Source organism: Cheilinus undulatus, linkage group 10, assembly GCF_018320785.1.
Source record: "Cheilinus undulatus linkage group 10, ASM1832078v1, whole genome shotgun sequence".
NCBI classification, from domain to species: Eukaryota; Metazoa; Chordata; class Actinopteri; order Labriformes; family Labridae; genus Cheilinus; species Cheilinus undulatus.
In genome coordinates this window covers 4,236,699-4,380,477 of record NC_054874.1, presented here as the reverse complement: position 1 = coordinate 4,380,477, position 143,779 = coordinate 4,236,699, and the positions used below count along the sequence as shown (strand labels likewise).

At 39.2% G+C, this 143,779-nt stretch overlaps 7 protein-coding genes and 1 long non-coding RNA gene across 12 annotated transcripts; 5 read left to right on the top strand and 3 right to left on the bottom strand.

The window, feature by feature from the left end:
- Positions 1-39,120: 39,120 nt before the first annotated feature.
- gla (galactosidase, alpha) lies at positions 39,121-47,758 on the top strand. The gene is made up of 7 exons (XM_041797998.1): positions 39,121-39,347; positions 42,086-42,260; positions 43,076-43,250; positions 45,615-45,706; positions 46,449-46,610; positions 46,902-47,099; positions 47,221-47,758. Exons 1-7 carry the CDS (start codon positions 39,187-39,189, stop codon positions 47,545-47,547), a joined length of 1,290 nt encoding a protein of 429 aa, XP_041653932.1. The 5' UTR covers positions 39,121-39,186; the 3' UTR covers positions 47,548-47,758.
- Positions 47,759-47,818: 60 nt separating this feature from the next.
- On the bottom strand, positions 47,819-53,568 carry rpl36a (ribosomal protein L36A). Its single transcript, XM_041797999.1, has 5 exons — positions 53,465-53,568; positions 52,639-52,744; positions 52,490-52,557; positions 50,629-50,751; positions 47,819-47,899 (listed from the first exon to the last, which is right to left on the bottom strand). Exons 1-5 carry the CDS (start codon positions 53,465-53,467, stop codon positions 47,879-47,881), a joined length of 321 nt encoding a protein of 106 aa, XP_041653933.1. The 5' UTR covers positions 53,468-53,568; the 3' UTR covers positions 47,819-47,878.
- A 2,135-nt stretch (positions 53,569-55,703) lies between these two features.
- btk (Bruton agammaglobulinemia tyrosine kinase) lies at positions 55,704-77,220 on the top strand. Of its 3 annotated transcripts, XM_041798143.1 has the most exons (18): positions 55,708-55,833; positions 64,609-64,767; positions 64,901-65,005; positions 67,362-67,443; positions 68,291-68,416; positions 68,497-68,561; positions 68,642-68,829; positions 70,815-70,877; positions 71,024-71,078; positions 71,191-71,270; positions 71,610-71,737; positions 71,900-71,971; positions 73,306-73,477; positions 73,659-73,878; positions 74,013-74,077; positions 76,364-76,482; positions 76,587-76,744; positions 76,837-77,220. In XM_041798143.1, exons 2-18 carry the CDS (start codon positions 64,627-64,629, stop codon positions 76,906-76,908), a joined length of 1,911 nt encoding a protein of 636 aa, XP_041654077.1. In that variant the 5' UTR covers positions 55,708-55,833; positions 64,609-64,626; the 3' UTR covers positions 76,909-77,220. The 3 variants fall into 3 exon arrangements, with proteins under 3 accessions (XP_041654078.1, XP_041654077.1, XP_041654079.1); XM_041798144.1 differs by lacking the exon at positions 64,609-64,767 and having other exon boundaries at positions 55,704-55,833; XM_041798145.1 differs by lacking the exons at positions 76,364-76,482; positions 76,587-76,744; positions 76,837-77,220 and adding an exon at positions 74,827-75,666.
- Positions 77,221-79,148: 1,928 nt separating this feature from the next.
- timm8a (translocase of inner mitochondrial membrane 8 homolog A (yeast)) lies at positions 79,149-82,545 on the top strand. Its single transcript, XM_041797493.1, has 2 exons — positions 79,149-79,370; positions 81,840-82,545. The coding sequence occupies exons 1-2, from the start codon at positions 79,260-79,262 to the stop codon at positions 81,999-82,001; spliced, it is 273 nt and encodes a 90-aa protein (XP_041653427.1). The 5' UTR covers positions 79,149-79,259; the 3' UTR covers positions 82,002-82,545.
- Positions 82,546-84,061: 1,516 nt separating this feature from the next.
- Positions 84,062-88,818, bottom strand: zgc:101583 (uncharacterized protein LOC494104 homolog). Its single transcript, XM_041798152.1, has 7 exons — positions 88,801-88,818; positions 88,413-88,475; positions 88,009-88,141; positions 87,403-87,459; positions 86,987-87,077; positions 86,432-86,592; positions 84,062-85,259 (listed from the first exon to the last, which is right to left on the bottom strand). Exons 1-7 carry the CDS (start codon positions 88,816-88,818, stop codon positions 84,625-84,627), a joined length of 1,158 nt encoding a protein of 385 aa, XP_041654086.1. The 3' UTR covers positions 84,062-84,624.
- An 882-nt stretch (positions 88,819-89,700) lies between these two features.
- Positions 89,701-94,254, top strand: mars2 (methionyl-tRNA synthetase 2, mitochondrial). Its single transcript, XM_041796943.1, has 4 exons — positions 89,701-89,751; positions 89,862-90,262; positions 92,437-92,771; positions 93,033-94,254. The coding sequence occupies exons 2-4, from the start codon at positions 89,989-89,991 to the stop codon at positions 94,209-94,211; spliced, it is 1,788 nt and encodes a 595-aa protein (XP_041652877.1). The 5' UTR covers positions 89,701-89,751; positions 89,862-89,988; the 3' UTR covers positions 94,212-94,254.
- Positions 94,255-96,746: 2,492 nt separating this feature from the next.
- Positions 96,747-142,757, bottom strand: med12 (mediator complex subunit 12). Of its 3 annotated transcripts, none has more exons than XM_041797442.1 (43): positions 142,618-142,757; positions 141,759-141,863; positions 141,479-141,670; positions 137,899-138,058; positions 133,217-133,392; positions 132,688-132,798; positions 132,105-132,377; positions 131,830-131,976; positions 129,342-129,441; positions 129,114-129,250; positions 128,819-128,950; positions 125,316-125,442; positions 124,881-125,110; positions 124,731-124,790; positions 124,388-124,561; positions 123,359-123,503; positions 122,397-122,515; positions 119,164-119,307; positions 118,895-119,058; positions 115,922-116,053; positions 114,916-115,143; positions 114,673-114,817; positions 113,981-114,101; positions 112,078-112,188; positions 111,863-111,976; positions 111,106-111,242; positions 110,437-110,616; positions 110,050-110,121; positions 109,793-109,956; positions 107,687-107,848; positions 107,344-107,545; positions 107,014-107,123; positions 106,779-106,914; positions 105,131-105,280; positions 103,430-103,795; positions 103,184-103,325; positions 102,895-103,106; positions 100,539-100,613; positions 100,056-100,285; positions 99,743-99,932; positions 99,438-99,644; positions 97,264-97,345; positions 96,747-97,147 (listed from the first exon to the last, which is right to left on the bottom strand). In XM_041797442.1, the coding sequence occupies exons 1-43, from the start codon at positions 142,717-142,719 to the stop codon at positions 97,110-97,112; spliced, it is 6,504 nt and encodes a 2,167-aa protein (XP_041653376.1). In that variant the 5' UTR covers positions 142,720-142,757; the 3' UTR covers positions 96,747-97,109. The 3 variants fall into 3 exon arrangements, with proteins under 3 accessions (XP_041653376.1, XP_041653378.1, XP_041653377.1); XM_041797444.1 differs by having other exon boundaries at positions 102,904-103,106; XM_041797443.1 differs by having other exon boundaries at positions 103,184-103,322.
- On the top strand, positions 110,626-118,972 carry LOC121516257. Its single transcript, XR_005992458.1, has 3 exons — positions 110,626-110,751; positions 117,564-117,674; positions 118,837-118,972. It is a non-coding gene; the product is annotated as an uncharacterized LOC121516257 (long non-coding RNA).
- Positions 142,758-143,779: the final 1,022 nt, after the last annotated feature.

The following is a 143,779-nucleotide window of genomic DNA, read 5'->3' as shown; positions in this document are numbered from 1 at the left end:
TCAGCTTTAGTGTAGATGAAGATATGCAAAGAGACTAAACATTTTTCAAGAAAAGAGCAGCCAGCATCACTCCTTTCTATTAATGGCGGACACACAAATCATTGTTAAGGATTTCAGGGCCCCAGCTGAGGGGTAGAACATTTTTGGATCATGATTTCTTATTAAGGGGATGGTCCTGAAGCTGGACCACTTCAGAACCACTGGTGTAGAGGTTTCACACTGTAACCACTGTAAATAACATACCAACACCACACCAAAAACAATGAGGCTATTTTTGTCACACAATCCTGGTATTGTTTCCATCATGATGACCAAAAGCAGCATGTTGGTGGTGAGATAAGAAGCTTTACCAAATCCTCAAACCCAGACTAAAAAAGGCACAACATCATGGCGAGGACAAGATGAGGAATGAGAGTGATCTCAGGGACATGAGAGGCTGATGGATCCACAAAATGCATGATAAACTAGATTAGACTACAGTTGTAATCATGCACAAAACCTCAGAAGTAGGTGATACAACCAAACCATCTTACAGCCTCAATTCCAAAAAAGTTGGGGTGCTGTGTGTAGTGTAAATAAAAAACAGAATGTGATGACTGTCAAGTCTTATAACCCACATTTTATTCAAAATAGAATATAAACAACATATCAGATGTTGAAACTGAGACATTTTACCATTTTAGATATTAGTTCATTTTGAATTTTTTGGCAGCATTACATTTCAAAGTTTCTGTAACATGTTTTTTAAGGTGTAGCATTGTTAGCACTATGCAGTTAAAAACCTGGAGGACCAGTGGATCAGGCCTCTACCCTTCGACCTGTCCAGCTTGGCTGACCCTGCCAGGAGACTGTGCCCCCGCTGGCATAGCTCTATGGGTCCAATAATGAGAGGGTAATGGGCAACCATGGTCATTGGTGGTACCATCTTCCCACATAAGGACATCCACAAGCTCACCTGGAAGTCACCTGATGGTGGGACTATCAACCAAATAGACCATATTATCATCAATGGTAAAGGGCGAAGGTCACTACAAATGTTAGAGCAGATGTTCATTGCTGGTACAATGAAGATCAACACATTTCAAAAAAGAAGGGACAGGGCATCAAAAGGCTGGATAAGTGGTACTAATGAAAAACAGCTTGTGGAGCAACTAATTAGGTTAACTGGCAACAGGTCAGTAAAATGACTGGGTATAAAAGGAACATTTTAGAAAGGCAGAGTCATTCAGAGGTGAAGATCGCCAAAACAGAAGTCTTTGAAAATCCCACCATCTACAGTCTAAAATATCAGCAAAAGATACAGAGACTCTGGAGGAATCGCTGTGAGCAAGGGACAAGCCTGAAGGTCAGAATTGGATGCTGGTGATCTTGGGGCCCTCAGGCAGCACTGCACTTTTAACAGGAACTGGAAATCCCTGCATGGGCTCAGGAACACGTCCAGAAATCATTTTTGTCTACACAGTTGGTTGTGCCATCTACAAATGCAAGTTAAACCTGGATCATGCAAAGAAGAAGCCATATTTAAACATAAACCTGAAACTCCACCATCTTCTCTGAGCCAAAGCTCATCTGAAATGGACTGAGGCAAAATGGATAACTGTCCTGTGGTCACGCGAATGGAAACCATATACACAGTGTCCTGTGGACTCAAGAGGAGAGGGTTAATCCAGCTCCTTATCCTCAGCTCTAAAGCCTGCATCTCTTGTGGTATGAGGTTGCATTAGTGCCTATGGCGTGGGCAGCTTACACATCTGGAAAGGAACTATCAATGCTGAAAAGTAGAGAGATTTTAAAGCAACACATGCTCCCATCCAGACATCTTGCATATTTCAGCTGGACAGTGCTAAACCACATACCATATCCATTGCAACAGCATGGCTTTAGAAAGGGAAAATCCAACAAAGAAGACCAAGGGCTGTTGAACAGCTAGAATCCTACATCACACAAGAATGGGACAACATTCCTCCAGATGTGTTGCTGCCACTGAATTAAAAATGAGCTTATATTTTTCATGAAATGATAAAATGTCTCAGTTTCAACTCTCAATATGTTGTTTATGTTTTATTGTGCACACAATATGGGTTTATGAGATTTGGTGATCATTGCATTCTGTTTTATTTACATTTTACACAGCTTTTTTTTTTTAAGGTTGCAGCATAAGTAGGATTACTTAGTAAAAATGTCTCATCACAATACTCTCTAATGGCAGGATGATCCAAATGAGAGCATTAAATATGCATCACTCCTCAGGCTTCGACGTTGAGCAGAGAAAGGTGCTCATCTGACCTCCTCTGAAGAATCCCCCCTCCACATTTAATCACCCAGCTGTGTAGAAATGAACATCTAAAAAGCAGGGAAGAATGCACATTTGATGAAGGTGCTGGTCATCATGGCCACAGCGCGCCCTTGTCGCCTCCCTTGGGGGTAATCAACATGCTCTCCCCCTCCTCGTTTCAGCTGAATGTCAACGGTGCCACGGCTGAAACTGATGGGTGAGCATTGAGAAAGCAGCCTAAGACCTGCAATCGATACCGCTGTCCCTCGGAGCACTGGCGTTTCACCATTTCACACACATAAAAACAGAAACACAAATAGGAATGAAAATGAGACTTACGGTGAGGATTTTAAGCAATTTGAAACTAGAGAAGAGCATTAAATTATATGAGTATCAGGCTTTATTTGTCTTTCTAAGTTATGTTCTACTTTATCCAGTCACTTTAAAATGCACACATTTTCTCAGGAGCCTCAGGACTTAGCCTTTTTAACTAAAAACATGCTCATATTACTTGCCCTCCCATGCAAAATCATCTGCAATACATGCATTTGTAAAAATAGTGGATTGGAATTTCTGCTGTCAAGAGCCAAAAATCAGAAATGATCCTGCACCCCCCTGTGCTACAGCCTAGTAGACGCCTGATGGAATAAGAAATAGCAGCCTAGAGGGGAATATTGGTTTCCTTTGACAGTGATGTATTAATGAGACAATGCTACACATGTCACCTTTAAATATATGGTTGTAAACACATGAAAGTGCTTGCTCCAGACACCATTATGGATGCAAACCTTGAGAATGTCACCCAGCATGTGGAAATAGATATCCTTCTTGTGCAAATATGCTTTTTCTGGGAGGCCACTTGGGACTCTTCAGCTGCATGGGTGGTGTAAAGATTAAATATCCTGTCAACCTAGAGCTAAATTATATCGTTCAATGATGCTGGATGCAGATGCAATAGTCTCCGTGTGTGGGTTTTAATGTCTGGTGTGATTTTCCAAATCAGGAGTGCAGCAGAGTTTTTATTCATAAGTTTGCACATCAAAAATACATTCAAAAAGACAAACCCTTGTGCACAGGAGCCAAAAGCTAAAAACACCTCTCCTTAACCCTCAAGGCTTAGAAATACATGAGTAAAATATTCAGGATTATTCAGAAGTGTTCAGGGCAGGTATTCAACTCAATAAAAACTCTTCATAGAAGAAGAATTAAAGCTGTTCTTGGTCTGCATCCACTTATATGCAACATGCAATCTCAGTTTTGACTAAAAATCTTCATGGTGGCATCTTCAAACAGCTACTGAAGTAACATAAATGTCATGTATGAGTCGATTTTTGAAGCATTTTCTATTATGTTTATTAAAGGTCACATATTATGCAAAATATACTTTCAGGCTTTTCTAACAAAAATATGTGCCCCTGGCTTGTCTTCAATCCCTCCAAAAATCAGAACCCCTCCCCCTTCTCCAACTTGCACAAAATGTGTGCTAAAACAAGCCGTTCTCAGATTTTCCCCTCATGATGTCATGTGGGGGAGTTAGCCCCGCCCCCAGTTTCGGTTGGCCCTCCCTGCTTGGAACAGAGTTCTGCCCTCCTCTCCTGACTCTCCTCTCAGCTGGCTGCTCAGAGGAGGGTCAGGAGAGCCACATCCATTAAGCCACTTTCATTTCCTGGAGGGACGTAGTCATAGGCGGGTCTATGCAGCTAATTTGCATGTAAAGCCACAGAGACAGAAGGGAGATGGGGCATGGGCCTGATGCAGGAGGAATGTCCCCATATCAAGCAGCAAATCCATCTAATAATTTCCACATGCAAATAAAGGACATCTAACACAATTCAGAGTATTTCAATGGCTTATATGTCTGACACTCCAGTACTTCTGGGGCATTCCCATCACTTAGAAACCTTCCAAAGGACTATTCAAATAGACAGTGATTTGATCAGTGATCTGGCCAAAGGGGGGCATACAGATGATGGAGAGAATGGGTCCTAACATGCGCGTTGAGGCATGCCTTCCTCTACTCAAGCTGGGAAAGAATTGGACACTCTGTGTAGATGCAATGCTATGTTTTAGGTTAAGAAGAACAAAAGAGCCATTGCTGATGCTCTGCATGAACATCAGTTTAAAATGTTGTAACTAAACTCCTACAATCCGGCTCTAAGCATCAAGAGAAAAGCTTTTACCATGAGCTATTATGGAAAAATGTAAGGAAACATGATGCTGAGAAGAGATGACATCTCCTTCAGTCCACCCTCTTTGCATGAGTCAAGAAGGTTGATGCAAAGCTTCTCAAACAAGGTCACTTAAGCTCCCAGGCCATTTAATCTATAATCTTTTTATAACTTGACTCATATCTACAAGTCAAAGAGCCTTTATGTTCATCCCTTTGAATTATTTGAATAATGCAATCGGAAAACATGCATCTTCAAACGGCATGCTTTCAAAAAAACACAGCAGGGAAAACCTACTTTTCAAGCCGCTCTGGAGAACTCCTCCTTGTGTGTACTTAGAAAATCCTATGTGGATTCATTTCCTCTAATCCCTTGCTGCTCTTCTACATTTCTGTAATTCAAGCATCTTATTGAGCCCTACAGCTGAGAAGACGGCAGCTCAGGGGTTTACATGGATAATGGTAGCAGACACATATGTGTGCAGCATTTCTTTGTGTGCAAACAGGAGAAACAAGGAATTAGTGGTTAACAATCCCTCTGTAGAGAGAATAGGTATCAGTCAGAATTCTGTCAAAACGCCTTTTTGAAACTGTGTCGCTTTAGAGGATGTTCAGGATTTCTTAGGAGGGACTGGAGCTTGAAAACTGAATGGCAGCTGAGCTCTGTACCTGCTGCCATGAAATTTTGTGGAGGATGGAACTTCGTGCAAAAGCAAAGATCTTAAAAAGAGCTTTAGCAGACAAATGATTTTTAAACAAAAGAAAGATTTACAAGAAGTGTCAAAAAGTAGTGGTGAAAGTACATTTTTAAAGAGCATCAGCAAGTTAGCGCACTAAAAAATGCCTTGCTCAATATGTATCTGGGTCGCTTCCCTTATTAAATAAAAACATATCCGATCAGTAAGACACAGCTGGTGTTCTCAATTAAAGACTGCAAAGTTGTGTAGTGGTTGGAGCCACAACAAAAAGCTCCTAGTTCAAATCCCCATGGAGTCCCGAAAGGGACAATGGCAGAAAAATATAGTTTCTGGTGCATATGAAAAACTTTCTTGTGCTCGTGAGATGGTTTGTTGCATGCATATTTTTGCATGCATGAGTCTCTGCTGCAAACAAGATACTTTCTCTTGGTCACCAAGAAACGGTCTTGTCAGCACAAGAGTTTCCGGTAGGCATGAGAAAGTTTGGGGTGCACACAAGAAACTTTCATCCCAAGGCCTTGGTTCCTAACCTGGGGTCCAGGACCCCCTTTGGGGGCACCAGAGATTACACAGGGGCGAGGCTCTGTCTACTGTGAGGTTGTTAAAATTCCATTTGTCCATGTTAACTCAAATCACGATATAACACCAATGAATTGTTTATAAATGGTATTTGGATAAGAACATTACTTACTACTTTAGGGCTACTTTCTTTATATTTAAACAGAAAAAAATTAAAATTTATGGGTTTTTTGGACCCAAATGTACCACTCTTTTGGCTCGGTCCTGGGAGGGGGCTCAAATTTCCAAAGATGCAAGTAGGGGGTGCTTATAGGAAGAGCAGTTAGGAACCGCTGCCTTAAGGGGCTCCGTCCATCCCAGTCAGTCGTGCCCTCAGTGAGAGGAGTTTGCATGTTCTCTCAAAGCATGCCTCTCCAACTTCATCTCATAGTCTAAAGCAGGAGGTTCTCAACCTTTTCAGCCCAGGAACCCCCAAAACAAAGGTTCTAAAGAGGAGGGACCGCCATGCACAGTCAAGAATAGTCATGTGCAGACAAGGCCACCCATAAAGGGGAGAGCTTTCCCTCAGCCAAGCTGAGGGCCCATGTAGGTCAGCAAAATCATGGTTAAGTTGTGATAACCATATTTTATACTTAACCTGAATTATAACTACTCTTATCATGGGGACAAATATATATTTTTTAGTCATTTGTGCCATAGTATATAAGGCATCTTAAAAATGTCAAAAAGGTGGTGAAATGGGATTTTGAAGTAGCAGAAATGGGGAAAAAGTAGCAAAAATTTGATAAAAGTGGCAATAAAGAAAGCAACAAAATAGCAAAAATTAGTTAAGCTGCAAAAACATGCATACATAGTGTTACAAGGGGATTGAAAAGTGACAGGAATGGGTTTAAAATGGCAAAAATTGATGGAAATTTTGGTAAAATGGGACTGAAAAACTAAGGCAGAAAAATGGGCAGAAACTGGCAGAAATGGGTTAAACTGGCAAAATGGGCATAAAATAATGAAATGTGATTAAAATGGGCAAAAGTGGGCATAAAATATGGTTAAAAGGGGATAAAAGTGGCAATAATGGGTCAACAGAGGCAGAAAGTGGAAAGAGTTGGTTTAGAAGTGGCAAAGACGGGCAGAAAATAATGGGAGAAAGCGTTTAAAATGGACAAAAATGAGTTGGAGTCGCAAAATGTGATAAAATTGGCACAAATTGTTGGGATAAAGTGGTGAAAATGGGTTATAATTTGACAAAAGTGAGTAAAAAAGAAGAAAAATGGGTCCAAATTGTTCAAAATTTATGAAAAATTGCAAATAATAGTAAAAAAAATTGGGCAGGAAAAAGTCATTTAAAAAATATTCTTTATTTTTTAAGGCATCTGGCAACCTCCTCTAAGTGTGCCACAACCCTGGACCCCACATTGAGGACCACTGGTCTAAAGCAAGGGTGTCCAAGATACACCAAATAGAATTATAAATGGCCGACATTTAAACATAAAGCTCTTGACTGTGTTATACTTCTCAGTTTTGATACCGTGCATCCTGCTGCTGCTGCGTTAATTCAAATTTTTCATGTCTACATTGAGAAATCGACTTAAATAATAAACATATTGGCAACCAAAAAGACAAGATCTTGATTCATTATGCCCTAATAGATTAAGACAAAAGGCTTACAGCAGCATAACTGTGCTCATTTGCGTCATTAGTTTGGCAACTTTGTGCAGAATAGCCAGTACTTTTTTCTGGTGCTAATGGGGATCCGAAGAAAGAAAGAAACTTCAGCAGGAGGAATGCTTTCAGTGTGATTCTTTGCTCTCCCTGCAATAAAGACAAATGGTCCAGTTCTGATAAAAGTGCCGCTACAGCTACATGGGTCGCCATTGTTTACCACTTTGCAGCACAGCTAAACCCGCCTGCTACTTTGATCCTGTCCCCTGTCAAAAGATGCTGATTGGTCAGGTGCGTTCTCAGACCGGGCAAAATTGGTTCTGATTGGAGCTTTGCAAGATGGAACTGCTAGATGATGGACATGAAATCTGGCTGATGCATTGGCTCTGTAAGATTAAGGAATGGTGGAGTAACCCTGATCTTTAATCACAGCTTTCACGTGCCTTTGGATGCTCTCCACTTGGCTTTTACATTACTGTTGGGAAATGCTGCAAAAATTCAGCCAGCTCCACTCTGCATGAAGTCTCAGGAAGCGATCATGTAGGTAGTGGAATGAGATGTAGAATAGTTTCCATGCTCATAGTGATGCTGGTTAAGGAAATTTGGAGTGATCTCAATTCTAAGTGTTTTTCCTCTCTGGGTGTTGCCTTTTTCTTTATCCCATTCTCCACAAATGTACAGTTAAAAACAGTCTGCAGGTAGGTACAAACCCTAAGAGACTGTGAGTGGTGAAGAATACCTTGTATGTCTTTATGGGTAAACATGTCCGATGCCTCCCTGACTTCCTCAACACCGTGTCGATCCCTCATCCCCTGTGCTTGCAGGTCTCTGCTGCTGCTGTATAAGTAAACAGAGGATTTTCTCTGCCCTGTCCATCAGACACGACTCACACTCTGCTTGATGCCCAAGAGAGCGAGCGAGGGAGACAGCTTTCCCTTCCTCTGCTGCTCTGACACAGATTCAGTGCAGAGGGATGGCTGGGAGAGGCGAGCCAAGAGGGGAAATAATGATTTCTCCAGGAGGTCAGGCATGCATGTGAACAGGGATGCATGAGGGAGAAGTTTAGAAAGTAAAATAACACCCTGGCTTCTCAGCACAGGTAGAGAAAAACAAATTACCAGATATTTTTCACATTCCCACAAAAGGTTATTTTTCTTACCAATGAATCACAGTCAGGACAAAAGAAGGAACACGTGTAGATTTTTCTGGAAATATTTCGATTTTATTACTCTAGGCTAAAGCACAGCATGCCTGCAAAGGAATGCCAGTTTGGGGTCTCTTTTCAATTAGTTTTTGAGGATTACTTTAAATGGTCACAGCCTTCATCACAACAAACAGAAAAGCAAGAATCCTGTCGTTGAGCACAGCCAAAATATTTTTTAAAGAAAAGAGTCAGTTCTCCAACCCAGAACCAATCTCATCTCTGTTCTGAGTTCAGTCACAGTCGTGCATCAGATTAGCTGAGACGCAGTAGCTCAAAGGCTGCAGCAGTGCTTTACCATTTCAGCATATCTGCGTTTAAGACGGCCTCAAAACAGCTCCTATACTATTCAAAGGCTGGTCTTATCTCTTTCATTGCCTCCTATATGTTTACATTGGGAGTAGATCCAGAATATGATAAAGAAAATTCTATGAAAGCACTCTTCAGACTCAACTCCCTCTCTATAATGCAACCAAATACTCCTAAAAACAAATGCAAACCATAAAATAATGCATAATGGACAAACTTTCATTTCTTTTTCCAACAACATGATTGAAGCCAAAAACAAAAAACTTTTAGACAACAGTCCATAAACAGGCTTTTGGAATGCAAGACCCCAACTCAGAGGATGACTGGACGAACATTCTTTCATTTTCATTATCAGAGCAAAAAAACATGTGACTTAGGGTGCTTTCACATTAGGCCCAGTTGATTCGAACCGCACCGTGGCGCAATTCCTCCCCCTCCCCCTTCCCCTGTGGCTTGCTTTCACACTAGCTACACTGAACTGTGCCCAGGCCCACTTGCGTATTTACTCAGTCTGAAACAGCAGGTGGTGATATGCACGTAGCTGGCTTACAACCCCGCAAAGGAAGAGAAAGAAGAAGAAGCTACTATGGCAACCACTAGGGTCATGACCTGAGCAAAGATTGTTTTTGTTTTGACCAGGCAAAAAGTCCATCCTGCGGCCATGGATGATTAAAATCACTTCTTAAGATGCCAGAAACTTCACTCTTCGTATCTGCACATCTACGTGCAGCTCAGAGGATTAAACGGGCTCACGCTGTGCAGATACAGCAGTTTTTGAGACGACAGGAGACTTTTATCTCCTTTGCATCTCCTCTCACTGACTCCAGCTTGTGTTCATCTGTAGAGTGAGTCACAGCAGACCGTTTATTGACTGGATTCCGATTATTTCCGCCCTTTATTAAGGAATAATATTAACAAATTGCTGCGCTGTAGAAAGAAGTTGAAGTTTTACGCTGACATCATAAAGCTGATTCAACGCTCTATCCCATATCTGAACAGAGCCAGAGTCCACTTGAATCGCGCCCGAGACCACTTCCCCAAGTGGGCCCGGGCCCAGTGCCCAGGCTTGGTTCATTTGCATTCACACTACCCAAACAAACCGAACTTTGGGCCCAAGTGCACTCAGATCTGGGACCGGTCCCCTAATGTGAAAGCACCATAGTAGGTGTGCACCACTTCAAACTACATGAGGTTGACATGCAGCCAAAGCTATGCAAATGTATGATTCTTTACAATCAGTGGAGCCAGTTGGTTTGGCTCTTGTTCTTCTTTTGGTAAGAATTGTTGTCCAGTTCTGATAAAACTGCTACTACAGCTGCATCCACGCTAATCTCTTCCCTGGCCACCTTTGTTTACAGGCTGGTGTGACATCCTGGTTATGTGTATAAATAAGACAATGCCCTGCCCCATGCAGGCTTTATGACCTACACTACAGCAAGTCAGCAGGGGGAGCTTTAACTATTTTAACTTCACTTCCAGGCGGCTGTTACTCTGTCCATCTGAATATACAGTCTATGATGCTTAGAAAATATTGAACACCACATAATACTCACTCTCTTTGTTATCATGTCAAATGTTCAACAACAAAATTAATCTACTTGGCTACAAATCTGCACATTTCTCTCTAAATATCTTTATATCCTACCTGTTAAGGCAGTTGGTCTTGCTTCCAGGCCTCTTTCAGCTTTCTTCCAACTCCTCTTCATCACCTATAGGTAAACCTCTCATCCTTGTCTGCAGCTTGGAGTACATAGAAGATGTCCTGTGGAGCCACTATCTCCTGTGTGGTCTGTCCAGAGTCTTATTGGAACATTGTGTTGTTGAAGAGCAGGTTGAGTAGTTTTTTCTGTGAAGTCAATCTATTTGTAGCCTCTGTAGACTCAGTAATATTTGTCTTTGTGATTCTTAGTCTTTATAGGACAGGTGTAGCCAGTGCTTAGCCTCAAACATCTTTGAACACCATCACTGGCTTTCTTTTAAGGTAAGTGGTCCAGTTACAGAGCTGTTAGCAGCTTGCTGCCTCATTGAATGAGAGAGCAGCCTTTTATTGGAGCAATCAAGGTAATCATCCTCAGGTGTGGACTGATGGGTTGCCTCTTTGAAAGTCAAAGTGGGAGGAGCCAAAGTGCTGGTTAGTAGACACAGCTCCCAGTCCAGATCTCCTAAATGAGTCCCAGTGGAAGGGTTAACAGGATTCTGACATTAAAAAGTCACCCACATTATCCAGTCCATGCTGCTTTCTCAGATTTCTTATTCTCAGTGTATGATTCAAGGTAGACTTACCAAGAGCTACCTCTGTGTAAAATGGCAATATATCAGCGATCACCAACTACATTTGTACAAGGACCCAAGGACCAGCTCTTTTTCTTGGCAGACATTGGGGGGGGGGGGGGTATACCATAAAAATACACATATATAATACACATTTTTATCAACTAAAATTATTTAATTTCCTTTTAAATGTTCCATATTTTTAGTTTTAGCAGTGTATTTTGGACTATGACAAGGCCAGCCACTAGGGGGCGACTGAGATATTTTATCCGCATATTTCTGGGTCTGTCACGTTGTTCATCAATGGATTTGAGTTGAATATGTCACATCCTCTTCGATCTCCTCCACATAGCCATCTCCCCGCTCCCTCAGATCCTCCTCCTCGGTCCACCTCACCATGCCATCTGCCCGTCTCAGCACCATGGGGAGCAGAGCTTTCAGCCACTCTGCTCCTGAACTCTGGAACTCACTTGTACCAGACATCAGAAACATTGACTCTCTCCCTCTCTACAAATCCAGACTCAAAACCCGCCTGTTCAGGGAGCACAGATGGTTGAGTGGTTTAGGGCGCTACCCATGTATGCGGTCAGCCTGTGGCCTTCCACTACATGTCTCTCCCCACTCTCTTCCCTGTTTACGACTCTATCCACTGTCCTTACTCTATCAAATAAAGGCATGAAAAAGGCCCAAAAATAAACCTCTAAAAAAAAAAAAAAAAAAAACACCTGTTCAGGATAGCCTATTCTTTGTAATTACTTTGTCCCATTTTATACCGTGTAAGCTTTTATCTATTGTTTTTATTGTATTTGTTTTTATCTGTAAAGTGACCCTGAGTGTTGAGAAAGGCGCCTATAAATAAAATGTATTACTATTACTATTGTCCTGATTGGTGAAAAACACATGCAGTAAACAGATTTTTCTTAAATCCGGGAGGGGAAAAATACAATGTCAAAGCAACTGAAGTTTACACAGAATCCTGCGGCTTTAATCAGAAAGGGACTAATGAGTATGTGCTTTTCATGCATCTTATTTACTAATAATGGCTGACAGGTGGATTTTTGTTAAAATGATCAAATAAAAAGCCAATGCAGGAAAAAAACAAGTTTTGATGTCACTTATTTTAGAGGTTCATTGAATAGCTATAGGGCCTTTATAAAATGAAAAGATGCTGTGTGTACAGTAACATATTTTCTAGATATAATGATCTTCTGGGGGCCAGATGGGAAGCTGTGGGGGGCCTGTTGTGTCTCCCGCGCCTCCAGTTGATGATCAGTGTGATATATGATCACGTAGGAGACACAATCACGTATGTTATCCTCTTCATCTTCAGAAAAACATGTTTAATCCTGATCTTAGGTAACAGCACTACATTACCCATAATCCTTGATAGATGAGAGGCTTCTCTGACAGGTTGATCTCACCTTTACTTGGGAAACTTCCACGTTTGCAATAAGTGGTGAATTTCTAGACCGTTCAACTGGCAAACAAAGAATTATGGTGAAGTAGAGGAAACAAGCAAGTGTATCATCAACCTTGTTTTAAGAAAGACATGGTTAACAGCACTACATTACCCATAATCCTTGATAGATGAGAGGCTTCTCTGATTGGTTGATCTCACCTTTACTTGGGAAACTTCCACATTTGCAATAACTGGTGAATTTCTAGACCATTCAACTGGCAAACAAAGAATTACGGTGAAGTAGAGGAAACAAGCAAGTGTATTATTAACCTCTTTTTAAGAAAGGCATGGTTAACAGCACTACATTACCCATAATCCTAGAGTGACACAGTGATGCCTCTGATTGGTAGAGCTCAAACTTAAGCTGTGGGCTCCTTTGAGCGAAGTTAAAGTTCGGGGAAAAGTGAGCAGTAATTGGTGACGACAGATGTATCACTGAGCACCAGATCAGCCAATAGAAATATTTCTAAGTAGTTCAGGTGCAGCAGAATGTTTTAACCTGTAGAGGACAGTCACTATGCACATTTTAAAACACATTTCCAACTTAAATAGCCTACTTTGTGCTAAAATGTCAACTGATCAACACTATTACTAAATCTCCATGATCAAACGGTTTAGTTTCTCTTCAAACTGTCTCCTTAACTTAGCAGATAGATTTCCAGTTTCTCTAAGCATCAGTATCCGCACAGTTGAAATGAACCCACAGTGTAGTTACATATCTATATTTAAAAACTTGTTGGCCTAGTTGTTTCTTTTATTCCAGAACATTTGATCAAACATGCAGAGCTCTGCTTAAAACAGATAGAGTTGGAAAAATGCATTAATGTGTGTAAGTGGAAAAGAAAATAGCAGAACTGATGCAAATATCTATTTCTTTAGCAAAAACAGATCCTTATATCTTGTTTTAATTATGAATACTTTAATAATAATGTTTATTTAACAGGGATAATGCATATTAATGAACAACACAAGTACAGGACGAGATAGTGTAAATATACCAGATTGTAGCCATTGGCTAATTTCCATCTGTTGTCCCTGTAAGGAAAACATAATCAAAATGTGCAAATGAGCAAATAGCACACTTCAGAAATGCTACAGTTTACTAGCAAAAATGCACATACATTGTCTGATTTGCATGCATGTCTATACATCAGGTAACATTCTGTTCAGTTCACATACTAAGGTTCTTTGCAGGTGACGCATCAACAGAGAACTCCCCTTGGGGGTCCAGTAGAGATTTCTGCATAGAGAACCTCTACCAAAAAGGCCATGAGCTGAGCAGTTGATAACCATATCAAGCTTTCAAATTGCAAAAATATGCACATTTTTAATTCTTAAGATACATTTGTGTCCTGAATGTTATGAAACATTCGGGTAAGAAAAAAATTATAAAGTTTAAAAACTTAAATCAAGAATTAAAAAAGCCCCATCTAATGCCTGGCTGAGCGGTGTCACACAGTCCTCAAAGAACTCCACAACAAGTGTGATGACTCTCATGAAGTTTACTTTGAAGTATACTTTACTTTCTTAACCGTGAAACTGCAAACAGCTCAATGAAAATTCTACACAAACATAAAATAAGGCACGTCTAAGTACAAATCAACACAGCAGTAGCCTACTAGCTATGTGGCGCTTGCATATTAGCATTAGCTTAACTGTTAGCTAAATGCTGCTTCAGTAGGCATCAAAGAAACTTCAAAGAAACTTACACAACATGATAAAAGAGAACTGAACCAAACCAAAATGCTTTGTGGCCACACCAGAGGCTAGTGAGGCCTTCACACTGATCTCACCTGTGTTTCCTCAGACCAAGTCCGTCTCACTAACCTCCAGTCTTGCTAAGTCAGAGGAAATCTGTCTCTTTTGTCACGACCCGGCTCAAGGCCATGACAAAAAATGAGGAGACATACGGTTTAACTAAAAAAACGAAATAATTTTTTTACAAAATGTGAATTAAGAGATTAACAACTGAATGAAATAACTGAACTAACACATGATATAACTAAACCAAAACGTGCGCACGAGGAATCGCTGCGCTGCAGGGCAGAGCTGCAGGGCAGAGCTGCAGCAGCGTAGAGTAGAGCAGAGCAGAGAGTGAAAAGAATGCCAGCTCTTATGCACCTGGGGGATCCACCCAGGTGCAGCGCACACCTCCTGCTAAGCCTGCAGGGACAAACATCAGTGAAGGGCAACACACAAAACACTACAGTAGGCCCTAGAGGCAGGAGGCCATCACACTTTGTAGAGATCCACATCATTTGGTTTAGCTCTGAAGAGTTGGTTGTTTAGCTCCCAGACAGCTCTTCATTTGGTGCCAGTTTGGGTTTTTAAACGTGGCTTAAATAACGACGGGGGGGGGAAGGAAACTGGCGCTCAAACGGGAGCTAGATACTTGGGCTAACATAAAAGAGCCGTTTCGTAGTGCAGGCTCATTTGTAAGCAGCACATCAACACCCTGTCACAAGGTTTATCCACTCGATAGTATATCTCCATTTCATTTAAAAGCATCTTTGTCATGTAACAAGGATTTATAGACATGTTAAAGGGGCTCAGCAGCCTCTTAGCTAAGTACAAGCCTCCTCTAGACTCTTGCCTCCCTTCTTCTGGCTACATGCGAAGGCAGTTTGTGCTGCTTTTGGCTGCCTTTTGTTTTCATGTTAACAAATTCTTCTTGTCAAAATGTTTGTTTACAGGATTTAAACATCAGCACTCTCTTGTGTTTAAACTGAGAAGTACAATAGCGCAAGCTTCATGTTCTAATTTGCGCCATATCTAATTATTTTTCCACAATTTGCAGCAGGCAAATAAAAAATGGACTTCATTTGGCCCCCGAGCTGCAGTTTAGACACCCCTGTCTAACAGGAAGAGCCGCTGTCATTTCTCCATATGGTAACAGTGGTAACTGCATTAAGCAAAGGTGACTTTTAGCTCTTGAAAGGTGACACAAGCTGAAAAAGCAAAAGGTCAGTGTTTTTTCTTTGCTAATTAAAAGCAGAGCGAAGAAAAGTCTCTTTGTGAAATACAACATGCGAGGAATACTAAGACGGCGTGATAATGAATTCCTGGGATGTCGTTCTCTTTAAGGTTAGATTTTCTGTTTCTATCCTGCATGTTTTCTTTTTCTCAGCAGATCTAAAGCAAAACATGTCGGGCTGCAAACTATTTTACTCCATTTTCAATTAAATATTAATGCAATGAAGAGTTTTAATTACTATATGACTATTTATCACATATAATGTAATTTTGCTCACGAATGATAGGTGCCACTGTTGACTTTTGGATGCTTTTTTATGTTTTTCCATTTATCTAGAGTTTAAAATTTGCATGCACATGCTCCATATAAACATTCTCAACTCTATATACAGGCCAGGAGCTAACTGCTCTTTTTCTCTATTCATGATATGAAGGACATAATCATCATAATCACAACCATAGACAGCCTCCTAACCTACATCTACAGCTAACCCTCCAGACTATGCATTATGAGTCTCTGACCTATATTCATGATGAAGAGGCAGTCACATTTACAGAGGCTCCATGATCTCTTGCAGCCATGTGATGACTGTATGGTGCTGGATCTCCCATGCCAAGTCCTGCTGACCCTATATAAAATCCCACACTAATGATCTTCCCCCTATAGGAGGCCAGGGATCGTAACCTCCTGTTTTCTAAGTCCAAATGAGAGTCATGCACCTCCACATCCATGCCCTCCTCCCTCTACATGCTGCATCTTTAACCCTGTGCAACATTATGAAAATTCATGTTTCAGAGTGAAGTGTTAGAAGAACTTCTGGACTGTATTTCAAAGTTATCAACTATTTAGCCATTTATTGGAAATGCGCCACACATTATAGAGTGAAGAGGCTATCAACTCAACCTCCACCAAGCAGAATTCAATGACTGTCAGTGATCACAAACACCTATGAGGCAGCTTTTTAATTGAAATGAGACATTAAGGAGCAGTGGTGGACTTTACATCACTGTAGCTGCAGGGAGACGCTGACATGATTTGACAAAAGTGTGCTGAAAGGGACATTGAAGTATGTGACTAATGCAATTTTAAAAAGTGCATTAATTATGGACCTTTATTAATCACGATTAATGCATTGATGCTGACAGCCTCTCTTGTTTTCTATATAATATGAAAGCTTCATCAAGAATGATTTAGTGTTGGATTTCTTTGATAGTCCAGAAAAAATAAACAGCTAAAACTAGAGCCTGGCAGTTACGTATGCAGTTGCAGCAGGCCAGTTTTTTTTTAACCTTGTATTTGTACTTCTAAAATGTATTCAGTTCATCCTTGAGTCGCAGTGGACATTCGTACAAAGTCTGAAGAAATCCCAAGTTCCAAGTTGGACGATGTTTGTGCAGGTAAGGCAAACCTTACAGTACCGTAAAGAAAAAAATTAAAATACAGTATATAACAACGCATTTAGAACATTTATGATGTACAAGTGAATGCAACACTGTAGCTACATTGTCCATTCAGCTTTTGGTTAGGTTTTTAACTTTATTGCTTTTGGATTCAGCTATGTAAGTACCTTAGCCACATTAGCTTTGTCACTTTGTTACCTTCATTAGCTTTAGATTTAGCTGTGTTAACACGATAGTTACATTATCAACACAGCTTATGTAGCTAACACAGCTTTATTAGCTTTAGATCAAGAAATGTATGCACTCTAGCTACATTATCTGTGGAGCTTTCTGAGCTAACACAGCTTTTTAAAGCTTCATTTGCTTTTGATTTGGTTATGTAAGCACCATAGCTACATTATTTACGTAGCTGATGTGGTTTTGTTTGCTTAAATAGCTTTAGATTAAGCTGTATTACAACCATAGCTACATTATCAATGTATCTTACATAGCTAACACAGATTAATTAGCTTTAGATTTAGGTATGTAAGCACGGTAGCTACATCCTCCACACAGCTGTCATAGCTAACATAGCTTTTAAAGCATCGTTAGCTTTGGATTCAGCTATGTTAGCACCATAGCTACATTATCTATGTAGGTGATGTAGCTTTATTAGCTTCATTAGCTTTAGATTTAGCTTTATTAGCACCATAGCTACATTATCAACACAGCTTATATGGCTAACACAGCTTAATCAGCTTTATAAAGTTTTCATAATGTATGCAACATAGCTATGTTATCTATGTAGCTAACATAGCTTCAGTAGCTTAAGTCTTAGCTACACTGGCTGCATTAGTGTTTACATGGAGGACGATTCTTTTTTTTTTTTTTTTTTTTTTCAACATTTTGTGATCAGGTTTTGCAGGGTACATAACTGTTACCTTAACCCATACTAGACATTTAAATCCACTTTTGCTTTGAAAGTTTTAGCATGTACTTCCATTCTGACAGAGGTGGCATCTCACAGTTGGGGTCTGCAAGGGGGGCTGTCTTAGGTCTGTGGTGTGCAGCCAGACTGTCTTGTGTGCTTTTTTAAAATGTATAAATATCAGAAAATGAAATAATAATGACACTGACTCAGCCCACAATCAGTGACACAGGGTTCTCATCTTATTACTGGAAACATTGGTACAAATTTCTTTGTGTTTAATTACTGAAAACGTGTGAAATGTGACTTTATCATTTTGTTATTGTCTTGTATTTCTTTTCTAATGTTTGTGTATGCTGATATGGTTCTATGGGTCTGGAAGGAAGTATAATGTAAGTAAAGTAATTCGTCTCAATGATGAGGAAGCATGAGTATCTTGGAGACTATTTTTGTTATTTCCAGCCAACTTTTCCCAACCGAGCTATGGCACCTTAAAAACACTGATCGTCTAGACTATAGCAAACCCAACACATCCACTGAGTGTTGTTGCCGTGGAAACAATGGACCTGCTGAGGAGCACAGAGTGAATAATTCTGTGAGATGTGGGGATGGTACCGGAGGGGAGGCAAACAGTCTACGGGGGCTGAGGCATGAAGCTGTGAGTGTATGTGTGAGCATCCATGATTCTCAATGCATACTCATGCTGGAATGACGGGACTTTGGTGTTTGAAGAAGAAGAAGCGCCAGGATCAACGGCAGAAAGGTGAGTTTGTGTGCTCTTCCCCCTCTCTTATTTTTCTCCCTCTCTGCTTTAAACTCCCGCCGTCATCTCTATAAGCACACTCTGCAGGCGCTTCAAAAATAAGCAACACATCTTTCTTTGTTACGAGTGGAGATGTGAAAGAGGAGACTCACTCAGCAGGTGCAACCACACCCTTTATTTACTGTCCACTTCCTGCTGAGTAATGTCTGTCCTATCCACCTACCCCCCGCTTCACATACCCCATCCACAGTGTCACTATGACTGCATTCTCACAAACTTGCATTTTTCAACTCCCTGTCATTTTTCATAATATACAGATAACACAAATATACTGAATGTTGCAAAATGTCCTCTCTGAAGGCCATTTGTCAAACGATGAACCCTGCTGTGAATGCCAACAGCTTTTCCACAGAGTCGACAAAATTTTTACTTTCAAATAAAAAGTTGCAGAAATAAATTGAAGGGAAGTTCCTCAGCTGATGTTTCAATTTAATAGAATTACCCCCCTAAAAAAAAGGCTGTTTTATTACACTTTAGCTCTGCATGACTCAGTATGTTTATGCTAACAATGGTTTCAATGACATTTTCAAATGTGAAAGGGTCACAGAGATCTGGCTCTGCAGTTCTCCCAACCTCTACGAAGAGTTTCAGCATCTTCCAGCTCTCTCTTTTGTTTTTATGTCCTGCAGCTTCACTATTTTCTAACTCCAGCTGCTCATAAGACCATTTTCAGCAGCAACTGAGAAAAATTTGCAGCAGTTATCAGAAAAAATCCTGGTATTCAGAGTGGAGGCTTGAGTGGGTAAACATTTTGGGGAGGAGAGCAAAACACTGTTATTAACTATTGTAAACTGAACTTACTCACCTGTGCTTACTGCCCTGTTCACTAAGATCCAACAAGCTACACCTGCTGTCTGATGCATTTTCTACAAACTCCTCCCTGGTGTTGCATTCTTGGTGAACAGCTCCAACCACTGGTAAGCAAGTGGAACCATTCCAGTCAGGACCATTCTGTCCAGGAACACACAATATGCTGTTATAAATATTTATTTATCAGTTATTACCGGTAATTTGCACTGATTGCTGTTACAGATATTTTGTGTGGCTGTTCGGGAATCCCTCTGCCCTTCCACGAGCCTACATCGGAAGCACCAAGCAAGAACAGCACACCTTCCTGCCTTCCCCTGTGCCTATAAGGAAAGCCTGAGGCAGCAGAGAAGCAGCAAAAACCCAGAGCAGAACAGACATCAACGACAACAGAATGACATTGATTAAGATGAAGAATAAAGGAGGAGCTGGGGTGGAGGAGGGTTGCAGAAAGTGGTTTGTAGAGGGAGCGGCAAAGCTTAGCGAGGATAGAGCAGTTTAAATATGACAGCGTGAGAGCAATTAGCCAATAGCGTACTCAGAAGTGAGTCAGCTGGGCTTCAGCTGATGAGGGCTTGCATGAGATTAGCTGATCTCAATTGTATGGCAACCCTTGACTCTGTGGCCTTCCTAAACTGATGCTTTATGCTCTATTTCTGGTGCACAGTGCTCCCACAGGAGAAGAAGTAAATGACAGATTATTTTGGCCTTCTGGGGATGATTTATCCTCAGTTTTTTTGCTTCTACCAATGGCTGAGTATTCTGGGAACTTTAAACATGTCTGTTTTCTACAAAACTTGTGTGGTTTCATGTAAAATTTTGAGTTTTCCACCTCCACCTTTGTCAATCGCGCCATAGTAGCTCTCTGACTCCATGACTGACCAACGACCTTTCCCTAAGCTGCATGATGAGACATGATGTTGATGTAATGATTTACTACCTGGAGTCCGTGCATTGTGTTGTATTTTAAAGTTGACAGGATGCTTTGTATGTTTTTCTAGCTGTTTGGGTCAATCTGCTTAAATGGACCTGCCATGTATCTCGAGCAGAGCAGCACTCCTGGGACGCACCAGAGATGGACCGGATGCTGCATAACTGCTCTATTGCTTAGAGAGGGAGCCATTTGGTGCACAATACATTTGTGAGTGTAACACGACACATGTGGAGAATGTGGAAATTGGAGGTTAGCACCAAAACCTTCAACTCTCTGCCCAGATTGAGAAATTCTACTGATTCAAACACATTTAGGCAGGGATATGAGTAATCATACTCACCTGGTCTATTTACTGTGAAGGATTTAGGGCCTGAAGCCACACCTGGCACTTTTAGGCTGAGGTGTTTCTGTGCATTTTGAGCCTCCATGCATATAAAAATGCATTTTTGGTGTAATTAGGTAAAGATTTGTAGAAACTGTTTGAAGTGTTTATGTGCAGGGGGGACTGAGATTTTGGCTTGTAACGTCCCACTGAGTGCTAGTTTCTCCTCTGTTTGATGTCACTGGTGTGCAGCGTTATCACTTTTGTTTGCATGGGAATGATGGACACCAAACTTGTGGCTGCTGAACTTTTGACATGTGTGCAGACACAGCTCACAATTTCTCTCCCAATATGCTGAGAAACAGAGATGCCTGAATGGACTACAGAGGTCGTTGCTGATTTGTACAACACTCTTAAGATGCCAACGGTGTCAGCGGTCTGGTCAAGACCCAGTTCAGGTTGATTGGACAACCTAAGAATAAAATGGTCATTGCAGAGGAACCGCAACAACATTTTTGCATATTAGCCACATGGTCTGTGAGTGAGGCATGTCATGCTCTTTATAGCAACTAACGGTGTTTTAGCATGTGGACAAAGGTGTTTTTAAAAACACTGCATGTGTGGAAGGGTTCCTTTTTCAAAACAGACAAGGAAAACCTCTGGTTTAGAAGACACCTGTGGGCACTGGCAACGCTCACAACATCAGTTTGAAAGCAATAAGCATGAGGTTTTCTTTAAATAGCTCTGTGTGGTTCATATTTCCTTTCTATAAGGAAATATCATGTAGAAAGCTTGAAAGCAATGTAAAGGAATCCTGTCCAGCTAGACGGCAGCTTTGCCTGGAAATTTAACCTGTAAAAGACGAGTCGGATTGGCTGTAAAAAGTCTGGTGACACAGACAGCTGACAATGAGGACATTAATCAGCTCAGGGCGCTGAGTGCTGAAAACACTGAACTGCTCCAGCTTTGTATTAAAAATGAGTGCTGACCGTGCTTAAAGTGCCAGCTGTGGTCGCAGGCTTTTATGTTTTATTGGGCCAATTATTGTACCTGGTCATAGCAGGATTTTACATTGTTGGTCCACATGCCAACCCTTTGTCTGTGTTTTTACTTCTGTGTGCTGTGTGACACACTGACACAGTCACTGTGGAATTACTCACAGACTCAGAGTTCAGAAAGGCAGTATGTTTAAAGCGGTCCAAAGGTGGGTACAAAAAAAAGGCCAAAAACACAGCAGACAAACCCAGAGTCAAAATACAGCCAGTAATCACACACAAGAGAGCAGACAAACCAACGTGGGCACTAAAGTAGCTACACACTGAGATTAGAAACAGACAGTCAGGGATATGGAGACACTGGTGTGGGTTTTCAGAGGCAGAGCTGACAGAAGGAACAAGACTTTAAAAAAAATCCCATTCCCGCTGGATTTCTGACCATAACTGCCCGTTCAGGCAGTGCATGCCATCCACCCCCACCTGCACCCGCAACAGGTATGTCAGTCCTGCCCAGATTGTGATGACCCATGTTAAATATTCAGAATAGCAGACAGCATGTTTGATTAAAGATATATTGATATGCTCACTTAAGCACCACCCTGATTAAGTTCCCTCTCTGAATGATGGAAACTCTAAGACAACAACCTACCTCTAACAACCATACCCTCGTCATGCATAACAGTGCCACACATGGATAAAAAAAGCAGCTGAGAGTCTCAGACAGGTTTAATTCCTGGTTATAACTTAGCAATAGCAATGTCATTATCCAACCTTATCTATGCATCATTTATCAGCAGTTATTTTAAAGTCATACAGAGGTGAAATTGTTTCCTGATCTCTGGAAAGCTGCATATGATCTCAGTGCGTATCTGTGGTGAATGGCCAACAACATGGGTGTAGTCCGGGGGGGGGGGAAAGGGTTCTGATTATCAACAGCAGGGAGGAGCCCTTGAGGGGCCTGTAATGAAAAGTGTGTTTTTGTTCCTTTTTTTCTTTGTAATTAGTGTCTATTGAGTCAAAAGGGACTAAATGAATCGGGCAACAGACTGAAATTTGTATCAAGTGGAATTAAATACATCACAATCTCAAATGGTGTAGTCCAGCCCTGCAAAATAATGCAAGTAAATTTAATTCAACCATAGTAAAAATACTGCTCATAAATGAGGAAATTATGGTTCAAAAATACATTAAAATCCATAGTTTGATGCATATTTTTCTAAAAATTACAGTATTTGTTGCTTGGCTAGGTGGTTAAAGGAGGGCCTTATGTAATAATCTTTCTGGGGGCCCAAAATCCCTAGCTACACCCCTGGATAACAACATAATGAGGAGAGCATTAAAACTGCGCCCTTGACTATTTTACAGCATTTTGGTACTCTTACTTTTTGGTGGAGCTTTACCAAAGAATTACATGGCCCACCTGCTACTTGGAAACAGACCCAAATGGAGTACTGGCAACTAAAACTGACAAAACAGCGATTAAACCTTGATTTATCACAAGCATGGAGATGTGCTTTAAGGAAAGCTTGCTTTAATCAGAGATCCTGGAGCAAATGTACCGTCTTATCCAAATACGTTTCCTCATGGGCATGTTTCCCTTTCTGACTTCTGAGGTAAAAAGAATGCAGAAGTCCCTTATGGCAGTGTATCGACCCCAGGTTGGGAACTAATGCCTTATCGTATCAGTCTCAAACCAGCACAAACAAGAAGTCTTCTGAGAAGTATCAAGGACAATTGGAGCAACGTGTAGCTGCCAATAGTAGTAGTAAGATTGGTTTTGAAATGCTTCTCCAGCTGTACCACTTACTTTTCCAGCCTTTTGTTGCCCTGTCCCAGCTTGTTTGAGACGTGTTGCTCACATCAAATTCAAAATGAGCTAAAATTTTTGTGAAATGCTAAAATGTCTCAGTTTCAACATCTGAAATGTTATTAATGTTCTATTATAAATAAAATATGGGTTTCTGAGATTTGACAATCATTGCTTTGTGTTTTTATTTACATTTTACAGAGCGCCCCAACTTTTTTAAAGTGAGGGTTGTAGGTGTCAGCAAACTTTCTGTAGCTAGCTTATAAAGACTGTCTTTTTCTGTGTTTTGTTGTTAAAAAAACAAAGAAGACAGAGAAGATTTGTGAAGACAGTATCAGATTATAAAGTCAGTCCTTCAGTAATCTTCAGTGGCAGGAGTAGTCTTGTGTGATACACTGTATTTTGCTTCCATGCAGAAAACTGATCCATATCAAGTGAAAACAATGTCTCTGAAGCAGAACAGACAGTGGAGTAAATCAGCTGTCAAGCAGCAAATGATATTCCCAGTAACAGCTGATGAGGAGCTCAAACACAGAGAAGTGAAAAACGCTAACTGTGAGGGAGAATTACTCCGTCTGCCTCCGGAGGCTGACAGGAGAGAGCGTGAGCTGGCGTTTGATTGATGAAGTAGTTGCAAAAGTGTGGGATTTATACTCTGCTTTATTGGTGTTATTTAATTATTTATTTCTTTAAGCAAAAAGGCTTCAAGCATGAGGACTCATTTCTCTTGCATTAATAAAATCTCAGGAAAATTCTTCCAAGACAGGTCACTCAGAGCATTAAACAGTCTTTGGACGGCCCTGTGGGGAGGGAGGAACTTTTTTCAAACTGTTGAATAATATCACTTTCAGTTAAATAAAAGTCTTTTAAATCATCATCTCTTCTCAGATAAGCACCATAAAGACCCTCTGATGAGAGCTCTAGCTCTTACAGCTTTTATTACAGTCAGGAGAGACTTCATTTTTAGTGCACGATTCATTATTATACATTTCTATGAAAGAATGAGAAATCTGCAAATCTGTCCTTGGTGATTAGACCCTATCGTCACGTCAGGATAGGAGATGCCCCCTGAAGGAGTCTGGACACTGGTGGTGGGGAAGAAGACACATGCAGGATGTGATAAAGGCCATCTGAAGAGCTGGACCCAGACTCTGATTATCAGTACAGCGGTGGAGGAAGGTCCCATGGATCCACAATGAAGACAAACTGACAGCAGAAGAGAGGAGGGCTGGTTTGCTGGTATCTTAAAGAGTAACTAACCCCAGAGTTTCAGCTAAGATGCCTCTATCCTGGAATTTAAAGACTGCCTTAAGAGTGTCATGGAAAAGGCTGGGAGGGAGGAGGGATAAGACACACCCACTTAAAAGAGCTATTTTATTAAAATCAGGAAGTGTGGTTTATTTTTTACAGTGTGTACTAACAATTCAGTTCCTTATAAATAATGAACACAATTCACTCTCATCATTCATTTAACCATTTTATTGCAAAATACTTGTCGGACAAGGCTCTGCTCAAAAAATTCTCCCTAGTTTAGTCAAGTAGCACACTTTGACTTTCCAGGGAGCTAGAATCCCCGTATGGAAGGACACATGAATGACAACGCGTACATTAAAATCAGTTCAGAAGCAAATTATGCATAGTAGCATGAGTCTCAATATGAGGGGGGGAAGATTTATGCTATGAAGGAGGAAGCTGGGGTGGAGGAAGTTCAGCTTTGCCAGCAGCAGCAGCATGCATCAGCATTAATGCAAGCAGGGATTGGTGAGAAGAACGTCATATTTAAATACACAGCTGTGTTGAGAGAAAGAGCTGTGATTGGCTGTGGGAGCTGGCAGTCAGCTGATCTCAGCTAGGCGTATGACTACTGTGTGCATGAACTAAAGCTGAGCTTCATTTTCAGCTCTTGATTGAAGCTCTTGTATTTATGTTGAATTATTCAGATCACTTTCTTTCTGTTATTATATAAAACCGAAAATATTACTGATGCATGCATGTTAATATTAGCGCATTAACACTTGTGAGTAACTAACTAACTAATGCGATCGCTAACGGGTCGCCAGAGACTGCAGACCATTGATAGTTGACGACAAGGGGCTTCAAGACATCACCCGGGTCGCCTCTGATGACCTGTACCACAGAACACCTACGAGAACTACTGTCACAAGAATGTGTGAACTGTATGACAGCTAAAAAGGCAACTAAAGTGGAGCAGCTGGACCGGGCTACATTTATTAAACTGACCAGAAACCACCGGGCATCACTCAGCAACTTCAGCTTCCTCGGGGTTACAGCACACCTGATCATTCACTTTACAGCACAAGTTATTTTCTACCTGATGTGTTTGTCTGCTGGGCTCGTTTGCATTTTATAAATATTATTGCTCAGTGAATTAAGACACTCTGATTTACAATCCACAAATAACCTTCAAAACTAGTTTGTTTATTATTTCTTCATTTAAACACCATACTTGTACTAATTTATCTCAAACAAAAAGTAGTATTTTAAATGTTAATTTATAGATAATTATAATAATAATAATAAACTTAAACTATCAAAAAAAAATTTTAATTGAGTAACGGCACTAGTTTAGACCTGGAGCATGATTGGGTTATTCAAGTTCAAGCATCTCTTTTGTTTTGTGTTTTAACTAAATGACTCCTATTACATGGATTAGTATGCTGAATATTAAATGAGGGCTTTTCAAGTTGGAGCCCAGGTGGAGGCTTGAAAAAACTTTAAAAAAATCAAACACAAACATTTTAAAAAACATATTCTTATGAGCATAATAGCAGTCACAACCTTTAATCTGCGTGTCAGACTATGATGGCCGTGAATACGCTCTGCTTTGACCTACCAACTCCTTATTAGCATTTAATAAGAAAAGAACTAAGCTTTGAAATTTTAGCATCTTCCAGTGCTTAGAAAATCATTCTAATAGGTTAAAATCCCATTTGAATCCAATTATGCCTTTGCTATTGGATTTAAGTGCTGAAAAGCTTAGCAGTGGAGTGTAACAGGGGTAATGAGCTGAGACCTCTGTGTTATCATGTTAGAGATTTCAGAAGTGTGTGTAAACAGTGGGGGTGTGTTTGGATCATGGAAACAGTCGGGAGAAAGCAATCATTGGATCTACTGATACACAGGGATACAGATCTGCATTGTTAGTATGCTGATGCTGTATATTCTGCTGTATTTCTGTCCATTAAAGTTGCTTGTGACCTTTAGCTGTCATCAAAGATAATACTTCCAGGTAAAATAAGAGGAAACTATAGCCCTGCTTCCTTCTTTTAAACCATTTCTTTTATATCTCTGTGACATCTGCATGACCGGGTGGAATAATATGACTTGATAGCCTGCTCCCCCTTCGGCTATTGCTTATTTCTATCTCCAAATAGAGCAATAAACAATACATTTACTGTGATAACAAATAACAGTGTGTGTGAAATCATTTGCTTTCTTCACAGAGAGAAGTGAGTAAAAAAAAAACGAGCTCCAGGCTGCAAACCCAACTCCTGAAATCAATTTCCACGTCTGTGGTAACCTGAGACATATTGAACTCCTATACAGAATAATTTCTCCAGGTAATACAGAGGCAGCGTCTCAAAGAAAACCCAGGCTGAATTTTTCAACCTCCGGTGAAAAATTAAAGAGAAGGAGCAGCCACGCCAAGACGACAAAAATTGATTCTTGTCTCTCAGAATCAAAATGTGGATCATTAAAACTTAAAGGTCTTTCTTTTCACATCAAGTTCGAAGTCTTTCAAGGTACAAGTGTGAGCTTTCAGGTTGCAAATAGCTCGATTCATGGTTGATTTGGCTTTTTATAGCACACATAGGGGATGTCCTTGCTTCACAGTTTATCTGAAAGTGAAAAGGTCAGGCCTGTATCCATTACACAGATGCAACATGTGAACCATGAAATATGCGTTTAGGCTGGCAAAAAGGTTGAAGTCATCCTCAATTTGTTTAGGAACAACGTCCATTGTGTAATGGCTGGTAATGTTATAAAAAATGGGGTTTGAATAAGAAAACAGCTGCAGATAGTGATGAGTAAAGAAGAAAGAAACGCCCCGAAACAAAGGTCAGTCTGTCTGAAACATATCAGCAGCACTAGTGAGGGAAAGTACAATGTGTGGCAGTGATGGAGAGCTCCAGCCTGCCCTCAGCTGTTTAGCCTTTAAGCCGACAGGTTACTCATTCCATATGAAGCTGTACGGAGCTAAAGGTATGCTACATAACATAGAAAACACCTTGTAAGCAGGCATCTCTTAAACTTAAACTGATTGGACATGAGCACAGTTGCCTCCATAATTCTCAAACAGAAGAAGTTTGGCACAACCAGGATTCTACCAAACTAAGCAAAAGAGGAAGAGGGTCCTTAGTATATGTAAAAAAAGGGGTCCAGAGGGAGTATCATGATACTCAGTCTCCAGGGGAAAGTCTACTCTAGGGTGCTGGAAAGGAGGCTGATTGTTGAACCTCTGATACAGGAGGATCAATGCAGATTCCATCCTGGCTGATGGGTGGATGGATGGATGGATGGATGGATGGATGGGTGCATGGATGGATGGATGGATGGATGGATGGATGGGTGCATGGATGGATGGATGAATGGATGGATGGATGGATGGGTGCATGGATGGATGGATGGATGGATGGATGGATGGATGGAAGGATGGATGGGTGCATGGATGGATGAATGGATGGATGGATGGATGGATGGATGGGTGCATGGATGGATGGATGGATGGATGGATGGATGGGTGCATGGATGGATTGATGAATGGATGGATGGATGGATGGGTGCATGGATGGATGGATGGATGGATGGATGGGCGGGCCTTAGTAAGAGAGGCTACCAAGAACCTGATAGTCACTCTGACTAAGCTCCAGAGATCGTATGTGGAAATGGGGGGGGGGGGGGCATCTCTACTACTGCCTTGTACGGCATACAACCCAACCTAGAAAATATCTAAATATCCCTTAAAGCATGATTGCACGCTAACAGTTAGTCAACATTTACTACATAGTTAAAGTAAAGCTGAGTCTCAGCTGAGAATGAGAGCTATAGAACGTAAAATTTTGACCTGAAGACAAATGGAAAAATATTATCCTGATGGAAGAAATAGAGAGGGTGCAGTAATCATATTTTTGTTTGGTCCTTTGTGTTAACTGTCTTCTGAAATAGCCAGATAAATCATTCCACACAAAAATGACAGACCAAACATCAAACTAAATTTCCAAGGACCTCTTACACTTCGAAAACAATCGCTGCTTAATCAAAATTAAATAGATGAAGACACCTTTCTCTGCTTTCAAAGATATTTTCCTTCAGTTTTTTGCAGATAGCTGTCGTTTTAGAAATGTCTAAGTCTTTACTCAAGTGGTGGTTTCTTTCAATGGTAATCTGACTCTGTGGGTTAATAAAAAGAAGACATAAAAATAAAAAGATAAATAGGCAATATCAGAGTCCAAGGCTGTTCATCTGGCCTTTATTCTGTTGTAATAAGTGCAGTGGCCCAGTTCTTACTATAACAGCTATTTCCAGTCAGAATGACTCAAAGGAGCTTTTTTTCTGTGTGACATTCAGCAATCACACCTGAAATGTTCTTTATCCATCTCCACTGACATAAACAGACACAAACATGAAAAATGCCACAAAACCAGACGGCAAACAGACAACCTTAAAATATCCTTGAGTACATGTCCCACATACTGAGCTGAAATCCTTGATTTTATCCGGCATGTACTGCCTCTACAGTATGCTCACTATTGATTTTGCAATGCACTTTGTTTACTTGCTATAGCACACAATGCACAGTCCTATCTAATTACTGCAGAGAACGTGTATCATCAGGTCTCCTCAAAAGGACGATTAGTCCTGGCAGGTACGAGCTGCTTTTGTAACTGCAGCCGTAGAGAAGGTCAGTCTTTGTGCGCCGGCGGACTTCTTTAGGTCTGCAAACTGACTCATGTGTCGATTACACTGTTAAAATTGATTTTCTACAAATATACTGAAGCACAACCCGCTCCGTCTCTCTCTCTCTCTCTCTCTGCTGTAGCGCTGTAACTCTCTGCTGTGGCAGCGCCTCTGAAGATCATTAGTAATAATATCTAAGATGTAATCAATCTGAGGCTATTATCGAACGTAGTTTTCACATTGGCAAGAGAGTAAAATCATAATTAGGCACATAATTTCCAAGGAGGAAATGTCACAAATGTTTAATGCACTGTCTGGGCCTGAGAACATATATTTTGATACCAAAGTTTTTCCTTTCTCTGAGAGAACCACCAGCACTCAGACAATACATACATATTAGTGTGAACATATTTGATCAAATCTAACAGGAGGAATGGGGCGTTTCTTCGATTGAACCCTTCAGCTCTGATGGAGTGAAAAATGCATCTGGTGAATAATTTACAGTGAAAGTATATTGATAAAAATAGATGTGGTGCAATGCACTCTGGGTAGTGCTGTAAAATGGTTTAATTGTTCTTTGTCCAACACCTCTTGAGTGCTATCCTTTTTAATTTTGACCTTGGTGCAGTTTTAGGGAAGCCCAGTGGTGAAAGGCAGGAGTGAGAAGAATGCAAAAGACATCTGTACATGGTGAGGTACCATTGCACAAAAAGTTGACATACAATTATAAAGGAACTGAGAGAAAGCCAGGTTAAGATTACACGATTTTATTGCTAGGTTAGGAGTTATGAGCTTTGAGCTGTTTACTAAATAAAACACTAGTGAGGAAGTAAGTGGATATTAAGGTTTTACCAAGGAGCTTATGGCACTTTAATGTATGTTCTGCACTTTTGGAGACATGCCCTGTAGAGGGCGCTTTATCACATTTTGTCCACAGAGAGGAAATCCTAGACCACTACTCCCTATCCATTAAATAGTGAGCAGCATACAGTGGACTATATAATTGACTCAACTGGAAAACACAAAAATGATTTCAGACACTACTTGGGCCGCAGGCAATGACGTTATTGCCATCTCACAATTACAACATTTATCAACAACGGCTTGTAGATTTTGATGACAACAGCTGAGGATCAACATTAATGGTACAATTTCACTGAAAACTGATACTAAATGTGATGCCCCCCCCCCCCCCCCCCCAAAAAAAGCTTGTGTCTTTAGTGGCAAAATAGCGAATATTTTTGAGTGTAATGTAACTTATTTTTTGCATAAAGATGATGGTCTCATGTCTTCTCAGAGTTACTCCTTTTTAAATCCTTTACATTTTCTTACAGATTTGGTTAAAACCAAAAAAAAGTATTAAAGTGGGGGTATTATACTTTTCAGATTTTTAAAACATAAACATAAAGTCACAATGTTAGGTGTCCATACTCCACGTATGCAAATTTTCAAACCGCAAGATAGACGTATGCGGCAGTAATCTTGGAATTAGTGTGTGAACTGATGAAAACAGTTCATTGAAAATCTCGCTGAGATTCTACTGAGATGAGATTTTGATGGACCAAACTGATGAGGTCATCATAATAGGATCTCCTGACTGGTTTGTGGTTCGTCCGTGCTGCCGGCAAAGCGGAACAGACCGCCCCCACAAGGCTTCAAAGTTTTCAACTACTAGCATAATAACATTGGCCACATTGGAGGGGGCGGGCACAAAACATTGAGTCCTGCCGCTGGCCAGCCTCTGGAAAATCAGCCAATCGGAGGAAAGCAGGTCCCTGGAGCAGGGGGAGTTAAAGAGACAGCAGCAAAAACGAAGCGTTTCAGACGGAGGTTAAATTAAGGTTTTTCGGGACGCCAGTGTGAGAAATGAGGAGTTTTTGAGCTGTAAACCATGTAAAGCTACTACGTGGGTATCAGAGAGATGGTGTAAAGCCTTGAAAAACGGCAAAATACCCCCACTTTAAAGAAAGTTCTTATATGTGCGGCTGTGCTCCTCTCATTCATCCGTCATGTTTGAGAGAAGCAACCGCTATGCATGATGGTAAATATTGCTGGGCTAGTGAGCATTGATTGTTCACTACTTCAAAATGCATTGGGGATAGAACGAGTGCAGTATATAGTGAATAACAATGCTCACTCAGAATTTGGACACCTCTACAAAATGGCGTATTAACTATAGTGAGTAAGGGAGTGATTTCGGACACAGCCTTTGAGTAGTGATGTTCCTGAGCGTATGATTTCCATCCAATTAAACACAAAATATAAATGCTTATAGCCAGCTATTTTGACGTGAAGTAAATACATTCTGTAAAGCAACTCAGATTTGCAGATCTTTGCATGCATTTAAAGATTTTTGAACGCATTTGCAGATCTGTACATGTATTTGCAGATCTGTGCAGGCATTTGTAGATCTGTACATGTATTTGCAGATCTGTACATGCATTTGTAGATCTGTACATGCATTTGCAGATCTGTACATGCATTTATAGATCTGTGCACGCATTTTCTGATCTGTACATGCATTTGCAGATCTGTGCATGCATTAGCATATCTGTGCACAAATTTGCAGATCTGTGCACGCATTTGCAAATAGTTTTGTAAAATGAGTAGCTCCAGAAGTTGTTTTAGTTTTTGGATTAAAGAGCATTGTGGCAGCACAGTTGTCACTAAGAAGAACTACAGAAGCTACTTGTGGCAAGCGGCAGTGTTACTTTTCAGACAGATTGTTTAACCAGGATTTTGGGCCTGAAATTATTATCTTTTAATGTTAATAGTTTTTTTAACTGACAAGTAATTCTGGTTCCAACTAAAAAATAATCAAATTTAACCAATTGGCAGGCATCCCTATTCTATGTTTCTTCCTTCAGAAATATGTATCATGTTTATCCATGATAGAGACAGCCAAGAGGGTACTTTTATAGTGTATTTTTTAAATATATATATTTCACCAGTGATGAGGATGTCAGGAATGAGCTGTAATAGAGGGAGCTGTGTACAACTGACAATATGTAAAGGGGAAGAGCAATGCAACCATTTGACATCACTACCCAGTTTGCATTCCTAACAGCCTGCATGTTTATCTTTTTTAAGTTTTTGGTTCGACATACATATTGATGACACTAATGCTGATCTAATAAGGATGATTTGTCTCAGTATAAATTGTTCCCTTTTAATTCTATGAATTGATTAATATTTCCATGTGTCAAATATAATGAGCATTAATTTTATAACAGGCAGTATCAGTGAGGAAACTCAGATGAACATGTTAAACACATAATGCTGTTTTCTTCTCTAAATCAGTTTGAAAACAGAAGACGTATTGTTGATCCAAAACACTCTGGCCTCCTTCTGTGAGTCGACAAAGATCTAATCTAATCCACAAAGAACAGAGAAATTGGTCTTTTGCACTAAATGCTCTCCAGCTGCGAGCATCTATAAAAACAAAATGAAATAACAGAAGCACTTCCATAATACGGCATCAACAACAGTTGGCTTTAATGTGGCGTATAAGATTGAGGGTATTCACATTAAAGCTGTGCGTAATACATTTATGACTTTCTAATTACATTTTGACCGGTAAGAATGAACCGTTGAGAATTTAATTAAAGATAAGTTTTGAATCATCACACAACTTAATGGTTCATTCTTACCAGTCACAATGTAATTACAGATATCTGAAATTAAAAGTTGGACTAAATGCTGAATCATAAGTTCATAAAAGAGCATCTGCTGGTGTTTAAGACAAATACCAATATGTCTGATTTGTAACATGTCAGTCATCTTCTCTCTGCTCGTGTTTCCTGTCCTCTCCTGGCTGAGAAATGAGGCAGAATTAACCAGAAAGCATTAATATGATTATTTATTTCTCTTGGTTTATCAGGGGCCCATTCTCTGGGTTTATCAGGGGCCCATTCTCTGGGTTTATCAGGAGCCCATTCTCTGGGTTTATCAGGGGCCCATTCTCTGGGTTTATCAGGAGCCCATTCTCCGAGTTTATCAGGGGCCCATTCTCTGAGTTTATCAGGGGCCCATTCTCTGGGTTCATTAGGGGCCCATTCTCTGGGTTTATCAGGGGCCCATTCTCTGGGTTTATCAGGAGCCCATTCTCTGGGTTTATCAGGGGCCCATTCTCTGGGTTTATCAGGGGCCCATTCTCTAGGTTTATCAGGCGCCCATTCTCTGGGTTTATCAGGAGCCCACTCTCTGGGTTTATCAGGGGTCTATTCTCTGGGTTTATTAGGGGCCCATTCTCTGGGTTTATCAGGGGCCCATTCTCTGGGTTCATTAGGGGCCCATTCTCTGGGTTTATCAGGGGCCCATTCTCTAGGTTTATCAGGCGCCCATTCTCTGGGTTTATCAGGGGCCCATTCTCTGGGTTCATTAGGGGCCCATTCCCTGGGTTTATCAGGGGCCCATTCTCTAGGTTTATCAGGCGCCCATTCTCTGGGTTTATCAGGAGCCCACTCTCTGGGTTTATCAGGGGTCTATTCTCTAGGTTTATCAGGGGTCCATTCTCTGGGTTTATCAGGGGTCCATTCTCTGAGTTAATCAGGGGCCCACTCTCTGGGTTTATCAGGAGCCCATTTTCTGAGTTTATCAGGGGCCCATTCTCTGGGTTTATCAGGGGCCCATTCTCTGGGTTTATCAGGGGCCCATTCTCTGAGTTTATCAGGGGCCCATTCTCTGGGTTTATCAGGGGCTCATTCTCTGGGTTTATCAGGGGCTCATTCTCTGGGTTTATCAGGGGCCCATTCTCTGGGTTTATCAGGGGCCCATTCTCTGGGTTTATCAGGGGCCCATTCTCTGGGTTTATCAGGGGCTCATTCTCTGGGTTTATCAGGGGCCCATTCTCTGGGTTTATCAGGGGCTCATTCTCTGGGTTTATCAGGGGCCCATTCTCTGGGTTTATCAGGGGCTCATTCTCTGGGTTTATCAGGGGCCCATTCTCTGGGTTTATCAGGGGCCCATTCTCTGGGTTTATCAGGGGCTCATTCTCTGGGTTTATCAGGGGCTCATTCTCTGGGTTTATCAGGGGCTCATTCTCTGGGTTTATCAGGGGTCCATGCTCTGGGTTTATCAGGGGCTCATTCTCTGGGTTTATCAGGGCCAATTCTCTGGGTTTGTCATATTTTCTTTCACTATAGCTGTCCTGTGAAGTAAAGGCTACAAAGAATTTTTAAAAGATTATTTAAAATCATTACAAAGCTTCATATGTAATGTACTTTATCCTACAAACTTATTATGTAAAGTAATTTCTCACAGGCCTAATTAAAGTAGCATTAGCACATGTAGCCCTCTTCACTGTGTTAGTCAAGTAAACAACTCAAGCAGCTAAATAGAAGCCAATAAATGATTTTCCAGTCCGGCTAAGTGAAACATATAGCATTATGTGATGTATCTGTGGAGACCCAACTTTCTGCCGACATTTGCTCCTGCTGCCACCTGTCCCCATAGATCAATACCATAATAAGACTGCATGTCAAGAAGGCACACAATAACAAAGCCTTATTTTATCTCCACGCACTTCATAACAAAGTTGCAGACATAAGTCAGCGATGACAGCCTCTTCAATTACGTGACACCGTGTAAAGAAAGGGACGTGATGGATTGGTGTCAAAGCTCTGGGGAGCCGTAACCCAGGAAGAAAGCATGGATCACCCATCTGTCAACAATCTCAAATAACCACTGTACACAATGCTGGCATGCTGCTCCTCCATACAGCAACAACAAGTGTGCCTATCATTAAGGTGGTTCAGGAAAGAGAAAACTATGTATTCAAGGGAGCTGGACCGGTCCATCCATCAGCAGGGGGGGGTTGAGTCAAATTGAAATCTGACATTTAGAGCCTGGGCGTCTTTGCTCACTGGCACTGATATGAACTATAGCAAGTGACAAATTGTTTGTATCAGGCCTGTCCCTCGGTGAAGCCTCTGATAATGTTTAGGGTTGAAATGGGCACCCTTGACATTTTCTGAAAGGTCAGGTTTTGTGTTCATTAATGCTCCTTTTTTTACATACAGCCAACACTGGGGATGAGGATTATTGTCATAATCTGGGCTTTTGCCAGCGCATGAATGCTGCCTCGTTTCCATTGGCTCTTCTCAGTGAGAGATTACAGGAAGCTCTCACTAGGATTGATGCAAACAATGTCAAAGTTTCACATCCTTTCTTCTTTTGTTCTTGCAACCATGATTTGATTTCCAAAGAACAATTTTTATCTGCCTACTTAAATTTCAACAAAAAGACAGAGCATAACAATAAATGCAAAACTCATCACTCTCTCTGCATGTAAGAACATCTCTGAGGAAAAACAGCTACCATTAATTTGTTTCTGTAGCGGGGCGTCTGAATTAGGAAACCTTTCTGTAATCCATTTAACGTCTGCAGCAGACAAATTAGTGTCTTGATTCTGCAGAGTATAAACAGCATGAAGCTTTGTCGATATGCACATAGTAATATATTAATAATGATAGTGTGTGTGGCATTTTTGACTAGCCAGGCTCCACGGGGAACACTGAACTTAATCGGGCAATTTTATGTCTTTCTTGGTGAGAGTTTGAAACTGTTTTATGCAAGTTTTCCATCAAAGTTAAGTATAGAAACCTGACTTTAACCAAGTGGTTCTCAAATGGTGTGGCAAGGCACACCAGTGTGCCTTAAGGCAAGTCTAAGTGTGCCGTGAGATTTGTACAATAAATTAATACTACAACTTTATGGCAAGTACTGTAACTAGGCCTGCCCATGGATCTGGGTGGACCCCTGAAAAACCCCGGAGAATGGGACCTCCCCAGTAGGGATTTATTGATGATATCAGTGTATGTGTGTTGGATCAGCAGCATTGGTGCTAGCATCCTGGCTAACAGTTACCTCATTAAGAGCTGAAAAGCATGGTATGATATTATTGGGTTGAAATTGGTGATAAAATCATTAATTCATGCTATTTCTAACTAAGTTAAAATATTCTCTACCCATTTTTTTTTTGCCAATTCTTTTGGTACCTTAGACTGTTTTGCTGCCCTTTTTTTTTTAGCATTTTTGCCACTTCTGAATAATACTTTTGACCCATTTTGCTACTGCCACTTGTGATCTATTTTGCCACCTTTTGCCAAGTTTTGCCCACTTTTGCTTTTGTTTGACCACTTATTTGCCCTTTTTTTATCCCTTTTTTATCCCTTTTATCCCGTTTCAACCAACTTTTAATAACATTTAACCCTTTATACCACTTGTAACCCATTTTTGCCACTATTTTGACACTTTCAACAAGTTTTTGCCATTTCAACCCATTGTTTGGCCCATTTCTGACTTTGTTTTGCCACTTTTTGCCCAATTTTGCCATGTTTTTTCATCACTTTTAACCCTTTTTTTGCCACCTTTTGCCCACTTTTGCCATCTCCATGATCCCCCAGTTGGCTGGGCCCCAGAAAGCTCTCCTCTTTATCTCCCCTTATAGGCCACCTCGACTGTTTTATTTAAAAAGTCCATTTTGTATCAATTTAAATACAGTGTGCCTTGAGATTTTGGTTTAACCTTAGGTGCCTTGGACAAAAAAAAGTTAGAAAACCACTGCTTTAACCTGACTCAAGATGCTCACTGATAATCCCTTAAAATCTCAAATAAAAGGCCTTTGCATATCAAGGACAATGCGAGTAAAAGGCACAAAAATGTGAATAATTCTGATCCAAATTTTGATGGGCCTTTTAAAGCACATCAGGAACGACATCATTTCTGCATAACTGATGCACATGCTAAAAATATTAGCAAAAGTCTGCAGTTTGATTTGCACTATCCTCTGGTAAACTGAGATACCTTAGATCAGTGTTTCTCAACCTTTACAGACTGCGACCCCCAAAATAAAGGTGCCAGAGACCGGGGACCCCCACTGTACCTGCAGGTGGTTGAACACAGCCATGTACAATTAAGAATAAGCATGTGCAGACAAGGCCGTCCATGAAGGGGGATAAATGGGAGAGCTTTCTGGCACCCAGCCAAACTGGCATTTTAAAGTTAAGCTGTGATATCCATGTTTCATATCTAACCTGGAAAAATAACCACTCTTATCAAAGAAAAAAGTTTTTTGAGTGGTAAATAACCTTTTTAAATGTAAATGTAAATCCCCTTTGTTTATAAAATAATAATAGTAATAAAAATTGGTTTACAATTGCTACAAAGGGTCAATAATGGCAAAAAAAATGGTGGAAAAGTTGGTGACACTGGATTTTAAAAGTAGCCGAAATGGGTTAAAGTGGCAAAAATTAGAAATTATAGAAAAAACATGGCAAAAATGTGTTAAAGTGGCAAAAGCAGGCATAAATATAGGTAAAAGGGAGTAAAATAGTGGCTGAAATGGCTTTAAATGGGCAAAAATGGCAGGAAATTTGGTGAAACGGGATGAAAACGAATTTAAAAAAGACTTGCAAATAGGGTTAACTGAGAAAGAAAAAATAGGCAGATATTGGCAACAATTAGTTAAACTAGTAAAAATGGGGCATATCAAATGGTCAAATGTGGTTAAAATGGGGAAAATGGGCATAAAAGTGGTAAAAAGGAGTTAATAGTAGCAATAATGGGTCAACAGAGGCAACATTAAGCTTAATTGATAAGAATTGGTTTAAAAGAAAACGGGCAGGAAAAAAAGTAGTGGAAGAGTTTAAAACTGGTGTTAAATGGCAAAATTTGTCAAAATTGTGATAGCAATGTCATTCAGAAAATATACTTAGTTTTTTAGGGCATCTGGAGACCCCCTATCAGTGTTTCGTGACTCCCAAGGGGTCCCAACCCCAATGTTGAGAACCACTGCCTTAGAGCAGGAGATAAAATGAGGTTTGTGGGGCACAGATCTCCCAGGCCAACCATGTGCATGGGTGTCTCATCCCTGTTTCCTTCCGCTCTCCTCCTCTCTACATAGAGGCATCAAAAGTCCAAAACATATCTTTAAAAAGTTGGGTTTCTGCTGCTCTCTTCCTGTCTGTGTGTAAAGGCACAGGTGTGCACAGGTAGGAGGTCAGTTGTGTTTCATTTCACTATTTCAAGCTGGCTGTGAGGATGAACCAACTTTTCATTCTTTGTAAAATTTAGATGATAATAACGTTAAGATCACACTTGAGGTTCAATGGGAGGAACAGCTGGCTCACCTGCTCCTGTTATAGACTGGTCAGAGAAGTAATTTCAGGGAGCTGATTGACCCTGAGCAGTGATTGGCTGTATTTCTCAGGTAAGCGGAGACTTAATCAGATTCAACAAGTAATCCGAGTATATGTGTACATGTGTATATAGTGTATATATTGTATACGGGTGAACTGTAAATATTGTAATGTTTTTGTATATTTGTATGGTGGTCACGTATCAAAAAAACCGTGAAGAGTTTCGTTAAAAGAAACTATTTTGTCATAGTGTTGTTTTTAATGCCTCCTGACGTCAGGTCTTTACTGAACCAACCATTTTATTTTTAATTATCATTTTTGTTGTTTAGGAGAATCACAAGCCTTTTTATTACTTGCCATATCACGTCAGCTGACTTCCCATCCTTTCATTTCACCCAGAGAGCAGCGGACCTCCACACTTCCTCGTCCGTAACACGGATACAAAGATGAGGCGCTATTGGACGGTGAAAGACGCGTTTCAATTTTATTGGCCCATGCTGACGTCAATCACACGAAGGGGCGGGCTGAAGACGTTCTGCACGAGGAAATAGATTCAAACTGTAAACACAACCGCGTTTTGCCATTGTTGTGCGATGAAAAATGTTAAGACACTTGTTCCTCCTCGCGCTCGTAGTTGCACTGCCTCGTGCTGCTGAAGCTCTGGACAATGGTCTGGCGCTCAAACCCACAATGGGCTGGCTGCACTGGGAGAGGTTCATGTGTAATATCGACTGTGAGAAGGACCCCGACAACTGCATCAGGTAAGAAGCTGGAGAGCTGTCAGGGGAAGGTGATATTATAGCAGCTCATTCTGACAGACTGGTGAACAAAAACACAATAAAACAGGCATAGAATAGACTAGAAAAGAAAGCCCTGGTTATTATGTGAAGTACAACGAGAGAAGGAAATGCTTTCACTTTGAAGTGCACCTCATTCACTCCTTCACAACAACAGGAAAGAAAAAACATTCAAGCACAAGCTTGTGCTATATGCACTAATAGACATTGACTTTAGCCAGAAGAATACAGAAACATATTTATTACACTGTTATAAGAAATATATGTTGCACAGGTATTAAAAAGATATTTCACTGGAAGAAAAGAAAAGATTGTACTGGTATAGAAGAAATATTACACTGGTATTATAACATGCTACATCAGTATAAAGATGTATATTTCACAAGCAAAAACAGTTCTAAGTATTTATGGAGGTAACATTTGGGACTGAGTGTATGTGGTTTTACCATCAGGTTAAGGGACGTATTTGCCATAGCCCATGGGCCCCAAGCACTGAGGGGTCTCAAGGCTAGGGCAAAAAAGTTGTTTATTTTGTATACAGTAGTTTAAATAACCAAAATGAGAATTTAGAAATAAGGTGCTTAAAGGAAGTGGTTCTCAACCTGAGGGTTGAGACCCCCTTGGGGGTCATGGGGCACTGGGATAACCTCGCAAAGCAGATGGATACGCCCGTTTTCAAGTTTCTCACTGGCGAATCCATCTTGCGTTTGGGCCTGGTTAGTGACAGGACCAATCAGCAACGAGGGGCAGTACTTTCGGGCGTGGCGGAGTCGTGATGTAAGCAAGCAGCAACAAGAGGCTGGTGCAATTATGGGAGAAGACATTAGCGTGGATGCTGCTAAAGCGTAAATTTTATCAGAACTTGACAACATTTCTTAGTTAAAAGAAGAACAAAGAACAGCAGTGAGTTGTTTGCTTTTCAACAACGATGAAAGTCGTGTACTGTACTGTACATGTCTACAGTCCCCATGGTTTGCGTTATGCAGTTCTATGTGGAGTTTACTCCTCGGCAGGGGCGCATCTTGGTAGTGGCTATGTCACGTGTTTTGTTGCTCTGATTGACCTGTAAAGATGTGACAGACAGAACGGTCATCCAAACACCCTCTGAGTGTTTTTTCAAAGGCTCTGCCCTTTCCCAAACGCTGTCTACTAACCTGCCAGATGGATGTGTTTTGAGAGGGGTTGCAGATTCCTTTCAAAAAACAAAGAATATTTTTTAAATTATTTTAAATGATATGTGTTACCCATTTCTTTGAAAAATATATGCATAAAACTAGTTAAATGTAAATAAAAACATAGCCTATTCATGCTAGAATCAGAGTTGTGTTTTTAAAAATGCTGAAAATGTGAATCTAGACATCACTGTTCTTGAATTTGCATGGTTGTGTTCAACTATGCTTAAAATCCACCTTCAGGTACACTGGGATTCCCCAGTCTCTGGCAGCTTTATCCATGGGGTCACAGGCTGAAGAGTTTGAGAGCCCCTGGCTTAGAGTATATAAAATAACTTTAAAATAGTGGACAAAAATTCCTGGAAAATAGGGATGCATGATCTTGGATTTAGCTTATTTAGAATGTTTCCAAACTTATTTTAGCTGATACTGATATACACAAGGGCTGCTCAATTATGGCAAAAAAAACCATAGTTGAACTAATTTAATGTGTTTTCAGGTAATGATAACCAAACACAATTACTCATTTATTTTACAGAACTTGCATTACATGTATTTATTAAACATAAAAACTCTTCACAATTTGAAAAACAAACAATAAATAGAAATGAATACATTAAAAAAACATCTTTGTATAAAAATGACTTTTAATACCAACAAATAAAAAATAATAATAATGGCCAAAATGTCACAACAAACACTAAAGCAAACCACATGAAAAAAACGAAACGATGGGGAAAAAAAAGCACAGGGTAATCAGGGTTATCTTGCTTTCATGACTGTGAGAAGCTAGAATTAGGGGTGAAACAATTATTGGCCTGGATCATTATTGAGGCCGATATTTGGCATTTGGCCAGTTATCAGTAATCTGATGATTGATTAAATTAATTAATCAAAAAGTGCGCTACTTTGGCTGCACTGCAAGGTGCATTTTACCATCCATCCATTTTCTACACTGCTTATCACATTTGGAGTTTTGGAGGGCTAGAGCTTATCCCGACTGTCATTGGCTGAGTGGTGGGGTTCACCCTGGACTGATCACCGGTCAATCACAGGGCTGACATACAGAGACAAACATCCAGGCACGCTTACACTCACAACTACGGGCAATTTAGAGTCACCAATTAACCTAACAAGCCTGTCTCTGGGGGTGAGAGGAAGCCGGAGTACCAGGAGAACCCACACAGAAAGGTCCTGACTAGGAAGAGAACCAGAAACCTCCTTGCTGTGATACAAAAAAAGAATAGCATTTGTTTTTGTCCCTAGAAGGAGAGGAATAACATTTGAATTGCATGTTTTTTTAAGATAATGTGTTATGTAAAGGAGAGATGAAAAAACTGCAGCTAAGCTTGTTTTTAATTCATATTTCTGTCTTGTCTCATCATTTGGATTTGGTCTTTTTTGACTGTATGTTGATTAAGTCATGAAACAAAAGCTAAATATGACAGAAAATCTTGCCTCTTTATCTTTTTGCTTCACACATACATACTTCACTCTCTGCCTGCCTTCTCTTGTCGCCCCTCTTTGCAGTGAGCGCCTGTACATGCAGATGGCAGATGTGATGGTGAAGGAGGGCTGGAAGGAGGCCGGTTACGAGTACGTCTGCATTGATGACTGCTGGTCCTCCCGTTATCGCGATGCCCAGGGCCGCCTGCAGGCAGACCCCAAAAGGTTCCCGGGGGGCATCAAGAAACTGGCCGACTATGTGAGTACTAGGTATAAAGAAGAGCCTGTGAATTTAGGATTTAATAACATAACACCTCCATTGACCACATGAAAGAAGTTTACATGGACAGAAGGAAAGTGAGATGTACTTCATTTTAATTTTTTTCTAAGCTGGAGGGAGAAAACAAGAGCATGCACTTGGGCATACCTGTTCTTCTAATTATTATAATGCTATTTGCTGCATCAAAAAGTTATTTAATAGTAAATTTTGTCAGATTTAAGACTTATTCCTGCAGTCATGATTCAGTAGGGTGCAGTTTTTGTGAATCAGTGGTGCAATGCGTCGAAGTTCTGAAATCTTGTGGAATAAAAAGTTTGAAAATCCCTGGTTAAATAACTCAAGGAAAAGTGATTACACAGTCACATTTCATATTCATATACTTCCACCTGAGCAGACCTGCAATTATTTACATAATGAAGGGGAAAAGACCAGATGTGAAAACCAAGTCTCCGATTTCATACCAGTGGAAATTCAGCACCTGGAGCAGAGGGAGATACAGTATGTGGGCTAACACTGTCTTAGGTGGGAGGAATCTGTCGTTCAGACTCTCTGCTGCAGCGATAATGGAGAGGAGATCTCTTAATATGAAAACCACTGTGACAGGCTTAAAGTGATGTTCACCAGGAAACTAGGATTTTTTTTCAGCCCACTTAGGCAGACCTGTGTCCTGTAAAAGAAAGTATCAGTTTTAAATTTGTGCAACATCGCCATCTACTGGTATTAAGTCATAACCTGCCTGGAACACATCTGCAGTCACTCTGTATTCAAAATAAATGACTTTAATTTGTTTTAAGGTTCATTCTAAAGGCCTGAAGCTGGGCATCTATGGAGACGTGGGGAAAAACACCTGTGCTGGATACCCCGGCAGTCTGGGTTATTATGAGACAGATGCTCAGACTTTTGCAGACTGGGGTGTGGATCTGCTCAAGTTTGATGGCTGCTTCATGCCCTGGAGACTGCTGGGAGAAGGTGAAACTTTCAATCCTGAAGTGTGACTTACACACAGCGAAAACTCAGATCTTTTTAAGTGGATTCATTAAAACCCTGAGGAGAAATACCTAACTACACATTCACCTGACAAGCCAGAAAATTGTCTTATTTCAAGATGTTAAAAGTTATTAAATATCTAGGAATTGTGCACTGAAATGTCTGCATTTTATTTTATAAGAATGTTTGGTTTAGTACTTACATTAAATCAGAAATTTCCAGCTGTTTTAAAAGTCAAAGAAATACATTTTGTAGTGATGATGTGGTGTTTTGTCATGACCACTGCCATGACGACAGACAGGAAATGACGCTGGATGTTACATCAGAGTGTTTCAAAGAAAGGATCATGCAGCAAGAACTAGGAGTGTCACTTTCACCAGCTTTTCTCCCTCATTATTTGAAATGCATTCAAAAAAAAAGATGTACTGTTTAGTGAGACACCTTATCAAGTGCAGTTTTGTTTGCATTTCATAGTAGGGCTGAGCAATTTTGCGAAATAATCTAATTACAATTTTTTCCCCCAATATTGTAAATGCGATTTGATATGTGATTATTCCTTAACTTTCTTTTATTCCTAAACAAGGGCTGAACAATTCTTTAAAAGTGTCTAATTCTGATGATTTTGACTCATATTGCAAACTGAATATGAATTATTGCATTAAAGGGTTTTGTCATTCTTATATTTAAAAAGAAAAAAACTACAAAAATGAAGAAGGTAGGATTTTTTTGTGGACTATTCTTAAAAAATGGCACCTGAATGATTGCATGATATGTCATGCATAACATCTCTGCTGCAAAAAAAGTTTAAAACTAGTATTTTGACACGAATGTCGGGTCAAAGAAATATTGCACCTTTTGCGATTTGAAAATTGCAGCAGGCCGTGTTGCGACTGAGTTTATTTTTTGATTGATTTCCCAGCCCTAATTTAAAGCAACAGAGCTGGGCAGCATCGCTACCTGACTTCTATTGCTCCTGTTTTGATTGAGAGCCACTGGTAAAAACAAAAGATCCGAATTTCTTGTAAAGAGATGTTATGAAAGCAAAATATACTCCAGCCCAGTGAGCATCAACTGGCAGCCTAGGGTCCACTTCAGGCCCCCTGCATCTTCCCATCTGGCCCCTAGAGGATTATTAAATTCAAAATGTGCAGAGAAAAAAATATTTTGTGGCAATTCTTGTATTGTGTTTTTTCTAAACTCATCACAGTTATTAAAATGACTCCCAAAATAATTGAGATTGAAACACTTTTATCAGGAATGACTTTATGTTTTATCCATTTTTTAGAAATCCACCTGCCAGCCATCATTGACAAATATAATGAATGTTAAACACACATCTATTAGTCAATTCTTGATTAAAAACTGCCGTTCTCAATGGAAACCTTCTGCTTCAGGTGTTTTGGGAGTGCAGTTTTCATGCTTGGGTTTTTAATTTATTCAATTTATTTTAATTTATTTTTACTACATGACATATTAGCATCAAAGCAAATGATAGACAACATAACAGCCACAGAAATATTCAGCTAAATATCTCAGTCACCCCCTTGTGGCTGGTTGCGGTATAGCGACTGATCTCACTGTTAGAGCCTAAAAATTGCAGATTGCATTCAAAAGAAAATAAAAATCCGTAAATTGACAATTTTAATATTAAATTTAACTTATTTAAAAGTTCGACCTAAAGTGCCCGTTTAGAAAAAAGCTGGCCCTTGTACAAATGTAGTAGATGACCCCTGCTGTAGCCTCTTGAATCAGACACTTCATCTTATTTCACTAATCTTGAAAGTAAATTCTGTCTGCTGAATTTGCAGCTATTTAAAAATCAATTCAGGTCTGAGGTTTTGCTGTCAGCATATTAAGACATTTATCTGACTTGTACAGTTAGTATGGCTTATATTTAGTATTAGGAGATATTGGATTGTAAATAGAGAAATATATACTTTATTTAACCTTTATTTAAACAAGAAAAACCTCACTGAGATGAAAAATTTCTTTTTCAAATGTCCTGGCCAAGACAGGCAGCAGCACAATTAAAGTTACAGAAAAAGACTAAGGAAGCATACATACAAGCATAATAGAATACTAGAAACATTAAATAAATAAGTAAATATGGACGACAATCCTAAACCCCCATAGGTCAGGCAGAACATCTACAGATCTGCATCCTCTTAAAAGTGTCCACTGATACCAAGTCATACGATTCATTCCAAGCAAATTTAAAGGCTTTTTCAAACCAGTATATCTGGTAAGATGAGTTTTGCATAGCATTAATTATATCACAGTGAAGTAATCTGCTCCATTGACTCAGTATTCATTTCTGTGTAAGAACTTTTTGTTTTGTTTGTTCAGGTTACATGAAAATGTCAAAGGCACTGAACAAAACTGGAGCAAGTATCCTGTACTCCTGTGAGTGGCCTTTGTACGAGTGGCCTTTCCATAAGGTAAGAGTATGATGCCTTCCTCCATTTTTCAGTAAGATGTGGGAAAAAGGTTGGTTTATCAATGGGTAGATTTAAGTCACAATTTCCTCTAATTCCTACTATGATATATATAGATATATATATATTTTTTTTTAAGGCAGTTTTAAGCCAAACTGCTTCCCAAAGAGATGCTATTCTTCCTTCAAAATATGGAATTATTGGTTGAAAATTTTGTCCAAAGCGTTCTAGAAAAAGTGGTTTACTATGCAGGCAGACAAATGTTACCAAGTATTTGGGCATTTTATTTGCTAAAATGCAGGTACATGATGAAGGAAGTATGTTATATGTTTCACGTTTTTGTCATTATAATCCCTGATGAAACAAAATATATTTAAAAGGTATGAATAAGGGGCTGCACGGTGCCGCAGGGATTAGTGCTGTTCCCTCATAGCAAAAAAGTGCCTGATTTGCTTTCTGGTCAGGACCTTTCTGTGCAGTTTGCATGTTCTCCCCATGCATGCATGGGTTCTCTCCACCACCTAATTGGCTGTAGGTGTGAATGTGAGCATGCCTGGTTGTCTGTCTCTATATGTCAGCCCTGATATTGAAATACGACCAGTCCATGGTGTAAAAACAAAGTTAATTTTCTATATATTCGACTATTTAAACTCTGGAAATAAGCATAAATACTTAAAGCTATTTCCGAATGGTAGCACACTTTATGTATTTCACTAACTTCAGCAAAGTCCTTCTCTGCCTTTAGCCCAACTACACGGCCATCCGTGAGACGTGCAACCACTGGCGGAACTCTGATGACGTATACGACTCGTGGAGCTCTGTGAAGTCCATCTTGAATTGGGCTGCTGATCATCAGGACATTATCGTCCCATCAGCTGGACCCGGGGGCTGGAACGACCCTGATATGGTACTGTAGTCCGCTCTGTAATTCTGTTTTTGACCTCAAACAAGGCAAACAACCAGTGATCACAGATGTGCTGCTGACACAGATAGGATTGGGATAACTTTGCTAGTCTGTACAGTTTACATTATCAGGGATTTTATCGTAGTCACAGATGGCTTAATTGGCCACACAAGGGTCAAAACATTTTCAAGTAATAAAAAATTACTTCTTATTATGCCTGCTCTTGCACTGCATTCTGTCAGCATTTTTGATTGCTTTTATTTCCATATTCATGACACTGGTCCATTTCTTTAGCTCGTGATTGGAAACTTTGGCCTGAGTCACAGCCAGCAGGAGTCTCAGATGGCATTATGGGCCATCATGGCAGCCCCTCTGCTCATGTCTAATGATCTGAGGGACATTTGTCCTCGCTCCAAGGAGCTGCTGCAGAACAGACGCATCATCGCCATAAGCCAGGATCCATTGGGCAAGCAAGGATACCGTTCTGCCATAGTAATTATAAGTTTTTGTATAACAGGCTGTATATGCTGTTTTGGCAATTTTTTGACATTAAAGCTGCCTGAAAATCTTTCTTCAGTCACCAAAACTGAATGTAATTTGTCTCACCCTACAGGAGGACAGCTTTGAAGTGTGGGAGAGGCCGCTGTTTCAGAAGAGACTGGCTATTGCTCTGATGAACAAACAGGAGATCGGCGGTCCAAGAGGGTTCTTCATCAGAATGGTCCCTGGCTGGAAGATCTGCAACCCTCAGTGTAATGTCACCCAGATCCTGCCTCAGTACAAAGAATTAGGTGTTCAGACTCCAAACAGCGACGTGGTTATATCGGTCAGCCCTTCAGGAACTGCTCTACTGACCGTTACTCCCATCAACAGTGACTCAAGCTCTCTCGGGCTGCACTGGACAGACCTCTCGGTCAAACACAAGGAAGCCTTTTCATAGTAAAGTTTTATGTCTGAGGCATCTTTGATAAAATTGCTTATGGATTTACAAAAATAAAGTATTTTATTAACCCTGTAACCCAGCTTAAATTAACCCAGATACAACTATTGCAGTACACACACAACTCTTCCCAACACATAGGATAAACCACTTAATATTTTGCACTCTTGCTGTGACTTTACCCACCTAGACTGAAAAAGTTCAAAACTGACCCAAGCTTGAGCTTTGCACATGTGACAGTTTGTAGAAAATGAAGCACAGAACTCTGGGATATTTTTCAAGACATTTATTGAAAATTGTGACAACTTCCTCCAGAAAACTGAGCCACAGTTTAGAACTGGATGACCTGGCCCTGTAAGAGAACAGAGAAAAATCTGGTCAAAATTACACCAAAGCAGAGATTTAATTCAATATTCAAACATGTACAAAACCCTTAAAAATGCCCTGCTGCATGTGGAACAAGCAACACAGGCAGTATTCAGAGGCAGTGACAAAATTTCAGGAGAGAAAGCATGAAAACAGCTAGTGAAGGTTCATTTTAAATGCTGCTGGAAATTAGAGAAATATCAACCTACAATGTTGGTTATGAAGTTTTGTTTGTATAGAAATAAAGTTTTTAAGAGATCATATCATTTTCAGACATGATGGCTTGGCCAAGTTTAAAATAATGCAAGTAAACCTTCAATTTAAATGGATGTGGAGGAATTAGCTGCATCCAATAAGGAAAACAAAACCCCGTGCTACACACTTTGTCAGCTGCAAATGGTTTGTCTCTTTTAAGAGCAGACTCCATCTTAAACTCAAAACTCTTACTTTTAGATAATTCACAATTTTACCTGAGATTGTTTTGTGACTACATGTCAGGATTTAGAACTATCAATCTGTTTTAACCCTTTAAAGCCTGAATACACAAATTACAGCCACACAATTCTCATTTTTTGGAACTGAAATGTTTATTTCACTTTCTACTGAAATCCAAAAAATCCAAATTTCCCTAAAATTTAATATATTTTTTGTATCTCATTTCATGCGATGTGTTTTTGGTAACTGACAATCCACTTGAGGGCATTTTTTTTTTATCAATTATCAGATTGTATTCAGATTTTTTTTTTTAGTAATTCACTGATCTTATTGTTTAGATAGAGGTAACATAAAAGTATGTATCAAATATGATACAACGGGCTTTAAGGGGTTAATATCAAATCCCTGGAATAACAAGTATGGACAGAAACCATCTATGTGTCATAAGCAGTCCAACGCTTACTACAAATAGAGCACAAATGAAGTTTTAGGCCAATAAGAACGCCAGTTTGAGCATTTTCATTAACAGACTTAGTACCAATATTTCTCTGCAAATATAATCCCATTATAATCTCCACTACATTTTAGGTTGAATATCAGAATCTACATCCTAGATTAAAGTGGCTGATGCCTCTGACATGAAGGTGAGGTGGATGTGATTTAACAAAGATATGAAACAGCCCGCAAATGAGTTGAGAATTAAGCATTATTTACACGCACCATAGTGTATTTTATAACGTTTCAAAACTAATTTTTGACCTCGGTGTATATGAGAGATGCAACTACATTATTTAGTAATTAACTTGATTATTTTTCGATTACTTTGTGTTTTTTAAAATGTCCATCCCTTTATTGTAAACAGACACATCCCAGAGCTATCTAATAATAGTTATTTTAAAAACTAGAAGAGAAACTCAATATTGTTGAGCTTTGCTGCATGAAATCAAATTTAATAGGCCACAGTAGCATAGAACAAATGATTGACAATGTATTGAAGTTTTTTCCCCCCAGACTCCTCAGACACCTCAGTATTTTACTGATGACAGCTGCCTACTTTATAGGATTTGAATGAAGGGAGACTTTAACATTGTACTAATGCTTTTACAACTACCTCTGACAAACTCGTCATAGAAAAGCAACAGATTTAACAAATTAAACGGCTGTTTTCAAACATCTTTATGCAGCCTTAGCCTTTAAAAGGCTACCAATATGATCATTCACTCCCAAGTGCTTAGTGTTGATCCCCAGTCACTGAAATAAATGCTCCTCTAGCCTCTTGTGTTTATTTTGACAGGATTACAAGACAGTGGGGGAATTATCATCGATTTTGAATATCCAACAGCCCACTGCCATTGTTGTTTTTTATCCAGTCAATAAAACAGATTCTCGACTACAAAGATCTAGTTTTAGTTTGCCAGCATTTTGTCTCCATCATGGGAAATGGTCAATGAAAATTTCCTCAGGATTTCTGTTTATCATCAGATAATCAGAGAAGAAGCGAGCTAAGTGAAAGTAAAATTAATCAACTGTCTACCTGCTGACAGAAACAGGAAGCCATGGTGAGTGGCGCCATAACTGTATGACAATGAACTGATGCATCATCTCATTGCCTACATTTTTATTCATCGATTGAAGATGTAATCAATTCGCCATTGCAGCCCTTGTGTATACCCATGATTTCATACCAATACTGACACTGTTCAGTCAAAATAAACGTGCAAAGCATCACCATAAAATATCTATCCTGAGGAAGTGAAGTCCTTGTCATGTCTACAATATTTGATTCATTTAGTTTCACACTCATCAGCTTATTCCCATCTATTGCTCTTAAACATTCAACTCCCCCCTCTATATTTTATTTTTTGAGGGATGATTCGATCAAATCTAAAAAGGTTTCTGCCCTTCAATACAAAATCCAAACAAAGGTACAACTTGTGGTTGTGTTCTGGTAACGAGTTGCTCAACCTTCTTACATTCAGCATATCTCATTTTTTGTGTCCTTTTTCAGATGCCAAATCATTAATACCACCTTTTTAATAATTTCAATGACCAATGTTTAATAACAACTTGACAAAAATGAAACTTCTAAGATGTGTTCATTCACTATTTAGATTCAGTAACTTGCAGGAAGTCTTGTTTGCATTGAGGAAGTCCAGATTTAACTGTGGAACTCCAGAAAGGCTTTTAGGGCAAAATGAACTTTAGACATCTCAAAAACCTCATCAAACTTTAAAGAGAAATGGGGAAAGCACATGTAAGAAAAAGACAAATAACGCCTACCTTTCTCTTCTTGTCACCACCCAACTCGAAGTGCTTGCATCTCTTGATGGCCAGCATTCTCTTGGATCTGCAGTTGGCCTCGACACACTCCAGCCTCAACACAATTTTCTTTGTAGTCTTAGCCTGTAAAGATATTAGGAGACACTGGTAAAAATCACAATTTTCTGAATCCATTTTGATACCACAGCAACAAAAATAAGTTGCAACAAGAAAAATCTTTCTCTACACCCCCCAAAATCAAGGTTAAACTCCTGAGATAACTGCAGAAATATCTTTAAGTGAAACATTTTGAATGTTTAAATACTTCATTAATTCCAAGGGAAATTACTGTGCAGTTTGGACGTTTATGAATTGGCCAGAACCTTTTTGTTTAATTCCAGAACTTCCCAGGGAATTTTTTTGTTAAGATTTTGAGAGTTTGAGTTAATAGACAAAGTTATCATCTGACCTAGAGGTCTGTCCCAACACCTTACGATTTTACATCCTAACCAAATGTTTAATGAATAAGAGGCAGTTTGACTTGACATGAACAACGCGGATGAAGCTTGTCCTTCAAAATAAAAGCACATCATTCTTTTTGCCACATTTTTATTCCAGGTACACATCCATCACCTACTCTCAGGTCCTGACTGAGCTTAACAATCGTTCATGCATTTGTGGTATGGACTGGCCAGGACCAAATTCAGGGAAAGGATCGACCCAGAGCAGCAATAACCCAGATATCTGTGGTTAGAGGAGACTTTCTTGCAAAGTTTATTACTGAAGTTAAGTCATGTTTGTTTGTAAAAAGCTCCAGCTGGGCACATAGTGCATCTACATTCATATGGACAATTCCCGTATGTTCTCATTTGAAATAGAACAGCTTTTAATGTTTTCAGACACGAGTCTGTTTAAAACAGCACAGCTTTTCTCGATGGTATAAACTATCCCGTGTGACAGTGCTCGGTCAATCAAATCCTTTTCTCAGAACTCAGGAGCAAACCCAGAAATACACAGGAGCAGTGCATGCTGGACAGTTTACCAAGAGATAGACAGAATGAGTCTGACAGTAAAAACGGTTTAATTATGGGAAGGCAGAAAAACAGAGCTTCCCTTCAAAAATAGATGGGCTGTTATGTCTATTCCTCCTCACGCTACGTGCAGTTTGAACCAGTACATCTCATTTTAGTACCGTCAGTGATTAATACAGCATGTCAACTATCACTACAACACAAAGCACATGTCTTTCAGCAGTAAGCCAGACTCACATCTGATCTGAAGACACAGAAAATAAATGAACTAACAGCCTGATTTCTCACAAACTTGCTGACCCACAAAGTTGCACTGATTTTACATAAACAAAATCCATTTACAGATTAAGGGGGTTGCGTGTCACTGTAAAAGCTTATATATAAAATGTATACAGGATGAGGTGGTCATTATTATCACTTAAAAAATATGAGTACGAAAGACACCGCTGTTAGCTGGGTTTACATTCATTTATCATACACTAGTTTCTTTCAAATCATCTTTTGGCCTACAAGAAAATAAAGTGGATATTTAGGCCTACATTTTATCATCTTAGTAAGTTGTAACATAACCTGACTTAAAATATTTTATTAGGTTATTAGTAATGAAGTTATTTCAATTGTATCAACATATGAACAATTATTCTTTTATGTGAAAAATACAAATAAAGGCCTGACTCCAGAAAAAGAGGCCTGTTACCCTCTACAATTTTGTAAATTAAGGCCCCAGCTTTTATTTTAAGACTGTAATATGTTGAAACTGACAGGACACCAAAGGCTGGATCCCATGCACACAAAGTTGAATTATTTAGGGTGATTAAAAAATAAAGAAAGCACTAAAAAGCTAGACATACCTTCTTCCTGAAAATGGGCTTAGTCTGACCACCGTACCCACTCTGCTTCCTGTCGTATCTCCTCTTACCTGCAGAGGAAAATTATAGCTGAGACATGCCTCATTTGGCACAAACACAGAATAACCAACCCCAGCATCGTGACTGTTTACCCTGAGCATAGAGGGAGTCCTTCCCCTTCTTGTACTGGGTAACTTTGTGAGGCTGGTGCCTCTTGCACTTCTTGCAGTAAGTCCTGCGGGTCTTCGGGACGTTCACCTGCACAAACACAGTAAAAGTTACTTGACATCCTGAGATATTTCAAGCGCACTAAACTCGCTAATGCTGTTATTAACTCGCAATCTCCAAGGATAATAAACCAACTTTGAGCAGCCAACGATTTTTTTATGTAAGAACTGCTGAGGTTAAACGTTAGCCTTATTCTCAGACTAGCTCGCAAAACGAATATCTGTCTCCAACTTTAACTCTATAAATGCCTATAATCACTTAAACCGCAATGTTAACTGATCAGTAGATGGGCATAAGTCAGTGTTTATCGCTCTTGCTGTGAGCTTAGCTTCCAAGATGAGAAGTAGACGTTAGCTACCAGGCTAGCATATTAGCATAGGAATGAAAAGGGTGACTTTAGTGCCAAAATAGACCGTAAATTTTAGTCTCTGGTGAAGAATATAAATGCACTAGAACTGTCGTTTTACACTACGAGTACAATAATTGACATTTAAGTTAAGTGTTTTTAACATGGAGCGAGGCCGGCATGTGTGGACTAACGGCTATCAGCGTCATTACAGCACCGACACATCAGTTAAGTTTTAGTGACAATATCTAATATCTAAACAAACTAAAGATGGCTAATACTATCACCGTTATATAGATTACAACCCTATAAACATGTCTGATTCAAAAGCAGGCGGTATTGAGTCTTTAATCTGAAAGATTAAGCTTGATTCTGTAAAGCGTATTCGTGTGATAATTTCATACCATGGCTGCGACCCGATGCAGAGAAAAAGAGGAGGGTGAGACCGGAAGCAGTCCCTCATGTAGACTTCAGCAGCTGCGGCGACCCGCACAGTCTGCCCCCTAGCGGTGATACAGTCAGGGATGACAAAACTCCATAGACACCGGACAGCAAAGGCTTGAAAATGAACGTAGAATTACGTTGTGAATGTGTGTAACAGGGTGGGCAGTACAGAATATTGTACTCAAGTTAAATCAGTTACTTTGATGAAGATTTACTCAAATAGAAGTAAAAGTACTGGTCAACAAATCCACTAAAATAAAAGTAAAAAGTAACAAATTTTAGTTTACTAAGGGTACTGAGAAGTGATTTTTGAAACATGATGTGGCTCTAAAAGTAAAATTAATTTCCCTTCGTATGAAAAAGCAAGAAGTTATGAGTCTTTGGCTGTACTGTTAAATTAAAGCTACATTATAATACACTGCAATGCAAATGCAAACTCTGGATGCAAAGAGAGAACTTTGGATCAGTCTCATTCCTAACCTTTAACCCTAATCCTCATGTTCGAGTGCTCTTCTGCCTGTTGTAACTGAGTTAAGAAGGGTGTTGTTGAAATCTTCCCCCAAAATATGGAACAGCAAAGTTCCTGATACGTCACTGATGGCATTAACATGAACAGATGCTACAACAATACCTGACACTTTCAATTTGAGAATTTTTTATCCAACATAAAAAAAATCATGATGCAATGTAACAACATTATAATGTTATATTAGTTTATTTTCTTAAATTTTAGATCTTGTGGATGATTTCCAAGGCATTCTGGGAGATTCCCTATGGCACTCGGTTTGGAGTGTGCTTCTGGAAAATCCTATTTTGAAGGGTCATGTAGCTCTAGCAATTTATTCAGGAATCTGGACACTGGACTGGAAGAAGCAAGAGATGAACTGAAAATAAGCTTTTCTCTCTCTCTTGTAGCTTGAACATCCTCCTCCTGTCATTATTCTTTTTTACTATGAAACTGATGCTGTTTAAAATGTTTAGACATGCAGGGCTTCCCTTAAAGTAAGTTACTGATTGACTATTCAAAAAGTGTGTATATATATATATATATATATATATATATATATATATATATATATATATATATTTATATAATCCTGAGACCTGAGCTTTTGTTTGCAAAGTATTTTTATTTCCTTACACTTATTCAGGACAATTAGGACCTGATACATTTTAGAGCTAAACCTTGTCTATGTCTAATATCAATACAAATTCCCCCAAATTTCATAGAAATGACCAATAATTTCTGTGAAAAATCCTTAAACATATTTTAAAGTTTTGTTTAAAAAGTACCCCAAAATGTCTAAAAAATAAACCTGAAATGTTTTAGTGAAACTTTATCATAAAACATAGATTTTAACAAAATGTCCAAAAAAAAAGTTCCATGTTAAGTCCTGAAATTTTTTAAAACTCCCCAAAAATCTCTAGCAAACATACTCCCCAAAACGTACAAATGTATTTCCCAAGATTCCATAAAAATGAAAAAAGAATACCCCAAACACCCTGTCAAATTTCCTGAAAGTCCCAAAAGACACTCACCACCAAATAGCCCACATATTTCTAAAATAAAAAAAAAATCCTAAATTTCCTTAAGAATTCCTAAAAATCTGAAGCAAATACCCCCAAAGAAAATAAATAATAAAATTTCCCAAAAATACCTGAAAATTCCCAGAAAAAAAATCCCCCAAATATCTGAAAAAAAAATCCCAATGTTTTATACAAATACACAAAAAATCCACTCAAAAATATCAATGAAAATTCCTAAAAATGTCATAGCAAATCCTGTCAGTATTTTTAAGTGAATTATTCAAACTTCAATGGACATTCCAGGCAATTATAGGAAAAAATTCTAAAGTTAGAAATGATCACAATAATCATTTCTAATCTCTCTCTCTCTCTCTCTCTCTCTCTCTCTCTATCTATCTATAAATCTATATATTCTTTCTGATACATGCTCAGTTTCTTTATTTTGTGCCTGCCATACTTCGTGTGTGTATCAATAGCTGAATCTGCTGTAACCTGCATAAGAAATCCTTTCATTTAAAATTGAAACTACACACTGCTGACAAATGTTGTCTCTTGTTAATGTCTAACCAGCTTCTACTTATCACCAGAACTACCCAGAAGGCTGATATGAAAATGAGCAGGAAGAAAAAGGGGAAGTGAGCCGAGTCGATTCCTCTCTGTGGGTGTGCTTTAGTTTCTTACATCACAAACTAACACACATTAAATGAAATGCAAGCAACTGAGACAAAAGTTCACGCCACTGCTTCAAACCTCAGCATCTGGGGTCGTCTGTTGGATGCCTGAATTTCTTTTGGATGTGAGGGTAAGTGGTACGGCTTTGTGGATGCTGAACGTCAGTTAGTTTCTGTCAGTTGTTTGTTAAAAAACCAGACACTTTAGTGCACTTCTGCTGAAGACTACTGGCAAAAAGATAGTACCATTGCACATACTTACTTGATTCAGTTTTAATGCAGATCTTAAATGATATCATGTAAATAACATGGGTTTTTTTTTTGTTTGTTTTTTGTTTTTTGTTTTTGCAAGTTGTGTATTAATTTTGTTGAACTCTGAACGTGTGAATGTAAAATTGTGGTCCTCCACCACATCTTCAGCACTTAGTGAGGTTAGAATCAGATAAAGTTTCATGTGGTTTTCTTGATAATCTTTGCATTTTTTAAACTCCTGTTTACTGTTTTATGAATTAAAGATGTTTTCTATTATTTCTTTCAACATGCACATTAGAAAATAATGTATTCTGAAAACTGACCTCCAAAGAAAACCAGAGAGTTAAATTTGAATGGCATTCAAGCGTGTGTGGGTGTTTTAGTGTGGCTAGTCTGTTCTCTTCAGCCTTCACTCTATCATGAACACCCCCCCACACACACATATGTGTGAGAGATCTATTCACTTATCAGTCAGGAAACGTCAGGAAAGACAGCACCATGACAGGTTCCTGTTATACAGCTTTGCATGGTTAGGGTTGCTGTGTCATAACTCAGCGGACATCGTGCAACAATATGAATTAATGCATTCTTTGCTCATTATGATGATGATGTGTACTGCTGCTTGGACATATTTTACAAAATTCAAAGAGCTGTCCCCCATCTTTCTGAACGCCTTCAAGCCCATCATGAAGAAAATAGTTTTAGAATGAGATTTTATGGCTTTAGCAGCAATTTTTTAAAGATCCACTTAGGCTATTTTGAAATTTGAGATGCAGAAAAGTTGCTTCTTTAGGTGAAAAGCGCCTTTTAAAGAACATTTTGTGTCTAGTTTGCCATAAAAACTGACAGTTATACACATAATTTGACCCCTATTTGTTGATAAGAGGTTAAAAAGCCCCCTGATCATTTTAGAACCCTTTAAAAGACACACTGAAGTACTTTAAGGACAAATTAAAAACCCTTGAGGGTACATCATCAGTGTTTTTGCACCTTAAACTGGCCCTAGCTGTCCCAGTATTTCTGACAGCATAGATTCAATCAAATGAATAGATACAGCAAAAAGAATTTCACAACATGAGGGCAGACAAGATACTGCAGAGATAAGCATGAGAGAGAGTGTTATTGCATGTGAAGAAGGGGGAATTCTGAGAATCCTAAAATATATCCAAGGCTTCTGCAGAGTTTTCAGCATGCCACAAAGCGCTTCATCATAGATACATGATTTAAAGTCCAATTAAAGATATTTAAATTTACTGGAGAGTTAATGTCAGCACATAACATGTTTAAAATGTGCATTTTTTAGTGCTAATGAAAGGTACAAACATTAGCAAGAGAGAGAATGTCAGGTTAAAGAAGCCACAGGGCACTGAGTTTCTTCTGTCTTTATGTTGCAGTACAACTGATGCAACTTCCCCATGAGTTTGTCTGTGTCAGCCACTATGAGTCAACTCCCCTCACAAAAAGACAGAAAAATCCTCCTCCTGAAGCCATGATACCCTGAAACATGGAGCTAGAGTTTCAGCTTCACTAATATCAGAGAGGAAGAAAGAGGAGGACATGCGTACATGTTTTGGTCATTTGCAGAGTTTATGACCTCAGACAGAGTTTATAATGTGACTAAAGAGGTGATAGAAGAGGAATGAATACATTGTGTTCTGCAGAATTGGGAACATGCTTTCCACTCATGTTAGCTAAACTAAACCAATAGGTATCATCTGTGTGGTGAGAGGAAACGTCACGGTCCTGGTTAACAGCGGGGAGTTACCAAAGCTTCTGGTACTTGTTACAGTTACAGTTCAGCTGATAGAAGGAAGTGCTCTCAGGCTGAAAATAGGCTGAGCTCAAGCACAAACACAGTCAAACACATGTTAATAGACAATGAGCACTCAGCTGTGAGATGGGGACGAGTTAGAGTCTAATAGTCCATGTTTCATCTCATAACAACACAAGATTCCTTTGAAAAACCAAAAACTAGAACGTTGATATGTCAAGGTTAAATATTTCTGAGTTGATTTTAACTTCCAAAGTGTAACTTAAACTCAAATCAGAGTGAAATGTTCGTCAGAGTTGGAGTTATTTGACAGTGCTGATCCACCAATGTTGGTTCAACCCTGTAAAGTAGTGTTACCCAACCCTGCTCAAGCAAAGAGCCAAATTATTGAAAAATACCTTTGCAAGAGCCACAATCGAAGTGGTGAAAAGTGGTAAAAAGGGGTGAAAGTAGGTGAAAAGGCTAAAACGGCAAAAACTGGAGGGGAAATGACATAAATGGGGAGGAAAAAGTGGCAAAAAAGGCAGGAAATTGCAAAAAACTGGGTTGGAAGTGACAAAAAAAAAAAGATACGGGTGGCAAAATTGGTCCAAAAAAAGCAACAAAAACATGGCAAAAAAAAGACTGAAAAGTGACTAAGGCAGTCAAAAAGCAGCAAGGAAGGAAGGTAGGAAAAGGTAGGAAAATGGTCAACAATGGGGGAAAAAAGTGGCATTTAATCGCAAAAGGCAGCTTGAATGTGTGAAAAGTGGGAAATAATGGCAAACAAGGGGGAAAAAGTAGCAAAAAGCAAGATCAAAGAGGGTAAAACTGGTGAAAAGGGGCAAAAATGAGCAAAAAGTGGCAAAAGGAAGTGGCAAAAGTGGGCTTAAAGTTGTAAAAATGGATTAGTAGTGGCAAAAAATGGAAAAAGGGGCAAAATTGGTGAAATGGGGCAAAGTAGGCTTAAAATTGCAATAATTGGGTGAAAAAATGGGAAGGAAAAGTGGCAGAAATGGGTAAGAAGTGACAAAAACAAGTTACAACAAAAGGGTCAAAATTGGCATAAAATTAGTGAGTCTATAACAGGCAAAGAGAAGCAAAAAGAGAAAAAAGGGCAAAAAATCAGCAAGTGGGGGAAAAGTGGCAATAAGAGGTGAAAAATAGCAAATAAACAGGATAAAAGAGGCAAAAATTGGCAAAGAGGGTATAAACAGGATACAAATATGCAAAAAGTGTCAAAAAGAAGTGGCAAAGTGGGCTTAAAGCAGTAAAAATGGATTTAAAGTGTCAAAGAAAGGAAAATAGGGGCAAAAAAAGGCAAATAAGGGCAATGAAAATATACAGTTGCAAGAAAAAGTATGTGAACCCTTTGGGATTTCTTGGATTTCTGCATAAATTGGTCAGAAAATGTGTTCTGATCTTCATCCAAGTCACAACAATAGACAAACACAGTCTGCTTAAACTAATACCACAAAAAAATGATGTTTTCATGTTTTTATTGAACAAAACATGTTAACATTCGCAGTGCAGGGTGGAAAAAGTATGTGAACCCCTAGGCTAATGACTTCTCCAAGAGCTAATTGGAGCCAGGAGTCAGCCAACCTGGAGTCCAATCAATGTGATGAGATTGGATGTGTTGGTTAAAGCTGCCCTGCCCTATAAAAAAAACACATCAGTTTTGAGTTTGCTGTTCTCAAGATGCATTGCCTGACATGTACCATGCCACATTTTATGACCAATTTATGCAGAAATCTGAGAAATCCCAAAGGGTTACTTTTTCTTGCAACTGTCTAGATAAAAAATTAAGGTTGACAATTACAGCCTACTGTACAAGCTTGGGAAACAAACTGGTTAATGGATAACTTCTTAGTGCAAAGTTTCCCTTTTTAAAAGATTTGGGGGTATTTCAAACACAGACATAAAAAGGCCACAAATCAACACAAAGAGTCACATGTGGCTCAAGAGCCATGCGTTGAGTATCACTGCTGCAAAGAGTAAACTGATTTAAGCTCCGCCCACTGGGATTTCAAATCAGGGGGGATGTGTGCAGAGTTCTCTATCATGCCCTTGGGCAGTGTTTGAAAGACTAGTTGTTTGGATGTTGCCTGTTGTACAGCAAGGGTGTCTCAATAGGGAAGGCAACTCAGTTAATTTCCTAGAGCGGTGTTTCTCAGCCCTGCCCAACCAAAGAGCCAAACTGTTGGAAATTACCTTTGCAAGAGCCACAATCTAAGTGGTGAAAAGTGTCAAAAAAGGGTTAAAGTGGCAGTAAAAACAAGTAAAAGGTGGCAAAAATCACCAAAAAGTGGCAAAAAATTCCAAGAAAAGTGACAAAATATGGGGAGAAAGTGGTCAAAATGGACGAGAAGGGACAAAAAAAACGAGTAATAGGTGGGCAAAATGGTAAAAAATCAGCAAAACGTCGCTGATGTCACTGCCTGTATTGAAAGTTACATCAGTTAAATGCTGTTTTTTTGTTCATTGTGAGGTAAATTGACCAAATCTATCAGCCACAGTGAACGTATCATAACAGAGATTTGGGCCAGAAAGGGACTTAGTCTCTTTCTGAGCCAGGCTGTGTTCTGATCATAAGGTCAACGTAAGGTCAAGGGGGAGGCTAATAGCGTGAGAGTTTTTTTCCATTCACATTGTAGCATTTTTAAATTTGAGAAGATATTATTTCTCCTCAGTGGGCGGGGCTTGAGCTCATTCAACAGACACGCCCACACCATCCTGAAGCAGATTTTACTGCCTCATTTTTTCATGATTTGAAGCTTAATGTTATTAACCTAGAGATGTTTTATTTGACTTAAATTTGACCTGGGGGTTAATAACACAGTAGCCTGTCTTACTAAATACAAATTTATTTTCACTTTACAGGGTCTTTAAATTAGAAACCCTCAGAGACGGGCGTCGTATATGACAGGTTATTTAAGGTTAAATAACTTTTGAACCATAAATTGCAGACACTTTTTAACTGCTGGAATCCTGCCATTTAGCTGCTCTACTGACACCACGCATGCTATTATAACTCTTACTCCGGCTTGTCTGGAACTTGGGTGACTTTCCAGGGTCTTTACAGGTTTAAAGACAAGGTGCCTTCTGTCTGTGGCCTCCAGAGTGTTTAAAAACCCCCCTGTTGTACAGTGATCCCTGCTGGGGTTGTTCTGGTCATACTCCTGGTGGACTCTGTTGTTTTTGATGTGAGACACATTTGCACCATGAGTGAAGTTATCCACAGAGTTAGGGTGAATTTAGGTGCTCCTAAAGCAATTTCAAAACCAGGGCCAAATGTGGCCCACCATTAGAGAACAGAGCCTGTATTCAACTGTCATTCTTCTGAGTTCCAGCACAAAGCAGTGCCACTATGCCAACAGTTGTGAACCTTCTTCACCTCTGCATTTGACTAAAAAATATAGTATAACTGAAGGAGCACATTATCTTGTTGTCTTTCTCATCAGTATAATGACAGTTAACCCTCATATATCCACATTTGGTTAAGTTTTAGGTTGATTTAAGTCTTCTACAGTTCTACAGTTGCAGCTTTACTTATAATTTACCTCTTCCATAAACTGTGCCAACATAAGCTAAAAACTGCTGTATCAAGAGGAGTTGATCGTACAATTTATGATTTTATTTGACTGAGTTTTCATCATCAACTTGTTTTTTTATCTAGTGTCAGTAAAATTCAAGCATTTGTTCTCATTCTTTAGTAGAAAGTAGTGTCTCTTTGGTCCACTTCACTTTCATCTACTTACTAACTAAAGCTTTGGCCTGTCTTTGAGGGGCAAGTTTCAGTTTAGATCTAGCGGTTTGTAGGTGTTAAAATGAGCACAAAAGTAGCCCTAAAGCCAAGTAACAAAGACTTTTTTGTTTGTCTCTGTATCTTATAAAGTGGGTTAAATGTTAGACCAGTGCTCACCAAGCTTTTCTACCTAGTCTCTCATGATGTTAACAGAAGAATCTAGATCTAACCACCCAGATAAACTTGATAAATATATGCAGCTAGAAAACACATTTTCAACAGTGTGACTATCATCATTCTGAGAATAGGGTGAGAGATAATCAGTAAGAGTTGAGCCTCATGGCAGTTTAGCTCAGTTAGTAGAGCAGACACCCCTACACTCTAGTCCTCAACCCACTGGCCACAGGTTCACATTCCAGTCCTAATCCAGGATGAAATTATGTATTGACCCTTTTTGGAAGTAGTTACGCGAACAGTGTCTCCCTTTAGCTTAATGTAGTTTCACTGGCTACATTGTTTATGTTACAACAGAAGCCATTTTAGTTATGTTTGCTTTAGCTTATGCTAACATAGCTATGTAGTTACATAGGTAACGTAGCAGTGTAGATGACTAAGCTAAGATAGCTTCAGCAAACATAGCACAGGCTAATGTAGCTAATGTAGCCTCTTTAGCTTAAGCTATGTTAGCTACATGGCTAGTTAACATGAACAGCAAAACTGTAAAGATGTACAGTCTTCAGCTAAATTATGTACATAGTATTGGTAACATCACATTATAGCTGATTTAGCTAAGATAGCTTTAGTAAACATAGTAGGGGTTAATGTAGCCTCTTTAGCTTAAACTGTGATAGCTACATGGCTAGTTAACATGAACTGCAAAACTGTAGAGATGTACAATCTTCAGCTAAATTATGTACATAGTATTGGTAACATAGCAACATCGCTGATTAAGCTAAGATAGCTTTAGTAAAAATAGCATGGGCTAATGTAGCTAACTTAGCCTCTTTAGTTTAAGCTATGTTAGCTACATGGCTAGTTAACATGAACTGCAAAACTGTAAAGATGTACAGTCTTCAACTTACATATGCATATAGCATTGGTAACATGGCAACATAGCTGACTAAGCTAAGAAAGCTTTAGCAAACATAGCATGGGCTAATTTAAATAATGTAGCCTCTTTCGCTTGAGCTATGTTAGCTACATGCCTAGTTAACACTTTACTGCAAAACTGTAAAGATGTACAGTCTTCAGCTACATTATGTACATAGCATCATAGCTAATGTACTGATATATCTTTATTAGCTTAGCATTAGCTTTGTTAGCTGTGTTAGAGTGTTTTCATGGAAAACAAGGCTTTCTCCTGTGAGCAGATCTGTTCAGTTGGCTGTATTAACCCTCACCTTAACCCCCACCCAAATCCAAACTGGGAGTTTGATCCAATTTTATTTTGAAAGTTTAGCGTGGTGGTGGTTTAGTTTACTGGTGCATGTTTGTCTCGCTCCATATTTCCCATCTCTTCAGTTTTCCTGTCCAATGAAGGTAAAATGAATCCCAAAAAATATTTAAAACAGAACCAGTTAAGCCTAATACACCTTTTGTATTTAAGATCTACTCGAAACATCTAAAAGATCTAGCAGTAGAACTCCACTTGCTGGCTGCTGACCCCGATGTTATGTGATGACAGTCCTGTCCACAGAAGAGGCTGGGCCCCTGAAAATCTCATTTTTTGACTTTTAAAGTTCATATTTTACCCTTTTAAGACAAGTTTATATCGGTCTCAGAGGTCCCCAAAACATGCCTGTGAAGTTTGTTGCTGAAAAAAAACTCCAGTATTATTGTAGTATTGGATTTTTGCATGTCTGAAACCTCCCTGTTTCAGCCCTGCTCAGAACGAGCCGTTTCTGTTTGTGGCTTTAAATGTTAATGAGCTGTCTGACTCTGCCTGACTACGCCCCTCTCAGGAAATGGGATGTGGCTCAATGGATGTGGCTCTCCTGATCGGCAGAGGAGGGCAGAACTTTCTTCCTAGCGAGGATGGCCAACTAAATTTGGGGGCGGGGCTAACTCCCCACATTGCATCATGAGGGGTAAAATCTGAGAACAGTTTGTTCTAGCAAACATCTTCTGAAAGGTGGAGAAGGAGGGATTCTTTTGGTACTCTAGAAGATTGTTGACAGGCCAAGGGCACATGTTTTTGTTAGAAAAGCCTGAAAAAGTGTATTTTGCATTATATGTCCCCTTTAATGTGAGTTTTAAAACAAAAACAGTGTGTTTGTGTTTGGTATCTGTTAAGTGATCAAGGAAAGTTGCCCCATCAGCCAATAAACATTAATGTAAGATGAAAACTAAGGATGCAAGGATTAAATTGATACAAGACAGTGGGTATGCACAATATTATTGGCATATCTGTAAGCAGATCTGAGAAGCATGAGCCCTGAACATGTTCAATCAGTCTACCTCACTTCTCTCTCTGCTCTTGACTCAGCCTCTCTTTGCACAGGAGATATCTTGTTTTCATTCCATTAAAAAAGGTGTGTTCATATCAGTACCTGAAGTGGGATTGGCTAAAAAGAATTTGGAATTATCAGCATATTTAATATCAGCAAAAATCCAGTATTGTGCTAAGATAAGGATGCAATGTGAAGAATGACTTCAACTAAACATCGTTAGGAATACTAGACAGGAGATTTGATGGATAACGCCTCCATTATCTCCTCTCACAGCCTATTTAAATGTATAGGGGCCTCTGATGCTGATCTTGATGGGGGTTTTTCAAACACAGGATGTTGCCAGCAGTAAAATCAGGCTTATGCAAACTACAGCTAATCACAAACTGATACGTGCTCCACTCGTGTCTCCTCATCTCTTTTCAGATCTAAACTCTCTCTTGTTGTAGCGCCCCTGCTCTGGCTCTATTAAATATGTTCATGTTGTCTTAAAATATGATTTTACACTCTTTTAAATTGGATTGCAAACTAAAAAAGTAGGCGTGACGTGTAAAATGCTGCAAAAGGCGGTACTGTTTCTGCTAAGCTAAGCACAGTGGTAATGTGAGTCAACACATGAGGTGAGGTGCGAATGCTGTTTCTCCACTGCTGAGAAAAAGCCATGTGTTGTGCTTCTATAACATTGTTCTTTTTGTTTGTGCCCCTGCAGACTAACCCTGAATGAATCATGTCAGACAGCATAATGGAAGAAATCTTCATTAAACGCTCTCAGCAGAAGAAGAAAACCTCGCCTTTGAATTACAAGGAGCGATGGTTTGTTCTCACCCAGGAAAAAATAGCCTACTATGATTTTGATCCTGAGAAAGGGGTTCGTACAGAGATCTGCGTTCACTAATTACTGACAAGGCATTAAAATATGATGGTTTACTGAGGAGAACTTTGCTGCTACCTTTGTCAGATATTTACTGAGTTACCTGACTGTTTCCTCATCTGTTAAGCAGAAGCGAAAAGGTCTGAGAGGATCAGTCGACCTTGACAAGATCAAGTGTGTGGAGACGGTTCAGCCAGAGCCCAACGCCCCACAGGAGCGCATGTACGCATTCCAGGTACTCGGTTTTATCAATTCCAACAGAGATGAACTCAGACAGCTTTATCATATTGTTTACAGAAATTCTGCCTGCTCTCATCCCTCTATGCTGAAAACATTAAAACTTCTCTTGTTACATGACATAAAGTCTTCAATCCTCCAGTAGTTCATTATTTGGATGTTCAAAGTTAAGAAGTGAAACTGTCTCTCACCCTCAAGTGAACCAGGGGCTTTCAGTGCCTGTGCAGCTGTTGCTTTTGTACACATGTAAACCCACATCACAAGAAAGCATGAAAGAGGTGTTTGCCTGGCACTTGAAAGCCCCTGAAGCAGGAAGAGTTTCTGTCTTGATATGCATCACATTCACAAGGAGAGCTGATATCTCAGTGTTAAGTTGATTTAACTCCAAAAGTGTAATACTAACTCCATTCTGAGCGTAATGGTCTTCAGTGTTGGGGTTATTTGACATCCATTTCCCTGACACCCTCAGGCAGAGTGTTTATAGATGTTTCTGCAGAAGTTTAGAAACTTTTGCACCACGTGTGAAATTATCTACTGAGTTAGAACATGTCAACATATGAAATAAAACATCAAAATCATAACTTTGCATCATAACTGAGATGCAAAATTAAGAATTTCAAAAAAAAAACTAACCTAACAACGATATTTTAAATCATCATGGATACGTTTACATTTTTAAACTGGAGGAAGTCTGCAGACCTCAAACCAGTGGGCCAGTTATAATAAAAATATCATATGATTTGGTGGGCCGGGTGTAACTGTACCATGGGCCGGATTTGGCCCCCAGGCCTTGAGTTTGATACTCCTGGTTTAACCCTTTATAACCTACCATGGAAGGCAAAAATGAAAATAAAATGCTAAATTTGCCAAAAGACAGCATGTTTATAAAAATAAACTATTTACAGTAGTGTAATAAAATCTCTAAGTGTGCCAGATACTTTAGAGCATACATGTGTTTGCAGAAGACCATGCTGAAACAATAACAAGTGTGACTTGTGACCTGCAAGAAAGCAATGCGATAGGATTGTACAGACAAATGTCATCATACATCATCACGTACACGTAAAGTAGGAAGTGCTGTGAAAGGCTCTGATGACTTTGATGTGTGCACGTTTTACTAAATTTCTGCAAAAGAACGAAGGATATTTCTGGAAGGAAACAGTACTCTGGGACACACACTGAATGTGTGATAAGTTAGTGTTACTCCTCCAGTTTTATATGCAAAAAGAATTATTGCTCTATCTTGTTTGGTTGCAATTCTTCATGCAGTTAAAAGCAGATCGCAATGGTAGCACCGGTGCTCCTGGAGGTTTTAAAGGGCTACAGGTGCTGTGTGCAAAATTGTGTCAGTCAGCAACATCTAAAGTCAGTATCTAAATTGTGATGCTCACTTCTGATGGTAATTTGGCAACAACTGGAATGGGTTTCTGTTATTTTGTCCCTTCTGTGGTGCAGTAGAAACACGCAAAATGCAAAAATCCAAGATGGTGGACTCCATGGAGTGAGAACCCTCCCTATGTATGAATAAAAAGGCTTTTTCCAGGTTAATAAAACTACACCAATTTTATACATTTAAGTGGTGAAACACTAATCCAGAAAGAACTACTAATTATATTTTCGTTTTTATTTTTTTTTAACCATTTTTGTTAGATTAAATGCTACTAGGCTAAACATTGCACACTGCACTTCTAAGTTGCATGCTTCTGCATTTGAATTTATTTATAGATGTACAAATGTTTCAAGGCTCCATGGCGGTGCAGGGGTTAGCGCTTTTACCTCACAGCAAGAAGGTCCCTGGTTCGTTTCTGTGCAGAGTTTGCATGCTCCCCCTGTACTTGTCTGGGTACTCTGGCTTCTTTCCACCAGCAATAACATGCTCATTGGGATAACTGATGACTCTAAATTGACCATAGGTAGGCTCCAGCCCCCTGCATTTCCCAACAGGATAAGCGGTGTAGAAAATGGATGGATGGACAAATGCTTCACTCAAACACCTTCAGAGAGACTGATCCTAATGCAGAAACTAACACTCAGAATGTTACAATGTGATGCTGAGAACAATAGAAACTTCAGTTGATTCATCCGTATTGTTAAGTTTCCACACTCAACAGTGTAAACAAGTGTTAAAATTTTCCTTAATTTATAGTTGATTGAACTCTAACATTTTCATACTTGGGAAAGAGTAAACTTAACACCAGTCTTGGGTGGGACCATATGCACTCGGATACAGTGTTAAATTTTACTCTTTGTTACTTTAACACAGCAAAATTGACGTGTATAATAGTGAAATAGGTAAAAGCTGCAGCACACTGACAATAAAAGCTGATTGGCTTTCTCATTTTTCCTTTGACCAGATCATTTATGATGAGGGGCCGCTGTACATCTTTGCAAAGTCTGAGGATGTCCGGGCGCAGTGGATAAAGAAGCTGAAAGAAAGTCAGTAAATACAGCACGCATCTTTGTCTGTGTCTGACAGTGTCAACTAAAATTATGACTAAAAATGTTTACCTTCTCCATGAGGAAGACAAGACTTGAATCCCAATTCTCCCCTTAGCCCTCAGTCTCAAAATGTGCATTCCCGCGAAGTGCAAGGGCTGTCTCAATTCTCCCCAGAGTTAAGTTGAGGGGCGAGTTTGAGGGCTTTATCTCCCACTGGTGTTAGTGAATGCGAAACACCAGTTGTAACTCGGAGGCTTGTCCACGATGGCACGGTTACCGGCTTACGATCGCAAAAATAAAAGTAAATGTCAGCTACAAAAAGACAAATAATCCATAAAATAACATTAAACTAAGATATTGGAGTGGTTTTCGTCATTTTTAGATCTCTATCAACCAAGAAATTTACATTTGTAGTTTGATTTCTTCCCTGCATTGGCCACCATCTTTCTTTGAGTGATAACCCTCAATGCCAAGGGAGCTCCAGGAACATCTCAAAACTGCAGGAGATAAAGCCCTCAAACTCTCCCTCAACTCAACTCTTGGGAGAATTGGGACAGGCCTTGCACTTCACGAGAATGCAAATTTTGAGCCTGAGGGTTAAGATTGAGGGTTAAGGGGAGGATTGGGATTCAGAAGAATTGGGATAACTCAGACATCCTAGCTGCCAAATTAACTGCATCCGTGTCATGCCATGAGGGGTCTGTTGAGTTGAGCAGTTCTCATTCTCATCATCTCTATCTACCCATACCTACACATCATCTAGAAAGGCTGAGTGTCAGAGCAAATTCCATGTAAAAGTCTTATGTTTGTGTGCCTTTATGTATGCATCCCTGCTGGTGAAAAGTGGTGCGCTTCAACAAGGACCTCCTGCAGAAGTATCATCCTTGTTCATGGATGGATGGGGTGTGGCTGTGCTGCCATCAGGAAGTTAAACAAGCCATGGGCTGCAAGGTGCTGGACAACAAAAATGGTAAGATCTCATTTGGTATGAACACAATTCAAGGATATCTGTTTTTCATCCAATTACTACAATAATAAAATCATCTACAGGATTTACATCAAAGCAGTCACGACGAAGAGGCTCCAGGAAACCTCTTCCTCCTACCCCAACAGAGGTAAACACACAGATCTGTTAGAGTAACATCTATTCTTTACAGACAACCTAATCATCAACAATTTTGCCAATCTTACTCAGGAGAAACCTGCTCGGCCGTTACCCCCAGAGCCTCCGGAACCTTCTGGCCCCTCTGTGGGCATGACAGTCATAGCAGAGTACAGCTACACACCCATGACACCCCAGGATCTGGAGCTGAGGAAGGATGAGGAATACACCATCCTGGAGATGTCTGATCCCAACTGGTGGAGAGCCAAAGACAAATATGGGTGAGTTAGAAGATTTTTAAACTAGTTTATTGAAATAACTCAAGCAATTCCTCATGCTTTGACCCTGATAAATAAAAGTGAAAAGCAGGAGACGATTTAGATTTAGAGTTCTGGCTTAATTTTTCAGTTCACCTTCATTTTCACAGCTTCATTTATCAATTCCCATTTATGAAACTGTTTTAGGACCAACCACAGAAAAAATAGAAATAAGAATGAAAAATATCTGTTATATTTATCCAGAAAAACATCTACATTTTTGTGTTAAAAACAACATAGATTTATGAGGAAAAAAACCCTCAAATGTTAAAGTCTGGAAACTAGTAAATTTACAAGAACCACAACTAAGAGTTTTCAAGGTCATAAAGTCAAAAATAGCCAAAAGCATGTGATAAAAAAATCATACAAGATGAAGTGTTTGTCTTGCACAGTTGCTGCAGTTGAGAGCCTTTATTAAATTCTACTTTTTACTGGGACTAAGCTGTAAAGAAGTCTTTGTGGTTTTACACCAGAATCATCACATCAATAATATTTGACTGAGATGACACATTACAGTAAACTGGAGCTACTCAGAAGAAAATGACTCAGACACAACCAGTTTGAAGTTTTGTTTCTCATGAATGTAAGGCTTTAAAATGCTATACATTCATGACTGTACCTCAAGTTTATTAAATCAACATTTATGTCTTTTAAACTAGAAATTCTGAGTCTGGATTCTCTTATATTTATAACTTCATATATTCAATAATTGTTCATTTTTTTCTGTAAAACTAACAGATCGTTTTCGTGTTTTTAAAGTGGCCTGAATGATTCTTCCTACCCATGCATCACCTATTTTTCTTAAATTTACCCTTGGGATCCTATTCATGCAATGATAAATGCCTCAGTTTGAATGATACATGCACACAGGCATGCCTACAGAATTGTCTGGGCCCCATTTGTGATCTATTGATGATATCAATGATTGTGTGCTGGATCAGCAGCCTTGGTGCAAGCGTCCTAGCTAACTCATTTTGGACCTAAAAAGTGTACCAAACTCTTACTGGGTTCTGATGTTTACGATTTTTTTATTAGGACAACTTTTTAACCATTTTCACCACAATTTCTGCCCATTTTTGCCACATTTTTCTTCCAATTTTTGCAACTTTTTACCACTGCTTTGGCACTTCTAATCCATATGACTGTTTTTTGTCTTTTTTGCCACATAATTTGGGTTCTGTTTGCCAATTTTAGCTGCATTTTTGCCCCACAATTTAGCCATTTTTTTGCCCGTTGCATTATGCCCATTATTGCCAGATTTTTTCTGCTTTGCACTAATCTGTACCACTCTTCTGCAGTTTTTTCCCATTGTTGCCAGTTTTTCCACTTTTAAACAATTTTTGCTGCTTTTCATCTATTGTTGCACCTTTTAGCCCATTGTTGCTGCTATACCCTCATTTTTCCACCTTTTTGCTTATGCTTGCCACTTCTTTATGCACGTTTACACCAATTTTTGCAACTTTTTGGACATTGTTGCCACTTTGTTGCCTCTTTCCACCATTATGTTATAATATTCTACAATTTTTTTCCTCCTTTATTTCCTGGCATCCTAATGTTTTATGCATATCATGGCTTGGCTATGAAGTCTGACATTAGTTTCCAAATGGTTTAGTTCAATATGCTCATCCACACTGTTATAATCACCAATAAAAAGGTGTTTTCTGTTTCAAGAATAGTGGATTTTTACTGACCTCCATGGGCCCCCAGTTTGGCTGGGCCCCAGAAAGCTCTCCCCTTTATATCCCCTTATGGACGGCTTTGCATGCAGGACAAGGAAAATGAGCCTGTGGCATCTTCCCTACATGCCCCTACATTGCTCTCCCCTACTCTGTTATCCCTGTATCCAACTTTATCCACTATTCTTCTTTCAAAAAACTCCACTTGTTTCTTTGTGCCCAATGCAGACACCAAAAGGAAAACTCAAGTTATTTTTATAATTTTTTTTGCAGAAAGGAGGGATATATACCAAGTAATTACGTTGTGGAAGCACAAAGTGGACTAGAAAAATTCGAGTGAGTATTGGTATCACTGTACTGTTACTAGATTGGTCAAATAGTTTCATAATGAATGGTTAATGCATTATTTACTAGTTGTAAATTAAATACTTAAATTATTTGAACAATAAATGTATTTTGATAGTTAACATTTCTGTTCACAGCTGGTATTGTAAGAATATGAACCGTAGCCAGGCAGAAAAGCTGTTAAAAACTGAGGTAAACAGTTGAACTGTACATCTTTGACACATTCCTGCACCTATAAAACATCAAACTTGACTTCTTTTAATTAAAGCTGAAATTAAATGGATGCATTTGTGTTGCTCCTCAGAATAAAGATGGAGGCTTCTTGGTTCGGGACTCCAGCAAGGCTGGGAAATACACGGTGTCTTTGTTCAGTAAGGTTGGTGGGTGAGTACGCTCAGTGGTGTTTAACACCGCTTTGTGGTGCACCATTTACAGTATATCCTCTATCCACTGGCTGCAGTCATGTGTGAGCGTATCAAAAGAAGAACTGTTTTCATAATGAAAGCGGAAACAGTGGGCCACAGAGGGAGAGAGATGTAAATAATTTATGCAAAGCATGGACTAATCTGCCTGCAGAACTTGTTCATCTCAGGGGTTGGAGACTGAGCCATATTGTGGATGACCCCGAGGAGATATTACTCATTACTCATGCATGTGTGATAAATGATAGCTTCCTGTGTTCACTCCATCTATTTTAAGTTACTCCCCACCCTGTCTGCACAGGGAAACTGCTGGAAGCTGCAGACATTATAACATCTGCACCACCTCACAGAACCAGTTTTACCTGGCAGAGAAGCATAATTTCAGCAGCATCCCAGAGCTCATCAACTACCACCAGCACAACGCTGCAGGTAAACACCCCAGCTGGATGGATTATATGGTATTTGACATTTAAAAGAGTTTAAGAAAAAATGAGCTGAGGAAGGACGCTCAGAAGGCAATAAAATATAGACACAAAACACTAGAAATACAGAAATTTAAGCAAAAATGTTTTTGTTATCTCTCTCTCCCAGGTATGGTTAGCAGGCTGAAATACATTGTGACCAACAGAGCACGGCCTCCATCAACAGCAGGGCTTGGCTATGGTAAGGAATAGTGCTGTCACACAATTAAGTGATCTAGTTAATTGCATGATTTGAAATCTGAATTGCAGTTAACCATAATTGATTGGTTCACTGTATACTCCTGTCTGTGACTGGTTAAATATATGAAGAGTTCATTTGCAAAAAACAGTGAAACGCCATTCTGGTAAACAATGAGCTGAGAGTTAAAATTAACAATTTCAATTGGACTGTTTTCTGATCTGAAATCCGTTTTGGTGCAAAATCCAATAAAGGCTGTGGGAAACTGGGTCAAAGTTCATGTTTTGTGGCAGAAGCCACATGCCACAATAAAAAAAACGCACAAAAAAACTGAGTTTTCTGTTTTTGCAAATAAACTCTTCATTATAGGACTATGCATGTACAGTATGACACATTTAGCTTGTTTCTCACTAAGTTTACAAAGCTACGGTGGCTGTAGTTTGCATTACATTTTTTATCACATTATTTTTGTGTATTTGATTTTTCAAAATTAATGCACGTTTCATGAAGTCAACATCTAACAGAAGACAACTAGAACCGCCACCTGGTGGTCACATGCCTCTTTGAATATAAACAGCAGTGGGTTACAAAGAAGGGGAAGGTAATTTCTGTGGTAAAGTGAGTCATAGAAATTTCAACCTTAAGTCAGATTGGACTTTAATGTTAAGTTTGTATAAGATCCTATAAAACGTTCTTGAGAAATAAAGTCCACAGGCAAGGGAAGAATGCAAGTGACCTTGACCTTTGACCTTGGGCCTCCCAAATGTAATAACTTCATCTTAAATCAGAGTTGACATTTAAAGGGGACATATTTTACCCCTCTAAAACAAGTTTATATCAGTCTCAGGGGTCCCCAAAACATTCCTGTGAAGTTTGTTGCTGAAAAAACACTCCAGTATTGGATTTTTTGCATGTCTAAAACCCCTCTGTTTCAACCCTGCTCAGAACGAGCTGTTTCTGAGTCTGTAGCTTTAAATGTTAATAAGCTGTCTGACTCCACCCCTGACTCCGCCCCCCTCAGGAAATAGATGTGGCTTAATGGATGTAGCTGTCCTGATTCTTCTCTCAACTCCTCAGGAGAGGAGGGGGGATTTTAGACATGCAAAAATCCAATACTGGAGTGTTTTTTCAGCAACACATGGCTTCACAGGCATGGGTTGGGGACCTCTGAGACGTATATAAACTTGTCTTAAAGGGGTAAAATATGTCCCCTTTAAGGAGTAATAGATGCAAACATAATTATATAATCTGCCATTATTATAGTTGATGGCTTGGCTTGTGTATGCAGGGTAGAGAGCCATGATGTTATTGTGTCCATGTTTCATTCTTTGCTCTAGGTGTTTGGGAGATTGACCCTCGCTACCTCACCTTCATCAAGGAGCTGGGCACTGGTCAGTTTGGCGTGGTCAAGTATGGGAAGTGGCAGGGCCAGCATGACGTCGCCATCAAGATGATCAAGGAGGGCTCTATGTCTGAAGATGATTTCATTGAAGAAGCAAAGATCATGATGTATGAAAAGCGAAATATATTTGACTTCCTTTTTCAGAAACGTTATCTGGCCGTTATTAAAATATTGATGTGGGTTTCATGTACAGGATCAGTGAAACTGATGTGTCACTCTATAGTTTTTGTAATTCTGTGACCTAAACTAACTCATACGGTAACTTCCTTCTGCTTTCGCTCAAACCAGGAAGCTTCGTCATGAGAACTTGGTCCAGCTTTATGGCGTGTGCACCAAACAAAGACCCATTTACATTGTGACTGAGTTCCTCTCCAATGGTTGCCTGCTGACGTACCTCAGGGAGGGCCTGAAGCAGCACCCGACAGTCGTGCAGCTCCTGGAGATGTGTAAGGATGTCTCTGAGGGCATGGCGTACCTCGAGTCCAAGCAGTACATCCACAGAGACCTGGTGAGAGACTGATAGGTGTATGCAACCATGAAACATGTAGTAAAGAACATTTTTAAATCTCTATGTAATGCATTTGTTGATCACAGAAAAATAGTTATACTTACATCAGGAGTGTTGTTGGTTTTGCTCCTCAGGCTGCCAGGAACTGTTTAGTTGACGGCAATGGCACCGTGAAAGTGACTGACTTTGGCCTTTCCAGGTAAACATGTTTATTCAATTAAATTAGTGATTAAAAGTATGACATTGCATTTTCTTTGCTCCTTCTTAATGCTTATGGCAGGAATGAACACAGTGCATTTGGTTTTACATAATTCTTACATACTTTAATGGTACTTGTGTAACTATAGATTTCATGTGACCCAAATTATTATTAATTATTTTATTTTTTCATTCTATTTGTTTTATTTTTATTCAAGTGAACAAAAAGCATTTATACTACCTCAGGTTATGTTCAAATACAGCTCTGTTGTTGTGTTTTTATGCACTTTTTTATGTTGTGTATGTTTATGCTTTTGTCATGTTGCCAAATTTAAAGGAGAGACTATAAATACATATTTTTCATCAAATTGATCTGTAATGGTTCGAAATTTGACATTACCAGCTGCTTACTGTCCACCAAACATGTCTGGCCCTGCTACGTTTCTCGATTTTAAAATTTGGCCCAGTTGAATTTGTAATTGAATAGCCCTGGTTTAGGTTTCTTTTTATATGCTTTTTTGCAGACTGAGATAGCCTGAAGTCATCTTACACAGCAAAACTCAAACTAAAGCACATGCTTTGTCTAATTTCTTATACCAAGTTACACTTATCAAAAGCCACATATATCAGACAAGTCTTAATAGACATGTTTTTAAACTAGGGTTTATTGTTCCTTTCAGCACACCTTAGTTAAACCATATCAGTGTCTCCCTCAATTCAATTCATCCGTCCATTTTTCTTATCCCATAGGGGTCGGGGGGCTGGAGACTATCCCAACTGTCATAGGGCAAGAGGCAGTTTACACCCTGGACTTGTCACCAGTCAATCACAGAGCTGACATATAGAGAAAAACAACCAGTCATGCTCACACTCACGCTGACGGGCAATTTAGAGTTCCCAGTTAACCTAATGAGCATGTCTTTGGTGGTGGGAGAAAGCCAGGGTACCCCGAGAGGACCCACACATGCCCAGGGAGAACATGCAAACTCTGCACAGAAAGGCTCTGGTGGGAAGTGAACCAGGATCGTTCTTATACTAATCCCTGCACTGCCATGCAGCCCTCAATTCAATTCATTTGTCAAATGCATTAAAAAGCACAGTCAATGCAATTTGACTGTAACAAATTACTTTCACTGAGTAAATGTATTTGCAAAAATAATCTAATTGCAATCTTTTTACCCAATATTGTGTTTTAATTTGCGGTTATTATTAGGTTCCTCATCTTATGTATTTTTCAACAAATTCAACCAATAAATTTATATATTTCTATATCATTACCTACAAGCAGTCAAGAACACTCATCATGCATTAAACCATTTTATTACAAAATGGATATGTAGTTTTACTTGGCGGAGAAGGCTCTGATCAAGAGATGCTCTCTGGGTTAGTCAAGCAGCATGCTTTGGCTTCCCAGGAAAGGGACTGCATAGCTAGAAACTCCCATAGGGATAGATACATTCATGATAATGTTTACTGAAAACAATGAAATTATTTCAGAAGTAGCTAATTAATCCATAGTAGCATGAATCTGAATATGAGGGTGCAACAAACTTTATGCTATAAAGGAGGTGGCCGGGGTGGAGGAGGTGAAGCTCTGCCAGCAGCAGTGTGATGCATCAGCATTAATGCAAGCAGAAATAATTGAGAAGTACGTCATATTTGATTTGACCACTATGTTGAGAGAAAGAGCTTTGATTGGCTGTAGGAGCTGGGAGACGATAATTGGTCAGCTGGTCGTGGCTGAGGGATTGACTTTCTGTGAACTAACGCTAAGCTTCATCAACATGAGATAGAATGAACTTGAGCAGAACAATGAAAAATATATAGTTGCAATTATTTTTGATCATTTTGCAAATTTGTTATCAATTACTTAATTGTAGGGGATTATCATTTTTATGTCACTTGTTTTGAATAATGAAAACATACATGCAACAAGTAAAGGAGGATTTCTGTAAACCATCTTAAACAGAAATGACACTTGAATGTTTGAATAATGTGCATAAAATCTCTGCTGCTGTGAAAATGAATGTATTACACTGGTATTTTGACACATTTCAAGTTAATGAAATATTACAACTTCTGCGATTTGTTAAATTGCAGCAGGCCATGTTGCAGTTTTATCTAACTTGAGATTTATTGCCCAGCCCTAATGATGAGTGATGCTCTTTTCCTGCAGCAAGTGGTATAAAAGTCCTTTACCTGTGGCCATGGGGAACCAATGATTTTTGAACCTGTTTTTACTGTGTTCTTGTTGAGTATTCAAACTCTTCTTCCACCACTATCTCAGGTATGTCTTAGATGACGAGTACACAAGCTCAGCAGGTTCCAAGTTCCCCGTTCGCTGGTCCCCTCCTGAGGTCCTTCTCTACTGCAAGTTCAGCAGCAAGTCAGACATTTGGGCATATGGTGAGTAGACCTCATGTATCACAGGTTTTTATGAATATACAAGACTTAACATACTTAGCATCAGGGTTTTTAACAACAGTATTTGTGTGTTTTTTAATCCATAGGGGTCCTGATGTGGGAGGTATACACTCTGGGCCGTCTTCCGTATGAACGTCTCAACAACACAGAAATAGTGGATCAGGTGTCCAGAGGCCTGCGCCTCTACCGCCCCCAGCTGGCAAATGAAAAGGTCTACAGCATAATGACAAGCTGTTGGCTTGAGGTGAGCAGCTTCTCTTTTTATTTTCTAATGTATCTCCAGATGTTCTGACAGTTTTAGTATATGTCACTGCTTCTCTTTGTTTTATCTTACAGAAAGCTGATGAAAGACCGACCTTTGAGGAGCTGGCCGTGGTCGTTCAAGATCTGCTGTACGAGTTACAGTAGACCGCTAAATAATCTACAGACACAAACACAGAAATCAGATCATAAATAGGACAACAGGGTCACATGGAGGTCTTTAAAATGTGATTGTGTTATATGAAAGCCACTTTAAGTTACTGATTAGAATAGCCTCTCCTTACAGATGAAGTACAGTCCAACAGCATTTAAAGTCTGTATATTTTGCTGAAGTTTATTAGATAAAAATGAATTCTATGTCTGTTTTTTATTCTGTCTTGTATGTGATTGTTTTGAGTAATTCCTGTAAACAAGCTGTATGAGGAAATGTCTGTATTGCAAAAATAAAAGTCAAGATTATCTGGCTTTAAAGTGACTGAACAATAGCCAAATGTGCAGAGGTGGAGAGAGAACAAGATTGTACTCAGGTATAGTACCGTTACTTTGGTTAAAATTACCGATGTATAAATCTACTCAAGTACAAGTTAAGTCATTTAAAGTTTACTAAAAATACTGATTAGTTTGAGGAAGTGGACAGTTAAATATGATCCTTCCTTATTGGTGATAACATTATGAGAACATGAATCTCCAACCAGGTTGTTTAGGTAAAGTCACACCTTCATAATAGGGATCTGAGAGTAGAGCTGCTGCTCCCTTGCATCAAAAGAAGCCCGTTGAGGTGGATTGGGCATCTGATCAGGATGCCTTCTACATGCCATCCTTTGGAGCAGGGGCGGAGCTAGATGTATTAGACACAGTGGCAGCTGGTGCATTTTTTTTTCCGGGGGGGGGGGGGCTACAACAAAATACCAATTTGATATGTTATGTATGTAAGGTACATTAAAAGATATTACTGCACCGAATACTACACCACATCAGGCTCCCCAAAGCTTCCTGTCCGGCCTCCAAAAGATCACTAAATTCAGAAAAGGAGGAAAGAAGATTTTAAGAGTATCCTTTTGCTTTAAATGTCTGCAGCTGTTAAATCCATCCCACAAACAATTAACATTGAAATAGTCTTAGAATGACGAATGATTTGATCTGTTTTTACAGAAATTTACTGTCAAAATTAGTTGATATTTAAAAAATGGTCAAGGTTGGCAGAAGTGTTGCAACAATTGGCAGAAAAAAGTTGTGAAAAGAGGTTAAAATGTGTCAAAAAAATGGTAAAGGAGGAATAAAGGGCAAAAGGTGTCAAAAATTGGTTACAAATGACAAAAAAATAGCACAAGGAAAAATTTCTGCTTGGTTGATCTGTCTTTATATTTGTTCTCCAGGTTGCAGGAACCCTTCACTTTCAGTGGGTGTCCCCCATAACCACATTGCTTGTGTTTGTCTTTTATCAGTGGTTCGGTTGAGCTGTTTGAAGTAGATAAAATGCTTGTTTGTGCTCTGGTATCCAACTTGAATGTCACAATACTTGGTCCCATTCCTACATCTACATATGCACTGTCCTCATCTTCTTCTTCTGCCGCTGTGACAGTATCTATGAACAGCTCTGAGTCAAAATCTTCATTTGCTTCCTTGAACCAGGAACCTTCTTGAGTGGACACAGCGCTAACCCCTGTACCACCTTGCAGCTGGTTGAGCATGACTGTGTTGATTGAACATCCTCGGTGTAGTATTTCTCGATGGACGTGGTATTCCTGGAGTATCTGGCTCACTTGATGGTTCCACAATCACATTGCTACCGCCCTTGCTGATCTGACAGGAGTTTATAATCTGATCTTCAATGTTGCCTCCACCACAAAAGCTGGAAGGTCTTCTTGTTAAACACAACTATGTCCTCTGGAGTGACGACCTCCATCACAGGCAGAAATTACAAATACATTTCCCAAGTTAACACAAAAATTACTGAAATTCTCAAAATCATCCCCCAACAGATAAAAAAAATATTTTTTTTCATGCAAATAGAAAAAAAACTCTGCCAACACACTTCCAATGATAGTTCCAAAAATAGACGAAAATATGCCAAATTTTCCATCAAAAATTCTTTTTAAAATGTCCAAGATATCCCTAAAAATATCTAAGAAAATTCCTGAAATTTTCATAGCTAATTCTTCCAGCATTTCAAGTGAATTTCTTAAACTTGGATGGACAGTCCAGACAATTTACTCAAAAATTCCTATAGTGGAAATTGTGCTGTTTTAGGCAAGCCAGAATGTAATGTCCTAATATGTGCATGCAGGATCCTAGGAGGTCAATATATCGCTTTTGATTTTGTTGTGAAAATTTACCCGTTTGGTGGCGGATGCCGTCAGAGAAACGCCCCCCCGTGATTGGCTGGTCTACTTCCTGTTTCCCGTCGTTCATACATACCATGGTACACGCACGTGAAGGTCAGCAATAGAGCTCCTGTTTTTGAAGTTTTAGTTCCATAACATCGTTTATGATAAATAATGGACGGCCAGGGAGCGACAGCCGACCCCCAGCTTCAGCAGTTCATCGAGATCGAGTCTCAAAAACAGAGATTTCAGCAGCTGGTGCACCAGATGACTGAGGTTTGCTGGGTAAGATGAGCTCTAAGCTAATGCTAACGCTGCAGCTGTTAAATGAAGTTTCAGCTACAGCTGGGAGGATGTTATCTTCCATTAGCGTTGACGGCGAAAGTAATGGTGTCAGAATTTATTTCGCCATAATTGTATTACAAAATGTTACGTTATTTTTCCGTTTGACCCCATCACTCATCTGTCACGTTACGTAGCGGCTCGTATGCAACCTTTTAAAACAAACGTTGATAAGGACTTTACCTTCAAACGTTTGTCTCTCGTCTTTATGTCTGCCCTCAGTCTACGGCGGAAAACTGTCTTAATATATGTCTAAATCACATATTGCCATTCCCAGTGATAGTAAGTGACAGGACTTGTGTTACAGTTCAGTAAACTCGACTGTCAGTCAAATATGTCTGTGGTTGTTCTGATTACAGCAGATCTTCAGGGGTTCAACCGGAAGCCTCGTTCTTTTGTATATGACCACCAGAGCTGGAACAAGTACAAGACTATCGTAGTCAAGTAAAAGTGGTTAAATACTCTTGAGTAGAAGTTAAATAACTGCTCTATAAATCTACTGAGGTAAATATTGAAGACTGTTTTTGACACTTTTAAAAAAGAAGAATGTGAAAGTTCTAAACAAAACAAACAACAAAAAAATGATCTCACAATTATTTTAATTTTTTTCATCTCATGACTTTCATCTAATATAAGAATTGCCTTACCTTCATATTTTTACTTTTTTATTTGGCAGAATTGGGCTTCATTAGGTATAAGTAAAAAATAATTTATTTTAAGTTTACTAAAAGTACTGAGTAGCTACTTTTGGTTACCAAAGTGGCTTGTAAAGCCAAATATGAACTTTCCCCAATGTGCAATAACATGAGATTATATGACTCCAACTGGGTTGTTTACTATAAGCTGTGACTGAAACTAATGTAAAATTCAACAGCTATGTTGGGACCAAATGTGAAGACAATATGTCTTTATGAGCTGAAATTGTTACTGTTGACTGAAAGCTTAGGCTTCTTTGTTTTGGCTTTAAGTTTTTAACTCAATTATTGCAGCTTTTTAAAATGTAGTCAAGTACAATAACAGACCCAAGGTTATATAAGTTAACTAGAACTCACTAAATAACTCAGACTAAAATGTAAAAATAATTTTAGTTAACTGAAACTAAATAAAAACTAACTAAAACTCAATTCCATGCTTATGAAACTAAAATGAAATAAAAGAGGAGGTTAAGCTTGTAAAGCTGCTGCTGCAAAAATGAATGTATCAAACTGCTATTTTGACATATTTTAAGTTTCAGAAATATTGCAACTTCTGCGATTTAATCTAATTAGAATAGAATGATGCATTCTATTCTAACTGAGTGATCAATGTGTTAATAGCTCTGTCCTCAGCTGTCCCTCAAGGTATGGGTGTACTAACCCATTTTAGTGTTGCATCTAAACTTGTGTGATTGTGTTTCCTATGTTTTATGTTTTTACCTGCCTGCAAAGCAAATTTCCTTCAGGGGACAATAAAGTTGAAAGTTAAAGTTGAAGTTAATTTGTGATTAATTGCCCTGCCCTAGTTGCTTTCATTATAATTCATTATACCAACATTTGTTGGTTAATTTGTTTATTTCGTTTAACCAGGAAAAATCTCGTCAAGATTAAAAATCTCTTTTTCAAGAGCGTCCAAGCCAATACAAGTAGCAGCAGTTAACAGAGATATAGAGCGCAACCACAAACAGCAGACATAGAACCAAATACATAGACAAAATTTAATGAGCTAAGCGTGGAATCAATTTAAAGCAAATATTTCAATGCAGTGGTCATAATAGTGTAGAGTATTTCAATATATTTCACTTCCTTTAAAAAAGAAAAAGCTGTTTGTTGCATATAAAAGTTTTACAGAATCAACTGCAGCCAACTCTACTAGTTTATTGCAACAAAACTAAACATGCACCAGTAATCAAAGATTACTTGAAACATATTTCTGTTTTTCATGTTCAAAATTGTTTGGTTTTTGAAATTTACTTGTGGACCACACTGAGTGAGATGAAGGGCCACATGTGGCCCCTGGGCTGCCAGTTGCCCCACCGTGGTTTACACGGACACTTGATAAACTGTAACACGCGCTAAACAGGCACAGCAGGCATAAAAGGAGTGCCGTTTGCATTCAACAAGTAAAAACCTGAAATGTTTTTATTTTTACACTAACTGAAGACATTTTATCACCCCAGATTTGAAGAAGACAACCAAAATGTCTGAAAAACACATTTGAAGAGAGAATGTTGCTTTTTAATTGTTCAAAAATTTTAACTTGTCCATCTACTGTCACTCTATGACAAACACATAACTTAGAGAGTGCTGAGGTCACAAGCTGGCTGATAAGACTATTTGCAATTTCTTAACTGTCTGCTTTCAGTAGTCTAAATCGTGACTTGAATTTGGTGCACTGTGATGCTGACTCTCCCCAACTGGTCTGTCTTTGTTTCAGGAGAAATGCATGGATAAACCTGGGCCAAAACTGGACTCAAGGACAGAAATTTGCTTTGTTAATTGTGTGGAGAGGTTTATTGACACCAGCCAGTTCATCCTAAACAGACTGGAACAGACTCAGAGGGGCAGGGGCTCGTTCTCGGAAACCATGTCGGACTGAAAACCATCCCAGAAAAGACTGACAAGATGCAGAGCCCTCAGCTTTTGCTCTGAGAGGATGCCATTCAGCTAACTTATGTCACTGATCTGTCCTTTCAGCTGAAGGAAATGAACACCGTGGATGGTTGCTTTTGATACAAGTGCCTGAGATAAACATCATGTCTGGAGTATTGAAAATGTCTCTCTAAATAGCAGGACATGAGTGCTGAAAAATGCATAGACCGTCTTCTTTTAGGAAAAACCAGTGGGCTCAGTGTGGGAATCTGCAGGAGTACAGATACACTTGGGACATTCAGCCGGCCAGCTGTTTTCGACAGCCACGAGGACTCGACCATCCATTTTGCCATAACTCAAGTGAAGAAATGATCACATGACTAAGGAGGTGTGAGGTTATGGACTGTATATATGCAATAAACCAATGCCAAATAATTCTGTCAGTCAGTTGTGTATTTTAATCGGCTTTATAAAACAGAAAAAAGTAACAGTTAACATGAGAGATGTGATAACAGCTCGGCACATTACTGGAATAAATGAATACAAAGAAAGACATTCTTTGGTGCTGTTTCTATAATACTGAGGTATTAAAACTTATCAGACGTCATCAAACATGTTAAACCACTAAAACACATTTAGGTTAAATATTTTTTCCTTTACACTGGTTGTAAAATCATTTGTACAATATATACTAAGGTTAAAAGTGCAAACCTAGAATTAAAAACACTGTTTTCAGTAACAGAAGGCACATCTGGTGAATGCGGGCTAATTAACTTTTTTCTATTGTTAAATTGTAACAATAGGACACAGCAGTGCAAAAGACTACATGTTAAGGCACATTTTGTGAGGCACTTGTGTTTTTAAAGCACAGCCAGTGTTCTACTCATGTTCTAACATGACTAAAATATACACACTAGTTGGTTGGGGAGAAGACTATGTAAAGCTATTCTTAATGCCTGTCACCACTGCCTCTGGTTCTTAACAAGACAAAGCAATTTACAGCAGGCACACTAAAGCCGCCTTTGTCTTTTCTACAGTTAGTGTTTGTTAGCTGGTTAAAAGAAGAGCAGGTTGAGATTTTTAGTTGAGGAATACTACACAATCATATAGGGGCCATGGTCAGGAAAGAGATACCAATTTGTCCACAGAGGTGGGAAAAAATCACTTATTTGCTTCTACATTCAATTTCTGTGTACCTGTTTTCTTATCTACATCATTCATATAAAAATCAGTGTATTAAGAGAGTCAATTTGCTCACTTTGGCAACTTTCTCCATCCAGTTCATATTGCATTGTGTAATACATACGAGAAATCCATATTAAAGTCCATGTAAAGTGATCGGCAAAACAATCTATTTTAGGTTTTCTGTTTGACAGGGCACTGTGTTGCCAAATTTCAGTTATGAAAAACATCTTTAAGTTTGGAAAATAAAACTCAAAAATCATTTAAAAAATGAGGCAGTAATATCAATTCTAGGATGGTGTGGGCATGTCAAGTTGAATGAGCTGAAGCCACGCCCACTCATGAGAAATATCCTCTCAAATTTTTAAAAATGCTACAAGCTGAATGGAGGAATTATCTATGCTGCTGTTTCAACTTTCTTTTTTAAACCACCAGAGAAACAATCAGACTTATGACCTGATAGGCAGTTAAGAACAGAACAGGAAATAACTAAAAAGTCTTAGTTTTATTTTCTCATCCTGTATTTAACACTTAAAGGCCACATGTTGTGCAAATTAAACTTTTTCTGGTTTTTCTTAAAAAAATATGTGCCCCTAGCTTGTCCTCAATCCCCCAAGAATCTGAAAAATCCTTAACTAGCTGTGCTGGAACAAGCCATTTTCAGATTTTCCCCTCATGATGTCATGTGGGGAGTTAGCCACGCCCCCAGGTTTGGTTGGACCTCCCTGCTTGGAAGAAAGTTCCCCCCTCCTCTAAGAGGAGTATCAGGAGAACCACATCCATTTAGTCACATTCATTTCCTGAGAGGGGTGGAGTCAGACAGCTCAGTAAGATTTAAAGCAACAGACACACAAACAGCTCGTTCTGAGCAGGGCTGAAACAGAGGTTTTTAGACATGCAAAAATCTAATACTGGAGTGGTTTTCCACAACAAACTTCACAGGCATGTTTTGGGGGCCTCTGAGACCAATATAAACTTGTCTTAACAGGGTAAAATATGTGACCTTTAATGACCCCTCGGACACTGTGGCTGACAGGGAAATTTACATGTACAACTTTCAATGAAGGCAGTGATATCAGCTAACAACAGACTGTACTGAGATGAACTACTCTGTGATTTTACATTGTTGTAGCGTTAGGGGGCGGGGCTATTCCCCATAACAGCTGGTGATGTCATGGGCTCCTATATATGCCCTGTGAAAATTAAACCAAGCCAGGAAAGAGGTGAACATTTTTCTTAATCCAAAATTTAGCCACACACAGAGCTCAGTGCTTTCAGTTGTTTACAGCACCCTCATCCCAACATATCTACTGTGTTAAGACACAAATTTTGGATTTCACTTTACAGGGACTTTAAATGAAATAACTTGCCACTTTGTAAAGCTATCATGTGCCTTAAGGCTTCAGAATTGCAATCACATTTTTTTCTAGTAACAAGACATTTGGTTCTCAGGAAGCTCTCTGATGTGTTGCCCAACCACCCTTCGAGCCTCCGTCTCTCGATAGCTTGATCTCGTCCTCTGATTGGGTGTCCAAAGTGGGGACAGCGACGTAAGGCTGGTTACCCCACGGAAAGCCCTGTGGACCTTTCCTGAGGTAGAATGGAAGGGAATCCCAGTTAAATGTGATGTCCTTGAAGGCGTGGAGGAGGAAGATCCCCAAAATAATGGTGAGAAACCCACTTATCGTTCCCACTATTCCATCAGTGGTCATACTCAACCATTCCTTGAAGAGGATGGCTGAGCAGGCCATAACGGAGGTAGTGAAGAAGACGTAGTAGATGGGAGTGACTAAGGAGGTGTTATAGATGTCGAGAGCTTTGTTCAGGTAACTGATCTGAACGCTGACGCAGATTATCAGGCAGATGACTAAGGACCAGAACAGGGGTTCCTTCAGCACTGCTGTCCCAGCAAACAGCTCCTTAATGCCAATGCCCAGGCCCTTGACACAAGACACAGAGAGGGAGCCAATCACAGAGCAGATCAGGATGTAGACCAGGACATTCTTCTGTCCAAACCGCGGCGCCACAGCAAAGATAAGAACCAGGCTGCTTCCCACAACGCACACAGCAAACACAATGAAACCTAGTGGAAGCATTCGAGAAGGAGTTAGTAACCTGAAAAACATCCATCCAACCCCTGTGTGGGATTTAGTTTCCGCAGCATGGTTAATTACATCACATGTACACTTAGCACAAAAGTAAGGAAATTTGTGTTTGGTAGAATATTTCATTGTTGTAACAATGCTTCTTGGCAATAAATCTTATTCCGTTGGAAAGCCTGTTTATTTCCCTTTTAAATTGAGTCACATTTGTAAGTAACATGCATTTGTGGGATGAGCAGCAGAGCTGAGTATGTGGGTTGTGCCCATGAAAAATTTGCCAAATCTCCCTGAAGTTGCCATACCACACGGGCCCTATCCAGATCAGTCAAACTTGGCATGCCAATTCTTGGAGCAGACACCTACTGACCACTGTACCATGCTCACAGGTGCTGCCAATCAGGTGCCAACTGTTGTAGCAAGCAACAGCTACTATATTAAAAGACGAGTCAGGAGACAGAATGAGTTGAATGCAGCCTTGACGTCATGTTTATTGCAGGACAATGGTACACAAGTGAAACCCCCAACCTCTCTGGTCACAGGCTTTTTATATCTCTGAGCCAAAGTGTAGCTACACACTCCTAAGTGTACAACACACACACTTCCTGATAGCTATTCAACACTCCTTTAACAAACACTTACTGGAACTAAACAATGTCTGAGTCCAGACACTGTTCCAAGCCCGACATTAATCACTCTTTCTGGTCCAATTAACAATGCCTTTTAGAAACTTTCCAGCATCCTTCTCCAGGGCTGAGCCAAAGGCTGAGGACAGCCTTATGAGTGTAATATGTTAAGGTGCAAAACACAATATACTTAAATGCAAAATATAATCCTCCACATAACCCCTGTCCAATCAGGCACCCGATTGGCAGCACCTGGGGGTGCCAGAAGCTCAAACAAGAATGAATAGCAACACAAAGTAAGCTGTTTGGCATTGGCACAGAAGATTTGGCAAATTTTTCATGGACGCAACCCACATACAGCTCATCCCAAAAATGCATGTTCCATACAAATGTGGCACCATTTAAAAGGGTAATTAACAGGCTTTCCAACGGTATAAGATTTATTGCCAAGAAGTATTGTTACAACAAAGAAATAATCTACCACAAATTTCCTTACTTTTTGTGCTAAGTTTATGAAAAGCTAATCCTACCTGGATCTTTGAGCTTTTCAGCCATGGCAGTGAGGGAAGCAACCTCCTCCTCCTGTGGGGCGTGGATCACCATCACTGTCGATCCCATGATGCAAAGCAAACAACCAATCTTCCCGTGCACATTCAGCCTTTCATTCAAAAAGTAAGAGGAGAGTATGGCACTGGAAGGGGAAAAATGAGGAAGGGGGAAAGTGAAATTCACTTTCTAGTTGAGCTTCTCAGAAACATGTCTAAGTAAGGTTCTTGTGAGTATTTATATCCACAAGACGATGTATACCTGCAGCCTGTTGCACCAGTGATGCATAAGTTATGTCTTAAGTATGGTATGAAGTCAGGCAGTGTGTGTTGTATACATCTAAGTGCTGTTGTAGTCTAATTCATAATAACTGTATGCCACTTACCAGTCAAAAAAACTTGATCTGAACGGACTGACATTAAACAGGGGAGGCATAGTATCTATATCACTCCAAGCTGATGTTTGGCTCAAGTGAATGCTTTGATAACATAATCAGAGATTTTAAAAATAAATAAATCAACTCAGGACAAGAAAATTACCTTACTAATACACTCAGTGCTCCAAGAGGAGTCACCAGTGTGGCTGGTGCAAATGCATAAGCAGCGAAGTTCGCAGCCTCTCCAGCTCCCACTAAGAAAAAAAAACAAAAAAGACTATCAGTGTACATCAGTATATTTGTTTAGCAGCTGATTAAACAATGGTAAAATGATCCTCTTAACCCCCATTTGCAAATGTGGACTCTGCAGGAATGCATTCTTCAAAGATGTGGTGTGGGTGCTGCACCTACAGCAGTGTCACCAGCATAAATACCAAACCCACAAGAGACACATTTCCCTCTTGGAAACAAAGACCACAATGTTTCTTGGTATGGCATGTGAGCTGCATAACCAAGTGGAATAAAAAAAAACAGCCATCCATATGCATCAAATTAATGATGTAGAATGACAATACTCACTTGATATAAGTCCTGCCCACCACAGCCATTCCTTCAGGTAAGCATACCCCCCTTGGCCTGAGTGGTGCACAAAAACAAAACAGTTACAGACAGGCCTGTATCACTATAAATAAGTGGCTTTGGCTTGCTTTACAAAAAAAATTAAGTTAAAAAAAAGTAATCTGTAAAATACTTTACATGACACACAAAATAACACTGTCAGTGGCATTTCTGCAGATTGTGTACTACAGTTAGATATATGTTTTCTAACTGCTTACACATTTTAAAGCTTATTTTTAATGACTGCCTTGCTGTTATAATTGGCAGATAATTGCTAAAGGATTACATTACATTACAAATGAAAACTAGTCATGCATCAGAATATTCAAAGAATCTAAGAGTTGGATTGTAGATCTGTGTATGTTAGCTTGATGCTAACACAAAATGGACATTTCTATTAACAGCCTTATTTTAAAGTTTTGAAAATATTTGAATCTTAAAGGCCTATATGTACAATAGAATATTAACATTGGGAAATTAAACTTTTCCCTGATATATGTCTGAGCTCTACTAATAGCTTTGGCGAAAGTGCTGGTTTCATTTGAGTCAATCGTTTATTTACAGTACCTGCTCTCATCGAACCCTTGCTCGCCAGTCTCAGCAGACCTTTCTTCTTTAAGATGAAACTTCCACCGATAAAGGCGCTGGAGCTCACGGCCAATGTGAGGCCGATGTAGAAGTCTGTACGGCCTACCTCCATCTGTAACAGCAGATATAACCAAATAAAGAAGCTGCAAAGACGGCTTTAACTTAACTTTAACTTTCGGGTGGAGTCAAGCCACACGCGCCCCATGTTTAACATCACATGATAGGCGGACTGGTAGTACCGCTACAAGCTTGATACTGGTCTTCAAGAAAGCTACAGATACAAAATAAAACTGTAAATAACTACGTCTATGAATTCTCCATGGCTTATTTATTCAAAACAGTTTTAAGCTGCCGCTTAACGCTACAGTTTGTAAATGTTTTACCTCCGTAGTCACGTCAAGCCCATTCGTCGTCGCTGACTGACTGCAGCACGTCTGATTGGCTGGCTGTCACAACGGCACTTCCTGGTAGTTTCCAAGGAAACGGTAAGGACTGTACGAAACCATGGACTGTAGAAAGAACCGAAACTTAAATTCAAATAATGTTCGGTTAAGTGTAGTGTGATTCTTTTTAAACACATAATAATAGTGATTTTAATCAGTTACTATTAATGCCTCGAGAGTCCCGGTTTATCGCTATTTTTTGTCACGTGATAGCACCCAAACAGCCATATTTTGTACGGAAATCACTCTGATTGGTAAGTATTTTTATAAATAAATTTTCTGCATTTTATGTCGTTCTTCAAAAGGTAAAAAACCTCTATATTTTTACTTTCTGGTTATAATTCATTCTATAAAAATGCACTCCATTAAATGTAATTCTCCTTTCAATTATGTTAATAAAATAATGTAAAATAAGAAAGCAAAAATGAGAAAAAAAAATGCATAATTATGTGTTTTTATGCATTTAGCCTGATCTTGGTTCACTTACGCCTCGTAATGTGTTTAATCAGCACTATTTGGGAATATCTGACAGTCTTGCAATGTAATGCCATATTGTTCTTTGTTTACTTAAGTACAAAATTATTTTAAACTTGGGCATTGATTAGTGGGCAAAATGTATACAGATACACATGTATTGTGTGTAGAAATGTTCATTTTTGGCTTGATATATGTCATGTTTGTGGATTTTAATTTTTCATGGAAGTTGGCAACATTTTTAGAATGTCTAACTCTTGAAATGAAAACTTCATCATATGTTGATACGTAAATATCCTTGAAATAACAATTTTTGAAAAATCCCTTCTTTATTTTTTTGTATTTTTTTGGGGGGGGATGGGTGGGTATACTAACACCGTTCTGGTGACAATGATGAGACTGGAGACTGAGACGTTTGCTGCTAATATTGTCTTTAAATATAAAGTGTAAAACTTTATGACGAGTCCCGATCGTTTTTTTGTTTTGTTTTGTTTTGTTTTGTTTTGTTTTGTTTGTTTTTTGCTTGACAGTGAGAGGAAAAAACATCGTCGTTGATTTAAAATGAATCTGAAAAAAGACAAATGTTTTTTTGGATTTTTCAGGGTGAATTGATTACTTAATTTCCCTGTAGTTTCCGTCTTATGCCGTATGTGTGGGTATGCAGTCCATCAGCCAAAAACCAAAAATAAGCTGATAAGACTGCGGGGAAGTGTCCTCTAAATTTGATTGGTTATCGCTCTCAGTTGTGCACTATGGAGCATCCTGATTGGTTACGTCAACCCGGAAGAAACGCTAACCTTGAAAAGTGAGGAAACACATGCTGGTTGAGGGGAAAATGGGACGATTAAGTTGATTCCTGTCTGTTAAATTGTGGATTTTTATTAGCATAACTGTAAGATATGTTGTTCTTCCCAGGTGTGGTTGCGTATCTTCGCCTGGAAATCTTTAACTTTGCTGAATGAGTCGCTAGCACTTTCCACACCTCTCCTACATTAACAGACTCTGTTTGAACCTCAGTGTTGATATCGACTGATCTGCAGACATGAGGACCCCTCTGCTGTCCGTTGCCAGAGGCTGTAGAGCATTTCACGGCTCCTTTTTCTCTCCGGTTCCAGTTGTATTGACTCAGAAGAGGATCTCTGTGTTAGGCTGCAGAAGCTCACATGTCTGCAGAGACGACAGCAATTACTACATCACTACTCCCATCTTCTATGTCAATGCCTCACCTCATTTAGGACACCTGTATTCAGCTGTGATAGCTGACTGCTTTCACAGATACAAACTACTGAAGGGCTTCCACTCAAAGTTTGCAACAGGTAAGTCCTTTGTTTATTTATCAATTTACATGTTTGTGTATGTGCAACTGTTAGATTTACAGAATGCATAAACTTAGGTTTAGTCACAGCACAAGTCTGTACAGTCTTATTTTAGTTAACGTCCTCGGTACCTGTAAGCACGTATAAGGACAATATGTTGTGTCCCTCCTACAACAGTAATAATTTTTGCTGTTCAAAATTCAGATATTTGTCCAGAATGTCCACTGAAGTTTAAGTAATAAGCTTAAAATGTTGTGACAATTTGCTTTGAAATTTTCAAGTAATTTCATGAAAATTTTGGGGACATGCTTGCATATTTGGATAGTTTTATTTGAAGTTCTGGGGTAATAATTTGCCTCAAAAATTTTTAAGTATTTTCAAGAAAACTTGGGGGATGTGTTTGTATAGTGAAAGATCTGAGGGAGATTTACTTAGATTTTTGTATGTTTTTATTTTATTTTTGCATTTTCTTGGGAATTTTTGAAAATAGTTTTGATGTTTAGGAGAATTAATTTCAAAATTTTAAGACATTTTCTTTGCAATTTGATTGGAAATTGGGGCGAGGGGGTGAAGAATTTTCATGGAAATTAAGTAATTTGCAAAAAGAAGAAAAGATGACTTGACAGTTTACTTGCAAATAAAGTCCATAGTAGAAACAGCAGTCAAAACTGGAAATCGGAGGAACTCTGATGTAATAATAGTCCTTTATTGCACAGGGATGTCCATGCATTTCAACTCCAGCTTCAGGCAGCATTTGCTTTAAAATTGTGGGGAATTCGCTAGAAATGTCAGGGAATTTTTATGGATTTTATTTGGAAAATTTGTATTGAAACGTTCAGGCTTTATGATAAAGTTTTACTGAAATATTTATTGAATATTAGAAAAAACAACTGGGGTAGCCTTATGTGATATTTTGAATTTTTCTTTGAGATGTTAGGTAATATCTTTTCAATTTCAGGGAATGTGAATTGATTTTGGAAAGGAAATTTATCAAGAAACTCAGAACTTTAGTGGAAATTTTGCTCAAAATTGGCCTGAACAAGTCCTTGTGGTCCATCATCAGAATAACTAGAAAAAAAGAGTCCTCGTTCTCTCTTGCAATAGCTTACACCATGTCTTATTGACTGAAGACCCCCAACAACAGACTCACAGCCAAAACATCTGCTCTAGAACTGATCCAGTGCTGTATTTTCTGCAGAAACAGAACCTTCAGGAGATAAATGGACATTGTTTTTGTTAAAAACTAATTCCTGGTCAAAGACAAGGCTGAGCTTTTAAAAATGATCAGGTCCTATTAATCCCAAATAAGTGGGAGAAACTAAAAATACATTTAAAAAAGCTAGGGTCTAAGGAGGTTAATATAATAAGTTGTAAATAATCTCAAAGGAGCCAAAAAACTACTGTTTTTATGATTTAGAGCAAAAAAAATTCAATACAAAATCAAAGTTGATTGATCCTGAGGGGAATTCTTGTGTCATAGATGAATAATGTTTTAATTTTTATCTTATGTTGAATTTAGCACTGATGATCCTGACCCTGGCCCAGCTGTATCAGATTTTGTGGACTGGTGCAGGTCTTCCTGCCTCGATATCAAAGTGTCAAAGACAAAAGAAATAGTGGCAGATTTTAGGAACAATCCTTCTGTCATTTCTCATGTTGTTATCAACAACCAGTCTATTATGACACACTTACTTTTGAGACTCAGGTGGATGCAGTTTGCAAAAAAACACATCAGATTTGGAGATTTGGCCATTTCTATATCTTGGGAGAACCAGCTCTTTTGTACAAGGAACAGAGGTTTATAAGTTGAAATCTTGAGAAAAAGATCATAATTTACTGATCATCACAGAAGAATCTCCTTTACCTCTTAAGCTATTATATTTATGTTACTACCCTTATATCAATTTACTTTTATTGTGATTGCTGTCTTTTTTGTTCTGTGTTGCTGCAATGCCAGAATTCCCCCCGGGGGGTCACTGAAGTCTCATCCTAAACTATAAAGATCTGCAATTTGTTGTCGACGAGGCCAAAACAACAATCTTTTCATTTTGGATTGTAGTTAAGATGTTAACAGAATTCAAAGGTGCCGTCTTTGGTCATGGGAAATGTTGATTGGGCCTTTTGTCACGTTCTTATTGATTATACACAGAATAATTCATATCATCCCATTTCAGGTACAGATGAACATGGCTTGAAAATTCAACAGGCTGCTGAAGCTGCAGGAAAAGATCCCCTGACGTTCTGCACCGATGTCTCTCAGAGATTCCAACACCTCTTCAGCAGCTGCAGCATATCGCACACAGACTTCATAAGAACCACAGAGAAGAGACACCGGGAGGCCGTGGAGCATTTCTGGTCAGTTCTCTGGAACAAAGGGCTCATCTACAAAGGGAGTTATGAGGGCTGGTACTCCACCCAAGATGAAAGCTTCCTCACAGCGTCACAGGTGGGAGATGCTTTGGACTCGTCAGGGAAGGAGATCAAGGTGTCACTGGAGAGTGGCCACAAGGTAATAAGAGAGAGTGTAGGATTGAAGCAGTGGGGCTTTAGTGGAGATGTCAATAAAATTTTCATTCTTTACAACACTGAAGGACTGTTGTCAAATACTGGGGGGGGGGCTCAGAGATTTCACCACTATCCCTTTAAACTCTGCTTCAAGGGGCAAGGGGGTCATTTAAGGTTAGGGGTAAAAGTTTGGCATGAGACTGAGCCTTAAGCTTAGTCACATCAGGAATACACTGTTAATGTTCTTCCCGCTCTTTTTACCCAGGTGGAGTGGATGAAAGAGGACAACTACATGTTCCGTCTGTCTGCTTTTCAGTCTCAGCTGCTCAGCTGGCTCAAAGGAAACCCTGGTGCCGTACAACCTGAGCGATTCTACCACGCTGTTCTCCAGTGGCTGCAGGAGGACCTTCCAGACCTCTCCGTGTCCCGTCAGAGAAGCCGCCTTCAGTGGGGCATCCCAGTCCCTGGTGACCCTGAACAAACCATCTATGTGTGGCTGGATGCTCTGGTGAACTACCTCACAGTCGCTGGTTATCCAAAAGAACATGACAAATGGTGGAATGTGGCCCATCACCTTGTTGGAAAGGACATCTTAAAATTCCATGCCATTTACTGGCCGTCTTTTCTTCTCGGCGCTGGGCTGCCATTGCCCAAGACGATCTACGTGCATTCTCATTGGACAGTTGAAGGAAAGAAGATGTCTAAAAGTCTGGGTAACGTGATAGATCCTCTTGATCGCTCTCAGATGTTTACGACTGATGGGATGAGGTACTTTCTTCTGCGTCAGGGCATCCCGGATGCAGACTGTGATTACACCAATGATAAAGTCATCAAGCTGCTCAATGCTGAACTCGCTGACGCTCTTGGTGGTCTGCTCAACCGCTGCACAGCTCCAGCTCTTAACCCAGGTCAGATCTACCCCTCTTTCTGCCCTGAGTCCTTCCCCAGAGATCAGGGGGGCAGGGCTGTGGCCGTAGATTACAACATGTTGCATGCAGTAAATAATCTCCCTGCCGTTGTGGAGCAGCATTTTGAGAGCATGCATGTGCACAGAGCTCTGGAGGCCATCAGCGCCTGTGTGAGGCAAACCAACGGGTTTGTTCAACGCCACAAACCCTGGAAGCTGGATCGGAGGGACAGTGAAGACCAGCGCTGGCTGGACACCGTTATCCATGTCACACTTGAGTGTTTGAGGATTTATGGCACGCTCCTCCAACCAGTAGTGCCAGAGATTTCAAACAAACTGCTGTCCAGACTCGGAGTGCAACCTGATGAAAGGAGCTGGGCAAATACCAACTTCCTGCCCAAGTTTCAGGGAAAGGACTGTCCGTTTGAAGGAAGAGCACTAGGAACTGACTCTGGGGTGCTTTTTAATCGTTTGGAAAGTCTGAAAGTAGATAAACAAAAACCAAAGACAACAAAAAAGGCAGCAAAATCAAAATGAGGATTTTCGGTTCACTGCACACTTAATAAATAAGTAAAAGGTCTTCTGTCTGTTGTCACTTTTTCTTGTGGAAACTGAGGGCTCTAGCTGGAATCTTAGCTTTGATAGTTTTGTTTTTATCATCCAGTATCTAGGAATGCATGAAATTATTGGCATAATCACAGAATCACCAAGGATAAAAATATTCTGCTGCTATTTAGAGCAGATACAGTGGCTGTAAGGGATGTGCAATTGAAAGAAACTTACAATCTGTAAGCAGATATTAACAACCAATTTATCAGCTGATAGACGCTGGCTGAATACCTTTCAGCAGCCTCAGTTTCATAGTCCCAGTGATGTGTGTGCTGACTGATTTGGGCTCTTCAAATGAGCACACTTCTCGGGTGTACTGGTTAAAAACTGGTACAATGAAAAAATAATAGATATGTGCCGATTTTCTGTAATTCCAAAATGTTGAGCCAAGCCATCATTCAGGGACTTCTGCTGCAGTCATTTACCTCAGAGGTCAGGGCTGGGAAAGACATCAAATGCACTCTATTTCCTATGAGCACATAAGTAAGGCTCTGTAAGTAAGTGACAGAGCTGGAAAACAACTGGACTTTGTTGAAACACTGCATGGAAACAAGGAATCATATTTGGATGTGATGATACACCTGCTCCACAATCCCTGGTCAAAGTAAACTCTCTTTTAAGCACTTCTCTGTGCTCATATTGAACAGTATAATACAGGCGATATGCCACACGTTGCTGTTAGAATCATTCTCTGAGACATTGCTGTTTTGTCAGCTGTAGTTGCTGGTGCTCCATAAACATGTCTGAATATGGGTCTGTCTATAGGTAGCCAGCATCACACAGCAGATGAGCCATGTGATGCTTTGTTATAAGGAATCCTGCATGATCAGACAAGTTCATCTTGTTGGATAGATATTTTTATCTCATATGTATATTGAACTAAAAAACTCACTAGATATATAAATTTTGAGTATTTTGAGTTTATAAACTCATCAGAAGGCCGCCATGTTTTGCTCCACACTGGTAGTGTGATGTCACAGTGCCACAGCACTCCTCACCACTCCTATGCAGTAACTGCTGTTTCAGACTGACAGCCAGTGTTAGGGCTGCACCTCAGGGACGCTGTACGTCTCGCACTGAGAATTCCAAGATTGGAGGTATCCCGTTTTTCCTTGCACCACAAGCTGTTATTGATATGATAAATACAGAGCCATATTTTTCCTTGTTGTAGAAAATATTTAAGTCCATATCCGTAAAATGTTTGAAATCTGTTTCTTGATGGACCAGATGAAGGCCACAAGATAAATATGTCTGTTTGATAAAGTTGTTCCCCAAACTTCTACTATTTATGAAGCTTTCTGTTACCACACGGTTCAAAATGCAGGTAAAGCTAAACACAGCACAAAAACACTTCAGCTTTGCACTTTTCAAAGTAAAAGCCCACTTTAGCATTTCTTTGGAGAACCTCCCTTCTTTGTATTTTGAAAAGCAACCGGTACACTTCCACATTATTGAGGTAAAACATAGGAGGAATGAAGGGTTTTGACAGCAGGGAGACAAAACCACGCAGCAAACTCTTGTCTGGTATGAAAGCTGTTATGGCAGCAACAGCTGCAAGCAGCAAAACCATCTGCAAAACAGTTACTTCATAGGAATGGTAAGGAGTGCTGCGGCTGAGTGACGTCACACTACAAGCACAGACCAAAACATGGCGGCCCCTTGGTGAGTTTATGAGCTCAAATTTACACAAAATGCAGATATCTATGGAGTTTTTTTGTTCAATATACATTGGAGAGATGCAAATATATATCCAACAAGATGAACCTGTCTGATCATGCAGGGTTCCTTTTCATACTCCTCTTTTTGTGTTGTTAGCTAATCACCTCACATATGCAGGGATGTGCAGAGATGCTGAGACATTATGCAGTTATTTGGGGGAGAAAAAACCTTTCTGAGCAAATTGGCCTTATTGCATTAAACATCTAATGATAAGGAATAGCATGACATAAAGAAGAGTAAAAATTTCCAGTGATGAGAAAACAATTCAACTTCTGTATGAATTTAAAATAAGGATGATAAATTACTCTGACATTACTAAGCCATAACCAGGAGTTAAATCAGTCAGTCTCCCAGCTGCTTTTTATTCATGTGTGGCACCATTATGCATGATGGGGATGTGGTTATTTTAGAATTTTCTTCATTCAGAGAGGAAACTTAATCAGGGTAGTGCTGAAGTGATCATATCAATATTGCCTTTAATTAAACACACTGTCTGATAATCTGAATATTTAACATGGATTGTCAGAATCCGTGCAGGATGAAGGCAGGATTGACACACCTGATGCAGAAATTGTGATTTAGTTTAAGTTGATTTTGACTTTCTCGTTTAAAATTGATTTATATGAATTTTGTGGATAGCAGCCCTATTTGATAATTAAAAACCTTTAATATTATCTTTATCGTGACATATTCATAGAGTTTTATAGTAAAGTATACAGGGAGATAACACAAGCACAAGACATAAAAACTGACATGAGTTTTTAATGAGAAATACACGAAACTGAAAAAATTGTACAAATTGAAATAAAATAAAAAAATTGCATTATTCTTATAATTTCTGGTACTTTTTTACATAGACTTTTCCATTATTAACCATTATCTGTTTACTTCAGAGCAGGATCCCTCATTGATAATCCATAATTACACAGCTGAAGTCAGGATAGTTTCTGGTCGCTGCCACAGTGGTCGAGATGAGAGTTTGTTCATCAGTGTGGGTGTCCTTTGTGCCTCTGACAGCATACATCTGACTGGAAATATCATCAGTAGAGCTGGAACTTTCCACATGACTAGAGCCTTTCCTCCACACACTACTAAGAACAAGCATGATCAGTAATATGGATTGGTGCCCTGTCCTGGTTGTGTACCTAAAAAGAGTGGGAAAAGTTTCATTATAGACAAGATTTTTTCTTTTATTACAGTAAGAATGGAGGCTTCAGGAACATGCATTCAAGACTGAAAACTGAATATGATTCTGACTTACTTGAAAGTTGTTGTTGCAGCTGTCTGACCAGAGCTGCCGTCTGCTGCTGCTGTTGAGTTTGCTGCATCCCCTGTCGTGGGAACTTTAGGAGAGAAACACACAGTGAGTACACCAATCTCATTTTATGAGAGATGAAAATGGTCGTCCTTGCTATTAAGTTTGAAAGCATTCACACAAGAGTTTTGTCATGATAAGCTGAGTCTAAGGAAAACTCAGGGCCCATTTCAACTGGGATGCTACACCCATTTTCAGAGAGGGGTGGAGTCAGACAGCTCATGAACATTTAAAGCTACAGACACAGAAACCGCTCGTTCTGAGCAGAGCTGAAACGGGTTTTTTAGACATGCAAAAATCTAATACTGGAGTGTTTTTAGCAACAAATTTTACAGGCATGTTTCAGGGACCTCTTAGACCAATATAAACTTGTCTTAAAGTGGTAAAATTTGTCACCTTTAATCAAATAATTCCATCCTTGAAGTTTGCTGTCATGATTGTTGGGAAGTTTAAAACTGAAAGGTGATTTATGGTCATGACTAGTACTTGATATGACATTTTCAGCATTAATAAATTGCAAAAGATGTCAGTAATTTATCTGGACACCTTGACCTGGCATCCTTGGTCTCTGATAAGCAACAGTAATGGAGGAATTTAATCAGGGGTGTACAGATGCATCGGTTTAACATTAGAATTGATATCAGCCCTGTTTACAAACACTGTCCATCATGCCAAATGATATGACAATGTTTATCTGTTTTGTCCTGTCAATTTGATGCTGGCATCTCATACACCTAACTGCTGAATCAAGTAAGAGATTTTCTCCAGGAGAGGGAAAGTGACCTGTTGGATAAACTGATCTAATATATTGTTAAAATGGGAGAGAAAATGTTGGCATAGTAGGAGTGTTATGCATCGTCAGTGTCAGCACCAACTAGGACCGTTCTATCTAGTTTCCTTTTAGTCAGGATTTGATTGCTATGTTATAAACTTTGCACAAAAAGTAATAAAACTCATGTTTGGTAGGCTATTTCTTTACTGTAACAATGCTTCTAGGAAATAAATCTTATGTTGTTGGAAAGCTTGTTTATTACCCTTTTAGATGGTGCCACATTTGTAAGGAACATGCATTTGTGGGATGAGCAGCAAAGCTGAGTATGAGGGTTGTGCCCATGAAAATTTTGCCAAATCTGCCAATGCCAAACAGCTTATTTGGCCATTTTTACTGACTCTTGTTTTGAGCATCTGGTACCCCCAGGTGCTGACAACCAGGTGCCTGATTGCCAGTCTCAATGAAGAGATTCTGCAACCAATGGCAATTTCATATCTCCACAGTCTGGGAGTGAACTCTGTTCTCCAAGATGACAAGGCTCAAAAGAGTTGGATTTATCAGAGAATACCCCCAGAATTTAGGATTGGAGAGGATGGAGCTGTTTGCTTGATGAAGGCCTAGTACCCAAATGTTGAAAAGTTCCCCTTATTTGCAAGTTGGACAGTGAAGTTTTCTTTTAAGTATTTGCTGGACACCCTGCCCTCCAACACACCTGTCCTGGAAATAGGAAATAGATGCGCGACGCAATTCTTCCCATGTTTTCTAGCTAAACAGTAGCTTCAGGATTAATCCCTGGTGTAGCTCACCATACTAAGATAAGTCTGTTTTAACAACTTTAGAGGAATACTCCAACTATATCTTCAAAAAGAGAGGCCCAGCATCTCTCTGCTGTCATTAGAGATGCACCAATTGTGAAAACCAAGGCCAACGATACTGATGTTTAAAATAACAATTTAGCCAACGACTGACATGGATTTCGATAATTCTTTTGGTGGCAAGGATCAGAATTTGTGCAATAATAAATCTCTTGTTGGATTTAGCCACTAGGTGTGCTACATGCCAGCATTAAATTGATATGAAAAAAAAAGGATAAACAGCCACAACTAACATCGGTTCATGCCCACATTATTTGCCAATGACGGATGCATCTGTACATCCCTAGTTCTCAGATTTAACATTCTGTTGGAGCAAAAACTGTTCAAGATTTGTTTATCTTACGTCTAAAGAGAACTGATACAACTGCTACATTAGCACTTCCTTAAATAAAAGTCAACACAACTGATAAACCTATCTGTGCAGAGACACCTCCTTTCCTGAGTACCAGCTGGCCTACTCGTCCTGTACTTACTTGCTGAGGGGGCAGTGGCTGCATTCCCAGGCCCTGGTTCTGAGCCTGTCCCGGTGGTTGAACCGCTGACACCTGCTGCTGTTGCTGCTGCTGTGGAACCTGCTGCTGAGGAGGAACCTGCTGCTGCGGGACCTGCTGTTGCTGCTGCTGCTGTTGTTGTTGTTGTTGCTGCTGCTGCTGTTGAACTTGTTGGGCCTGCTGCTGCTGCTGTAAGAGTTAGGAAAGCAGTGTTTAAAACGGGCCTAAGTCTATATGAGGAATAACCCCGGTCTCTCAGAACAACAAATGAAGACTGGCTGACTTACTCTGAGCGCCTGTTGTCTGAGGTACTGCTGCTGCTGCTGTTGCTGTGCTGCTGCTTGTTGCTGCTGTTGTTGCTGCTGCTGTTGTTCTGCAAGCATCTGATTGGGCCTCATGCCTGAATGGACGGCCTGGCCTCCCATGTGGCTAAGGCTGTGCATGATGGGATTCTGCTGGAGGGGCTGGTGAGCAAACCTACAGGACAGGAGAATGAAGTATGAGGGCAGGAGGCGGTGTAAAAACACAACAACATACTATTCTTTTTAGTTATGGTGATTTTCAGGTGATATAGAGCAGCTGAGGAACAAAAACACAGACCTCTGTGTGTTCTGCATGTTGTGTGTGTAGCCTGGAGCTTGCTGGTGAACGTAACCACTCGGCCTCTGCTGAATCTGCCTCAGAGGATCCACCACTCCAGGGTTGGCTCCAGGATGAGTGCCCTGGAAGTTTTGGTTCCCGTAGGAAGGGGGAACTATACCACCACCTTGGGACGGATGCGGCTGCATCCCCATGTGTGAACCGTACGAGGTATAGCCCTGAGATATGTTCTGAAATGGCAAGAGAAAATGTTAATAGGTAAAAGAATACAGAAGAGGACGAATCCACTGCATCAATGACCAGTCAGGATTTTTTATGAAACCCAAGCATTTTCGGAAGAGAGGAGATTTATTGGAGACCGATCTGATAATGCTGTTATAATAAGGTGGATCCTGTTTAATTCTCTTTTAAGAAGGAGAGGTAGATGCCAGATGACTGATGGATTTATTGGCAAAACAAAAAAGGAAACAGAAATAGATTTACCTGGGATGCCTGCATTGGAGTATAGGGCTGATTGGGTGTTATTTGTCTGATCTGCTGTCCTATCATGCCCTGGTTCTGAAAAAAAGACATGAAAAGAAAAGTCAGCAAGAACACAAATGCAATGTTTTTTTTTCTTAGATGTGAAAGCAAATTCTAAATATTCATCAGATGGTAAATTTTCCACTTACAATAAACAAGAATTGCTCCAAGAGTTGATAAAATTAAAGTGTCAGGGGTGTTTGCCGATAACAACTTTAGAACTGCTGCATGTGCATGTGATTTTAAATTGTAAATATAAAAGAAGAGGAAGAAGCAGGCACAGCAAAACACACGAAGAGGAAAAGTTGGCTTCAGTAGCCAGAGCAGCACAGCTGCAAGAACTGCTGAGTTCATCTCCCTCTCTTCAACTTCTCTGCTCTGTTTTTAAAAAAGCCTCTGGATGTGTGTGGAGACAATACAGATACTAATACATTTAAGACAACGCATGGATATGCAGAAGTAGAAAACACCAGCTACATGTGTGTATTGAAGTGCTCTGCTCAGTCTCTTTTACAACGTCCCATCCTGTGTTTACATTAGTTAGTCTAAGATGCTTGCACGAGTCGGGATTTTGCAAGAGTAACCACTGCATCAGCAACAACTATGTACCAGTGATGCGGTGCACTTTAGGGCTGGGCAATTAAGTGCAATATGGCCTGCTGCAATTTTCAATTTGCAGAAGGTGCAATATTTCTTAAACCTGAAATTAGTGTCAAAATACCATGTTATGCATTACATATGCAATCATTCTAGTGGTCACAGTGGACACAGTAGTCATATCTTTAGAATAGTGTGCAAAAAAAATCATATTTTCTTAATTTAATTTAAATTTTCTATTTTAACTACAAATCTGCACTGTAACTTTTACTTTCATATCTTTGTTTTTATCTTTTGTGGGTTTTATTTGCTGTTTTTAATCACTTTTTAAATTTTTTGTCTTTTAACATTTTTTATTCTTTCTTTTTCCATTTGTCATTGTATTTTAATGTCCTGTGTGAAGCACTTTGAATCGCCTTGTTGCTGAAATGTGCTATACAAATACACTTGCCTTGCCTATGTTTTTCTATTTAATATGACAATTACATAAAAATGATCATTCCCTTTAATACAACGGTTCTCCAATTTGCAAAGTGAGTTGAAATCATCACAATAAGATATTTTTTTCAAAATTGTTTAGCCCTAGTTTAATATTGTGTCGGTTATAATACAGAATTATTGCTTGTTTTTGTTAAAAATACATGAGATGAGGAACTTCTGAAATAATCACATATTAAATCGCAATCGCAATACTGGGCTAAAAAAAAATGCAATTAGATTATTTTCACAAATCGTTCAGCCCTAGTGCACTTCATAAATGCTAAATATGATAACATTGTTCTAAAACAGTGGTTCCCAACCTTTTTTCCAAAGGGCCCCCCTGTTCATACCCAAGAATAGCTAGACCCCCCCAAGTACCTCTTTTTAAAAAATAAACATCAATTTTAATTGTTTTTTATAACAAAAATCCAAACATAATAGACCTACTTACACCTACCTGTTCCTGAAAAAGATCTATGTATGAACTAGCCATTATTATGATTCCAGATTAGGAACAGTCTCAAAAATAATAAAAAAAAGAAGATTTGTTCATTTTCTAGAAAAAACTCAAAATTGTCAAGTTTTAAAGTCTTTAGTTTACGGGAGCAAAAAAGGTTTTTTATCAATTTTAAGTCAGGAATTTAAATGAACCAAAACTTAGAATTTTTTTAGATTATTAAGTCGAAAACTGAACCACCACCAAAAATGCTGGCCTTTTCCTTATTGTATATTTCTGATTTTAAAAATCAGAAATTTTTGAGTATCTAATGTAAACATTGATGACCTTCTAAACTTGGAAATTTCAAGTTTTGTCTTGTAAATTTATTACCATTTAAAATTTGAAATTCTGAGTTTGTTTTCATTAAAATATACAACTTTATAATCTCAAAATTTCATATTTTTTCCCCAAAAATGTTACCCTTGTTGCTAGAAAATAAGGAGATCCTCTTGATTTTTTTTCTTGCTTTTAGGGTGAACCAATACACTCTTTGTACATTGTAGTTCTAATCCTGATTCATTTTCATTTTATAAATACTTGTACATATAATTTTAACAAGGTGAGAGCAGAAAGGGTCCCGCACAGCCCCCCCGAAGTTTCTGGTTCTTGGCTGTGGGCCACACTGGGTCAGTCTTGGTTACATTCATCAAAGAATCAATTGTCACAGGGGCTCCAACTCAGTAACTCCTACTTTTCCTGAACTCTATCTGACAGAAAGGGGACGCTTGGGGACTGACTCACCAGTCTGACCTGTAGCTGATGTCGCAGTATCTGGCTCTGAGGCATGCTGGGCTGGGGCTTATAACCCATCTGGTACTGCTTGTCCAGTCCCATCATACCAGGCATATTTCCCGGCATACCGGGCATCATGTTTGGGTAGCTGGGTCGGGGCATCATTTTATTCATTTGTGGGTTTCGAGTAGGTCTATGTGGAGGTTCTAAACCTGGACCACCTGTGGGAAACAAAAATTAAATAGCTGCTCTTGATGCTAGTTAAAGAATAATAATGTAAGAGTGAGCCTTAGCTGACCTGGAGGTAGAGGCTGGTTCTGTGTGTACATGCCCATAGTTTGCTGGCCATATAGCCGGCCATACGGGTGGTTCTGCATCAGCTCAGGGGCCATATTAGGCCCATAGGACACACCACCTGGAGTACGGTTCACATAGTCCTGCTAACAAAAAAAGAGGATGAATTTATTAATTTTAAAGAAGATGTGGCGATAACAGCCATCATTAAAGTGCTAATATTCTAAAATGTTAACCATGACTAACTAACCTCTGTCTTTGTTGCCTGAGTTTTCTTCTTCTTCGTGGGTTTCTTCTTGTTCGAGTCAGTGGGCACAGCAGGCACACTCTTCTCTGGCTTCACCGGCTCCATCATCTTCTTCTCTGGTTCCTGGGAGACAGGGGTCAGGGGCTCCTCCTCCTCAGGGGGCAGAGGAAGCGGCTCCAGGTAGTAGCTACGAGGTTTGGGCTTCAGGTGAGTGTGATAGAGCAGGAAACGCTGCTGCTCCTCAAATTTGGTAACCTTGCGGTCAACTCTGACCGTACCAAACCAGCCCCAGGAGAGGGGGGCTGAGTGTTTGAGACCCTCAAAGACATCCCAGGGAGAAATCTTCTGTTTGGTTGATACTTGAAGGCCCTGATGGGAAAGATGGCAGTGATAGCATCAGCATAGGCAGGTAGCAAAAAGACCACGAGCTACATTCAATACTGCTGCATGCTCATTAATTTGACCACTAATAGCCAGGCTGCATGTTAACTAGTATTACTATTACACATTGTGTTGTAGAAGTTTATCATTTTTTGTTTAAAAAGAGCAACGTCTCAAAGTATACCACTACATCTAAAAAATAGAATATGATGGCATTTTTTTCTTTGATTTATGCTGATTATCACAGCTTACAGGTCACAAAAATCCTAATTCCAATATCTCAAACTAAAAGAATATCACTAAACACCAGGCACAACAAAATGTATAATACAGAGGTGCTAACCGTCTGTAAAACTATGTTCATTTATGCTCTCAGTACTTGGTCAAGGCTCCTTTTGCATAAATTCCTGTATAAATGCAATGTGTCATGGAGGCAATCAGTCCGTCCAGGATGTCATGAATTTGTCTTTACTTTTATCATAGAACAATTCCATTTCTCTTTTTTTTTTGATCATAGAACAATTCCATTTTTCTTTTTTTAATCAAAGAACAATTCCATTTTTCTTTATTTTTACTGATCTCTATTTTAAAAAAAATACTATCTTGATTCCTTTTTTTGTTACTTCTATATTATTTTTATTTTAGTTGTTGGTGAGAGAGAGACCTTTTTTCAATTCTTCTGTATTGTCCCCATATAAGAAAAAATGACAATGAAGAAATCTTGACCCTTTAATCTAATGGATTTGTGATGAGGAACATCCTGGTTCATCCTGGTTGAGTTAGTATTAATTTGGTCGGCTAAAACTCTGACTAAAAGTGTGGTCTTCCTTTATTCCAAGAAGAAGACAAGACTAAGAATAGCTAAAAATAGATAATTGGTGATAAAAACTCTGATGTACAGTAAGTCTAATTTTCATTAAGGAAATTAAAACAAGGCTGGACTGTTGGACATTCACAATCCATGTTTCTTCACCATGCATAAAAGGTAAATCAGTGTTTTCAATAGTGAATCTTATATCAATTAAAACACTGATTGTGCGTTAATGTAAGTCTTTTACATTTATATAAATTCTTATCAGTTCAAATACCATTTGTTTTTTATACATATATGGGCAATTGCATGACTAAAAGCAGACTTTTTTTGCATTTTCATCAATTAAAACCAGACTAAAATGTAAAGAGGAAGAGTTAAAGTTAAACATGACTGAAAAACATTTAAACCTAAGACTGAATAAATCTTAAACAGCTGCCAAAGCTAATACTGGTTTAAGTGACAGTGCAGACTGATGCTACGTCACACACAGCTGTGATGAATTTCCATACCTCCTTCTCAAATCCGGCGATCTTGTTACCCTTTGTGTCTATTAGCGAACCCTGGGGTTCACAGGTTATGACATCACGGGTCTGCTTGGGCAGCGGCAGAAGCTGGCGAACCTTTTCCAAACTTTCAGACTGCCGATCTCCAAGCTCTTTCTGTGGAAAAACAACGGACATAGGGAGGAGATCAGCAAAAAAATGTAGACTATCTGCTTTACTTCTACATAGAACAGTCATTCAGAAGAATTGCTCGTACGAGCTATCAGCTCAGAAAGACATGAGAGGATATGATTAATCTTGACCTGTTATTTTTCATCTGTTTGCACATGAGTGACAGGGTAATGCTTCTCTTTTATGGCCCTGATAACTGCTGTGGTCTGACACATTTATTACTTAACTGACTATTTTTGCAGGAGAGACTCTATCTTGTGCAGTTTCATTTGAAACTGAAACTGTGATTTTTTTTTTTTTTGTTGCTGATATGATCTTTTCATCAGGTGCCTTTTCTGCCCCTTTCTTACTTCCCTAAAGCGAGGAAAAAATGATCTGAGACTTTAAAGCACTACAAACCAGATTCAATACAACAATTTCAGACTGGCTGTGAGTTTTGCAGCGTGCAACTGCTGCACATGTCCGCTCCAATGCGCACTGTCACAGCTTTCATTACAGCCGCTGGTGGGTGCTGTGTATCGCATGCATACCTTAAAGGTCACATATTAGGCAAAAATGACTTGTTCAGGCTTTTCTAACAAAAATATGTGCACCTGGCCTGTCTATAATCCCTCCAAGAATCAGAACAACCCATTCCCTCCTCCCCTATCTTTCTCCACTTTTCAGAAATGTGTGCTGAAACAAGTCGTTCTCAGATTTCCCCTCATGATGTCATGTGGGGAGCAGCCCTGCCCTTGGGTTTGGCTGGCCCTCCCCAGTTGGAACGAAGTTCCGTCCTGCTCTCCTGATCAAGAGAGCCACATCCATTTCCTGAGAGGGGCGGAGTCAGACAGCTCAATAATATTTAAAGCCACAGACGCAGAAACAGCTCATTCTGAGCAGGGCTAAAAACAGAGGGGTTTTTTTTAGACATGCAAAAATCCAATACTGAAGTATTTTTTCCACAACAAACTTGACTTTGTTTTGGGGACCTCTGAAACCAATATAAACTTGTCTTAAAAGAGTAAAATATGTGACCTTTAATAAATCTTCCTACAAGTGTCTCGATTCATTGCATAGGCAAACTAAGCCTGGAAAATTTCAGAATGAAAGCATTCTGTGCAAATAAAGGAAGGTTCTCCAAAGAAATGCTAAGCTGGGCTTTTACTTTGAAAAGCACAAACCAGAGATGTACTGTTGTGATGTGAAATAGCTTAACTACTAGCTGATGTTTAGAGAAAAACTTTCTTAGACTGACACGTTACAGCTCGTGGCCTTTTATCAGGATCGTCAAGAAACAGACTGCAAACAAATTCTACTGATGTGGACATACCTAAATGCAGAAAAAGGTTATAATGGCTCTCTATTATTTTTCAGCACTTTTTGATCACGGAGAAAGTAGGCAAGCCCTCTGTCATCTAGATTCTAGTATGCACGTCTCTTATGCCCAGCCTGAAAAGGGCTTTGCTGTTATATAAACATCGAAAAGATGTTCTGTTCTTACCCTGAGCTTCTTAACCAGGTTCATGTACGCTCTTTTATTCTCCTCCATGCTGCCCTGAGAGATACTGGACATGTCAGCAGCAAGCGTGCCATTAATCAGCACACTCAACATGTCCAGCACCGTTGTGAAGAGCTCGCTGTTGGAGAGAGGCAAAGAAGAGAGTCAGGTGTCTATTTATGTCTGAAAAGAATAAAGAATCAAATTAGGAGGATTGTGGGTGTTTCACTTTACTTACTTATTGGACTGCATGTCCACTGTGCCGCTGCTGATGATGTCGAGGAGAAGAACAGCCCACTCAGTAGTCTGCTGGGTGCTGCGCTGCACGGTGTCAAACATGCCACCCACCTTGTTAAGAAAAGAGAAAATGTTATTCTCACAACATCTTTAGCTTCAGATCTGAGGCAGAAGAGCATAAATATTGCAAAAAATGAAAAAAAAAAGTGCATGTTTTCTGTGGATGCCTTCAACTTAAATTCACCATGCACAGCTTGTTCCTTCACTTTTCCAAAACTTCTAAAAACTGTAATAAAAGCAGAGATGCTGTCCCCTTTGTTGGAGTTCTTACAAGATTGAGTCGTAGTTTCAGAGCCTCATGCATCATTTGCTTTGCTTTGCAGTCGTCCTGGTACTGGTCCTCCCTCCAGTTAGTAACAATCTGCTGCACTTGGCTGTACAGGGAGGTGAGGAGGCCTTCCCTCTGTTCATCCTGTCCCTTCAGGCAAGTCAGCACCAAGGACAAGAATGGCTGCTGGCTCAGCAACGACATACTGAGAGGAGAGGGAAAGATAACGAGAAAGACATGTTTAGATGGCTCATATATTAATTTTTGCATATTTCACAGCCTGTGAGCGGCAAAGTGCAAAATTAAATCTATTCTACAAATAATATAAGACATGTATGATGCTTACCTTTTCTGTTTTTGCCTGTCTCGCTCTTTACGTGAGGAAGAACCCAGGTGTTGTCCTTTCTCCAGCTCCTCTCCAGCTGCCTTCAGTACATGGCCCTGAACTGTGGTGGGCAGCTTAGCTATCAACGGCGCCACCAGCCACACACCTGACCGCTCTGAGGAGCTGCAGCACAACGAAAGAAAATTAAAGTCAATATCCCAAAAGACAGATAAAAGGAACACAGACCAAAACATTAATGCAATGCAATTCTTTGATCCTTAGAGATGCCTTAAATCCGACATTTCTATGGTGTGGCTAGTTTGTTTATCACATGAAATAAGAGAATTAGAAGGCAACTGTGTTCAAGATAATTGGTCTACCAAGATCCAGTTGATTTATCTGCTGGGCAGGGGCAGTTTTAGTGATTTGGAGGCAAACACGAATACAAGGCCCTTCCCATTCTTCAAAAAAAACAGACAACCATAAAGCATCTCCTTTCAGCTACCAAAGCCAGAGACAGGGCATCTACAGAGAATCTGAATTAAATTTAATATTTTTATATATATATTTATGCAAATAATAAGGTAAAAATGTGACAACAAAGAAGAAAAAAATGCCAATAGTATTTCTAATTGTATAATCCAAATCGTAAGCAGCCAAAAAGTTTTTATGCCACAATCTAGAAGATCCTATTTACAAGTTTTTCACTCCAGTTATACTATAAAGTAGAACCACACATATCTAGTTTTAAGGAAAAAAAGGTACAGTACCCAGTTTCAGGGTATTTATAATACTTTTCATTCAGATTTTAAAGCATTACGGTGTCTGATTTATTTCCATAATTCTGGGTGGGTGTAAATGCAGAAATCTCAAGTGTGAGTAAATCTAAATAGAAAATACAGAGGTAGAAAAACTAGCCTACAACATCTTTGGATCAATATAGAAATAAAAAACAACATTGACAACCTCAGTCTTAGATTTAAGACTTTTCAATACCTTTTAAAAGCCTTCATTTTGGCTACACTGATTCATAAAGCTTTAATACAGACCCTACAGACACCCCGCAGAGAGCTACAGGACATACCCTAATCAATCATGAGCTCTTACAAGAGCATTATAACCTAAAATCACAACAGCTTTAGATTTTAACATGCCCTGAGGCCAGGTGAAACTTTCATTCAAAATACATTTATGTATGCAAATCTGTTTTTTTGCCCCAATTTTAACATTTCACACATAGCCAGCCCACATATTTGCCCGGCGCACATTATACTCAACCGTGAAAGAGGTGAAAAACATTTTTTAATGGTCTAAATCCAACATTCAGACACACGTAGATCTCAGTGTTCTCACATGTTTACAGCAACCATATTCCAACATATCTACTGTGTTAAGACAGAGTTTGGATTTCACTTTACAGGGTCTCTAAGGATCTACCTAGCTATAATCTTCTTGCTATGAAAACATATGGGGGCTTGTGAGAGGCTTGGATCTTACTGTGGGGACTAGAGGCTCACACCAGGGACATTTTTGTTCAAACTTACGTTTCATGCCATTTTATTCCACTCTTGGCCACTTATTTACATGCAAAATATTAAGTCTTATTGCTTTTACCTTTTGTGCTTTAGAAATGTTGTTTTAAACCTCCAACTTTATGACTGTGATTGTTTTATGTAAGTGTGACCTTTATAGTCATTTTCATCATCACCAGTCTGATGATCTTATTGCCCTTTTGTCAGTCTCTCCTTTGTTTCTATTGGTTTGTATTCTCTGAAGCTCTTCTGTAATTGACTCGAAATCAATGTAAACGAGGGTGCCCTTCAATGATATCTCGAGTATAAATAAAGGTTGATTGATGATTGATTGATTTGAAGTTATTCTAGACCTTTAACGTGAAACTAAACATGCCTTATATTTGATGCCCACCAATAATGACTGCATCTCGATGCCCCTTGGTGCACATGGCCCAAGACAACATCTGTCCTTTCCCATCTGGCAAAACTGGTGTTAGGTTGACTCTGATAAATACTACCACAGTTTATCTTCTGATTCTAGGAATAATGTGGATGTTTGCACAATCCTCTTCAAAAAAAACATGAAGGAGTAAGCAGACAGACAAATGCACACCTTAGAATTGGCTTGATCTTGCTGGTGGCGCTGTTACTGTTAGATGCGGAGCCGCCCTGAGCTGCTGCTCCATTTCCTGAGGGGTTATTGGAGTTCATCTCAGCTGATTTCTGAAACACCTCTATGGTGGCTTTGGCTATGTTCTCCAAGAGCGAGTAGAGCTCCTGTTGTAAAGTAAAGAAATATTCAGATTAAATGTGACAAATGCTAAACAACTAGTGTGATGCTCAACAGAGGCAGATGTAAAGGAAACTCACATTATTTGTGCTCTGTTTGATCATCAGCTGCAGCTCCAGGGAAGACTGTCTCATTGTCCATTGGTCCATGTTCTGTGAAGGGAAATCATTTTTTGTTTTATGCATTTTTTTCTTATCAAAAGCCTGCTGAGAATAAGCATCGTTTCTGACACTGGCAAAGCAGTCCCTGGTTCAGCCAGGAGAGAGCAGTAACACATCAGAGATATGACGACAAAGCAGATTGTACAAAAACATTTACATTTAAAAGAGAATCAGAGATAACAAGGTTTACACACTTGCTCTTAGAATTCATTTACATTGGATCTACTACTGAAACTAAAAAGTCTGGCACAGATAAATAGATTTAAGTATATCAAAGTATTTTTCATGTTTCCATGCTTTCTCTACCTGAAGGATGCGTTTGATTCGCTGCCTCTGAGGGTTGTCACCATCGTCGCTGTCCAGCTGGCGGTGTGGATAGCAGATAAGCTGCAGTAGCCGTTGGGCCTGAATGTTTACCAGCACCGGGTCCTGGAGGGCGCTGCTGTCCTCAGACAGAGACTTCAGGCAGCGCTCCCCCACCCATTCCTTCAAAACGGAATACGAAGAAGAGTTACAGAGTGAGGAATGACAAACACCTGAGTGATCCTGAAGCTGTAATCAGACATTGATGAGTTCTGCAAAACAAGCTTGACTAGCGCTTGGTGGAAGGACTGGAGCTGGGTAGGTATTTCTCCGAAACTTAACTGCAGACACGCTCTGAATTTAGAGTAATTTAGGTCACATGTCCAGCATCTCTCTCTTTCTGTCCTTTAAATCTCCGTAGTGCGAGTGAGATCTGACGCTTGTCTTTGTTTTAGAGGAGCTCGGAAAAGCAGGATATCAAATTCTGAGTCTGTAGTTTTAAGGTAAAAGACTCTGGTGCTTAAAATGTTTAATACAACTCTCAACATTTAACTGATTAATTTCAGACCTGAGGCATCTCAGTACTTTTCTTTTTCACTGTCTCCATTTCATACTGAATAGCTGAACTTCAGCTGTGTATTTCATTGCTTTTGCGTCATCTTATACCCTTACCTGCTGGCAGATCGTCTTCAGAACATACTTGGCATAAACATCCAAACTGGCAGTTTCTATGGAGACATTGCGCCCCTCGGATATGTCATCGAGGCCAGCAGGGTGTGACAGTCCTGAGCCTCTTAGCTCTGCATCACCTAAAAAAATGAAAGAGAGAAAAATATAGAAGTTCATACAATATAAATATAGTTAAATATATCTCTGACATCAGGATCCAGTTAGTACATGCATAATAAAGTCGATCTAATTTATAGTTATAGCTCCATTAAGACAGTTAAATAGACTATGGTCGTTGTCCCACTCAGGCCTGCCTACAGAATTGTCTGGGCCCCTGAAAAGACAGTGAATGGGCCCTCCCCAGTTGTGATTTATTGATTATATCAATGCAAGCGTGTTGGATCAGCAGCATTGGTGCTAGCATCATGGCCAACAGTTTCTTAATTTTGGAGCTGAAAAGTGTGTCGAGCTATTATTGGGTTCTGATGTTCAAATTATTAATTTGTGCAACTTTTGATCACTGTTTCCACCCATTTGGCAACATTTGTTTCCACATTAAACCAATTTTTGCCACTTTCCAACTGCTTTTCACCATTTTTACCACTTTTTCCTTGTCCAACCCATATGTGTTGCATTTTTGCATCTTTTAACTAATTTTTACCACTTAAAACCAATTTTTGTCACTTTTTAACCACTTAGAAAAGAATCTGTTAGATAAATCAGCTAAGCCCTAACTTATTAAATTTGCAGTGATACTCACCTAGCATAAAGACAGCTTTGAGGACAGCAAATACTGCTCCAACCACTATACTGTTCTGAGAAGCTGCAAGTAGATGGCGATCACAAGAGGATCGAATACCAACTGGAGATTTATCTGCAAAGTCAAAACAGAAGGGGGATACAGGGTCATAATATTGAAGATTAGATTAGAACATCATCAATTAACATTAGGAGGTTTCTGGTTGTGTTTTCTACCTGACTTCACTCCATCTTGAGGGACCGGGTTGCGCTGTGGCGTCTTGAAAAGGTGCAGCAGAATCCTACAGGTGAGTCTGGCTCCTGGCTCAGAGTCCTGCTCACTGCAAGCTGAAGATGCATTTTGAAAGATAGACATACATTTTCACATAACATAATATAAAATTCTCTGCAGCATGTACCACATCCAAGACTAAAAAGTCTGAACCTATCCCTCCATATCACTCTCATCAATCACCATGAAGTGAAATTTTCACAGAGCTGCCGTCACAGACGGTAGAGTGAGAACAAGGCATTTATAACAAACCAGAGCTGCTGGCATTTGGCTTGTGTGGGGACATTATAAAATGAGCCAGACCAAACAAACAGCACAGCTGAATGGAGCTTTGTCTGCAAGCTGGAAGGAAAATAACGATTAACAGTGGGGGGAGAGAGGAACTTCTATGACCAGAGAACAAAGCGCACCAAGGCTTTATGGAAACAGATCAAACACGCTGCATTTACTTTCCTCTGATAGAAATCATGCATTATGCATCTCAGTGTTCCTTCCTACAAGCCAGGAAACAATGGACTGCTCACATAGCAGAAAGCCTAATGACTGAGATATTAATATACATATAGATGCTTGAGAGGAGGCTGGCACAGGGATGCCTGATAAAGCTGTATCACAAGAAGAAAAGTCAAGAGTTGGGAAAGTTTTCTGAAGGTGGAAAGTTTAAACATTAGTTAAAAGCAATGATTCCCAGCCAAGGGTACTTAAACATTTAAAAGAACTCAGTTAAATCCCTAAATTGTCCACAAAACTTATAATTTATGATAAGGATAGGGCAAAAAGCTGATGTAGTTAGTAAAAGAGCAGAAATCCTATCATGGATTTATGATTGTAATTCGTCATAGATAGCTAAAAACTAGCTGTAGCTTATAGCTTAGGGACATATCAGGTATGTTTATTAAATCAGGGGTTCCCAAACTTCTCAGCCCATGACCCTAAAATAACAGCATCAGAGATCAGGGACCCCCATCTTCCCTTAAGGGGGATAAAGCACACGATGTTGCACAAAGCATCATGTACAAAACCTGCATTTTAGGTAATTTTTAAAACTTCTACTTACACTTAAGCACAAATATCACTTGATAACTACATTTTTATTTTAAGTTGCACTCATTTTTACAATATTTTTTACAATAATGTATAAAATGTATGATTTTAAATTATATTAAATTTCTATTTGTTTATTGAAAAGCATCCTGCTACCCCCCTTCACTGTTCGCAACCCCCCTGGGGGTCCTGACCCCACTTTGGGAACCGCTGTATTAAATAGTGAGACTTCACTTATGAGGTGAAACAAGGTGGCTTTAGCATGACAAATCAAGTCCAAATCCAAGGCCATGTTGGCTGTTTTCTTTGACATTGGGGTTACAACTTTGGAGGGGTGGGTTCTAGAGGGGTCAGTGGTAACTCAACACTATTACAAACAGCCTCTAGAAAAACGGAGAGGAAAAAGTCTGAAGAAAGAGAGCACAAATGTGAAAAAATGGCTCCATTCTTCATCAAGACAACATCCCAGCTCATACTCAGTCAAGCAGTTTCTGGACCAAAAACAAGTCACAATGATGATCACCCTCCTTAGTCACCTGATCTAGCACTGTGGGACTTTTTCCTTTCTCCTAAGATCAAATCTGTGCTCAGAGGGACATGTTGAGAGTCTGTGTCAGAAGTTAAGAAAAGAACCAAAGAGGTTCTTTTACCATTTTGATCAGTGGAAGGCCTGAATGCAGTGGTGTGTTGATGCACAAGGGGAGTATTTTAAACCATGAGGTTTAATTTATAAGAGCAGTCTTATTATTTATGAACAGCCTGTTTTGGTAATGCATATGATGTTTGGGATTAAGTCATCTTTACCTGCATTGAGGAGAGAAGGAATGGCCACACAGCGAACCAGGTCTTCTAGGAGGAGGCACTGTCTAGCGATGAGAATGGCTACGAAGGTTGCCAAGGAATCGTGGAAGGATAGATCGCTAACCTGATGGAGAAGAGCACAAAGATCAACTGCTTAATGCTGCTTTAAGATGAGAAAATTTACAGGAATTAAAGAACTGAAGATTTTCTTAATTATATTAGAAATAAACGAAAGGTGGCAAAAGCATAGACATATTTTTTAACATTTTAACTGAAAAAGAACCCAAAATCTGAATTATCAGCAGCTGATGGTAAAAGTCTATGTACGTTCTCAGAGAAAAGATGCAACACTTACTCCCTCAACAAAAAAGGAATTGCTACAGAAGTCCCACTAATTCTGGATTTATACAACTTAAGGGTTTGAAACAGGTCTAGCAGCTGAGTTGACAGGCTTTAAGATTTTTTACTACAAGAAAACATTTAAGAGTTGAAGGAAAAACAACAAAGAAATGGCAAGAGTGTCCCATTTTGCTGCCAGTGGACTTTGTTGATAGAGAAAGCAATATTGAGGAAGTCATTTCCATGTGGTTGACCAAAAATCACAGCTTCTGAAGTAATTACCAGCACCAGGGTTCACAATATTCCCCTCACATCCTCAACACAACCAGCATCAAAGTTATGAAACCACAACTTACATCGACATTACACAGCAAATCATTAAATCCACAGTTGCCGTTGTTGGAAGAGCAGCACAGAGCTTTGAGGATGCCAAGCCACTCAGCACTCAGGGAGCGACAGTACGCCGTCAGCTCTGCACACAGGATCCCGATATCGTTTACCCTGAAAGAACGTAATGATATGAGAAAACAGTCAGACAGAAAGACACAACAAAGAGTGACTATGAGCTGTAGGACATAATGATAACAAAGGCCACACACCTCTCAGGGTCTCTATGGTCCACACACACATCCATGAGCACGTTACAGACGAAGCTGTAGCGGTTGGCCGGGCTGTCGTTGAGGATCTTGCCCACCATGGAGTGGTTGAAGTTGTTAGCCGAGGGGTTGGCGATGGCCTCCATCATGAAGACAGGATCCCACAGCATGTTGGAGTCTGAGGGGTCGATGTTGCAGTAGATGGAGTTTTTCACTCTGGAGCAGAACTCACTGAATGAAAACAAGGAAAAGGAAAGCATTAAGGGTAGTGCTGGTAATATGTACTCTGGTGGAAGTTGATTTACAATGCATTACTGACAATATTCTAACTATGCAAGCATGTATTGGTTCATAAAGATATAAACATTTCTTCCAAGCATGGATCAGACACTTATAAAAACATATTTCCTTGCTAATGAGTAAAGATTGACAGTATCAATTTTTTTAATACCATTAAACCTTCCAAAAAAAGTCCTGCAATAAATGTTAATACTGCCAGGTGTTTAAAAAACACATTACACAAGAAGCAAGTTGGACCAAGCATGTGCTGGCATTCATGCACAAGCACAGCAAGCAGAGATTGTGCTGCAGTAAGCATTTAATTCAGTCTTATTATAAAATGCCTCAAAACAAACAAAAAAAAATTAACAATAAAGGTATTTATCAGGAGGATGCTCCATTTTTCTTCCTGCTCAGTAGAAATAATAACCCAGCACTATCAGACAGGATATTCAAATTTATAGTCATGTTGTGTTTGTTTTTAAGCAGATAAAGATAAGGCATAAATATCATTTAATTCTACATTATGCAACAATAATAAGCACTGTCTAGCTTCAAGTTGACAGACCCAGCACCAAAAATAAGCAACAAATACCAATTAATTTGGTACCATATTAACATCCACTTTTTATCATAAGCTTTGACTAAAACAAAAAAAAAGGTTTGACTAAGCTAAGTAGGAAATTTCCAAACATTAGTTATTTTCAAATAAACAATGGTTGATTTTTACCTAAAAACCTCTCCAAACTTATTCTTGAGGTGACTGCAGGAGGTGTAAAGGTCGTACAGGTATGCCAGGATACAGCGTTCAGCTGAGGAACAGTCTGCCGGGTTCACACCTGATTTCACTACGATCCGCAACCTGCAAACATAGTAATACACGTGACTCATCATTTATTTAGTTTCACACTTCAGAACATTATGACAAAAGATTATACAGTTTCTTCTAAAAGTTGGATGGAAAGGTGGAAGTTCAGACTTCATATGCAGCTAAAGTCAATTTACACTTAATCTCCTTGGCTTAAAGACCAAATATAAGGGCAAATGAGTATTCTTCCTCTCTCCAAAGGGAACATACTCATCATAAAAGCCCTTCATAAGTTCACTAATTAACTGGTATCTCAAATACAAGCGTAAAAATATCCATTTTGCTGTTTTATTGGAGCTTATGGTCATGGCCAATGACCTCTGGAAGCAGAAGTCTGGAGAAGACTTCCAGAGATGCTTCAAGGCAGCTTTTGTTACCTTGAACAGAACAAGGACAGGTTTTATCCATTTAACCCCTAACCACTAGAAAAGCTCATTTTCACACAACAGAAATGTGAGTGAATCAATTTTCCCATCTTGGCGAAGAAGTGAATAAGCATATTTCCCAAACTGCTGATCCGTCCCTTTAACAGTACTTTACTGTAAGAGCACTACTTTCTATTCAATTATGCTTCTTTTAATTAGAGGCTTTATAGAAGCTATCTTTAAGCTTTTTCTTATCTCTCAACACTTGAGGCATTTAGCTAATGCTTTAATCCAAAATGACTTTCAACCACTGCAGCAGAATCAGCTGAAATTCTTCAATTAAAAGCAACACAAACAACTGCCCATAGTGTGGCGCTCAGGAAGTGCCAAGTCAGCAGGCTATAACAGGAAAAAATCTCATTATAACAGTAGAATAAAACTCAGAGAGGGAACAACTTACAAATCTTTCTCCAGCTGTGACAATAAAATAGAGCTTTACTCCTATAATTAAAATCTAACTTATTTCTCTACCCTGCAACCATCCTTTCGGGGTCCTATGTCTTCCTCTGCACAACTGCAAACTCAACGACCCAAGCTAGAGCTCATGCTAAAGCGACGAAAAGGGCAGGACTGACATTTTTAGGGAATCCAATTGGCAAAAAAACATAAGCTGTAATTCCACTTTGCAGTCTTTGGTTCAGTACAGTTTGGTACAATAAACCCTGATGTGGCTTGTGTTTCCAGACACCAGCACCCTTACTTAGTTAGCCATGTGTGTGTTGCTCCACCATTCACCCCTCGTTTACAAATGTGACTTGTAAATCTGTAAATATACAGATGATGCCTTGAGGATTGCACTTTTTACAGAAGGGTAGAAATCCAATGACAGCTACCTTTAACCATGGGAAGAGGATATTTTCATCAGTTTTACACCATTTAGTAGGTTGGAATAGGTTTTCTGGGAATTACCAAGACAAAATCAGAGCTAATATAGCCTGGCATGCAGGTATGCATTGCATGGATATGTTTAACATACATCAGGGAAACCTTCAATCACAAGAGTCTGGGAAGGGAAGGACCTCTAAAAAAATCCTCAGAAGGTGACTGGACTAACATGTTGTCTGTCACATTCATTACAGGCAAATTAGAGACAAATTGAGATGGTAGGCACATGGAGCTCCATTGAGTAACATGGGCTGAGTTCTGCAGGCAAACAACTGGAAGAGTGGAGCCAGCTAACACATACCAAGGTCAGTCAAGAAAAGTGCAAAAACATCGTCTTTGCCAAGAAAGGCTCAGTGTGTTTTTTGCCCCTCCTTCAATGAAGAAATGCTGTCCAGATCTAATAAAATTTCCACCATAGCCCACTCCGAGTTAATAGCCAGCGGCAGCCATTATATACACCAGCTTACAAGTGCAATTAACACTACCCACAACTATCCCAAAACCACACCGAGGCAGGCCGGGAGAGGAGAAAACATCTCTTAGAGAAATGTGGTCCAGTTCTGATAGAACTGCCACCATACCATTGCTACATCAGAGTTAATCGACAGCTGCAGCCATTGCCATCAGCTAAAACGACTCAAACTAGCTACTGCCTCGTTCTCCTCAAATGATGCTTATTGGTCAGGTCCAATCTCAGACCCGGCACAATCTTCTCAGTTGGAGCTTTACAAGATGGATCTGCCTGATGATAGACACAAAATCTGGTCAATCCATCTTTGCAAGGTTGCAGTGGTGCAACTGAGGCTCAGCAGGTAAATTAGGTCATCCCACAGGTTGTGGGTTTGTTCCAGCTACTACAGTCACATGTTGATTTAGCCTTGAGCAAGACACTTAAACACAATTTGGACTCACTGCTTTGCACATAATGCAACTGATAAAATATGAATGGATGTCTATGAATGGGATTATCTTACACACACACATCAATGTGGAGGGAAGGGAGTGAAAAGGTGTGGTGTGACCTGTGATATAAAAGTGCTTTTAGCAGTCAGAGAGCTTAAAAAAAAAAGCTGTACAAGCTTACAGAGGTATCACACAGATCCTAATAGGAACGAATGGGCTTCCAGTTAACTCACCTCCTTAATAGGCTCTATGCACGACAGGGTTTGACGTATTTCCATTGGAAAATAAGGCCACTTTAAAACTTGCTAAGCCAAAACAGTATCCAAACTGCCCTACACTGCGTTTTTTGGTCAGGTTTTTTTTTGTTTGTTTGTTTGGATTGCTGTTTGTGTTTATTCTATCATAATGGCATCCAAATGTGCTAAAATGATGTTTAAAAAACAGGTTAATAGCACTTCTGGGCATCTACAATGTAAATGAACTCATCATTGACAGTCAGTTTGAGTAACATGCAAACAATGAATTTGCCATCATATACTGTTCTCTCCTGCATTCAATCTCCAGACGAACCAATCTGATCGTTTGGTGGAAATGCACCACGAGAGGATTGAGAGTGACTTACCCATCAAAAACCTGCGCCGTCTGCTCTGGATTGAGAATGAGACAGGAGTGGTACCTCCTCAGCACGGCTACGATACACAGACAGAGGCTGGTGGTGTAGCTACCCACCAGGCTGGATGACTTCAGCAGCAGCTCGGCTTCCACCAGACTCAGCTCATTCAGCAGCTACAAGACAAAAATCAATGACTTGTTACTAATAATAATGATTTAAAAAGGGGATTTATCTTGATTAATTCATGTTAAATAGAACAGTGATGAAGGTGACCATACCTGAATTGCAAAGTCTATTAGGCCGCTAATGTTGAGGGAGAACTCCATGAGGTCGAAGATGAACTGAATGTGCTGAACCAGAGGCAGATGATAGGACATCCCTAAGGCAAAGCTGGTGATCTGTTCCAGCACATTTCTAGAAACCTGCACGCAAACAACCAAAACCATCACTAACATGCATACAAATGCCAGTCTGATCTTTGACATGGAGCTGCAGCTAAGACAGTAGACTCAGTAGCAGTAGAGCGTCTACGTTCAACCTAGGCATTGCATGAACTTCCCCCAGACACTGAAATTTGATGCTTGAACTTCACAATTCAATGCAAAAACAACCAAAGAGGAATCACAGTTGGCCAAGCTTTTGAAAAAGTATTTGATGTTATTATTGACAGCATTGCATGAAAGATCAACTTCATTCTCAAGCCCTTTAACAACATGCCCAATGTGGTTCAACAACATTTTTGAGGTTAGCTACATGTATGAACACATAAAAACACATTTTACCCAGACTTTGCTGGAATTTTCCCTCCAGGCCCTGAGAAGAAGTTAGGGCTGACTCAAGTGAGTTTGGAGGATGTTTACATCTTGTGATTAATATCTTTGTGATTTCTGTGTGCATGATTATTTTGTTTTTCTACTCAGCATGCTCTCTTTTCTTAAACTTAGTACTGTGAATATGTCCCATCATACACAGCACTGATATAAAGGTAAAGACCGTCATAGCATAAGACTGCTGCTTGTCTATTATTTTGATATGCCTTTTTTTACATCATGTCTGAGACCCCTCAGGTGCTTATATTCACAAACAATAAACTGATTTCTACATCAGGGTTCATACATGCTTTTTAAAATAAAATATGACCTTTTAAAACCTGAACTAAGAAAAAATAACACCACTTTTTGTGCAGTAAACAGTCAAATATAACTGGCATATGAGATTTCTCGGTACACCAGACCAGAGCTGAATTTTCTAAATTAAAGAACTGTTTATGAAATGTCAAATGGAATAAGGCAAATAAATTTCACGGCCATAAATGCCCTACATTTGATAATTCCAGGCACATTTAATGCCTATTCTATCAATTAGCCGTATACTGACATTTATCATAACACATTTTAGCAGGTGTACTAAGCTGATTCTAGAAAATTTAACTATCAAAAAGCAGAAAAAGTGCTTTTGTCGGGAACACCTGTTCAAATACAGGTTGGCTCCAAGTGGGCAACCTGGTAGCCTACATGTTAGAGAACTGGACTGGTGTTTTACAACAGTACAGACTATGTTATACCACAGTGAGCCAGATAAAATCACACAGGGGTCCTCTACTAGAGCTGAACAATTTGCAAAAATAACCTTAGTGTGATTTTTTCCCCCCAGTTTTGCAATTGCGATTTGATATGTGATTATTTTAGATACTTATCTTGTGTATTTTTCAACAAATTCAAGCAATAAATCATTCTATATAACAACCTACATTTATTCAAGCAGAATGCTTGAATAACCCTAAGCTTCTTCAGTATTAGATAAAATAAACAAGCGCAGAATGATTTTTTTTAAAAATCCATTTAGTTGCAATTACTGTTGCTTATAATGCAAATTTGATATCAACTGATTTATTGAAGGGGCATTATTGTTTTTATGCCACTTGTTTTAATTAAGAAAAGCATACATAAAACACAAAAAGGGCAATTATTTTAAACCACTGTATAAAAAATTACGCTTGAATGTTTCAAAAATGTGCATAAAATCCCTGCTGTTGCAAAAAATTAATGGATTAAACTGGTATTTTGACATATTTCAAGTCAAAGCATTATTGTAGCGTCTGCGATTTGTAAACTGCAGCATGCCATATTGGGATTTAATCTCATTTGCGATTAACTGCCCAGCCCCATCTTCTGCCAGGGAATTTAAAACATCCAAAACTTAATATCCTGAATTCTATATATTATTTATGCAATAACTTGGAAAGGACGAGGTTTAAACTTGTGTAATTGGCCAGAGAACAAGATTGGATAAGCACATGTCTTAGTCAAAGTGCCTTCCAAAATCTAAAGACCTCTCACTGGTTAAAAAAAACTCAGACTTTTTAAGAATTTTCATGGACTGAAAACTGAAATGTGAAATTTAAGACTATGCGAGACTTTTCAAGGATCCACAGGAATCCTGTACATGCTCTGAAAAACATGATAAATAAGAGATAAGCAATCTTAGTCTCACCCTTCATTAAATGGGACTTTGACCGTTTTTGGGCATTTGTCTAGAGAGTAGTTATCCTCACTGCTTTGTGTGGATGCACCTCAACGCATACTGGAAATGTTTTGATTTCCAATCTCTCGGACTGCATACAGAGGTAGTCTTGGATAATTTGTCTGGAGTGGATTGGTTGTAGACAAAACAAGAATACTGGCATGCTTCAAGACAACCCCATTAACTGATGCAACCTGCAGTATTCTGCTAACACAAAAGGCATGGCTTCATTTGTATCTGCCCAGCCTGGCATGGAGGGATGGGAACAGTGAGTATTTTTAGAGATCTGGATTAATTGTCTCATCTCAGCAACAAGAGCCATTTTTCAGTTCCCATACAAGTAGCTACGAGGCTACTTGTATGAGTAGCCTCCTTTGAGCCCCCCCCCCCTACAAGTAGGGGGGGGGCCTCAAAGGAAAAAAGGTTGGGAACCACCGATCAAACACATCCCAACTGCCCGATAACTTGTTGTCTTGATTTGTCATTTCAATTTGCCTATAAGCCACACGATTTCTTAGCTAAATAAAATGTGTTCATTAAAAGCATGGCACAATGAGGGAGAAAAGCTGTTAAAGAGGCACTGCTTGCTTCTCAGGCTCTTCACCACCTTCATTCTTATTGCCAGCAGCTTCACTGCACACAGCCTGCAAGGATACCACGTCACAGTAAGAGGGACACAGAATTGAGGTATGGGCTGTTGTTTGTACAAGGGGCAGGAAAGTTAGCTCCAATATCAGGTTGTCACTGAAGACATACTGTTTAGCAGCCCATTTAATCCAAACCCATTGTTTTTAGGGGCTTTTTGCCTGTATTCAGATAGGAAAGCTGAAGAGATACAGGAAATAAGGAGAGACTGAGAATCAATCCTGAAACCTGTGCATTGAGGACTCCAGTCTCTGTACATAGGCATCTGCTCTACCAAGTGAGCCCAACCAGCGCCTGCAAAACCCATTGTTAATGTGAAATGTAAACAGGGCCCTAGTCTTACCTGGGAGGTGACTTGGTGCTGGTCAAAGTGGGAGAGGTGCTGGAATTTAGAGAAGATGTCTTCAGCGGTGGGAAAGGCCTCCGGCTTACTCCTCTTCCTCTTCTGTCCTTCCTCTCCTCCTGTTTACGAGGGAAAGAGGAAGCAAAATAAGAGAGGGAGCAGCAACTCACAACTGGTCAGCTGTATTCTTTCCAGCCTGCCAAACAGACCAACCATGAAATCGAGTTAAACCAGTGGTCTGTTATCTTATTTCCTCCTTCAATTTGAAGCTTCAGTGCAAAACACACTCCTACATAGACCCTTTGGAGGAAATAAAATGGTACCTTTCATTTAATATAAACACAATTTGGAGCTTAAGGTCACAATCATCTCACAGGAGTGTGATAAGATGACACTAAAACATCTAATCTAAGCCGTTATAACTTTGAAAACCTCAAATCACCTTAATAAGGTCATATGTATTGGGAGGTAAAGAGGCTGTGAACAGATAAGAGCTATTAGCATAGAAATAGGGTGGAAAGGAAAATTGAGCAATGCAATGCCCTTTGGGTCGATAAGAAAGAAAAAAGGCTTGTTCTCTTCAGGGCATAAGAAAGAGAATACAAATGAAATGTATTTAATGAGCAAGAGTTATTAACTGGATAACAGGCACAATGGCCACAGAAACCACCCTGCATATAACAAACTTTTACAAAATTCAAGCATGATTAAGCTTCAGCTTCCTTAACTACTGTCTGGAAAAACATTGTTTTTTCCTGTGAAACAGATTTTTCTGCAGAGGAAGTGCTGCTGTGAGAAATCATCCAGAAAAGGCAACATCCTGTAAGATTATTTTACAAGAAAAGAGTTTACATAAAACCAATATGTGATCCTAGATGGTTGTTTGCATGCAGATAAACTGGAGTAGGTAATGTAACACCTGTTAACGCAAAGGGCTATGAGAAAAAGAGGATCCCTGTTACCTGTTTCTGCTGTGCTTTTGCGGTTGAGGACCTTCAAGATGTCTTTGGTGATTTTCTTGATGGTGTGTCGCGCCTCATCTCTCTGTTTGCCCACTCCGTACAGGACCACTAACCGCTGGTTGCACTCGTGGCTGGAACTCTCCTCCTAAAATGATGGAAAAGGCACAAAAGAGATCCTTAACTCTAAAAGTCATATCTGATCCAGCACCACCAGATTTATGCTGCAAAGCAAGTCCACACAGAGTTAAAAACGTATGTACATGAGCTCAGAACTGGCATGGGATTTTAGCATATTGTATGCTCATGTTCGGATAAATAAATGCCAATTTGTGCATGTAAATGAGCAGAAACCCAAATATTTGGTGTACACACATTTGATAAATAAAGGGTCATTGTGTGTACTCTGGTATAAGATCAATAACTGCAGATAACTGCCAATTTTTCTAATCTACTTCAGCATTCACTCATCATTTTGGTGCATTTCCTCACTCACTTCTCTCAGGGGCTGACCAAGTGCTCCAATGTTGTTTCTTGTTTCTTTTCTGCAAAGCAACTCCTGCTGAATATTTAGAAACTCCAACATAATTTGCTTGGTTTCAGTTGGCATGGTTTCTTGTATATAAACAGAGATGGACCTAACAAGCATAGAAATTACACTTGTGCTTTGGTGGAGTACTGCAGAGCAACTGAGTGGTTCTCATGTTGGCATAAAGCCACTAAAGCACAGCTATGATGAAGATTTGATGCAGGAGAATGACACAGAAAACAGTCAGGAGTGTCAAATTTGGGTTGTGGTTGCACACATATAAAGAAGCTGTGAATAGACATGTTATGCGGTCTGTTTGCTGATAAAAATCTAAGTGTAACTGTTTTGTAATAAGAGTGAACGATGGAGAGCTGAATAATTTCTTTCATATGCCCCCTACATAGAAAATCAAGCTCTAGGAGAACTTCTACTGATTCCTAATGACTCACCAGCATCATTTTTCTGTGATTTCTGTTCAAATGTCAAGCCGTGCCTTCTCTTACCTGAGGAATAGGGAAGTGAGTCGCATACTGAATGTGGCGAGGTTGCTCATACAGCTGAGGGAAGGCGGGATCCATGCCTTTGTCCTTACAGCCGGTCTTGTTGTCCTGGTCTGGAGCGGACTTCTCAGGGGACGGGCTCCCTTTAGACTCGCAGTGCATCGGAGGAGAGAACATCTGCAAGGCAAAAAGGGACTGAAATAACACTCAGAAGGATGAATGAGGGATTACTGATTTTGTAAAGGAGCAGAAATAATTTAAGGATGAAAGAAATTCACCAAAACGTTGACTATATTCCTAGCCTATTTCATGGAGGGATGTATAAAGCATTGAATGTTGTGTGTACCTCATCAAAATTAGCACTGGAATTATGATCAATTTCCATGGACTCTGACAGGCCGGTATCCTGTTGAACAAACAACCTCAGGTTAATCACTGACATCACGCTGGAGCACAAATGACTCATCACACAGCACAACAGTTGGCTCCAACATGCCTCCATCTTGCCGCTGCTGCCCGCCTCCTGCTCCTTTCGCTCTGACTCATCGGAGGGTTCATCGCTGGGGGAGCGCGGGCGCGGCAGGTGGGAGTCAGACGCCAGATCACCGCGGGAGATGAGCGTGCACATGTAGATGTTGTGGGAAAAGACGTCGTGACGGATGAGCTCACAGAAAAGCAGGACCAGGTTTGAGAACTCGACGCGTTCACTTTCGTTCCCAGGCTCAGCTATGAAGGGGAAAAGAGGATTTGAATAATTTAATACCAAGTTTCTGTTGCCAGATCATTTATAATAAATTCGCACTGGGTGATGAAATGAGAGGCAAAGTCAATAGGATGTAAAGTTTCTTCGATATCAAATAGATTGACAGCTTTGAGAATCACAGCTGCAGGAAATGTTTTTAAAAAAACTAATAGATACAAAGAGACTTACTCAGAACTGGAGCCTGAGTGTCAAGGAACTGCAGGAGCACATCCTGGAAGACCGGGAGTGTAGCAGCCGAGAGCGAGCCGGATGACACAGAGCCCTTCTCATCCACCACCTCTGACTCACCACACCTCTGCAAACAAACACAGACACCACACAGGGGACAGTTATGGAGTGCTAAACATAGAACAACTATTTTAAAACTTACCTTATTCAGCCCATTTCTTTCAATTTAGAACAACATTGCACTACTGGTGCCAAATATTCAAATTTAGCGATCAATATCTTAAAGTAATGTTTGGGTTTGTAGCCACTGTCCAGGCAGTTTATCACCTTTGACAAAAAACAACACAGAAGGCATGAAAGAAGGAACAAAAATCAGCCATTTTTGCATAACAGAACAAGCACTGATAAAAATAATGATATTCAAGCACACGGAGGACTTTGCCAAACTTAAGCACTGTGCAAACCTAACTAAATGCAGTTAATACTCTGTGCTTTGGATAAGATAACTTTAGTCAGGTTCTTTATAACTTCTTAATCAGCCATGTAATCTTATCCCTAAAAGTGGGTGTTTTTCTCTGCAGTCTGGTCATGTCTTCAGAGTCTTAAAACTTCACACAGATTTAAGATGGCTATCTATATGTCAGCATCTCTGTATGACTGGAAGGCATTCTGTTTCAGTGTCTGTTAGATTTTAACACACATGAATACACTCTACTTAATGGGATAATTCTAATTTGGTGACGAGCCATCAAAAAAGCTAAGCCTCTTTAATTTCTTAAAGGGTGGCATAACTGAACAGCAATGCTTAGAACACCAAGACGCATCAAAGCTACATGATAAGAAAATGAAATTGTATTTAGCAGCAAATATTGATATTTCTAAACACTTTATGTGCAGTGTTAATTTCATCAATAAAAACTGTAAGGATAATAGCCATCAATGACCATTTTTGCACAGAGACAAGGCAATAATAAGTTCAAAAAAATATCTTTGGTGATAAAAATTAAAGAAAAGTAAGGATAATTTTTTGTTTGGTTAAAAAGATGAGATTTGACTTAAGCACTTTTCTCACATGTCTAGAATTATTATTGGACCTCTGATAATCTATGACATTTTTTAGCAGAGAACAAGATGAAGAAGAAGATAGAGATTGCATTTCAATTAATACCTCCTAAAATCTGATGTTTTTAAATCATTTAAATCGAGCAGAAACAAAAGAGAAGTTGAACACCGAAGAAACTTTGCATGTTACTACAACAACCGAGGAACTATCCCAGAAACACTTCAGAGTAAAAGTACCGTATACAAACGCAAGTCATCTCATCACGGAAAGAAACTGACCAAACTTTTACTTTGAAAATCCCAGTGGCTGCGTATCGTTCCTGTCATGTCAGGGCAGAAAAGTTTTTCAATCTCTTGAGTTCTGAGTGGACATTCAGCAGGTCTAGATTGATCTATGCTCACGTTCATATTTTGAAGAATGAAGTGGATTAATGTGCTTACGCACGACACCATGACACCAGCTCCCATTGATTGTGGGCGACTGTCGCGTCACTGAGAAACACAGTTTGCATATGGCCAGACTAAAGACTTACGGTAATATCAAACACGCCATGACTGTAGAAAGACCACCTTAAAACAGCTAAAATCAAGTCTTATGACCACCTTACACCTAATGACTGAGACAACTAGGGCGAGCTGCGACTTCAGCAAGACTCCCAGGACTTTACTCTGACTTCGGAATTTTGTTTGGAAAAAATCGTTAGGTGTAAGGCCACTTCAATCTGAGTTTCCCATAGACAGCATGCACTTCAGTGTTTTTTCCCTTTCTCTCTTGCTCTCTCTAAATGTATTTATTTTGATATTCATAGATCTGTAGCAAGCTGTCCATGACTAATAAACTAGTGAAATACCTCCTCTAACTCCTCCATTACGTATCAAGGTTGTGTAATTCACCTGTGCGCATCTGCAGCTGATCAGACATAATCATAATTGTTAATGTATGAGAAGGTTAAGGGTCTAATGTTGATTATGAACCTCTCTTAAGCAGTTGATGGTGTTGATATTACTCTGTGCTCTATAAATTTGGGATTGCGATGCATACATGACCCTCCATGCACAGATCAGCTGTTGCAGCCTAACCACTGAATGTTGAGGGAGACATATTAAACTGTAAATTGTGTTATGCATGAAATGTACAGCTGAATAATACTGATGTAAGATCAGGCACTTGCAAAGATAAACTGCAGGAAGGAGAAGTGCTGTGCATATGAAGAGATCAGCTGTTTTTAAATGATTAAGTTCAGTAAACTAAAGCCACTTTACACATAAGATGAAATTAAATGAAAGAGAAACACTATTTTTAACAGAGAAAACTTTGTGAACAATCTCCTGTACTGCCTATGTTGTTTTTTACAATCAGAAAAAGCTGTTTACAAAACACAACCACCACCCTAAATTACAGAGATGCCAAGAATTACCTGTGGACTTCTGTGTGAGCTGAAATATCAATGGAAATTTGCCCTGGAATTTTTACAAATTAAGACATGGTTGATACGCACAAGTTTTAAAACACAGACGTCCTGTGTTTTTTATTTAAAATTACCAGAGGTCCCTAGTTAATACTAGTCCTGTGGAAATAGGGCGTAAGATGTTTAAATGTCAAAATCCCCAATCTTAGTTGAAAGGAGGAAAGAGCAGAAGGACACAAGTGCACACCTTCCTTAGTGAAGCAGCATGGCAGAGAGAGTATGAGCTTTTAGGTAGGTTAAATCTGTGGATGCCAGCTGTAGTACTTGCATAAAATTAACAAAATGCAATATATTTAACTGTTTGTTTAAAACTCTGTCAACTCTGGCTGCACATAGCATGCACACATGGGACAGTCCTCTTCATTCTTGCTCAAACTATCATCAGTAAACACTCCCAAACTTTATAGCAAGTCCCAGTACTTATAAAACACTTATGCAATGTTGAAGTCAGCAGGATAGAAGCTACTTAGTTAAATAACCAAAGTGACTCGTCACAGCAGCTCAAAACAAAATACCTTCTGTTCTTTTTTTAATTCAAATAAGGAAATTAGTGAGCTTCATGTGGTTTGAGAACATGCAAAGAACGGCTAATTTTGACTAGGTAGCCTGCTAACGTAGGTTCTGTCTGTGCTCATGTGTTGTTATTAATGCAGTGGTTAATGTGCAATATTTGCAGTTCTTTTAACAAGAATTATTTTACCATTAAACAATGTGATGACTGTACTAAGTGTGATACAGCAGGACATTTCTCACAAAGACGGTCAAGGGAGGGAGGGGTTGACAGGCAAAACATTAGAGAGGTAATAAAGAAGTCTATTAGCCCTCCTGTTTATACTGTCAGACATGTCAGCTAACTGGACACCAGAGCAGTGGAGATGTACTTAATTTGAGTACCAGTAAAACAGGCACTGGAGCTGTGACAGGGACAGAAACATGCTGTAACTCACTGAGGGAGCTGTGAGCGCCTCTTACCTCGGCCTCTATTTCAGCCTGTCTCTTCTCCAGCAGCTTGGCCACCACCATGGCCCTGTGTCTGCCAGAGCGCTTACAGCACACTGCCCATTCACAAAGCAAGGTCACCACCGCATCATCATCCGGTGACATCTGCACACAAACATGCCTTATGAGACAATACGGCTAAGAATAGAAGCGCTGGTCACGTTGTATAATCAGGTGATCACATGGGATCAGCAGAGATGCTTGACGTTTCATGAAACACTGCCTTCACATTTTATTTCAAGATTAAAAAAAAGGCATGAATCCTTACCTCATGGCCGTCTTTGCTCTGACCTGACCCGAATATTCGGTTGTACAGAAAATCCAGTGAGTTGTTAAAGTCAGACTTCTCAAAGCTGTGGTTGTCTAAAACTTCCAGCGTGTGGAGAACCCTCCCAATGGTGAAGCCTAACAAAAGATTACAAAGACATCTTTGAAAACCAACCTTGTTTATCCCACAAATACATCCGTAGAGATGAAAAGGGAGAAGTTTTCTAACCTGCTGTGGTCTCCTGACACTTGTCGAACGACCACCTGAACTCCACCGCCTGGCCTCGTTCTTTAACCTGCTCCTCGATTTCTCTTAACTTTGTTCGAACCTATGATAAAGATACAAAACATTATCTTCAAATAAATCAAAGAATTCAAGTCAAATCAAAAGGCTATTATGCTACAAACAGCTACTACAAATTATTGACAGCACCCTGTTCTTAACATCTTTATATTTTTAATTTGCTTGCAAGTTCTTCAAACTCTCTTCTCATCTTCGTTTGATCTCCACTGGTGTCATGCTATGTCAGACTTATTCTTTTATTTCTTCAATAATTTTGTCATATTATTATATTCTTTTGTCTTTTTTGGGAATTTTGAAAAGTTGTTCCCAAAAAATCAACTGTTGCTAAAGCTTTCTGTTTCCACATTAGTAAATCATGTCACACAGATGATAAACGCAGCAAGGTTACACTTCCTGTTTGTGTTTTTCAAAGTAAAGCCTTGTTTGACATTTAAACTCACCTCATTCATACACAATGGGTTTGTTCTGGATCTTTCCTAGCTCAATAACAAAATGAATAAAGTCACTTCTCGGGAGATTTATTGAGCCTATGAACCATGCACCACAGCCGTCATGCAGCAAACACGCTCCCAGTCTTTAACTTTTTTCCTTTTAAAGGAACATTTTCTTCTATTTTAAACCTTTATTTCTATTACAAATTAAAATTGTGGAAGGCACAAAAGTTTAGGGCTGCAACAACAAATCGATACAACTCAGATTAGACATAAACATGATGCTGTTTACGCCATATCTAGACAGTTGATAAACTTAACCTTCCTAACTTAACCTTAGTGCTTCTCTGTTATAATCTGATTCATCAATGCTTGTTTTCCATGATGGAGAAAAAAAAACGTTTAAAAAAGGTCTCTGTTGTTAAAAACTTTTGATTCTGTTACTATGCAATAAAAGCATTATCCCACTATAACTAGAGTCCTTTATTCAAATACATACAGTGTATAACTAAGCTGTCGTTATCATGTATGTATGACCTTCAAGTGTCCATATATGAGAGTGAGGAAGGAGGCAAGGCAAAAAAAAAAAAAAATTCACACACTGTAAACAAATTGTAAAAAATTTAGATTAAACAGCAATATGGCCTCCTGCAATTTTTAAATCGCAGAAGGTGCAATATTTTTTTCGACCTGAAATGTGTCAAAATATCGGTTTAATACATTTTTGTTGCAAAATGCAATGCTCTATACATCATGCAAACACTGAAGAGTCCTTTTTTTTCAATTTTTTTAATAGTTTACAAACATCCTACTTCCCTGATTTTTGTATGTTTTTTGTCATCAGATAGATAATATAAAAAATTATCATCCCTTCAATGCAACAATTTTTAACAAATTTTTAATAAGAGTTGAAACAATTGCAGTTAAACTTAAAAAAAAATCCTTCAGCCCTGAATTGATCTATTTAATATTGTGCTGATTAAGATATAGAATGATGCTTGCGTTGAATAAAAACACACAAGAAGAGGAGCTTCACAGTCACAATATTGGAAAAAATAATCACAATAAGATTATATTCCCAAATCGTTCAGCCCTAACTGTTAAGCTTTTCAATTTTTGGCAACTGCAAAAATTCATAAAATTGTATTTATTTTTGTTTTTTATTAGACTTTAGCTTTATTTTAACAGCTTTGGCATATATATGTGTTTGGATTCTTAAAACATGGATTAAAATTTTTTCTAAATTAATAAATAAAATAAAATAAAAAATTGATTCACTAATGAACCAGGAAAATAATGATCAGATAAATCAATGATTGGAATAATCATTTGTTGCAGCCCAATGAAAGTTATGAGTCAAATAAATTAGCTATCTTTTTATCTGGTCAAATTCTTTTACAACTGTAATGAAGCCGATAAGCCTAGTAGCTGCTGTAGCTTCAGTTGGTGGCTGCTGCCTTCCTGTCCAGAGCTCTCCACCACACACCAGCATGAGAAGTTCAGCTATTAGCATCATGTAAGAACATCACTATGTGGCAGCATTTTGAATAAGAAAATGGAAATAAAGCTGTGCCTAGGCTGGTAAGTAGTTATTACTCATGTATATCCATTCCTCCAAAGTGATGAGTAACCACATTTAATATGATAAAATCATATCATAAAGATGAACAAAGGCTGGCAGAGCTAGCTGCTAACTTTAGCCACACTCTACTCAGCACACCACTGAAACAATGATCCTGTGATGAATTTAACTGTTTTCGGAGCACTTCCTCCACATTACACAAGTAGAATTTAAATGTATGTTTAGTTGGATAAGAACATAGCCACCTTGGAGCATCACTAATTTTATTTCACTTTTGTGCTACTCTTCTTTATATTGTAAAGTTGGAGCATCAGAAGCTCTTTCAGGATAAACTTAAATTGTATCTTATCATATTGTATCGCTTTGCATCATATCAAAACTGGACAGCCTTAAGAGGTACCTGTTGTGTAAAGGCAGTATTTCCCCCTGGCATTGGTAAGCTGGACGGGGCTAAAGGCAGCAGATCCAGAGGTGAACCAGTTTTGTTTCTGCTGTCTGTTAGCGAGTAATGCCAAACCAGAGCACTGGGACAACACAACACTATGCTCTGAGGAAGCAATCACAAAGGACAGAAAAGAGAAGAAAAAGTTAGAACTAGGAGTCCTGCCTTGTGTTCTAAAAGATGACAGAAATGTTTAAAAATCAAATATACAAAACTGTAATTAGATGGGTTACCTGCAACATGCAGCTGAGACCAAACACCAGAGGCCGGTGCTGAGGGCAGATGTAGAAGTCTGTGAAAGGTGTCTGGGGTTGGTTCCCGCCTGCCGGCTGTGAAGTCGGGGTGGGGGGCAGGGCATTACCTTGCTGTGCCAACATGCCGTGGGCTTGATGCCCTCCTGTGCCGGGGCCTAGGCTCCCGTCGCTTAGCAACAGGTTGAGGCGCCGTGTGCAGAAGTAAGCCAGTCTCCGTGACAAGTAAGCCGACTGTACAAATTCCCCTGAGTACTAAGAGACGGAGGAGAGAGTCACAGCGTTAGCCACAGCACTCAGCGTCCATTAACATCACTGAGCTTTGGAAATAGAAGCAAAATGGAAGGCTGCACCCTCAGTGAGCATCTGTCAGAAAAGGTCAACACCGACAAAGTGAACACACGCAATCTTCCCATAAAATGTTGACAGCTGTAAAAGCTAGGCAGCTAGTCTGGGCGTGTGTTTCAGAGTTTACTGAAGTATGAATGTTAAGGTGGACTTCATGATTCTTTATCTGCTTCTGTTATCACTTAAGTGATGATAGTATACGGACGGATGGACATACCTGTAGTAAAAGGGGCAGGAGAAGTCTGAGAAGCTCGTCTTCACCAGGTCGGACCTTCTCAAAACACTCCAGCACCCACGTCAAAAATTCATGTCTGTCTAACATACCATCCTGCATATGGACAACAAAAAACTGCAACTTAACAACAAGTGGGTAAACAGAGGAAATTCAGGGTTTCATGAGGGGACACAGATTTATCTGCTTAAAGATGAAAGGGTTTCTGTCTACTCAGAGGAATCAAGTCGGTCAAATATGCAGAAGCAGGAATAAGGAAAATGAAAATAAACTGAAAGAAAGACAAAAAATTAAAGGAAACTATTGATTTTTAAAAACACAGCAACACTCCAAACTTTCCTTATAAAACATACTGTAAATGTGGTTAAAATCAACCCAAACCTTGCTAATTAAATCAGTTAAAATCAGTCCATTTAATGAGGCTTGCGGCTTTCTCACCTGTTTTACACATTTTGGAATCAAAACTCTTAAGCAATAAAGTTCAAAGACAGATGAATTTAAAGAGTGGACTGACCTGAAACATAAACATGGCCAGCTTCTCGTTGTACTCCCACTGCTTCATGGCAGTCTCCACATCAGCGGGGGTGGCCGATGGAGGAGAGCTGCAGTCCTGGCTGGGAACCTGTCTGTAGAACTCGGCCACCTTCTGCAGCTGCTCCCACAGGTACTTGGTAATAATTTGAGTCCATTCTAAACACACAAGGGTATACAGAAATTACTCCTAAACCACAGTAATGCAATGTATGACAGGCCAAAATCTGCACAAAGGAGTTACATATTAGTTTAAGTTTTTAATCATCTGCAGCATGACTTTAATAATCCATTTAGGCCTTTCAGAATTTCAGTGCTCACTAAAATCTTTATTTTTTGGCCTCGTTAGCAGATAGACATGGTATAAAAACATTTAAAACTTTCAACCCTTGGCTTTAGCCATTAGTCTTCCTTTGCCCCTAACATTAGTTGACATTTTTGAACGTTATTGATCAAATCAAATTCATCAACATCCTCCTCTTCACAACATGTCTCATCCACTGAGCCTTGGCTAGTGCGTCCCCATTTACATTATAGTCTGGGTTGGCAAATTCATTACTATTCTCAACAACTAAAATACTGCTTTAGAAGACAGTCAAGTTGTCACTGCACAACTTTAAGCAACCTTCCAGCCGTTAACTTTCCCATAAAGTGGCTAAAGAAGCTGCAACTAGGGATGCACCGAAATGAAAATTCTTGGCCGAAACCGAGAACCGAAAATGAAGCAACCACAGGGCTGAAAAACGAAAACCGAAACACTGAAATAAATCATGCCAATTATTAGTACCATTGCATTTATGGCTATGACTGTGTACTAACCTCACTAAAATCAATTGCAATTGCAAAAATTAATTTTAATGCTTCAAAGAATAAATCTGTTACAAAATTATGTAAATATTTATTAGGCACTTCATTCCAACAATACACAATATAAAATAAAATAAAATACAAAATAAAATGTTTAACTTGACCGCACTCATGTACACATTTAATCAGTGGTTCTCAACCTTTTATCAATCATGTACCCCCTGTGAAGTATTTTTTCAGCCAAGTACTCCCTAAACAATGCAAAGCTTTTTGGCCAAAAAGAAAGACATTAAACAGCGCTGTGACAGCCGTCTGATTTATCAAACTTTGTAACTGATAAACACTTTCAAATTACAAATAAATTTTTTTTTTCTTACATTTTAAATGTTTAAAATGCATGACTAAAGTCATGGCACATGTTCTCATCTCTAAATGTGGGAATTCAATTTAATGTAGCTATTGAAAACAGTGACTAGAAAGGCTTTAAACCCAGAAGTGTGCAAAACTCTGGCTGCAGCGGTCTCTCTGGAACAATTTGGAAATAAAAAACAGAGCTAGAAAGAACTAAAAACCTGTAAATAATAAACAACTTTAAAAAAGACTTCTCTCTTCTCAAACTGAAATCATGAACTTAGTTATAGATCAGCATTTCTTCACAAAAATAAATCATAAACCTTTTTATGAATGGAGTGATTGTGAATACAGTGATTGACAGGCATGTGTCAGTGTGAGTCAAACCATTCTGCCATGAGGGAAACTCAGGGGGTTTTAGGGTGATTACATTTAAGAGCCTACAAAATATTAACTCCAGTTTATAAACTTAAGGTCCTTACACTCTATACGCAATTTTTTCATGGAAATTGTTTACATAAAATATTTACATTTAGAGCCTGTAGCAAGTCAATGCAAGCTTCCACACCTGCAACATCATTTCGTAGCGCGACATTGCTGCAGATATTTAAGTAGCGCATTTGCGCTCATATGAACATGTCGGGCTGCCTGTTGTCTGTCTGCCTCTCTACCAGGCTAAAAAAAAAAGAGGCAAAAACACAAGCACTGATACAGACAGATATGAGGAGATATCAAACATCAGGTCGTGTTGGAGAGGAGGACGTTTTTGTTCCTCTGTCTGTCTTAAAAATCGGCACCACCACCATATGCACTCGTTGGAGCGAAACTCACACAGCTGGAGCTGTTTCTAAACTAATGGGACTTCAGTGAAATATTTACCAACACAGTCCCCTCTGTCCTCAGACATACGACTTATAAAAGCTCCAGATCAACCAGCTAAATGACTCCTCTGAACAGTCTGGAACACAAACAGGTGAGCCAGTCTGTGCGCTGTGGAGAGAGTTAACTCCTCTCACAGCGAGCCTCAGCTGTGCAATATTATAACTCTTATTGATCATATTTGACATAGAATGAATGAAAAGTCAGTCCCTCCTCGTACAAACTTAGCTGGCACAGTGAACGAAACCATGAAACAAAACAACACTGACGTCCTGGCTGTGCATAAAAGTGCCACGTTACGCACGGAGTGAAGGACAGAGAGGGACAAACCTCCCTTTATATTCCGCTTCAATAAATATCATTGTTTATCAGAGCACAGAGAAAAAACACTGCAGACATCCGTTGCACGATGGTGATTTTAGAATGTACGTAATATACTCGCAAAATCGTGTCGCTCCTGATGTGCAAAGAAAGGCGCTATTTTTCTTAAAAAGCCGGCATGTATTTTAAAATCTCATGTACCCTAGAGAGCCTTCACGTATACCTACCCCTATTTGAGAACCACTGATTCAAGCACGTGCTGGCCGCGGTTTTTGATTGCGCCATCACAACGTCGTGTTTCGGCCTTGTTCTTTCAGTGATAAAAGTCTTTCGGCCGAAAACCGAAAATGCACTTTTGGGCCATTTTCGGTTTTCGGCCAAAAATTTTCAGTGGCCGAATTTTCGGTGCATCCCTAGCTGCAACCAAATAAATTTTTTTGGTATCTGCCTTCTACATGTGTATTTTAGAGGATCACGCTGCGGTTTGTTGGTTACAAACATTGAAATCATGCAAAACATGCTGATATTACTTCAGGTCTTAAAGGTATATACACAGGAATGCTGCATTAGTCAGATGAAACTACACAGTATTTTGATCATTCACAATGGCACCATGTCAGGTTATGCAACAAAAGTCTTGGCTGACAGCCTGGACACACTACAGGAGTTATCCTGACCGCTCATCGTATGTTGACAACACTACTGTCTCTGCAACTGTAAGCGAGTTCACAGGTCATGGGGTCATCAACAGACATTGAAATAAACTGAAATAAAATTAATATTTTTCTCTCATTAATATATCATTGTTAAAAATGTTATTTCCTTTCAAATTAGGAACTTTAAGCATTTAACAGAGAGATTAGTCCCTATCACCTACACTGCAGGCAACAACAAAGGGGCGATTGAGATATTTTAGCTGTATGTTTCTGGAGCCCTCTACACGCTGTGTCTTGATTGGCCAGAAAAATGTAGGAAACAGATCTTCTGTGAAGATTCTCAGAGGGGGACATTGCACTCTCAAAGAGCGTTATTTGGAAAACTGAGGCAAAGGACTTCAACTTTTATCAAGATAACAATTATAAGTATGTGTTTACTATGCCAAAGTACAGAAATACTGGCATGCTTCTTGTCTGATAAGAGGCTTTGCTGAAGATTTGATCTAAAATTCAAGGGAAAGGGTAAACAATTGTATGCCATATTTTTGCCATCTTAAATTTTCTGAATGTAATAATCCCCTGGAGGCTGGATGGGAAGCCGTGGGGGGCCGGATGTGGCCCCTGAGCCTCCAGTTGATGATCACTGTCATAGGACATCGGGAGTCAAAGACTGTCAACTGCTCTACAACAGAAGCGCTCTATGTGATTGTAGTAGGGATGCACAACATGGGATTTTTGCCGATATCCGATATGCAGATATTTACAGATTCATTTTTGCAGATACCGATATTCAAATGTTTCACATCACTAAAAATTCAGTCTTTTGAAAACAATTTAAGGTTTGAGGATGAAAACAGAAACAAACTTTTTTCTTAAAACACACTTAAAAGTTCTAAGAATGAGGATGAATAAAGAAAGAGATCTCAACTTACATGGGTCTGTTGGTCCAGCCTACAAATCTATTAATTTATTAGTATATATATGACCAAACTTTACAGTCAATTTATGTTGATATTCACAGCCAAATTATCGGATGCAAATATTTGCAGAAATTTTGATATCTGCTGATACAGATAATATCATGCATCCCTAGAACGTAGCAGTCTTGAGTTGGTAAGAGAAGAAAACAAGAAACAATTATGGTATGGATTATGTGTGACAATTTTGGACGCAAGAGGAGGGCAATATGGACCGGCTCTCCTTCAGAAAGAAATTTAGGTATGCATGTGATAACGTAAATGAAATAAAATGCACACATTAAGTCTTTGGAGGGAGAAAAAGTAAGGACACTGCTAAATGATGACGCAAAGATAAGGAGCAAATGCTGTCCTATTGGTAGGCATCAAGATTCACGTCTTCGACGTTGGGGTGTCAAACCAAGACAGCAATGCAAAATTCTGACATGCTGGTCTTGTTAAATGGCAGTCGTGGGTAGTCATTAATTATTCACACTAAGAAACCGTTTGTCGTTCCCAACATGCAAAATCAGGTCTGAGGTTTGACGATGCACAGCCATATTGCAGTTGGGCTGAAATCTGGCTAAATTTGTGTAGTCTGGCTGGCATTAAATGGGTTAAAATTGACCAAAATCATCACATCACAAATGTCAAAAAACAACAACCCAACACAGTTAACAATAGCAACTACTCACCTATACAAGGATCAATCACATGCCTCTTCTTTACTTTAGTTTCTGTCATGGCTGCATGATACGCACAGGTCATCTTGATCATCCATGCTGAGCGCATGACAGGGACCGAGTACTTAGCCAAGTATCCAAAAACCTCCTCCTTTTTGCTGAAGATGGGAACCTGGGACAAAAAGATACAATGTGAGTCAGAGAAATAGACTGATGATAATATTTCTGAAAAAAAGAAAAATCATCCATCTTATACTACAGTGAAATTAAAACTGTCAATTAGAGATGGACCAATTGTGAAAATTAGGGCCAATACCTATATATCTAAAATAAAAATGTAACTGATACCTTTTGGTTTAACACATTTGACCATGAAAGCAGACCAGAGTTTGTTTAACAGGTCAACTTTTCTGCCTTTTAAAAAAAAACTCTTATTTGATTCAGCTGCTAGACAAACTGGATTCCAGTATAAAAATGATTAAACAGAACAGACAAACATCGGTAACTTACACATGTTCATGCCACATAGTTTGACCTATGTGGACGTCAGGGCCGACACGGACTGATACTAATGCAAAACAGATGAGTCGATGCATCCCGACTTTAAATAAATCAAACAGGGAACATGTAAGCAATGTGTTCACAATTTCAATTAGACACACATGCGTTGTGTGTCAAGAAGTAAAAACTGTTGGAGCGGGTGAAATGGGACTCTGAGCTTATGTTTTTTTAATTACTTGAGATATTATCTGATGACGTTTTCATAAAAAAGATTTAGACAACAGTGCTGATAACAGGAAGAACACAACATAAATTCAGATCCAAGAAGCAGTAAAACGCAGGTACTGCAACTATGCAGCTCATTTTGCATGCACATGTGAGAGCACTTGCACAGACTTTGCTTAGTTGTGAACATAATGAAACAACAATAAAACTTCCTTTCCCCAATAACCAGAACATTCACAGTGGTTATGGTCATTACACCAACAGGACAAACACATTTTATTTACACAAAAGCATCATCCTTACTTGACAACAATAAATTGTTTACTGCCAGTTTTTACTTCCTAAATGTTAGAGTTCAGAGCAGTTTAATCACCATGGCCAGACTTTCAATTGTTATCTCCCTTGCTTTTACAGAACTGACGAGTAAGTTTCTCCAAGAACCAAAACTCTGAACACATAAAGATGATTCATGTCTTATCAGTTTCTGTTAGACACCTTTTGCCAAAATCAATCAAACCCCAAAAAGCATCCCATGCTGAAATGCAGAACTTTCGAGCACATTCAGACATTTATTAATGCATCACTTGGACAACTTAGCAACACAGATGTATTGCTCCTCTGCACTTTGAACCCTCTCACTTAAATATGGCCACTTCAGGCTTCAAAAAACTAAGACAACTGTTAATGTCACCATGGGTGTTGAATTTATTATCCTGGTTTTAACTGTCTTTTTGTGAGATGTTAGCTCAAATAATGTAATCTGATACATACGAGAATCAGTAGTCAGTTTTATGTTAACACCAAAAATCCCTGTGATACTTTAATGCTTGTTAACTGGATGAAAAGCAGAATAATTCTTAGTTAAAAACAAACAAACTGCTTCATTATCCTGACATATTTATTTGGAAATGTGGAAAATATCTGATCACTACTGGCAGCTGAAGTGGAAAATCTTAGACTCAGTTAGTAAATAAAGTGCTACATTGTCTGACTTGTTTAACTTTCCTCAGTCAGAGAGATGAGCCGTATTTCATCCTTATTTGTACTTCAACAAGCTCAGCAGGAATTTATTGAGACAAGTATTTAAATTATGGCAGAGCAGAAGCTTTTAATGTTAGCAGTGAGGGAAGCAGCATTTTAAAGCACCACTTACTGGGAATAGTAACATGCTTGGAATGAGCTGTGAATTTAAGTGTGAACCTTTAATATGTAAGCATGCTTAAAGAAAAAGTCTTAATTTGTTTAGCTTCTTAACTACCCACACAGAGATAAAACCAATACTCTGCTTCATTAGTACTTAAAACATGACAACAAACATCCAATGGTGAGTGGGAAATGGTTGAGCACAATAAATGGCTAATGCTAGCAATGCACAATCAATTTTTTTCCACTGTTCTGTTGAAGCAAAATTACAATGCCTCTAATCTTCTAGTGAATTAATATCCTTTCTTGTTAAAACTAGTGAAAAATGTTTAAGGGGAGCAGTATATTTAAACATGTCAGATAAAAAATATTAACCCAATCAACAAAATGTATAGAAAAACAAGCCCAAAATTTATCGTTATACAAGTTCAAAGTTACCACTTAAACTCTACAAGTTTGGGCAACTTGCAGCTCAGGGGCCATATGCATCCGTCTTACTCAGTAAATGTGGCCCGTATGTCAATTTCATTGCAAACATGGAGAAAACACAAAAATCTGATACGAAAACATAAAAAATGGTGAAACAATTCTGTGATTTCTTTTCATTACTGGTATAGGTTTGCAAGAAAGAGGAGATATAAGAGTACATAAATTTTGCTGTAAAAATATTTTATATGCATTATCAAACATATTTATATGAAAGATAGATATGCAAGTAAAATATACATAAATAGCCAGTAAGAACTGTTCATTCACTGTACTATAAAAGCAGTTTAAATTGGCTTAAATCCTGTGTTTAGCTGGTTAACAAAAGGCACATATATACAGCTTCATCGTGCAAATGAAAACTCATCTCTTCTCTTCGGCTTTCGATTCAAGATGAGATTATTCTATCCCAACAGATTTTAGATTTTCCTTATCTTATTTAGTTCTATTTTGATTGGTTTTACTATTTGACAGTGATGTATTCTTGTTTCATGTTTTGCTTTTATACTGTGAAGCATTTTGGTCAACAGTGACTGTTTACAGTGTGCTATATAAATAAATTTGAATTGAATTAGAATGCATATGGTACTGCTTAAATTAGTTTACAAGTAGGGCTGGGCAGTTAAATAAAATCCAGATTAAATTACAATATGGCTTACTGTGATTTTCAAATCACAGAGGAGTATTTCTTATATCTGAAATATGGGTCAAAATACCAGTTTAATACTGTTTATGCAGCAGAGATGTTCCATCTACACGTCATTCAGGTATAATTTTTTAGAATGGTTAACATAAAATCCTACTTTCCTTTTTATTTCTAGATATTTTTCTTCATCAGTATGATCACTCCCCTCAATACAACATATCCTATTGAATTTACAATATGAATTAAATAATCACACCTAGATAATTTGTCAAATTTGTTCAGCCCTAGTTTAATCTATCTAATATTCTGTTGGTTACAAAATAAAAAGATGTATTGTCTGTGATTGTTGAAAAATACATAAGACAAGGAACTATCACAATTGCAATGCTGGGAAAAAATTGCAATCAGATTATTTTCCCAAACCATTCATTCCTTATGGCAGCTGCTAACTAGCTGGCCCACTGGAAGAGAGAATAAATCTAATGTGGTCCTCTCAGTCACCAAAGTTGCCCATCCTCGAGTTATCAGTTAGTCTCATGGAAAACAACATTTACTTTTACAGGCTTTCACAGACTCACACCAGGGTCTTACCTTTTTAGCTAACTGTGTTAGCGGTTTAGTCCCGGCTAAATCCGTGAACCAATTATTGATGGAGCTCTGTGACCTTGCTGTGACGAGCCAGAAATTATCCTTCTGGTTGACCTGTGGCTTACGTTTCCCTGTGTCTTGAAACGTGTTGTAACGCAGCTTCTCTGCAATGATGCTGCTGAAGTTTGAGCTGATCTGAAATGCAATCGAGGGGAAACAGATGAAGGCAGAATGTAATTCAAATCACCTAAAGAAAATGACAAGTAAGCACAATGAGCAATACCTTTGAAGGGTTAAAGTTGACATTTTTTGCACTTCCATGTTCATCTCCAGATACAGCTGGTTGGTTATTGAATCCTTGCTTCACATTCAGTGCAGTCAACTCATCCTAAAAAACACATTTCAGTGCATATGGACAAATCAATAAATGCAAAGTAGGTTGTAGTAAACACTATTACATCAAACATGATCTGAGACCAGCTACTAGTAGCTTAGAATAGTGCATACTTTGGGGTTGATAACACAAAAGAAATTACCTGTTGTGGTGTAAGTTTATTAGTTTAGCGTTAAAGTAATAAAGAACAACCTTAATACATTGACCTACAGGTAAAGTAGTCTGTTTTCTCATCATCAACAGATTATCTCAGGTTAATTATAGATCAGGAGCCCACAGTATCATCCAGCTAGGCCAAACTCCGTAATTAAAACAGACTATTCCGCTGTAATTTCAGATGCTGATAATGAAGGTTAGCCCTGCAGGTTTAGCCAAGTCGTAGGTTCAAAACATCAAGCTAGCACACAATTTACAGTCACGCACAATCCAAAAAACCAACGCATATTGCTTCGTATAATAAAGCAAAATACTCTTTTCAATTAATTAAACTAGTTCGAACACGCCAGCCGATTAGCTAGCTCATTTTAACAAACTCTGCTTTCTAAGAACCAGTTGTTTTCCAAGTAAGCTGGAGAGCTAGCTAACAAACTGACAACTAGGTGCAGTTCATTGTTATTGCTAGGCCCAAATCGTCTAGAGGGCTTGCTAAACAGGCTAGCTGCTGTTAGCATGCACAGCTTCTTGACTCAAGGATTCCTTCTCAAAACGTCGTTTCTCAGCATTTTGACTGCACATCGTAAAATCTGACCTCTTTCTGCTTTGGATCTTGAGGATAAACGTCTGGAGGGCCGAGCCGGGGCCGCTTCAATGGCCGGTGTTCGTAACTTAAGATCCCGAAAGCAGCCATCATCCAGCGGCATCACAGCCAGGGCTTTCCTCCACCTCCTCCTCCTCCTCCCTGCAGCCTGAGCCGAACTACAAACACCACACACACTTCCGGCGAGTCTTCATCCACAAGCTTCAAAATAAAAGTCGTGATTAAAAAATAATGTATTTATATTGAACCGTTATGTTTATTTATTGCATTAAAAAAATCAACAACACAAATACACGACGTAAATACGCCAACCGTCCTTGTAATTATAATAAAATACTGTGTTAATTTTACACTAACTAAAAATAAATACGAGATACAGACTGTTACAAAAATAAAAGCATCAAAATTAGATAGGAATTTTAAGTATGTGGGAAAATTTGACGTCAAAAACATAAAGGGCAGTCAATAATGTAATGTAGATGGAATAATTAAAATTTCTAATCTAAAAAAAAAAAAACCTGCTGTTGTGAGAATTAGCATGTTAGCATATTAGCAAGATTATGCTACTGCTGTAAAAATGGCTAAATGTGATGTTTAACGTGTGTTTTGCGAGCTATTTGCACTTAATTTCGATACAGTGATGTGTTAATTCGTGAATATGTAAATTAAAAAACAGGAATTATTCAGGGTACGATCTATATCAAAGTAAGGGGTACTTCTTTCTTGGAGTCTAAGAAAGCACCCTTGTCAGGGATAGGCCCAGTCTTTTTTAGTTACATCAAACACTTTTGCCTTTAAAAACTGAGCTTAAAATGGTTTTAAAACACTTTAGTGAAAAGGTATTTTAAGGTTTAATTAAACTGGCTTTCCTATGTGTTACCTGTAACTTTTTATCAAAGTAAAAAATAAATAAATAAATAAATAAATAATAAAAAAAATAAAAGTTTATACTTAATGGGACCAGAATCCCACTGAGACACAATCAGTGTCTCAGTGGGATTCTGGTCCCATTGAGACACACTCAATGTAAACAAACCGGTTTGTTGAAATGTTATGAATTATAAAATAATCTGGAATACCTAAAGGTGTGTTGTGTCGTATTTTAGGTTATGGATCATTATCTAAAAATGAAATGAAATAAATTTTAGATTTT

Excerpts from the sequence above, each read along its gene's own strand:
- zgc:101583 (XM_041798152.1), bottom strand. Across the intron at positions 88,142-88,412 it reads GGCTTGACGTGACTACGGAG|ATGGAGGTAGGCCGTACAGA; the intron begins GTAAAACATTTA and ends CTGCTGTTACAG. Across the intron at positions 85,260-86,431 it reads TGAAAAGCTCAAAGATCCAG|GTTTCATTGTGTTTGCTGTG; the intron begins GTAGGATTAGCT and ends TGCTTCCACTAG.
- gla (XM_041797998.1), top strand. The coding sequence starts at position 39,187 with ATGTTAAGACACTTGTTCCTCCTCGCGCTCGTAGTTGCACTGCCTCGT. Across the intron at positions 43,251-45,614 it reads CTGGAGACTGCTGGGAGAAG|GTTACATGAAAATGTCAAAG; the intron begins GTGAAACTTTCA and ends TTGTTTGTTCAG. Across the intron at positions 45,707-46,448 it reads ACGAGTGGCCTTTCCATAAG|CCCAACTACACGGCCATCCG; the intron begins GTAAGAGTATGA and ends CTCTGCCTTTAG.
- rpl36a (XM_041797999.1), bottom strand. Across the intron at positions 52,558-52,638 it reads GGACTCCCTCTATGCTCAGG|GTAAGAGGAGATACGACAGG; the intron begins GTAAACAGTCAC and ends TTTCCTCTGCAG. Across the intron at positions 50,752-52,489 it reads AGCCCATTTTCAGGAAGAAG|GCTAAGACTACAAAGAAAAT; the intron begins GTATGTCTAGCT and ends ATATCTTTACAG.
- timm8a (XM_041797493.1), top strand. The coding sequence starts at position 79,260 with ATGGACGGCCAGGGAGCGACAGCCGACCCCCAGCTTCAGCAGTTCATC. Across the intron at positions 79,371-81,839 it reads AGATGACTGAGGTTTGCTGG|GAGAAATGCATGGATAAACC; the intron begins GTAAGATGAGCT and ends TCTTTGTTTCAG.
- med12 (XM_041797442.1), bottom strand. The coding sequence starts at position 142,719 with ATGATGGCTGCTTTCGGGATCTTAAGTTACGAACACCGGCCATTGAAG. Across the intron at positions 123,504-124,387 it reads CTCACTTCCCTATTCCTCAG|GAGGAGAGTTCCAGCCACGA; the intron begins GTAAGAGAAGGC and ends CCATCATTTTAG. Across the intron at positions 103,326-103,429 it reads CTCAGGCAACAAAGACAGAG|CAGGACTATGTGAACCGTAC; the intron begins GTTAGTTAGTCA and ends TTTTTTTGTTAG.
- mars2 (XM_041796943.1), top strand. The coding sequence starts at position 89,989 with ATGAGGACCCCTCTGCTGTCCGTTGCCAGAGGCTGTAGAGCATTTCAC. Across the intron at positions 90,263-92,436 it reads CCACTCAAAGTTTGCAACAG|GTACAGATGAACATGGCTTG; the intron begins GTAAGTCCTTTG and ends ATCCCATTTCAG. Across the intron at positions 92,772-93,032 it reads CACTGGAGAGTGGCCACAAG|GTGGAGTGGATGAAAGAGGA; the intron begins GTAATAAGAGAG and ends CTTTTTACCCAG.
- btk (XM_041798143.1), top strand. The coding sequence starts at position 64,627 with ATGTCAGACAGCATAATGGAAGAAATCTTCATTAAACGCTCTCAGCAG. Across the intron at positions 68,830-70,814 it reads AGAGCCAAAGACAAATATGG|AAAGGAGGGATATATACCAA; the intron begins GTGAGTTAGAAG and ends TTTTTTTTGCAG. Across the intron at positions 71,738-71,899 it reads CCACCAGCACAACGCTGCAG|GTATGGTTAGCAGGCTGAAA; the intron begins GTAAACACCCCA and ends TCTCTCTCCCAG.